Source organism: Moschus berezovskii, chromosome 25, assembly GCF_049115385.1.
Source record: "Moschus berezovskii isolate FMDL1 chromosome 25, NW_MosBer_1.0, whole genome shotgun sequence".
In the NCBI taxonomy this organism is placed as follows: Eukaryota; Metazoa; Chordata; class Mammalia; order Artiodactyla; family Moschidae; genus Moschus; species Moschus berezovskii.
This window is the reverse complement of record NC_142484.1, coordinates 21,523,893-21,668,071: the sequence shown is the minus strand read 5'-3', so window position 1 is coordinate 21,668,071 and position 144,179 is coordinate 21,523,893. Positions and strand designations below refer to the sequence as shown.

General features: G+C 38.0%; 7 protein-coding genes and 7 pseudogenes across 7 annotated transcripts; 8 read left to right on the top strand and 6 right to left on the bottom strand.

The window, feature by feature from the left end:
* The first annotated feature begins 4,510 nt into the window (after positions 1–4,510).
* On the top strand, positions 4,511–5,557 carry LOC129548353 (olfactory receptor 8G3-like; annotated as a pseudogene).
* A 21,663-nt stretch (positions 5,558–27,220) lies between these two features.
* On the top strand, positions 27,221–28,160 carry LOC129548511 (olfactory receptor 8G3-like; annotated as a pseudogene).
* Positions 28,161–39,549: 11,389 nt separating this feature from the next.
* On the top strand, positions 39,550–40,720 carry LOC129548510 (olfactory receptor 8G2-like; annotated as a pseudogene).
* A 6,216-nt stretch (positions 40,721–46,936) lies between these two features.
* LOC129548509 (olfactory receptor 8G3-like) lies at positions 46,937–47,908 on the top strand. The gene has a single exon (XM_055415026.2). The coding sequence runs from the start codon at positions 46,973–46,975 to the stop codon at positions 47,906–47,908; it is 936 nt and encodes a 311-aa protein (XP_055271001.2). The 5' UTR covers positions 46,937–46,972.
* Positions 47,909–58,434: 10,526 nt separating this feature from the next.
* Positions 58,435–59,403, top strand: LOC129548507 (olfactory receptor 8G1-like). The gene has a single exon (XM_055415025.2). The coding sequence runs from the start codon at positions 58,462–58,464 to the stop codon at positions 59,401–59,403; it is 942 nt and encodes a 313-aa protein (XP_055271000.2). The 5' UTR covers positions 58,435–58,461.
* Positions 59,404–63,984: 4,581 nt separating this feature from the next.
* Positions 63,985–65,433, top strand: LOC148773875 (olfactory receptor 8G3-like; annotated as a pseudogene).
* A 6,618-nt stretch (positions 65,434–72,051) lies between these two features.
* On the top strand, positions 72,052–73,008 carry LOC129548506 (olfactory receptor 8G1-like). The gene has a single exon (XM_055415023.2). The coding sequence runs from the start codon at positions 72,070–72,072 to the stop codon at positions 73,006–73,008; it is 939 nt and encodes a 312-aa protein (XP_055270998.2). The 5' UTR covers positions 72,052–72,069.
* A 5,674-nt stretch (positions 73,009–78,682) lies between these two features.
* LOC129548505 (olfactory receptor 8G1-like) lies at positions 78,683–79,618 on the top strand. The gene has a single exon (XM_055415022.2). The coding sequence runs from the start codon at positions 78,683–78,685 to the stop codon at positions 79,616–79,618; it is 936 nt and encodes a 311-aa protein (XP_055270997.2).
* An 11,631-nt stretch (positions 79,619–91,249) lies between these two features.
* On the bottom strand, positions 91,250–92,231 carry LOC129548504 (olfactory receptor 8B3-like; annotated as a pseudogene).
* Positions 92,232–98,951: 6,720 nt separating this feature from the next.
* On the bottom strand, positions 98,952–102,293 carry LOC129548502 (olfactory receptor 8B8-like; annotated as a pseudogene).
* Positions 102,294–106,031: 3,738 nt separating this feature from the next.
* LOC129548501 (olfactory receptor 8B3-like) lies at positions 106,032–107,011 on the bottom strand. The gene has a single exon (XM_055415020.2). The coding sequence runs from the start codon at positions 106,962–106,964 to the stop codon at positions 106,032–106,034; it is 933 nt and encodes a 310-aa protein (XP_055270995.2). The 5' UTR covers positions 106,965–107,011.
* A 7,229-nt stretch (positions 107,012–114,240) lies between these two features.
* On the bottom strand, positions 114,241–115,188 carry LOC129548500 (olfactory receptor 8B8-like). The gene has a single exon (XM_055415018.2). The coding sequence runs from the start codon at positions 115,171–115,173 to the stop codon at positions 114,241–114,243; it is 933 nt and encodes a 310-aa protein (XP_055270993.2). The 5' UTR covers positions 115,174–115,188.
* Positions 115,189–121,943: 6,755 nt separating this feature from the next.
* LOC129548352 (olfactory receptor 8B3-like) lies at positions 121,944–122,850 on the bottom strand (annotated as a pseudogene).
* An 18,885-nt stretch (positions 122,851–141,735) lies between these two features.
* On the bottom strand, positions 141,736–142,695 carry LOC129548499 (olfactory receptor 8B3-like). Its single transcript, XM_055415017.2, has one exon. It carries the CDS (start codon positions 142,663–142,665, stop codon positions 141,736–141,738), a length of 930 nt encoding a protein of 309 aa, XP_055270992.2. The 5' UTR covers positions 142,666–142,695.
* Between the last annotated feature and the right edge of the window lie 1,484 nt (positions 142,696–144,179).

The window sequence follows — 144,179 nt, the reverse complement described above, 5'->3', positions numbered from 1 at the left end:
CATATTCTTTACCATCTGAGCCACCAGGGAAGCCCTTCAGGTCCTATACCTCTGTTAATTAGATTGTGAGGTGACTTGTCCAAGTTTACCAGCAGTAAATGGTGGATCACAAGATGAACAGAAGCACTTGGATTTTAAGCATACTCACTTAATCACTACTTATACTTCTTCCTTCAAGCAAAGATCTCCAAATTGGTAAATAGTGTGTCAATTCAGATGCCACATTTGCACAAATCATTTGAATAAAAATATTAAATAAAGTTTTTATTTCCTAATAATTAAAACTAGTAGTATAAAAACTAAAATAATTTTATAGCACTGCTGCTGCTGCTGCTAAGTCGCTTCAGTCGTGACTGACTCTGTGCAACCCCAGAGATGGCAGACCATCAGGCTCCCCTGTCCCTGGGATTCTCAAGGCAAGAACACTAGAGTGGGTTGCCATTTCCTCCTCCAAGCATGAAAGTGAAAAGTGAAAGTGAAGTCACTCAGTCATGTCCAACTCTTAGTGACTCCAAGGACTGCAGCCCACCAGGCTCCTCCATCCATGGGATTTTCCAGGCAAGAGTACTGGATATGGGGTGCCATTGCGTGTATCTCTATATTGTTATTCAACTTATCTTTTATAATTATGGGGGAAATTATAAAATTATTAGTCATCATCCTTCCATTTTAGGCTTGTTAGGAACTTCTCACAGGGTTAATGGCAGTATCTAAAAGATGCTTTTAGTAAGCCCCAAGTTAAAATATCCAAGTACTTATGTTTTAGGAGTGTATCATCATATATAAATACAGTTAGTATTATATACGAAAACAAAAATTTCAAATCTTACATATAAATTTTGTTTCCCTCAATTTTTTGTTTTCCCCTTGTGAAATATCTCTTTGAAACATTATTTTAGTGCATGGTTTTATAATTTCACTGGGTTCTAACAAAATCTATCACATCCGTGTTTATGATAAATAACAAGAAAAACTAACCAGAGCTATGTGACACTGTTCAACACTTGAGAGCCAATGGGTATATAGAGAAATTCTAGTTGTTTAGTTTTCCAAGAGCCATAGTTGTGGGGTAAGATTCTACTGGGAGATAGTTACCATTGTTTGTTCCTCATCAGATACTTAGCATCAGTACCCAGAGTATAAAATCACCATCTATCAACTAACTTTTGCAGAGGGCCACCAACTTCACCAGAGATTGACCAGTGACACAAAATTATTACCACGGATGCTTTTAGGCTATGACCCTCAACACTAAAGAGTCCTGCAAGGTTGGTACTCAGAACTATCCAATGGCATCATCAGAATATTTTTACCTTCAGAGAAGTAGTGGAGAAAAACATAACTCAGAATTTTTAAGGAGGAAATGTTTTAAATTCAGTCATAACTTTTAAAATGTTTATCTTCTTTAGCTACCTCCTAGTGCACTAACAGATACAGGTAGCTGTTTTTCTATCTCTACCTGTCCTCACTCAAATTGTCAACTCCCAGAAAAAAAGTAATACTTTATCATCAAGCTTTCCCCTGTTGAAGAAATTCAAGGCAAACACTTTGTTTACTCACTTCAACTCTGGCAAATGTGAGAACTTCATTCACTTATGTGGAGTCTATGTTAACTTTTCACTAAACTTTCAATCATTTTATTAAAATATATTTATCAGAACTTTCTGTAAGGAAGGCACTGTTTTGAGTTAATCATCCAGTACTGAAGAAAAACTAGTAAATAAGTAAATTAATAGAGATTAAAGTACATGCTAAATGTAACATAAGAAATGTTTTCTTGGGCACAAAGAAAATGGTCTTATTAACTGGGGCTTGCACTTTTAAGGACCTTGATTATGGTGTCTTTACTATTAAATAGGTTTCACAGGATAAGGGGAATAGAGCGAGAAATAGTAAGCCTATTTACTATTAAGTAGATTTCACATGATAAAGGGGTAGAGTGAGAAAAGCTAAAGAAATTTGAGGAATTGAAAATGAGAGCCTACTATGCTTTTTTGTGCAACAAATTATGTGATAGCTGTTTTGATATTAAGAAGGAAACATTTCTTTAGCTGTCAGACAATATAAATCTTTGAATGACAAAGAAACTGATTTGAACTTATTTAGTCACTATGGAAAACATTGATAGTTTAGGAAGTTAATATTCAGTAAAAATCTTCAAATATGTATTATCATATATGTTCATGCAAAAGAGGCAAGAAAAAGATGTGCTAAGGAAAAGAAAATTTGAAAAATTGGCCATCATTAAGGAATGAAAATGTTGCTTAAATAAAATATATATCAGAAAGAAATTCAATATATCAAAGGTAAAATAGCGCTGACATTTTCTTATTAAGATCCACTTAATTTTCACATGAAACAGATATTAATATTTTTGTTTCTTCAGAGAACTGGACAGTAGATGTAATTAACTCAAGGTCATAGGGCAAGTATGGAATTGATGTCAAGTTTTTATCCATTATTTTCTTAATATCAGGAATTATAATAATTATAAGTTCATTAAACATTGAAACTGGAAGAAATGTAAAAGACTATTTAATCCAACCAGCCATTAATTGCTTATGTCATTAATAATATATCTGCTAAGTAACTAGTTATTCAGGCTGAATTTTGACTAAGATTTAGTTATGTCTGAGAGTTGGAATACTCATTTCAGTTTGAACACGAATATTTCTCCTGTAGTTTCAAGCAGTTAGTTTTACTTCAGTCTCTTAATGACATATAAAATGACACCAATATGTCTTAAATAAAGCAATATTTTGAACCATGAGTTAACTATTCTATGCTGTATGAATTTTTGCTTCTCTCCAAAACTATCTTCAGTTTTTTCAAACATTCTAAAATGACAGGTTTCTAGATCATTTTTCTGAAATTGTCTAGTTTCTCTGTGACATTAAGTATTTTAAATCCAACTACTGTTTGAGTTTTAAGTAAAAATATAAACTTCCATATTCTAGAATCTGCTCATCTTTGCAAATGTAAACTAATATATTGATCTCTTAAAAAAAATCACACAACTGACCAATATTATCCAAAACTGCACTTAAACTAAAATTTCTAATTCTATTTTGCATGCACTCTACTGACCTACATCTCTACCATCTTTGAATTCTATAGAGACCACACGCAAAATACATGATTTCAAACACACAAACACATACAAGGACCAGCATAGAATCCTCTGTTTGCCTTTAAAAACTTTTTTTTATATTTTTGGAATATGGATACTTTTCTCTCCTCTACCATTGGCCATAAAGTTCAAATTACATTGATCAATCTGTGTACACTGTCATCCTGGTCACAGTGATGGAATACCTGCCCTACTTTTAGGACATTATTTTCTGGTTCCTGAGATTATCTAGGGCTTCCCAGATAGTGCTAGAGGTAAAGAACCAGCTTGCTAATGCAGGTAGACATAAGAGATGTGGGTTTGATCCCTGCGTTGAGAAGATCCCCTGTAGGAAGGCATGACAACCCACTCCAGTATTCTTGCCTGGAGAATCCCATGGGCAGAGGAGCCTGGTGTGCTCTGGTCCATAGGGTTGCAAAGAACTGAAGCAACTTAGCACGCACACCCACATGCACAAGATTATCTACATTAAAACAAGGGAGGATGGTTTCTGGAGTTGGAAAGCTATTGAGATATAAGCATGATGTCTGCCAAGAAGTTATGTTTCTGCCCTCTGGGCTCATGGTCTAGGGAGAAGGAAACTGCCATATTAAACAGCAGCCCTCAGGTGGAATGATACTGGTAGTCATCCAGTGCTTCAGATATTTTGAAGTGGGGTTCTAGTAAGGAAAGTAGCTGAGATTAATGCAATTACTTTTCAAAGATTTATGACTCTTCTTTATTGATTATAGAAGACATGCACTGCTGTTTCTCATTGTGAGTGAAATGAATAGTATGCCATTTGACATGCATCTGTTAATAGAATATGGAAGGAAAGAAAAAGTACTCAGAAATGACAATGTGTGCTTAGTGCTTAGCCGCTCATGTCTAACTCGTTGCGACCCTATGGCCTGTAGCCGCCAGGCTCCTCAGTCCATGGGAGTTTCCAGACCAGAATACTGTAGTGGATTGCCATTCCCTTCTCCAAGGGATCATCCTGACCCAGACATCAAACCCATATCTCCTGCATTGTAGTCAGACTCATTTGAGCTACGATGGAAGCCCATTCCAATGATTTTAAAAATCCAGAAATTGGGGTTGCCTCTGAGAAAGTTATGAAGTGCTTGAATTATAAAGTCTGTAGAGTTTGTATTTCCTTCACTGACCCAACCAGGACCATTATTTTTTTGTCCCAGAGAAGCAAGAGAGACTCGAGAGATCCCTGCATTGTGAATCTCCTCTGTGGAGGGATCAAATAATGATCTCGCCAGAATTACTCTCCCCTATAACACACACACACACACACACACACACACACACATGTGCACACAAATGCATGCACACACGCAAACTAAAGTATATTGATTTTCTTTTATAAACTTAGAACTGACTGAAAAGATAATGGACCCTGGGAATCACTCCTCTGTGACTGAGTTCATCCTCGCTGGGCTCACAAAACAGCCACAACTCCAGCTGGTCCTTTTCTTCTTCTTCCTAGGAATATGTGGTCACAATGGTGGGGAACCTGGGCATGATCACACCGATTTGGCTCAGTTCTCACCTGCACACTCCAATGTATTACTTCCTTATCAACCTGTCCTTTATTGATTTCTGTCATTCCACTGTCATAATCCCCGTAATGCTGGTGAACATAGTGACAGAGAAGAATATTATCTCCAAAACTGAATGCACGACTTCAGTTCTGTTTCTTCATCATTTTTATCATTGCAGAGGGTTATATGTTAGCTGCAATGGTATATGACCACTATGTTGCCCTCTGTAACCCCTTGGTTTAAAGTGTCATCCTGTCTTACCACAACTGCTTCCGCTTCACAGTGGGAGTTTGTATTTTGGGCTTCATCAGGTCTATGATCCATAAAGGCTTTACCTTGAGACACTTTTTCTGCAAGAACAAGGTTGTTAACCATTATTTCTGTGCTTTCTTTCCATTCTTGGAGCTATACTGTTCTAGCACCTATAGCAACAAAGTATTGGTTCTAGTCTTAAGTGTATTTAGCATCGTGACACCTTTCTTAACCAGCCTGCTTCCTACATCTTCATTCTCTCTGCTGCTGCTGCTGCTGCTAAGTCGTTTCAGTCGTGTCCAACTCTGTGCGACCCCACAGACGGAAGCCCACCAGGCTCCCCTGTCCCTGGGATTCTCCAGGCAAGAACAGTGGAGTCATTGTCTCTAGCCTCCACTGAGGGCAGGTCCAAGCCTTAAGTACATGCACTTCTCATATTTCAGCTGTTGCTCTTTTCTCTGGATCTGCAACATTCACATACCTGCAGCCATCATCTGTGAGCTCCATGGATCAAGGAAAAGTGTCCTCTGTGTTTTATACCTGCATTGTACCCATGCTGAATCCTCTGATCTACAGTCTGCATAACAAGGATGTCAAACTTGCCCTGAAAAAATTCTGGAGATTGAAAAACGTGTATGAATAGAATGACTATCGTGATGACATAGAAGTCATTTGGGTCCCTGAGATATAATATGTATTGGGTTTACTGATTGGGGAAATTTAGTGACATATAAAAAATATATCCAAAATTCTGGGGGAGGGAACAAGATGGCAGAGGAATAGGATGGCGAGGCCACTTTCTCCCCCACAATTCACCAAGAGAACCTTTGAACGTGGAGTAAAGTCCACAAAACAACTTCTGAATGCTGGAAGAGGACACCAGGCACCCAAAAAAGCACCCCATTGTCTTCGAAAGGAGGTAGGAAAAAACATAAAAGATAAAAAGAGAAACAAAAGAGGTAGGGACAGAGCTCCTCCCCGGGAAGGGAGGCTTTAAAAAGAGAAAAGTTTCCAAACACCAGGAAACACTCTCACTGGTGAGTCTGTGGTGAGCCTTGGAACCTCAGAGGGTCACATAACTGGGAGGGAAAAGAAAGAAATAATTAAAACCCACAGATTACCCACCAAACAGTAACTGCCAAAGGAGAAGAAGCGCAGACGCCTGCATACGCCATTAGCAAGCGGGGGCTGGGCAGGGAGGAGCCGACTGAACTGCTTAGAGAGAGGACTGGGCTTGAATGCCGCGAGAACAATCTGAGAGAACTAACTGGGGATAGCAAAGCAGACTGGGATAGCTTCCCCACAAAAAGGTGGAAAGCTCTAACCTAAGACTCCGCCAGCCCCCCTCACAGAACAAAGGGCTGAGCAGAGCGAGCCGGCTGCGGTCGGCCCATACCCTATCCCCCGCCGAGACAGGCAGGGAGGTCAGCCAGAACCAGAGGGGGCAACCGTGACCCCAGAAAGGCATCCGATACAAACTGCAGGCAGGCTAGTTGCTAATCAAGACTTCTTGGGCTTGGGCCAGTCAATATCTGCCTGAGAAGGTGCGCCAGTTGTACACCCAGAAAACCGAGTGGCAGGGACTGGGGAGGTGATAAGTCGCAACGACCGCGCTCGCCAAACACCTGGTCCCCTGAGCTGCTCAGACGGGGGAAGACACAAAACGCAGACCCAACCAAGTCTGCGCCTTTGTGGAGTGCCCGAGAAACTGAACTTGAGCCGCTCAGACCTGGGAAGTGCATACAACACAGCGCTGGCCTCAGACAGTTCCCAGCACAGCAACCTAGAGCATGTGCAGTGTAGACTGGGACAGCACAGGAGCTGTGAGTGGGGGCAAACCTAGTGTGGCCGAGACGCTGCGAGCTCTCCCCACAGACGCCAGAGATATTTCTCTGCAGCGTTCCTCCCTTCCCAGAACAGGACTGAACAACTGAGCCTTAAAAAGTGTCCACCACAGCCCCCTAGTGTCAGGGCGGAAATTAGACACTGATGAGACCAGCAAACAGAAGCTAAAACAGAGAGAACCACCTTGGAAATGACAGATAGAGAAGTCTAGAGGCTACTACAAGAATAAAACTGAAAACAAGAGGCAAGAGGCTTAAGCCCGAATCCTGAGAATACTAGAGAACTCCTGACTCCAGGAAACACTAATCGATAGGAGCTCATCAAACACCTCCATACCTACACTAAAACCAAGCACCACCCAAGGGTCAACAAGTTCCAGAGCAAGACATACCATGCAAATTCTCCAGCAACACAGGAAAATAGTCCTGAGCTTCAATATACAGGCTGCCCAAAGTCACTCCAAACCCAATGACATATCACAACTCATTACTGGACACTTCATTACACTCCAGAGATAAGAAATCCAGCTCCACCCACCAGAACACCGACACAAGCTTCCCTAACCAAGGAACCTTGACAAGTCACCCGTCCAACCCCACACACGAGGAAACTACATAATAAGAGAACTCCACAAACTGCCAGAAGAGGGAAAGGCCACCCCGAACACAGCAATATAAGCAAGATGAAGAGGCAGAGAAATACCCAGCAAGTAAAGGAACAAGATAAATGCCCACCAACACAAACAAAAGAGGAAGATATAAGGAATCTACCTGATACAGAATTTCGAATTTTGGTGGTGAAAATGATTCAAAATCTTGAAAGCAAAATGGAGTTACAGATAAATAACCTGGAGAAAAGGATTGAGAAGATGGAAGAAAGGTTTAATAAGGACTTAGAGGAAGTAAAAAAGAGTCAGTATACAATGAATAATGCAATAGATGAGATCAGAAACACTCTGGAGGGAACAAACAGTAGAATAACAGAGGCAGAAGACAGGATAAGTGAGCTAGAAGATAGAATTGTAGAAATAAATGAAACAGAGAGGAAAAAAGAAAAACGAATTAAAAGAAATGAGGACAATATTAGAGGCCTCTGGGACAATGTTAAACGCTCCAATATTCGAATCATAGGAGTCCCAGAAGAAGAAGACAAAGAGAAATACCATGAGATAATACGTGAAGAGATAATAGTTGAAAACTTCCCTAAAATGGGGAAAGAAATAATCACCCAAGTCCAAGAAACCCAGAGAGTCCCCAACAGGATAAACCCAAGGTGAAATACTCCAAGACACATATTAATCAAATTAGCAAAGATCAAACACAAAGAACAAATATTAAAAGGGGAAAGCAGCAAATAACACACAAGGGGATTCCCATAAGGATAACAGCTGATCTTTCAACAGAAACTCTTCAGGCCAGGAGGGAATGGCAAGACATACTTAAAGTGATGAAAGAAAATAACCTACAGCCCAGATTACTGTACCCAGCAAGGATCTCATTCAAATATGAAGGAGAAATCAAAACTTTACAGACAAGCAAAAGCTGAGAGAATTCAGCATCATCAAACCAACTCTCCAACAAATGCTAAAGGATCTTCTCTAGACAGGACACACAGAAAGGGTGTATAAACTCGAACCCAAAGCAATAAAATGGCAATGGGATCATACTTATCAATAATTACCTTAAACATAAATGGGTTGAATGCCCCAACCAAAGACAAAGGCTGGCTGAATGGATACAAAAACAAGACCCCCATATATGTTGTCTACAAGAGACCCACCTCAAAACGAGGGACACATATAGACTGAAAGTGAAGGTGGAAAAAGATATTCCATGCAAATAGAGACCAAAAGAAAGCAGGAGCAGCAATACTAATATCAGATAAAATAGACTTTAAAACAAAGGCTGTGAAAAGAGACAAAGAAGGAAACTACATAATGATCAAAGGATCAATCCAAGAAGAAGATATAACAATTCTAAATATTTATGCACCCAACATAGGAGCACCGCAATATGTAAGACTAATGCAATTACTAACAAGTACGAAAGGGGAAATTAACAACAACGCAATAATAGTGGGAGACTTTAATACCCCACTCACACCTATGGATAGATTAACTAAACAGAAAATTAACAAGGAAACACAAACTTTAAATGATACAATAGACCAGTTAGATCTAATAGATACTTATAGGACATTTCACCCCAAAACAATGAATTTCACCTTTTTCTCAAGCGCACACAGAACCTTTTCCAAGATAGATCATATCCTGGGCCATAAATCTAGCCTTGGTAAATTCAAAAAAATTGAAATTATTCCAAGCATCTTTTCTGACCACAATGCAGTAAGATTAGATCTCAATTACAGGAGAAACACCATTAAAAATGCCAACATATGGAGGCTGAACAACACGCTGCTGAATAATGAACAAATCATAGAAGAAATCAAAAGAGAAATCGAAATATGCATAGAAATGAATGAAAATGAAAACACAACAACCCAAAACCTCTGGGACACTGTAAAAGCAGTGCTAAGGGGGAAGTTCATAGCAATACAGGCACACCTTAAGAAACAAGAAAAAAGTCAACTAAATAACCTAATTCAGAAACGTGTATGCAGGTCAGGAAGCAACAGTCAGAACTGTACATGGAACAACAGACTGGTTTCAAATAGGAAAAGGTGTACGTCAAGGTTGTATATTGTCACCTTGCTTATTTAACTTATATGTAGAGTACATCATGAGGAACGCTGGGCTGGAAGAAGCACAAGCTGGAGTCAAGATTGCTGGGAGAAATATCAATAACCTCAGATATGCAGATGACACTACCCTTATGGCAGAAAGTGAAGAGGAACTCAAAAGCCTCTTGATGAAAGTGAAAGAGGAGAGTGAAAAGGTTGGCTTGAAGCTCAACATTCAGAAAACAAAGATCATGGCATCTGGTCCCATCACTTCATGGGAAATAGATGGAAAAACAGTGGAAACAGTGTCAGACTTTATTTTGGGGGGCTCCAAAATCACTGCAGATGCTGATTGCAGCCATGAAATTAAAAGACGCTTGCTCCTTGGAAGGAAAGTTATGACCAACCTAGATAGTATATTAAAAAGCAGAGACATTACTTTGCCAACCAAGGTCCGTCTAGTCAAGGCAATGGTTTTTCCCGTGGTCATGTATGGATGTGAGAGTTGGACTGTGAAGAAGGCTGATCGCCGAAGAATCGATGTTTTTGAACTGTGGTGCTGGAGAAGACTCTTGAGAGTCCCTTGGACTGCAAGGAGATCCAACCAGTCCATTCTAAAGGAAATCAATCCTGGATGTTCATTGGAGGGACTGATGCTAAAGCTGAAACTGCAATACTTTGGCCACCTCATGCGATGAGTTGACTCACTGGAAAAGACTCTGATGCTGGGAAAGGTTGGGGGCGGGAGGAGAAGGGGACGACGGAGAATGAGATGGCTAGATGGCATCACCGACTCAGTGGACATGAGTTTGAGTGACCTCCGGGACTTGGTGATGGACAGGGAGGCCTGGCGTGCTGTGATTCATGAGGTCGCGGAGAGTCGGACACGACTGAGCAACTGAACTGAACTGAACTGAACTGAACATCTAAAGCAACTAGAAAAGGAAGAAATTAAGAACCCCAGGGTTAGTAGAAGGAAAGAAATCATAAAAATTAGGGCAGAGATAAATGCAAAAGAAACAAAAGAGACCATAGCAAAAATCAACAAAGCCAAAAGCTGGTTCTTTGAGAAGGTAAATAAAATTGACAAACCACTAGCCAGACTCATCAAGAAACAAAGGGAGAAGAACCAAATCAATAAAATTAGAAATGAAAATGGAGAGATCACAACCGACAACACAGAAATACAAAGGATTATTAGAGAATACTATCAGCAATTATATGGCAATAAAACGAATAACCTGGAAGAAATGGACAAATTCCTAGAAAAGTACACCTTGCCAAAACTGAACCAGGAAGAAATAGAAAATCTGAATAGACGCATCACAAGCACAGAACTAGAGGAAGTAATCAGAAATCTTCCAGCAAACAAAAGCCCAGACGGCTTCACAGCTGAATTCTACCAAAAATTTCGAGAAGAGCTAACACCTATTCTACTCAAACTCTTCCAGAAAATTGCTGAGGAAGGGAAACTTCCAAACTCATTCTATGAAGTCACCATCACCCTAATCCCAAAACCTGGTAAAGATCCCAGATAAAATAGACTTTAAAACAAAGGCTGTGAAAAGAGACAAAATAGGAAACTACATAATGATCAAAGGATCAATTCAAGAAGAAGATATAACAATTACAAATATTTATGCACCCAACATAGGAGCACTGCAATATGTAAGACAATTACTAACAAGTATGAAAGGGGAAATTAACAACAAAGCAATAATAGTGGGAGATTTTAATACCCCCACTTACACCTATGGATAGACCAACTAAACAGAAAATTAACAAGGAAACACAAACTTTAAATGATACAATAGACCAGTTAGACCTAATAGATACTTATAGGACATTTCACCCCAAAACAATGAATTTCGCCTTTTTCTCAAGTGCACACGGAACCTTCTCCAGGATAGATCACATCCTGGGCCATAAATCTAACCTTGGTAAATTCAAAAAAATTGAAATCATTCCAAGCATCTTTTCTGACCACAATGCAGTAAGATTAGATCTCAATTATGGGAGAAAAACTATTAAAAATGCCAACATATTGAGACTAAACATCACACTGTGGAATAACGAACAAATCATAGAAGAAATCAAAAGGGAAATCAAAATATGCATAGAAATGCATGAAAATGAAAACATGACAACCCAAAACCTCTGGGACACCGTAAAAGCAGTGCTAAGGGGAAGGTTCATAGCAATACAGACACACCTCAAGAAACAAGAAAAAAGTCACCTAAATAACCTAACACTACATCTAAAGAAACTAGAAAAGGAAGAAATGAAGAACCCCAGGGTTAGTAGAAGGAAAGAAATCATAAAAATTAGGGCAGAAGTAAATGCAAAAGAAACAAAAGAGGCCATAGCAAAAATCAACAAAGCCAAAAGCTGGTTCTTTGTGAAGGTAAATAAAATTGACAAACCACTAGCCAGACTCATCAAGAAACAAAGGGAGAAGAACCAAATCAATAAAATTAGAAATGAAAATGGAGAGATCACAACCGACAACACAGAAATACAAAGGATTATTAGAGAATACTGTCAGCAATTATATGGCAATAAAAGGGACAACTTGAAAGAAATGGACAAATTCTTAGAAAAGTACAACTTTCCAAAACTGAACCAGGAAGAAATAGAAAATCTGAACAGACCCATCACAAGCACGGAAATAGAGGCTGTAATAAAAAATCTTCCAACAAACAAAAGGCCAGATCCAGATGGCTTCACAGCTGAATTCTACCAAACATTTAGAGAAGAGCTAACACCTATTCTACTCAAACTCTTCCAGAAAATTGCTGAGGAAGGTAAACTTCCAAACTCATTCTGTGAGGCCACCATCACCCTAATCCCAAAACCTGGTAAAGATCCCACAAAAAAAGAAAACTACAGGCCAATATCACTGATGAACATAGATGCAAAAATCCTTAACAAAATTCTAGCAATCAGAATCCAACAACACATTAAGAAGATCATACATCATGACCAAGTGGGCTTTATCCCAGGAATGCAAGGATTCTTCAATATCCGCAAATCAATCAATGTAATACACCACATTAACAAACTAAAAAATAAAAATCATAAGATTATCTCAAAAGATGCAGAGAAAGCCTTAGACAAAACTCAACATCCATTTATGATAAAAACCCTCCATAAGGTGGGAATTATCCCACCTTATCCCCAGCAAACATTATCCTCAATGGTAAAAAATTGATAGCATTTCCCCTAAAGTCAGGAACAAGACAAGGGTGCCCACTCTCACCACTACTATTCAACATAGTTCTGGAAGTTTTGGCCACAACAATCAGAGCAGAAAAAGACATAAAAGGAATACAAACTGGAAAAGAAGAAGTAAAACTTTCACTGTTCGCTGATGACATGATCCTCTACACAGAAAACCCTAGAGACTCTACCAGAAAACTACTAGAGCTAATCAATGAATACAGTAAAGTTGCAGGATATAAAATCAACACACAGAAATCCCTTGCATTCCTATACACTAATAATGAGAAAATAGAGAAATTAAAGGAAACTATTCCATTCACTGTTGCAACGAAAAGAATAAAATACTTAGGAATATATCTACCTAAAGAAACAAAAGACCTGTACATAGAGAACTATAAAACACTGGTGAAAGAAATCAGAGAGGACACTAATAGATGGAGAAATATACCGTGTTCGTGGATTGGAAGAATAAATATTGTGAAAATGAGTATACTACCCAAAGTAAGTTATACATTCAATGCAATGCCTATCAAGCTACCAACAATATTTTTCACAGAGCTAGAACAAATAATCTCACAATTTGTATGGAAATACAAAAAACCTCGAAGAGCCAAAGCAATCTTGAGGAAGAAGAATGGAACTGGGGGAATCAACCTGCCAGACTTCAGGCTCTATTACAAAGCCACAGTCATCAAGACAGTATGGTACTGACATAAAGACAGAAATGTAGACCAATGGAACAAAATAGAAAGCCCAGAGATAAATCCACGCACTTATGGACACCTCATCTTTGACAAAGGAGGCAAGAATATAAAATGGAGAAAAGACAGTCTCTTTAACAAGTGGTGCTGGGAAAACTGGTCACCCACTTGTAAAAGAATGAAACTAGAACACTTCCTAACACCATACACAAAAATAAAATGGATTAAAGATCTAAATGTAAGACCAGAAACTATAAAACTCCTAGAGGAGAACATAGGCAAAACACTCTACGGCATAAATCACAGCAGGATCCTCCATGACCTACCTCCAGAATATTAGAAATAAAAGCAAAAATAAACAAATGGGACCTAATTAAAATTAAAAGCTTCTGCACAGCAAAGAAAAATATAAGCAAGGTGAAAAGACAGCCTTCAGAATGGGAGAAAATAATAGCAAATGAAACAACTAACAAAGAATTAATCTCCAAAATATACAAGTAGCTCCTGCAGCTCAATTCCAGAAAAATAAATGACCCAATCAAAAAATGGGCCAAAGAACTAAACAGACATTTCTCCAAAGAAGACATACAGATGGCTAACAAACACGTGAAAAAATGCTCAACATCACTCATTATCAGAGAAATGCAAATCAAAACCACAATGAGATACCATTTCACACCAGTCAGAATGGCTGCTATCCAAAAGTCTACAAGCAATAAATGCTGGAGAGGGTGTGGAGAAAAGGGAACCCTCTTACACTGTTCGTGGGAATGCAAACTAGTACAGCCACTATGGAGAACAGTGTGGAGATTCCTTCAGTTCAGTTCAGTTCAGTTCAGTTCATTCGCTCAGTCGTGTCCGACTCTCCGCAACCCCATGAATCACAGCACGCCAGGCCTCCCTGTCCATCACCAACTCCTGGAGCTCACTCAAACTCATGTCCACAGAGTCGGTGATGCCATCCAGCCATCTCATTCTCCATCATCCCCTTCTTCTCCCGCCCCCAACCTTTCCCAGCATCAGAGTCTTTTCCAGTGAGTCAACTCGTTGCATGAGGTGGCCAAAGTATTGCAGTTTCAGCTTCAGCATTAGTCCCTCCAATGAACACCCAGGATCGATCTCCCTTAGAATGGACTGGTTGGATCTCCTTGCAGTACAAGGGACTCTCAAGAGTCTTCTCCAACACCACAAAAAAACTGGAAATAGAACTGCCATAAGATCCAGCAATCGCACTCCTGGGCATACACACCGAGGAAACCAGAATTGAAAGAGACACGTGTACAACAATATTCATTGCAGCACTGTTTATAATAGCCAGGACATGGAAGCAACCTAGATGTCCATCTGCAGACGAATGGATAAGAAAGCTTTGGTACATATACACAATGGAGTATTACTCAGCCATTAAAAAGAATGCATTTGAATCAGTTCTAATGAGGTGGATGAAACTGGAGCCTATTATACAGAGTGAAGTAAGCCAGAAAGAAAAACACCAATACAGTATACTAACGCATATATATGGAATTTAGAAAGATGAAAATGATAACCCTTTATACGAGACAGCAAAAGAGACACAGATATATAGTCCTTGGGACTCTGTGGGACAGGGTGAGGGTGGAATGATTTGGGAGAATGGCATTGAAACATGTATATTATCATATGTGAAATGAATCGCCAGTTCAGGGTTGATGCATGTTACAGGATGCTTGGGGCTGGTGTGTGGGGATGACCCAGAGGGAGGATAAGGGGCGGAGGGAGGTGGGAGGGGGGTTCAGGAAGGGGAACTCATGTACACCGGGGCGGATTCATGACAATGTATGGCAAAACCAACCAATATAATATTGTAAAATAATTAGCCTCCAATAAAAATTTAAAAAATTAAAAAAAGAAAAAAAAGGTTATAGGTAAATTTCATATTATGTATATTTTACCCAATTTTTCTAAATAAAAATACACAAACATGAAAAAAAAATTTGCTTCAGGCCTCTTCTTCAACATATATAAGCTTATTATATATAAAATAAGAAACTGTGATCATGAATAATAATTGCAAAACACTTGAGGGTTAAAAGAGTCTTAGTTTTATTTGCAATGATAATGTAAAGAAGAAGAACAACATAAAGGAAGGAATGAAGATTTTGAAGATAATCCTAGTAATCTATGTTGTTAATATTTTATGAAATATTATGCACTATTTCTACCACTTGAAATGGATAACTTTATTTATATTCACAGCCTTATATCAGTGTAAACCCTAGTCAAATTTAGTTTGATCATTTTCCCATGCTCCTAAACATTGCAAATGTAGAACCTAGAGGGTTTGTTTCCAAGACCCATGATTTTTCTCATGATTCTTTGGCCCTATATAATTGTTAGAGTGGCACTGGTGGTAAAGAACCCATTTGCCAAGGCAAGAGGCAAGTGTTTGATGCCTGGGTTGGGAAGATTCCCAGAAGGAGGAAATGGCAACCCATTCCAGTATTCTTGCCTGAAAAAATCCCATGGACAGAGGAGCCTGTTTGGATAGAGTCCATGGGTTCGCAAAGAGTCAGATATGACTGAGTATGAATGCACTAAGGCCTCCCTAGGAATTTTCTTCTACACATCAAGCAACCTCAGTTCCCTGTAAGACTGTGTTGCTTTCCTCTAGATCTCCTCAATATTATTTTTACTTTTATTTCATCTAGTATCATAAAAATAATCAAAATATTTCTAACATGCATAATCAAAACAATAAAAAAAGAGAGACCCACTGTAGTCTCAGAGACAAATTACTATATTTGATAGAAAAAAATTGTTTATAAAAGCAGCCTCAACAACCTGGACTTTTCTCAGCAGTAATGCTGTAGCTACTTACAGAGCAACTGCTGATACACTAAGTTCTATCACTCTGATATGATTAATGCTCTTTTGCTCCATAATTTACAAATAATTTCCATTTCATGTTGGTTTTGTCTTTGAAACATCTCTTCTTCCCAACTTGAATTATTGCTTTTCTGCTTCTGGACATTTGTCTTATAACTATGAATTCACATATTTTAGACACTCAATTGCCTTTTGTCTTTTCCCGAATAAACCATCTTACTCACTAAGATCACGTTCTTTGGATAGCACGCTGTCTTATTCATCTGATATAAGAAGTTGTAATGTTTATATATAGTACCCATATATAGTACAAAGATATACAACTTTACTATCCTTTTATTACATTATCCATTTATTCACTGATGTCAGACATTCCTTTTCAAAGAGACTTCTCATTTACTGTTTGACTTAATTTTCATTAGTCCCAGAAAAGAGTGGAAAATGGCTACAGTTTCAAGTCTTGTCTTAGGCTTGATTCCCAGCTCAGCACTTTGCCCAAAAGACACAAGTGGGCTGACAGGATAAACATACAGAGTCCTGGTAGATAGACTCTTAAACTACTGGGGTTTGAGTGCCTAAATAAAATATAGGCTGAGTGATGAAAAAGTGGTCTTAGTAGAGAAGAAAAGCCTATGAGGATCCAGAAAAATCAGGTCATGTTTCAGGCAATATAATCAAGCCACAAGGATAGAAAAGTGGACAGAAGACAGTTCATGAATCATGTGTGGATCACTGTAAGACATCACTCTTATTTTAGTGAAGGGAGCTGCTAAATGCTTTTTAAGCAAGGAAGTGACCCAGTTTTCTGTGTTAGTAATACCACAGTTAAGTTGTATACAAGATGGATGCAAAGAGGATGAACCTGAATTCAAGATCACCAGTCAGCACCCACTTTGTTATTTTAGGCAACATACTGCATTTTAGTTAGAGTGAAAATTTTTCAGACCTGTCTGAGTGAAGTAAGTTGAAGATACAAGAAAGCTTGAAGATAAATGGAAGTGCCTAGCTTGAAATCCTAAATAAAGGATGGGTGACAGTGAAACTCTCAAGATGAAGCTCAATAACTCTAGGAAAGAAATGACAGCAGTACAATCGGGTCCCATCAGTCAGTGTACAGCTCAAATTTTGTGCTTCTCTGTCTCATATACATACATGTATTTTTTCTCTCCTGTTAGTACACATACACTGACAGAACTGAAACAATGGCTTCTGTGAATCTCTAAGAAGTCATTATTCTTATTTGAATACCATTATTTTTCTAAGAAGCCATTATCTTTATTTGAAAGCTGATGTTTTTATTTCAGTTTTATTGAAGCAATGGTTTCTATCAATCAGTCTCTGCTGCTGCTGCTGCTGCTGCTAAGTCGCTTCAGTCGTGTCCGACTCTGTGAGACCCCATAGACGGCAGTCCACCAGGCTCCCCCATCCCTGGGATTCTCCAGGCAAGAACACTGGATTGGGTTGTCATTTCCTTCTCCAATGCATGAAAGTGAAAAGTGAAAGTGAAGGCGCTCAGTCATGTCCGACTTCGCGACCCCATGGACTGCAGCCTACCAGGGTCCTCCCGCCCATGGGATTTTACAGGCAAGAGTATTGGAGTGGGGTGTCATCGCCTTCTCCCTATGAGTCTCTAGGAAGCCATAATTTTACAATTTATTATTGTATAATGATTTATAAAGGCCAGTTTATATTCTTCCCATTTCTGTCCTTAACCAAGTTCCAACACTTAAAATGTTATTTCCAAACAGTTTAAATAATTTAATATTTTTATAGACCCAAAATAATTTGTATAACATATACATCTCTATATTTTTCCTCACCATTTCCCATTTAATAGTAGAGGAAAATAAAGTCATCAGTTTCATGGTTAGTCTTTTTAAAAACTTTCATGGAGTGTCAATATCCAGCTGATGCAGCCCACACATTAAATATTCTGAATACTATTATTAATATGTGTCAAGTATTATAAATATCTAAATAGAGTTAGCAAAGATCAATGAGAATAAAAAGTTCTAAATCTGACACACAAAGGTTTTCCCTTCTATTTTCTATTTAGTGCTTGTGGGAAATTACTTTAGAAAATTCCTTTAGTGTAAATCTTTAAAATTTCCTCCAATATAATATTGTAAAATAATTAGCCTCCAATTAAAAAAATAAATAAATAAAAAATAATTTAAAAAAATAAAATTTCCTAAAGTTTTGAATTTTAAATTAGCTCGACAGGGAAGTCCCTGGGACTCAAACAAAATTTATTGCATCCTTGTTTACAATACATAATCTGACAAAAGCAACGCACCACACCTATTAAACACTAGTGAGCCAATGGGGAAAAGAGAAATTCTAATTGTTTCTAAAGAGTTGATACTTGTGGGATAAGATTCTAGTGGGATATCATTATCATTATTTGTTTATCAGACTCTTAGCATCAATACCAGAGAATATAAAATCATCATTCATAAGACCCAACCTTTACAGAAGGCTGCCGACATATTCCGAGATCAGGACCAGTGATTCACAATAGAGACTACTAGATCCTGACCCTCAACACCAAGGAGTTGTGTAAGGTTAGTACTCAAAACTATCCAACAGAATCATCAGAATAATTTTTTCCTTCAGAAAAATGGGGGAGAAAAATACAAGGTACTGACATTTTGGAGAGCAGCCAGGCTGTGTCTGAATCCCAACCTTTAACTATCAAAATTTAGAGTCCTTTAATTTGGCTCCCTCTCACAGCATTTAGAAATGCTCATCGTTATTTATCTAGCTCTACCTGTCATCACTCTAATATTCACACTCCCTCATGAACAGAGATTTCCTCTTTATCTACTTGTTCCTGCTGAAAAAATGATGGCAAAGACTTCCTTGTTTACTCACTTCAACTCAGGCAGGGTAAGCATTTCATTCACTTGTGTTTAGACTATAACTTGTCTCTAACTTTCTTTCAATAATTTTTATTAAAAACACATGCTTATTGGTACCTGTTGTAAGTCCGGAACTGTGCCAAACACTGTGCTGAGTTTACAGTTTAGTACAAAAGAAAAGCCAATTAAAAAATAAACTCATAATAAGTATATGCTATTACCTGTGTGCTTAGTGTAATCATAAGAAACACATTCGTGGGCACATAGAGGAAGATTTTTCTGACTGTTATACTATTAAATACCTTAACTAAGGGGTCTTAACTATGAAATAGATTTCAAAGGATGAGAGAAATGTTAAAGAAATATGATGAATCATAGGTGAAATCTATTTTTTTAAATAAAAATAGCAAAATGTGATACTTGTAGAGACATAAAAATAAAATATTTTTGTTGTTATTAGGTGATATACATCTTCAAATGACAAAGAAAGTCCTTTAAATTTATTTGGGGACCATGGAAAATATCCATAATGTAGGAAGTTAACATTTAGTTAAAATTTTCCAAGTCTCTGTTTTACTGTTCCTAATTGTGTACAAAAGAGCAGCAAGAAAGTGTGCTAAAGAAAGGAAAAATTAAATGATGCCATAATTAATGAATGAGAATTTTGACTAAGTAAAAGACAAAACATAGAAAAATGAGAATACTGTTTCAGTAAGATAAAACAGAAAAATGAAAGGAACTGACATTTTGGAGAGCAGGAGGGGTGTGTCTGAACCCTAACCCTTAGCTATTAAATATTAGTAGTTATCTCTGGCTCCTCCCCATGGCACTCAGAGATGCACATATTTATTTATCTGTCTCTGTCAGTCATCAGTCTAATATTTACACACAATGGATATACCAATGTTCATTGTAGCACTGTTTATACCTATTTATTGTCACTATTTATTTTCACCCTGCTCATTTAACTTATATGCAGAGTACATCATGAGAAATACTGGAGTGGATGAAGCGAAAGCTGGAATCAAGATTGCCAGGAGAAATATCAATAACCTCAGATATGCAGATGACACCATCCTTTTGGAAGAAAGTGAAGAACTAAAGAGCCTCTTGATGAAAGTGAAAGAGGAGAGTGAAAAAGTTGACTCAAAATTCAACATTCAGAAAACTGAGATCATGGCATCTGGTCCCATCACTTTATGGCAAATAGATGGGGAAACAGTGGAAACAGTGACAGACTTTACTTCCTTGGGCTCCAAAATAACTTGCAGATGATGACTCAGTCATGAAATTAAAAGACACTTGCTCCTTGGAAGAAAAGTTATGAACAACCTAGACAGCATATTAAAAAGCAGAGACATTACTTTGCTGACAAAGGTCTGTCTAGTCAAACCTATGGTTTTTCCAGTAGTCATGTATGGATGTGAGAGTTGAACTATAAAGAAAGCTGAGCACAGAAGAATTGATGCTTTTGAACTGTGGTGTTGGAGAAGACTCTTGAGAATCCTCTGGACTGAAAGGAGATCCAACCAGTCCATCCTAAAGGAAATCAATCCTGAATATTCATTGGAAGGACTGATGTTGAAACTGAAACTCCAATACTTTGGCCACCTGATGCGAGGAACTGACTCCTTGGAAAAGACCATGATACTGGGAAAGATTGAAGGCAGGAGGAGAAGGGGCAGCAGAGGAATAAGATGGCTGGAAGGCATCACCGACTCAATGGACAAGAGTTGAGTAAACTCTTGAGTTAGCAATGGACAGGGAGCAATGGTCATGCTGCAATCCAGGGGTCGATAATAGTTGGACTCGACTGAGCCACTGAGCTGAACTGAACTGATTTACAATAGCAAGGACATGGAAGCAACCTTGATGCCCACCAATGGATGAATGGATAAAGAAGCTGTGGGACATTTATATAATAGAATATTCAGTTCAGTTCAGTCACTCAGTCGTGTCCAACTCTCCGCAACCCCATGAATCACAGCATGCCAGGCCTCCCTGTCCATCACCAACTCCCGGAGTTCACTCAAACTCATGTCCACAGAGTCAGTGATGCCATCCAGCCATCTCATTCTCGGTCGTCCCCTTCTCCTCCCGCCCCCAACCTTTCCCAGCATCAGAGTCTTTTCCAGTGAGTCAACTCGTCGCATGAGGTGGCCAAAGTATTGCAGTTTCAGCTTTACCATCAGTCCTTCCAATGAACACCCAGGATTGATCTCCTTTAGAATGGACTGGTTGGATCTCCTTGCAGTCCAAGGGACTCTCAAGAGTCTTCTCCAGCACCACAGTTCAAAAGCATCAATTCTTCGGCGATCAGCTTTCTTCACAGTCCAACTCTCACATCCATACATGACCACGGGAAAAATCATAGCCTTGACTAGATGGACCTTGGTTGACAAAGTAATGTCTCTGCTTTTTAATATATTATCAAGGTTGGTCATAACTTTCCTTCCAAGGAGTAAGCATCTTTTAATTTCATGGCTGCAATCAGCATCTGCAGTGATTTATTACTAAGCCATAAAAAGAATACATTTGAGTCAGTTCATGAGGTGAATGAACTTGGAGCCTATTATACACAATGAAGTAAGTCAGAAAAAGAAAAACAAATGTTGTGTATTAATGCAGATATATGGAATCTAGAAATATGGCACTGATGAACCTATTTGCAGGGCAGCAGGGAGATGCAGATGTATAGAACAGACTTGTGGACACAGTGGGATAAGGGGAGGGTGGGACAAATTGATAGACTTACATGGAAACATACATATTGCCATATGGAAAATAGTTAGCTAGTGGGAATTTGCTGTTATGATACAGGGAGCTCAAATCTGGTGCTCTGTGACTACTTTAAGATGAGGGATAGGGTGGAAGATGGGAGGGAGGTTAAAGAGGAAGGGGACATATGTATATCTATGGATGATTAATGTTGATGTATGGAAGAAACCAACAAAATATTGTAAAGCAATTATCCTCCAATTAAACATAAATAAGTTTTTTAAATGCAGGGGAAAAAATTGCCATTGTTTGGTTCTTACCAAGAATCAGGAACTGTATTAAACAACAAGTTCACTTCAGTTCAATCGCTCAGTCATGTCTGTCCCTTTGCGATCCCGTGGACTGCAGCACACCAGGCCTCCCTGTCCATCACCAGCTCCTGGAGTTTACTCAAACACAAGTCCATTGAGTCAGTGATGTCACCCAGCTATCTCATCCTCTGTCATCCCCTTCTCCTGCCCTCAATCTTTCCCAGCATCAGGGTCTTTTCAAATGAATCAATTCTTCACATCAAGTAGCTAAAGTATTGGAGTTTCAGCTTCAGCCTCAGTCCTTCCAATGAATATTCTGGACTGATTTCTTCTAGGATGGACTGGTTGGATCTCTTTGCAGTCCAAGGGACTCTCAAGAGACTTCTCCAATATCACAGTTCTCAAACATCAATTATACAGTGCTCAGCTTTCTTTATAGTCCAACTGTCCCATCCATACATGACTACTGGAAAAACCATAGGTTTGACTAGACAGAACTTTGTCAGCAAAGTAATGTCTCTGCTTTTTAATATGTTGTCTAGGTTGGTCATAACTTTTCTTCCAGGATCAAGTGTCTTTCAATTTCATGGCTGCAGTCACCATCTCCAAGTGATTTTGGAGCCCAAGGAAGTAAAGTCTGTCACTGTTTCCACTGTTTCCCCATCTATTTGCCATAAAGTATTGGGGATGGCAACCCACTCCAGTGTTCTTGCCTGGAGAATCCCAGGGACAGGGGAGCCTGGTGTGCTGCCGTCTATGGGGTCACACAGAGTCGGACACGACTGAAGTGACTTAGCAGCAGCAGCATTGGGATCAGATGCCATGATCTTAGTTTTCAGAATGTTGAGTTTTAAGTCAGCATTTTCACTCTCCTCTTTCACTTTCATCAAGAGACTCTTTAATTCTTCTTCGCTTTCTGCCATAAGGGTGGTGTAATCTGCATATCTGAGGTTATTAATATTTCTCCTGGCAATCTTGATTCCATATATTGCTTCATCCACTCCAGTATTTCTCATGATATACTCTGCACATAAGTTAAATAATCAGGGTGACAATATACAGCCTTGATGCACTCCTTTACCATATTGGAACCAGTCTGGATTCTTGACCTGCATACAGATTTCTCAGGAGGCAGGTGAGGTGTTCTGGTATTCCCATCTCTTTAAGAATTTTCCACAGTTTGTTGTGATCCAAACAGTCAAAGGCTCTGGCATAGTCAATAAATCAGGCAAATTTGACCTTGGAGTACAGAATGAAGCAGGGCAAAGGTTTGTAGAGTTTTGCCAAGAGAATACACTGGTCATAGAAAACACCCTCTTCCAACAACAGAAGAGAAGACTCTACATATGGACATCACCAGATGGTCAATGCCAAAATCAGATTGATTATATTCTTTGCAGCCAAAGATAGAGAAGCTCTATACAGTCAGAAAAACAAGACCCAGAGCTGACTGTGGCTCAGAGTTTGAACTCCTTTTTTTTATTTTTTAAATTTATTTATTTTAATTGGAGGCTAATTACTTTACATTATTGTATTGGTTTTGCCATACAATACCATGAATCTGCCCCAGGTGTCCATGTGTTCCCCATCTTGAACCCCCCTCCCACCTCCCTCCCCATCCCATCCCTCTGGTTCATCCCAGTCCAGGTTCGACGCATGATACAGGATGCTCGGGGCTGGTGCACTGAGTTTGAACTCCTTATTGCCAAGTTCTGACTTAAATTAAAGAAAGTAGAGAAAACCACTAGACCATTCAGGTATGACCTATATTAAATCCCTTACGATTATACAGCGGAAGTGACAAATAGGTTCAAGGGATTAGATCTGATAGAGTGCCTGAAAAACTATGAACAGAGGTTTGTGACATTGTACAGGAGGCAGTGATCAAGACCATCCCCAAGAAAAAGAAATTTAAAAAGGCAAAATGATTCTCTGAGAAGGCTTTACAAATAGCTGAGAAAAGAAAAGAAGCGAAAGGCAAAGGAGAAAAGGAATGACATACCCATTTGAATGAAGAGTTCCAAAGTATAGCAAGGAAAGATAAGAAAGCCTTCCTCAGTGATCAATGCAAAGAAATAGAGAAAAACAATGGAATGGGAAAGACTGGAAATCTCTTTAAGAAAATTAAAGATACCAACGGAACATTTCATGCAAAGATGGGCACAATAAAGGACAAAAATGGTATGAACCTAACAGAAGCAGAAGATATTAAGAACAGGTGGCAAGAATACACAGAAGAACTCTACAAAAAAGATCTTCATGACCCAGATAGCCTCGATGGTGTGATCACTCACCTAAAGCCAGACATCCTGGAATATGAAGTCAAGTGGGCCTTAGGAAGCATCACTATGAAGAAAGCTAGGGAAAGTGATGGAATTCCAGCCGAGCTCTTTCAAATCCTAAAAGATGATGCTATGAAAGTGCTGCACTCAATATGCCAGCAAGTTTGGATAACTGAGCACTGGCCACTGGACTGGAAATGGTCAGCTTTCATTCCAATCCCAAAGAAAGGCAATGCCAATGAATGCTCAAACTACCACAATATTGCACTCATCTCATGCTAGCAAAGTAATGCTAAAAATTCTCCAAGCCAGGCTTCAACAGAACGTGAACCATGAAATTCCAGATGTTCAAGCTGCATTTAGAACAGGGAGAGGAACCAGCGATCAAATTGCCAACATCCGTTGGCTCATCAGAAAAAAAGAAACAAGTAAGCAACATTTAATTTAGTTTTCAAACAAAGCAGATATTTAAATTTTTGTTTTTCAGAGAGTTGAAGAGTAGAAAGGATTATCCCCAAGTCAGACAGCAAGTATGACGTTGAATTAAATTTTCAGTTCACTACTGTGTAATTTAGTATCATAACCAATAAGAATTATGAAATCATGAAATTTGGGAACTGGAATAAATGTTGAATGTAATTGAATTCAACCAAGTGCTTGTATCTTTCAACAATATTTCCCATGCAATTGACCATTCAGGACAACCACAAACATTTTGACTATAAGATCATGGTCTGTCTGATGATTGGAATGTTAAACCTTTGTCGTGAAACCAAATATTTCTCCCTACAGTTGCAAGCAGTTAGTTTTACTTTAATCTCTTAAGACATACAAAGACATTCCTCTAAAATAAGTCAATATATTTAAGATTGAGATGACTTTTATGTGCCATGTGCAGTTTTGCTCTGCTAAAAAATGTCTTCAGCTATTTCAGTCATTCTAAAATGCATATTTCTATATCATTTTTATGAAGCTGTCTAGTTTTTCCCTATCACATAAAGTATTGTACCTCAAATTGAGCACACTAATCCAACTATTGCTTGAGCATTAAGTAAGAATATGAGTTTCCATTTTCTGTGATCCTACTAATCTTGGCATCACCGACTCGATGGACATGAGTTTGAGTAAGCTCCAGGAGTTGGTGATGGACAGGGGATCCTGGCATGCTGCAGTCCATGGGGTCACAAAAAGTCAGACATGACTGTGTGACTGAACTGAACTAAAACTTCTTCATAAATTTAAACTAAAAACACATTGGTCTTAAAAATATATACACTATGATAATATACATGCTTCAATGCCATTCTCCCAAATCATCCCACCTTCACCCTCTCCCACAGAGTCCCAAAGGACTGTTCTATACACCTGTCTCTTTTGCTGTCTTGTATACAGGGTTAAGGTTACCATCTTTCTAAATTCCATATGTCCAGGTTCAACACATGATACAGGATCCTTGGGGCTGGTGCACGGGGATGACCTGGAGGGAGGATATGGGGAGGAGGGAGGTGGGAGGGGGGTTCAAGAAGGGGAACACATGTACACCCAGGGCGGATTCGTGTCAATGTATGGCAAAAACAACCAATATATTAATGTAAAGTAATTAGCCTCCAATAAAAAAAATAAAATAAAAATATTTAATTAAAAAATATTTATATACACTAACTAGTTAATGTAACTGTTGCTAGTTAATGTAACACATTGGTCTTTATAAAAAAACACTATTTAATGTAAATGTTGACTGATGTTTACTAAAATTTCTACTTGTATTTTGCATATGTTCTACTAATTCATATTCCCACTATCTTTGAATTCTATGGAGAACATATGCAAAACACATGATTTTTTTTTAAATCATAAATCCCACCCTTACTATTTGTCTTCAAAAGTCATTATTATATTTTGAAATATGAATAATTATGTGACTGCCAGTATTTCAACCATGAAGCTCAAATTGCCTAAACCATTCTTAGTGCACTGCTCCCTGAGTCAGAGTGGTGAAATATATGACTTAAATTTATGCCATTACATTATGTTCCCTTAGAGTATCCAAATTAGAAATAGGAGCAGGGTTCCTGGGACTTGGAAAAGCTGTTAAGATGTAAATACGATGCCTGCTGAGCAGCTGTGTTTCTAAACTCCTGGGTCCAGGCTGGAAGAAGGTGACCACTAAAGCAACAGATCTCAGATGGAATAAAGCTGATAGTTGCCCAGTCCTTTTGAAATTATAGGGCTTCCCTGGTAGCTCAGCTGATAATCTGTCTGCAATACAGGAGACACTGGTTCAGTCCCTGGGTCAGGAAGATCCCCTAGAGAAGGGATAGGCTACACACTTCAGTATTCTAGGGCTTCCCTGTGGTTCAGCTGGTAAAGAATCCACCAGCAATGCAGGAGACCTGGGTTTGATCCCTGGGTTGAGAAGATCCCCTGGAGAAAGGAGAGGCTACCGTTTTGAGTGAAATTAAAATACTGGTCATTTGAATGCATTATATTAATATAGACACATCGGGTATGAAAGGAAAAGAAAAACTCCTCAGAAATAATAGTAGTAACATTTCTTCTGACTGACTTTAAAAATCCAGAATTGGTGTCTTCTTTTAAAATATTATTTGATATCTTAATTATAATTTTCTTGAAGTCTCTACTTTCTCTTCTAGTACAACCAGAATCATTAATTTTCATGAGATCCCCACATTATGAATCTCCTCTGATGAGGGATAAAGTAATGATTTCTCCCTCATGCATACACATGTACATACATACACACACAGGAACACAAAATACACTCATCTTTTCTTTTTATACTTAGAACCACGGAGAGAGTAATGGACCCTGGAAATCACTCCTCAGTGACTGAATTCATCCTCGCTGGACTCACAGAACAGCCACGACTCCAGCTGCCCCTTTTCCTCCTCTTCCTAGGAATCTATGTGGTCACGGTGGTGGGGAACCTGGGCATGATCACACTGATTAGGCTCAGTTCTCACCTGCACACTCCCATGTACTATTTCCTCAGCAATTTGTCCTTTGTTGACTTCTGTCAGTCCACTGTCATTACCCCCAAAATGCTGGTCAACTTTGTGACAAAGCAGAACATCATTTCTTACTCTGAATGCATGACTCAACTTTACTTCTTCAGCACTTTTGCTATTGCAGAGTGTCACATGTTGGCTGCAATGGCGTATGACCGCTATGTTGCCATCTGCAACCCTTTGCTTTACAATGTTATCATGTCTTATCATATCTGCTTCTGCCTCACAGTAGGAGTTTATATTTTGGCCATCATTGGATCCACAATCCATACAGGATTTATGTTGAGACTCTTTTTCTGCAAGAACAAGGTGATTAACCATTATTTCTGTGATCTCTTCCCACTCTTGGAACTATCCTGTTCCAGCATCTTCATCAATGAATTATTGATTCTAGTTTTGAGTGCATTTAACATCCTGACTCCTGCCTTAACCATCCTTACATCCTACATTTTCATCCTCTCCAGCATCCTCCAAATCCACTCCCCTGAGGGCAGGTCCAAAGCCTTCAGCACCTGCAGCTCTCACATCTCAGCTGTTGCTGTTTTCTTTGGATCTGCAGCATTCACGTACCTGCAGCCATCGTCTGTGAACTCCATGGATCAAGGGAAAGTGTCCTCTGTGTTTTATACCTGCATTGTTCCCATGATAAATCCTCTAATTTACAGTCTGCGAAACAAGGATGTCAGATTTGTCCTGAAGAAAATTCTGGAAAGAGGAAAATATATATGATTAGAATCAATAGCATGATGTCATAGAAGTCATTTGGTTTGCTGAGATATGCAGTGTGTGAGATTTATTGTTCAAACTTTTGGAAATTTATTGATACTTCTCTGTATAATTCACCTCCAAAATTCTCCTCCTGGCAACTTCTTTGAACATACATTACAATGATTATATAAGGAGAAATACAATAATAAAAAATTTTAAATCTTGAATATTAAAGGAGCTTAGTTTTATTTTTAATAATAGTATATCTAGGAAAAAAAACAATGCTTATTATGATTATTGTGAAAATGACAGCAATGCATGTTATCAAGATTTACGAAATGTAAAGCACCATGTCCAGTAGTTAAAATGGATAGCTTTATTTGCTGTATTCCTTCAGCACAAATTCTAGTATTATTTTCCTTTGAAAAGAAATGGGAGACTATTTCATTTGTTTATATGCCACAGTCCCAAACATAATAAATGATAGAGCAAAATAAGTGTACTTTTGCACAAGAAGATTGTGAGTAGATTCAGTGCCTCCCTGAGAATTCCCTTCTATATATAAAGCTTCACCACTTTCCTATAAGACTGTGTTTCTCTCCTCTAGATATCTTCTATGCTATTTTCACTTTTATTCCTTTAATATAATGAAAATAATCAAAATGTTTCAAACTGTATGGGTCAAAGCAAAAAAAATGAAGAAAAATGGAGATTTATTGCAGAGATACACAGTAGAGAGTCATTAAAGAAATTCAAATTATAACTTAAACAAATTTATAAAATCAGCACAAACAACATTATCTTTTATTTATACCAATAATGCTATAGATATTTATGAAACAACTGTTCATGAAAGCCAAAAATCCTGCTGAGTCATATCACTTTCATGTTGTTAATGATCTTTTGTCCCATAATTTATACAGTTGCCATCTCATGTTCAGTTCAGTCACTCAGCCATGTCTGACTCTTTGTGACCCCATGGACTGCAGCATGCTAGGCTTCCCTGTCCATTGCCAACTCCCAGAGTTTACTCAAACTCATGTCCAAGGAGTCGGTGATGCCATTTGACCATCTCATCCTCTGTAGTCCCCTTCTCCTTCAATCTTCTGCCTTCAATCTTTCCCAGCATCAGGGTCTTTTCCAAGGAGTCAGCTTTTTGCATCAGGTGGCCAAAGTATTGGAGTTTCAGCTTCAGCATCAGTCCTTCCAATGAATATTCAGGACTGACTTCCTTTAGGATTGACTGGTTAGATCTTCTTGCAGTCCAAGGGATTCTCAAGAGTCTTCTCCAACACCACAGTTCAAAAGCATCAATTCTTCAGTGCCCAGCTTTCTTGCTTTCTTTTAATTGGAGGCTAATTACTTTACAATATTCTAATGGTTTTTGCCATACATTGACATGAATCAGCCATGGGTGTTCATGTGTTCCTTATCCTGAACCCCCCTCCCACCTCCCTCCCCCATCCTTATAATCCAACTCTCACATCCATGCATGACTACTGGAAAAACCAAAGCTTTGATTAGACAGACCTTTGTCAGCAGTAATGTCTCTGCTTTTTAATATGCTGTCTAGGTTGGTCATAGCACTGCTTCCAAGGAGCAAGCGTCTTTTAATTTCATGGTGACAGTCATCATCTGCAGTGATTTTGTAGCCCAAGAAAGTAAAGTCTGTCTGTTTCCATTGTTTCCCCATCTATTTGCCATGAAGTGATGGAACCAGATGCCATGGTCTTAGTTTCTTGAATGTTGAGTTTTAAGCCGGTTTTTTCACTCTTCTCTTTTACTTTCATCAAGAGGCTCTTTAGTTCCTCTTCACTTGGTGCCATAAGGGTGGTGTCATCTGAGTTTCTGAGATTATTGATATTTCTCCTGGTAATCTTGGTTCCTGCTTATGCTTTGTCCAACCCTGCATTTCACAGGTTGTACTCTGAATATAAGTTAAATAAGCAAGCTGACGATATACAGCCTTGATTTATGTTAATGCTCTTTTGTCCCATCATTCATAGAGCTGCCATTTCATGTTATGTTCTCTATAAAAACAGCTCTTTTCCCTCCTACAATTGCTTTTTGATTGTGTGTCTTTAACATCTTGTAGTTATAAATTCTCATGTTATTCTAAATACTCAGTTGTCTTCTGTCATTTCCTCATTCAAACCATCCTTTTCTTTATTGCCACATCAAGTTACAGTGTTTACTTATAGTATCCAAATATTGGACAAAATATATAATATAGCTTTGATGGTGTTTAGCCACTAAGTCAGAGAAGGCAATGGCAAGCCACTCCAGTACTCTTGCCTAGAAAATCCCATGGATAGAGGAGCCTGGTAGGCTGCAGTCCATGGGGTCGCTAAGGGTCGGACATGACTGAGCAACTTCACTTTCACTTTTCACTTTCACACATTGGAGAAGGAAATGGCAACCCACTCCAGTGTTCTTGCCTGGAGAATCCCAGGGACAGGGGAGCCTGGTGGGCTTCTGTCTATGGGGTCACACAGTCAGACACGACTGAAGTGACTTAGCAGCAGCAGCAGCAGCCACTAAGTTCTATCCAAATCTTTGCAACTCCATGGACTGTAACCTGCAAGTCTTCTCTGTCCATGGGATTTCCCAGGCAGGAATACTAGAGTGGGTTACTATTTCCATTTCCAGAGGATCTTCCCAATGTATTGGAAGATGCACGTCTTCTACATTGGCAGGTGGATTCTTTACTGCTGAACCAGCAGGGGAGCCCATAAATAAAACTTTGCATCCTTGTATTTTATTAAACATTCATTCAATATCAGGTAGTCATTTTCAAAGAACACTCATATTTATCATTTGACTTAATTTTCGTCAGTCCTATGGTCTCTGTTGCTCAGTTGTGTCTGACTCTTTGCAGTCCTTTGGACTCTAAGCCACTAGGCTCCTCTGCCAATGGAATTTTCCAGGCAAGAGTAGTGGGGTAGAGTGCCATTTCCTACTTCAGGATATCTTCCCAAACCTGCATCTCCTTCTCCTGCATTGTCAGGGAGATGCTTTACCCCTAGAGCCACCTGGGAAGCCAGTCATATAAAAGAGGGCAGATGGCTACAATCACTGTCATGGGCATGATCCCTACTCCAGTGCTTTCCCCAAAAAACACAAATGGATTAACGGAGGGCAAATACTAAGAGTCCTGGTGGAAAGATCCTTGAACTACTGGGGCTTAGACTCGTAAATAAAACATAGACCAAGTGACAGGAAATAGTCTTACTAGAGAAGAAAAGCCTTTGCAGATCTAGGAAAAACAGGTCACATTTCACATGATATGACCATTCTACCAGGATAGAAAAGTAGATAGCAGACCGTTAATGAATCACTTGTGGATCACTGTAAGATGTCACCATTTTATTTATTTATTTATTGTGAAGGGAGCTGCTAAATGTTTCTTTTTTGTTTATTTGTTTGCTTGTTTTAAATAAGGAAGTGACGCAGTTTTGAATGTTAATAATATCACACCTAGGTTGTCTAGAGAGCAATGGATGGAAATGATAGCTTATGGTGAACAATGTTCACCAACAATGGATTCATGATCTCCAAAGATGAAGATTTTGCTTCAGGACAGGGACCAGACTTGATTACTCAAGAACTTTTGTGCAGCAGAGTTTTATTAAAGTAAGAAAAGGGACAGAGAAAGCTTCTGATATAGACATCAGAGGGGAATGCCATGATGATCATGATGGTGGGATCACTCACCTAGAGCTAGATATCCTGGAATGTGAAGTCAAGTGGACCTTAGGAAGTACCACTACGAACAAAGCTAGTGGAGGTGATGGAATTCCAGTTGAACTATTTCAAATCCTGAAAGATGATGCTGTGAGTGTTGCACTCAATATGCCAGCAAATTTGGAAAAATCAGCAGTGGCCACAGGACTGGAAAAGGTCAGTTTTCATTCCAATCCCAAAGAAAGGCAATGACAAAGAATGTTCAAACTACCGCACAATTACACTCATCTCACACGCTAGTAAAGTCATGCTCAAAATTCTCCAAGCCAGGCTTCAGCAATATGTGAACCGTGAACTTCCAGATGTTCAAGCTGGTTTTAGAAAAGGCAGAGAAACCAGATATCAAATTGCCAACATCCGATGGATCATGGAAAAAGCAAGAGAGTTCCAGAAAAACATCTATTCCTGCTTTATTGACTATGCCAAAGCCTTTGACTGTGTGGCTCACAATAAACTGTGGAACATTCTGAAAGAGATGGGAATACCAGACCACCTAACCTGCCTCTTGAGAAATCTGTGGGCAGGTCAGGAAGCAACGGTTAGAACTGGACATGGAACAACAGACTGGTTCCAAATAGGAAAAGGAGTACGTCAAAGCTGTATATTGTCACCCTGCTTGTTTAACTTATATGCAGAGTACCTCATGAGGAACGCTGGGCTGGAAGAAGCACAAGCTGGAATCAAGATTGCTGGGAGAAATATCAATCACCTCAGATATGCAGATGACACCACCTTTATGGCAGAAAGTGAAGAAGTACCAAAGAGCCTCTTGATGAAAGTGAAAGAGGAGAGTGAAAAAGTTGGCTCGAAGTTCAACATTCAGAAAACTAAGATCATGGCATCTGGTCCCATCACTTCATGGGAAATAGATGGGGAATTTTTGGGGGCTCCAAAATCACTGTAGATGGTGATTCCAGACATGAAATTAAAAGATGCTTACTCCTTGGAATGAAAGTTATGACCAACCTAGACAGCATATTAAAAAGCAGAGACATTACTTTGTCAACAAAGGCCCGTCTAGTCAAGGCTATGATTTTTTCAGTAGTCACGTATGGATGTGAGAATCGGACTATAAAGAAAGTTGAGCGCCGAAGAATTGATGCTTTTGAACCGTGGTGTTGGAGAAGACTCTTGAAAGTCCCTTGGATTGCAAGGAGATCCAACCAGTCCATTCTAAAGGATATCGATCCTGGGTGTTCATTGGAAGGACTGATGCTAAAGCTGAAACTCCAATATTTTGGCCACCTGATGCAAAGAGCTGACTCATTTGAAAAGACCCTGATGTTGGGGAAAATGAAAGCAGGAGGAGAAGGGGATGTCAGAGAATGAGATGGTTAGATGGCATCACTGACTCAATGGACATGAGTTTAGGTAAACTCCAGGGGGTTGGTGATGGACAGGGAGGCTGTGTGTTGAGGTTCATGGGTTCGCAAAGAGTCAGACACCACGGAAAGACTGAACTGAACTGAACTAAACCCAGGACAAATCTCTACAGCACAGTGGTCATAATTTCTCAGGGATCTGTCCTGAGGATGTTTGTTTCACTGATGCTATAGAAACACACACTGAAGACTTAGAATTGGAGATGCTGATTTGTGATGAAGACCAGCTTCAGAAACGGCTCTGAGACCAGGGCTGTGCCTGCCCTCCCAGCACAAAAGACCGCAGAATGCTGGGTTCATATTACTCTCAACATAAATATTAATGCTATTTTCCTCTGAGAGCATGTTGCCAAAGAAACGAAAAATTGGTGTTCAGTTTTCCAGGAAGAAAAAAGGTAAGCATGTTAATTTCATACTTGTATTACAAGACTATTAAGTCTGGAAATAATCACCTTGGGAATTCAGGGAAATGTCTCATGATATCTTCATTCATTTATATTATTTTTCATAAAATATTTTTTTAACTTGCTATGATGTTTCAGATGTTACTATTTACTTGGATGCAGAGGACAGTTTAGTCTGATTTGGCCCATCCTCTGGCTTACAGGTGGCTCTAGTTGTAAAGAACCCACCTGCCAGTACAGGAGACAAAAAAGACATGGATTCCATCCTTGAGTTGGGAAGATTCCCTGGAGGAAAGCATGAAAACCCACTCCAGTAATCTTGCCTGGAGAATCCCATGGACAGAAAGCCTGGAGGGCTACTGTCCAAAGAGTCGCAAAGAGTTGGACACAACTGTGGAGACAGCATGCATGCCTTGGCTTACAGTGTAGCTCAAATATTAAAACTGTTGCTCAGAAATGACAGTTCTCTGAGCATGAAATAAGAGGTCCAATCACTTAAAAGGAACTGGAGGTTCCCATGATGACATCAATTATAAATGAAAGTGAAAAAGAAAAAAAAATTACCAGAAAACAGAGATAAATGAGGTTGGTAAGACTATTATTTCATGTGAAAAAAATTAGCAAATAAAATATAGATAGTTTGAGAGAATGCAACCCATCTCAGAAAATGAAAATTTTCTGAAGTAGAAATTAAAAGTTTCTAAACATAAACAGAACCAAATGTGAGCTGAGTCTGGAAAGAAGTAGAGTACATATTCACACATTATCTTAAATTCAGTAGAGGAAATCTTTTCTCCACTGTCTCTGATAGTGGATCATCATCTGAATTATGGTTGAGTGTATTCAGTCATTAAGAATAATTGCCTACATTTCTAAGAATTCAAATTGTAGTAATAGTTTCCTTTTATTTCACAAAGGGTATATTTTTAGATTTTTCTAACACTGTATGTAAATTATACTTTCTTCTCTTTAGATTCCCTTGATATATATGATGATACCTGCTAATTATCCCATTACTCTAAAATATTTTCCAAGTTCAATAGTTTTTGTTTGCCTTCCATTTTGTCAATGTCCCTCTTAAAAAAATACCCCTTCATAGTCGCTTAGTTACATCTGACTCTTTTGTGATCCCATGGACTGTAGCCCACCAGGCTCCTCTGTCAGTGGGATTTCCCAGGCAACATTGCTGTAGTGGGTTGCCATTTCCTTCTCCAGGGGATCTTCCCAATCCAGGGATTGAACCTGGGTCTCCTGCATTGCGAGAAGTTTCTTTACTGTCTGAACCACCAGTGAAAGTCACTTAGTCGTGTCTGACTCCTTGCAAACCCATAGACAATACAATCCGTGGAATCCTCTAGGCCAGAATACTGGAGTCGGTAGAATTTCCCTCCTCCAGGGGAACTTCCCAACCCAGGGATCGGAACCAGGGAACCCCTAAAATATTTTCCAGTTCAATAGTTTTTATCTGTCTTCCATTTAGTTAATGTTCCTCCTTAAAAAGAATATATATAACAAAACCCAGGAATACAGATGTAATTGAAGTGTAGCACAGTGCTTCTTAATCTCACAGCACTCTTAGAATATGGTCATATTTGTATGAGGCAACAGATCAAGTGGATAAGACTGTATGTGGACAGTGGTGACCACCTAGTAGTCTATGGATGTGACAGACTCAACCTGACTCCCTCAACAATTAAAATGAAGACCTCAGCACTGTTATAAGCTTTCATGGCATTTTAGTTCCATGGAAGGTAAAAAAGATAAAACTGTCAATGCATGATACAGGATGCTCGGGGCTGGTGTACTGGGATGAACTAGAGGGATGGAATGGGGAGGGAGGTGGGAGGGGAGGTTCAAGATGGAGAACACATGTACACCCGGGGCAGATTCACGTCAATGTATGGCAAAACCAATACAATAATGTAAACTAATTAGCCTCCAATTAAAATAAATAAATTTTAAAAAATTTAAAAAAAACTATCTGACAATTTTCAAAATGGTAAACGACTTGAAATTTCAGTTAAGGAGAACAAAGGAAAGAAAAAAATCTGAAAAACTGATAGTTATTCAACAACGTCACCCTAACCATAAAGGACACCATAGGTCTAGACTGTGTCACTGGGAACACGTCCAAACATTTAAGGTACTTTTTATACTTCAACAATAGAAAGAGAGCAAAAGTTTTCTAAATCACTTATGAGGCCAGGAGGTTTTAAAAACAATTTAACAAAAACATTACAAATGAGAAAAACTAGAGATCCACCTTTCTTATGATTACGGAAATTTAATATTAGCAATTTGAATTGCTAGTCACAATTCTAGTCATACACATGTACACATACATACAGATCACACAGAGAAAGTGAATTTATCTTAGACATACAGCCGATATTTTATGTTCTAAAATGAAATATTTTCTTATAAAAATCCATTCCTAAACCTTCAACTGAGTGTCTAGAATTTGCATTTAATTAGTTTATTAATTTCTAAGACATCTCTATCACTTTGATTTTTCTACCTACTCAGTCATATCACCTATGCATGAGAGATTTATTTCTTCCTTTCCAATCCTTCCTTTGGTCTTCTGATTGCCTTATTGAATTTGTCTGTATGTTCAGTAAAATAATGAATAGAAATGGAGACAGTAAGTATCCTTGTCACTCTCACAGTACCAGAGGACATGTCATGTTCCACTATTAAGATTGCTGTTTGCTATGCCTGTTCTTTAAACGTATTTAAGAACTTATTATCTATTCTGCATTTTCTACAAGGTTATTATTATTACCGGATATTTTAGAAGGAAATATTATTTTAGAAGCCAATCTATAAGATTACTGTCATTACTTTCTTCAACTGAAGACCAGTGAAAATATTTGAAATGGTATTATAGCTTGAATAATGAACCTGCATACAAATAATTTTGTAAAGTGTATACGAATAATTTTTAAAGGTGCTTCCCTGGTGACTCAGAGGTTAAAGCGTCTGCCTGCAATGCGGGAGACCTGGGTTCAATCCCTGGGTCGGGAAGATCCCCTGGAGAAGGAAATGGCAACCCACTCCAGTATTCTTGCCTAGAAAATCCCATGGACGGAGGAGCCTGGTGGACTACAGTCCACGGGGTCGCAGAGTCAGACACGATTGAGCAACTTCACTCACTCATGTGCCCTTAAGAAGAATACGTGTCATTTAACTGCTGCATGCAATGGAATTATGCATGCATTCAAATTTATGAATCTTGTTGAGATCCTCCTTAATCCTTGCTAATTTTTTTAGATTTTCTATTTTAAAAGTAATATTATTAATTTATTTTAAAATGTATTTTGGTATATTAATATTTTCTCATGTTCATATCAAGATATAACTTTATCAAGATTATTTAAAGAAATATGTACTCATTCTAAGAATAAATTTCACCTACAGGAATTTTGAGAGTTGCATACTCTCTGCACTGGTGATGGCCTTTGCCAGTTATTCTCCCATGCCCCGTGCTGTCAGTTACTGATCTCTTTGTATCTCTTTATAGATTATTCTACTTTTCTAGAGCTTTATATAAATGGAAATATGCATCTTCTCTTCTATGCATATTGGCTGTTTTTACTCAAGATAATATTTTCAAGATTAATGTGCATATATCTGTGATTTGCTGCATTTTGCTGGTGAGTGGTATTCCACTCTGTGTGTATACATATCACAATTCATTTATCTTTTTGTTGGTTGAATACTTGGGTTTTTTCGTGGTTTTAGTTGTTAGTAACAAATTTTGGAGAAGGCAACGGCAAGCCACTCCAGTACTCTTGCCTAGAAAATCCCATGGAGGAGCCTGGTAGGCTGCAGTCCATGGGGTCGCTGAGGGTTGGACACAACTGGGCGACTTCACTTTCACTTTTCACTTTCACACATTGGAGAAGGAAATGGCAACCCACTCCAGTGTTCTTGCCTGGAGAATCCCAGGGACCGGGGAGCCTGGTGGTCTTCCGTCTATGGGGTCACACAGAGTCGGACACGACTGAAGTGACTTAGCAGCAGCAGCAGCAACAAATACTTTAAGCCCATTTTTTTTACAAGTCATTGTGTAGGCATATGTCTATTTTTATCTTGGGTAAAACACCAAGGATTAGAGTTATTAAATTATAAGTGATATCTTGACTTTCTAAAAATTGTTAGTTTTCCAAATTCATTGGAAACATTTATACCTTTTTTAACTATCTGTATTTGAAACCTCTGGTTGCCTCACATAATCTCAAAACTTTGGGCTGTAAGTTTTCATTTCTATGTTTCCTTTCTTTTTTTTTTGTAGATGTGTAGTGCTTTTTATTAACATTTTAGTTTAGTTTTAATTTCTTTGATGAATAGTAATTTCAGTATCTTTTCATATTCTTATTAATTATTCTTTTATCTTCTGTGATTATATCTGTTCAAATAGTTTTCTTCTCTTTTAATTTGCTTGATTGTTTTCATATTCTTGTTTTCAATATTAATTTATATTTTTCAATAACAGTCTGTAGTCACTGGCTTGCTTTTAATGTTCTAATAATGCACTCTGAAGAACAATGTTTAATTGGGATGTAACAGATCAATATTATATAATATTGTATAGTTATCATGTGTTCTGTTAATTTGTAGGCTCAAAAATGAATAGAACACATACTAACTATACAATTGTAGTTTAGTGTTTAAACTATAATTTATACTTTAGTGTTTTTCCCAGAAGTTTAGCAGTTTAGTCTTTTACTTAGAATTAAAATTCATTTCAATTATATTTTTATTTAGCTGTGAGGTAGAACACTTTAGATTTTGTTTCTTCTTTTAAATTTTTATTCAAGTGTAATTTATTTTTAATTTGCTTTGATTCTTATGTAAAGATAAAAATAATCTATTACTTAATAGAACAGGGAACTGCATCTAGTATTCTATATCCTCTAATTTTATGGCTGTTTTTATACCCTCTTAGTTAAAGAAAGATAGAAAAGGTTTAAGCATTACAATTGCTTTTATTGAAGTTTGTAATGATTTTGAAGTGTAGAATTATCTTTTGATTTCAACTGATAACATCTGTAACAACAATAACAACACCACCTATTACTATTACCATTTTCAGAGTGTTAAACATTGCTAACTAAATAATGAGTTTATTTTACTTGTCCAGGTTTTTCAACTGTAAATGACAGGTCAGTATAAGAACACATACACTTGGACTTCAAGGCATATTCACTTAAGCACTATTATATATCTTCTCTCAAGCAAAGCAGAGGCATTTGAACTACAAGCAAGCTAACAGTGAGACAATTCAGGTATCACATCTGCAGAATAATGTTGTTTGTGTTATTATAATTCAAGAACAATATTACAAATCTGATGATTTTATGTATAAACCCAAATTTTTGATTCTCATAAAAATAATTTTCAAATCTAGTAATAATTTGTCTCTTTTTACCTCTGGCAGAAATCAGTTGTGGGTGAATAAAAGATTCTGCACTTATATGGAATTTCCTTCTCTAGGCTGATGCTCGTTCAGCTTCTGTCATTTTTAATAGGTCTAAGTTTTCAAGTCTGCAAACCACACTTCAGAAAAAAACATTTAAAGATAAGTGAATGTTCAAACTAAGGGGTAACCACTCAAATTTTTATACTGGTAATCAACCAGAAGGCTGAAATACTTTTAAATTAGATAATTTAATACCTTTAATATAAAGATGTAAAAACATTTAATTAAGAAAATACTGCTTATGTAAACTTATCCAGAGTTAAACTTATTCACAGAAACCAAGAGAATATTCAAATGATTAATTTTCTATATGATATACCATTAATAAATGGGACAAAACAAAGTCATGAGTCCAAAAACTGTCCCTTACTCTCTCCTTCAGAAACTACCCAGAGAGAAATGGCTGCAGGAAATCACTCCTCAGTGACTGAGTTCATCCTCGCTGGGCTCACAGAACAGTCACAACTCCAGCTGCCGCTTTTCCTTCTCTTCCTAGGAATCTATGTTGTCACGCTGGTGGGGAACCTGGGCATGATCACACTGATAGGGCTCAGTTCTCACCTGCACACCCCCATGTACTATTTCCTCACCAATTTATCCTATATTAACCTCTGTCATTCTACTGCTGTCACCCTCAAAATGCTCATGAACTTTGTGATAAAGCAGAACATCATCTCCTATCCTGAATGCATGACTCAGTTGTATTTCCTCATTGTTTTTATTATTGCAGAGTGTCACATGTTGGTGGCAATGGCCATATGACCGCTATGCTGCCATCTGTAACCCCTTGCTTTACGAAGTCATCATGTCTTATCACATCTGCTTCCTCCTCACAGTGGGAGTTTATATTTTGGCCATCATTGCAACCACAATCCATAGAGGATTTATGTTGAGACTCTTTTTCTGCAAGAACAATGTGGTTAACCATTATTTCTGTGATCTGTTCTCACTCTTGGAGCTATCCTGTTCCAGCATCTATGTCACTGAATTATTGGTTATATCCTTAAGTTCATTTAACCTCCTGACTCCTGCCTTAACTATTCTTGCCTTCTATGTTTTTATCCACTCCAGCATCCTCCAAATCTGCTTCAACAAGGGCAGGTCTAAAGCCCTCAGCATCTGCAGTTTCCACATCTAAGGTGTTGCTATTATCTGTGGATCTTCAGCATTCATGTACCTGCAGCCATCATCTGTGAGCTCCATGGACCAAAGGAAAGTGTCCTCTGTGTTTTATACCATCGTTGTGCCCATGCTGAATCCCCTGATCTATCAGTTCAGTTCAGTTGTTCAGTCGTGTCCGACTCTTTGCGATCTCATGGACAGCAGCACGCCAGGCCTCCCTGTCCATCACCAACTCCTGAAGTTTACTCAAACTCATGTCCATTGAGTAGGTGATGCCATCCAACCATCTCAACCTCTGTCATCCCCTTCTTCTCCCACCTTCATTCTTTCCCAGCATCAGGGTCTTTTCAAATGAGTCAGTTCTTCGCATCAGGTGACCTATAGTCTTCAAAATAAAGTTGTCAAATTTGGTTTGAGGAAAATTCTGGACAGTAGAAAACATTCATGAATAGAATCTGTATCATGATGTCATAGTAATCATTTGCAGTGAGTTAGATTTATTATTCAGATGTTTACAGGTTTAGTGAGTTCCTCATATAATATCTCCAACATTCTTTTCCTGGACACTTCTTCAAAAGTATATTTTGGACTCTGTGGGAGAGGGCGAGGGTGGGATGATTTGGGAGAATGGCATTGAAACATGTATATTATCATATGTGAAACGATTCGCCAGTCCAGGTTCGATGCATGATACAGGATGCTCTGGGCTGGTGCACTGGGATGACCCAGAGGGGTGGGATGGGGAGGGAGGTGTGAGGGGGGTTCACGATGGGAAACACATGCACACCTGGGGCAGATTCACATCAGTGTATGGCAAAACCAATACAATAATGTAATTAGCCTCCAATTAAAATTTTAAAAATGTATATTACAATGATCATGTATGGAGAAACGGATGAATAAAATAAAATGTTCTTAAGGATTAACAGAGCCTTTATTTTATTTTTAATGAACTACAATAAAACAAGAGCTATAGCAATGATGATGATGAAGAAACTTATAGTAACATATTTGATTAAGCTTTTATTTGTAGAGATGTGGATGGACCTAGAGTCTGTCATATACAGTGAAGTAAGGCAGAAAGGGAAAAACAAATATCATTTGCTGTAAAGGAAAAACTAACACAACATTATAAAGCAATTATACTCTAAAAATATAATAAATAATAAAATATTTTATGAAATGTAAACACTGTGCCCTATTTTCAAATGGGTGACTATTTATTGTATTCCCTCAAGGCAAGCTCTAGTATAATTGAAGCTTATTTCAGTTGAGTAAATGATTGAGTTTTTCCATTTTTAATGTGGAAAATTGATTGAGAAGCACTGTGTCGCCCAACTGTAAATTCTTTTAAAAATAATTGAACCTAATTCATTTAACCATATTTTGTAAGTGCTCCCTGATGTGAGTTTCCAATTTATCTTACATCATGCTACAATCTAAGACTTCTACAATCAAAGTTATTCCGTCTTTGGAAAAAAAGTAAAAGAATATAAAAAAGAAGGATTATGAAACATAATTGCCTAATAATAAACTATTTCATTAAATACACAATTAAACAAGTAAAATTATTATTCAGTTCAGTTCAGTTCAGTCGCTCAGTCGTGTCCGACTCTCCGCGACCCCATGAATCACAGCACGCCAGGCCTCCCTGTCCATCACCAACTCCCAGAGTACACTCAAACTCAGGTCCACAGAGTCGGTGATGCCATCCAGCCATCTCATTCTCTGTCGTCCCCTTCTCCTCCCGCCCCCAACCTTTCCCAGCATCAGAGTCTTTTCCAGTGAGTCAACTCGTCGCATGACGTGGCCAAAGTATTGCAGTTTCAGCTTTAGCATCAGTCCCTTCAATGAACACCCAGGATTGATCTCCTTTAGAATGGACTGGTTGGATCTCCTTGCAGTATAAGGGACTCTCAAGAGTCTTCTCCAGCACCACAGTTCAAAAGCATCGATTCTTCGGCGATCAGCTTTCTTCACAGTCCAACTCTCACATCCATACATGACCACGGGAAAAACCATTGCCTTGACTAGACGGACCTTGGTTGGCAAAGTAATGTCTCTGCTTTTTAATATACTATCAAGGTTGGTCATAACTTTCCTTCCAAGGAGCAAGCGTCTTTTAATTTCATGGCTACAATCAGCATCTACAGTGATTTTGGAGCCCCAAAAAATAAAGTCTGACACTGTTTCCACTGTTTTTCCATTTCCCATGAAGTGATGGGACCAGATGCGTGACCACTTTAAAAAATTACATCAATATTCTGAATTCTTGCCCCATAACTCTAAAATTCAGTTATATATAGATTTCATTTTTGGGGAACAGGATGAGGAACACATGTACACCCATGGCTGATTCATGTCAATGTATGGCAAAAACCACTACAATACTGTAAAGTAATTAGCCTCCAATTAAAATATATAATTTTTTTTATAAAAAAGGAAAAAAATTTTAAACAAATAAAAAATAAATTTTGAAAATAAATAAATAAATAAAATGAGTAAAAATTTAAAAAATTTAAAAAGATTTCATTTTTTAATCACTTATTTATATTATCTATTTTTATAAAAATTAAATATATTTGCTACATGAAAAATGACAATTCATTATTAAAAAATTTCTGCCTTTATTAACAGTAGGATAAATTTTTAGAATATATCCTGATCCTCTAAATCTACTATTCCTATCTACTATTTAGACCCTCTAAATCTACAGTCTAGATGGTGAATCCACAACATTGGTAGGAGCTTGTCATAAATGCAGAATCTCAAATCCAACTTAGACTGGCTGGATCAGGATCTGCATTTTAGCAAATCCTTAGCAGAACAAATCTTTGTTGCTAGTTGATAAGTTCAGGATTGATAAATACGATGTTTTGAAAGAAAATGTTTGAAAACTGGGGATACGTCACCTGCAATTGCCTCTTTCCTCAAGAGCCAGTCTCTCGAGAAATGAAAATCCTTGGAGAACATTTGAATCCATGTTATTTATTGCCAGGCATAGCTAACTCCAGGACATACCTTCATAGAAAGGTGATCACAATCGCTCAGTGGAGAACTAAGAAAAGTGCAGATGCTTGCTACCTTGAAGCTAAAAAACGCACACCGAAGACAGAATTGGAGATGCTGATCTGTGATGCATAATGGCTTCAAAAGTAACTCTTGAGACCAGGGCTGTCAGGCTCGCCCTCCTAGCACTAAAGACAGCAGAATGTTGGGTACCTATCACTCCCCACACTATCACTGGTGCTATTCTTCTCTGAGAGCACATTGTGAAACAGATCTAGTGTTGAAATTTCCAGGAAGAGAAAAAGGTGAGTGTGTTGATTTTATACTTGGTATTTGAGACTTTGATTATGAAAGTAATAACCATTGGCATTCAGGCAAACATTCCAGAACATCTTCATTCATAACATTATCATTTTATTCATAAACTATGTTTTTAAACTTGCTGTAATGTGCCAGATCTGGGATATTTTCTTGGATACAGAGGAGACTAAGTCAGATTTGTTCATCATTTGATTTATAGTGCAGCTAGAGTCTGAAAATGTGCTATTTAGAAATGGAAGTTTACTGAGCTTGTAGTAAGAGAGTCTAATCAATTGGAAGGAATTTGAGATTTTCATGATTATATTCTGCTTTCCTGGTGGCTCAGGTGGAAAAGAATCTGCTTGCAATGCGGGAGACCTGGGTTTGATATCTGGGTTGGGAAGATACCCTGGAGAAGAGATGGCAACCCACTCCAGTATTCTTGCCTGGAGAATCCCATGGACAGAGGAGCCTGGTGGACTACAGTCCATGGGGTTGCAAAGAGTCGGACACGACTGAGCAGCTAACACTACTACTACTTTGATGACTTTAATTGTAAATGAGATTAGTAAAGAAAAACTATTTAGCAGATAATAGAGATGAATGGGGTTGGTGTTTCATATGAGTAAGTAAAAATCTAGATAAGTTGAGAGAATTTGACTTATTCCAGAAAATGAACATTTTCTGAATTTGAATGTAAGTTTTGAAACTGGAAGGAATCAGATGTGAACTGAGTCTGATTGAGTGTATTCAGTGATTAAGAACAGACATTTCTAAGGACTCAAAGGTTTAGAATATTTTCCCTTGTATTCTTAGATCTTTCAAATGCCATCCATAAAATGTCTTTTGTCTCTTTAGAGTCCCTTGAGGTATATAATGACATCTGTTAATTACCCCAACACCCTCAAATATTTTTCAAGTTTTACACAGTCTTTATTTGCCTTTTATCTTGTCAATATCTCTCCTAAAAAAGAATATCCATAACTAAACTCTAAACTCATTTATAATTTAAGCGTAGCATAGTGCTTCCTAACCTAATCACACACATAGAAAATGGTAATATTTGTATGAAGTGACAGGTTAAGTGAATCAGGCTGCATGTGGCCAGTGGTGATCAGCTTAACACATGAGGAAGTATTGGTTCTACCTCCCTCATCTCACTTCCATCTGTGGCTTTGTAGTTCCATGGAACTAGTATTAGAAAATCATGTTACTGAAATTACTACTGATCATACTCTAGACATTGTGTTTCTACAAGCGCAATCTGAAACTAATTTATTTATTAACCAGTCACTTACTTTGTGAATTTTATTGAGTTAATAATTGACCCCTTATTCTTTTCAAGTGAATGGCACACAAAGCTATATCCAGTATTCAAAGGATTAGGGTTTTTTTTAATCTAAGTTTTAAACATAAATACTCTTTACTTTGCTAAATTTCAATTAGTTTGTTTTAACTGTTTTCAGTGTCTCTATTCATTTTTCCAGTTGCTGTCACCCTCGGGGTCTAAGTTGTACAAACTTGGAAGGTTTTTTTGACCAAAAGTGTGCACTAATCAGGGGGCACTGGCAATTTTCAAGCCCATGTTTCACTGAGAAAAGAAAAATTTCAGCAGAGAGATTGAGTACCAACTGCTCGTTTCTAATTGCATTCCTACCTATCCCCAGTAAAAGTCAAATAAGCTAAGGACAGTAAGTAGTAGCTTTGTCATTTTTAATGTTCAATGATTCCACCTTATATTCTGATAAATGACTCAAGCCCCACATAAACAGGGTTTATATCATTGCTATATATACCTAATTCTTACATCAGGTGTATAAGATGGACATTGGATCGGGACTAATAAATAAGAGAAGGCATTTTGAAACAAAAATTACAAAATATTCAGTTCCCTAGCTCTGAATCCATTAGGAGAGCTGTTCAAATTTGCATGCCCCTCTGAGTTTTCACTCCAATTTTATTTTCATATTATGCTTCTTTATAATGAATATTAGGCCTTCTTAATATCAATTTTTGAATTTCATGAGGTAAGTAACTGTGTTTTTGTAATTTTCATACTCTAAACTTCATTTTGAAGTGAAGTGTGGTTTCAGCAATTTCTGCTAAATTATTGAAGAAAGAAAGAAGGAAGTAGGTAGGGGAAGGATGAAAAGGAGAAAAGGGAAGAAAGGGGGGAAAGAAATAAGACGATAAAAGGAAAAGAAAGGAGAAAAATTTCCTCAAGTTCTCCACCTAAAACATGCTGCTACATGAACTTTGCGTCTTCTAACCCAGTAGTTCCCAAACATCGCTGATCATCAGAATTACATTGGCAGTTTTGTTGGCTTATTTGTTTTATATTATTTTGATTATCAGGTGTTAAGATCTTTAAAATCTTCCAAGATTCTAAGCACTTTTGAGGACATATTTTAAAGATTAAAAGCAAAAAGGAAAAGCTTTTTTTTAAATACAAGTATCAAATATTAGTCTCAAAAGGAGGCCATGGTAATGATTTAACTAAAGTAACAGCATATATAATAAAAGAGAAATTTGATAAAATGTTCATGGTTGGTAATTCTGGAAGTACCAAGATTTGTGAATTATTTAGAATTGTAGAGGCAATCTTTCAAAGAGACAGCAACAAAAATGATTTATCAGAGCTTTTCTATAGAGATTACTCTATCCCTGGAATAAAGAATGTTAAGGAAGATGATTGAGAACTTTCATTTTTAATTATATGTTTACATTTTTACACTCATTATTTTTAAAAATGTTGTAATCTCTCTAGGTGACTCTGATGATCAACCATATTGGCGAATCCTGAATTAACAGAACATCTTTGTTTTCAGATATGTTCTTTTACATCTGACTGTAAAGTGACCAGCCAGCAGAAGTCCATCTTACCCGCAAACATATCATGAGAGCCAGTGCCACTTGACTATGTGAGGTGATGATTAAGTTATTATATCATGTTCATATTCATAAACTAAAATCTTGGCCTTGATGTAAAATTTTTCTGACTTGAAAGAGGTTGGAATCCAGAAATTTGGAGGAAAGAAAAGTGCTCAAATAATAGAAATGTTAACTTTGACTGCCTTTAAAAGTCCAGAAATCAGTGTTTCTCTTAAACTTTATGAAATATCTCAATTATAAGATTCTTGAAGTTTATAATTTCTATTCTATTTCAACCAGAATCATAGTTTGTCCTAGAATGACAATAGATGCTAAAGAAATCCCCACATTATGTATGTCCTCTGATTACCATTAAAGAATGATCTCCATAGGATTACTCTCTGCTGCACACACAAGCACATATATATGTTCATAAATCTCTCTCTCTGTCTCTCACACACCCTAACACAAAAGTACACTCATTTTCTCATTTTTAAACCTAGAACCTGCTGAGAAGGAAATGGACCCTGGAAATCACTCCTCAGTGACTGAGTTCATCCTCGCTGGGCTCACAGAGGAACCAGAGCTCCAGATTCCCCTTCTGGTCTTCTTCCTAGGAATCTATTTCATCACGGTGGTGGGGAACCTGGGCATGATCACACTGATAGGGCTCAGTTCTCACCTGCACACCCCCATGTACTATTTCCTCACAAATTTGTCCTTTATTGATTTCTGTCATTCCACTATCGTTACCCCCAAAATGCTGGTGAACTTTGTGACAGAGAAGAATATCATCTCCTACCCTGAATGTATGACTCAGCTCTATTTCTTTATTGTTTTTATTATTGCAGAATGTTATATGCTGGCTGTAATGGCATATGACCGCTATGTTGCCATCTGTAACCCCTTGCTTTACAATGTCATCATGTCTTATTATAACTGCTTCCATCTCACAGTGACAGTTTATATTTTGTGCATCATTGAATCTGCAATCCATACAGGCTTTTTGTTGAGACTCTATTTCTGCAAGGCCAATGTGATTAACCATTATTTTTGTGATCTCTTTCCACTCTTGGAGCTATCCTGTTCTAGCATCTCCATGAATGAATTATTGGCTCTAATCTTTAGTGCTTTTAATGTCCTGATTCCTGTTTTAACCATCCTTGCTTCCTACACCTTCATCCTCTCTACCATCCTTCAAATCCACTCCACTGAAGGCAGGTCCAAAGCCTTCAGCACCTGCAGCTCCCATATCTCAGCAGTTGCTGTTTTCTATGGATCTGTAGCGTTTATGTACCTGCAGCCTTCATCTGTGAGCTCTATGGACCAAGGGAAAGTGTCCTCTGTGTTTTATACCTGCATTGTGCCCATGCTAAACCCTCTGATCTACAGTCTGCGGAATAAGGATGTCAAATTTGCTCTGAAGAAAATTCTGGACAGTGGAAAATGTAGATGAATAGACTCAATGTCATAGTGTCATATCACAAATATGCTTTTGGTTTGCTGAGATATGCAATGCTTTAGTTTTATTGTTCAAATTTTTGGAAATTCAGAATCGTTTTCTCATAAACTACCTTTCCCAAATTCTCTCTGGGCCACTTCCATTGAACCTGTTACAATGACTATGTACGGAAAAATAACAAGAATAAAGTCAGAGATTCTTAAGAATTAAGAAGCTCCAGTTTAATTTTAAAAAAATACAAACAACAACTATGATGATCATCATAAAATAATAGCATACATGATTGAGATAGTATAAAAGATCAAGCACAAAGCCCAGCACTTTAAAGTAGATAACTTCATTTAACATTTGCAGTTTTCTCTCAGGGCAAGCCCAAGTACTGTTTTATTTTGGAATCTGAATAAACTGACATTTAGTTTCAGTAAATGTCCAAGTTCCCAAGCATAATAAATGACACGAATCTAGAATGTCTGGCTCCAGGATCCGTGATTTTACTCAAGTAATCATGGGTGAGTCTAAGGCCCTCCCAGTAATTTTCTTCTACATATTAATCTACAGTTCCTTATAAGACTGTGTAGTTTTCTTCTCTCTCTCCAATCTTAGTATCACTTTTGTTTCATTTGATATAATGAAAATAATAAAAATATTTCAAACCTGTCCTAATCAAAGGAAAAAGAAATCAGTTGGAGAGTTACTGCAGAATCTTATGATAGAAACTCACTAAAGAGACTCAGATTTTCATGTTCAACACCAACAATTTTTATAAAAGCAGCCCAACCCATTTTTATCTTTATACGACTAATGCTGTATTATTTATGGAAAAACTACTCATCGTAGCCAAAAAAGCCATAATTTACAAATAATTGCCATTCCACATCAGTTTTATCTCGGAAACATTTCTTCTTTTCCCTTATATGATTCCTTATTTGCTTCTGGGCATTTTACCACATGGTTACTATAAATCTGGGTCTTCTCTGGTGCCTCAGTAGCAAAGAATCTGCCTGCCAATGCAGGACAAGTGAGTCTGATCCCTGAGTCAGGAAGATCCCTTGGAGAAAGAAATGGCAACCCACTCCAATATTCTAACCTGGGAAATTCCATGGACATTGGAGCCTGGTGGGCTATAGTCTATGGGTGTCAGAAAAGAGTCAGACATGACTCAGAGACTAAGCAACAACAACTCTAAATTCTCATGAAATTCTAAATACTCAACTGTCTTCTATCTCTTCTCAGTTCAAAATGTTTATTCATTAATAACAGGTCAATGTTTTTTGGAAAGTGTTTAACCTTATTCACCTGCAGTGTCTAATTATGGAATAAAACACATATAATATCAGTTACCACCCTTGTATCCCACTATCCATTAATTCACTGATGTCAGACATTCATTTTCCAAGTGCTCTCATATTATTTGACTTAATTGTAATCAGTATTTTAAAAGAAGATAAATGGCTACAATTAAAACTCCTATCCTTCCAGTTAAAATTAATTTTAAAAAATGATTTAAAAAAAAACCCTCCTATCTCAGTCATGATTCACACTCTGCTATACATATATTCTAGAATAGATATGTATATACATATATATATACATATATGTTTTTTCAGCTTGTGCAATCTTGATTCCATAAGCTGGAAGCACAAACTTAAGAATTGATGCTTTTGAACTGCTGTGTTGGAAAAGACTCTTGAGAGTCCCTTCGACTGCAAGGAAATCAAACCAGTCAATCCTAAAGGAAATCAACCCTGAATATTCATTGGGAGGACCAATGCTGAAACTGAAGCACCAGTACTTTGGCCACCTCATGCGAAGAGCTGACCTATTAGAAAAGACCCTAAAACCAGGAAAGATTGAAGCCAAGAGAAGGGGACTACAGAGGATGAGATGGTTGGGGATGGCATCACCGTTTCAATGCACATGAGTTTGAGCAAGCTCTGAGAGATGGGAAAGGACAGGGAAGCCTGGTGTGCTGCAGTCCATGGGGTCACAAAGAGTCGGACATGACTGAGCAATTGAAAAACAACAACAACATATATATTCATCTAAATCAAAACATATACCATATTAGAACTGAAAGAGTGTCATCTATGGGTATCTTAACACATTTCAGGATGTACAATCATAGGAAAAATATCCGTTTTACTTTTTGCTTACATCTTTTCTGTGTCTGACCTTTTGTTGTTGTTCAGTCACTCAATAGTGTCTGACTCTTTGTGACCTCAGGAACTGGAGCATGCCAGGCTTCCCTATCCTAAACCATCTCTCGGGACTTGCTCAAACTCAAGTCCACTGAGTCAGTGATGCCATCCAACCATCTTGCCTTCTGTTGTCCCCGCCTTTTTCTCCTAAGTTTAATCTTTCCCAGCATCCAGGTCTTTTCCAATGAGTCAGCTCTTTGCATCAGCTGGCCAAAGTATTGGAGCTTCAGCTTCAGCATCAATCCTTCTAATGAATATTCAGGATTGATTTCCTTTAGGATTAATTGGTTTGATCTCCTTGCAGTCCAAAGGACTCTCAAGAGTCTTCTCCAACAACACAGCTCAAAAGTATCAATTATTTGGCACTCAGCCTTTATGGTCCAGCTCTCACATCCATACATGACTACTGGAAAAACCAAAGTTTTGACTAGACAGAACTTTGTCAGCAAAGTAATGTCTCTTCTTTTTAATATGCTATCTAGGTTGCTCACAGCTTTTCTTCCAAGGAGTAAACATCTTTTAAATTTGTGGCTGCAGACATCATCTGGAGTGATTTTGGAGTCTACTGTTTCTGTTTCTTCCCATCCATTTGCCATGAAGTGATGGGACCAGATACCAAGATCTTAGATTTTTGAATGTTGAGTTTTAAGTCAGCTTTTCACTCTCCTCTTTCACCTTCATCAAGAAGACCTTTAGTTACTCTTCTCTTTCTGCCATAAGGGTGGTGTCATCTGCATATCTGACATTATTGATATTTCTCCCAGCAACATTGGCTCCACCTTGTGCTTCATCCAGCCAGGCATTTTGCATGATGTACTCTGCATACAAATTAAATAAGCAGAGTGATAATATACAGCCTTGACCTTTACCAAACTCCCAAAACTCTTTCTCACTTATTTTATTCAGCACCCTGAAGTAACTGTAAATCATTTTCTGCTCACCTATAAGGTGGCATTCCAGACACACATATTGCCCTTCAAAAATTCCAGAATCCTGAAGCCACAGCAAATCCAATGCTAAAGAAACCTTTTAACTGGGGGGCACCTTGCTTAAATCTGAAAGAACTCTAGGGAAGTTATTCAAAGCAAGAAATTTTCTACCCTTCATTTCCCCAAAAGGTCCATAGGTGAGCAGTGACAAGATCTGAGAGATTTTACTTAAAATGCATAATATCAAGCCATTTATGAGACTTACTATCACAAACCACTCTTGATCAAGATATTTAGGTTATTCCTGTGCATATTAAAGTTTTAAAAGTTTTCAAAAAATACTGATATCTTACTTTATACTCTTAAAATTTTGACTTTACTGACATAGGGTGTACCCTGGGTATTGAAATAATAATAAAATAAATTCCCTTGCTAACTTGAAATGAGTATCCAAAATTGAGAAATACTAATACATGCAAGCGTAAACTGGTAATAATAATTGAACTGATATATTTAACTATATTTTATAGTATTTCTCCTCACTTGTGTGCCCAATTTACTTTGATTCAGTTAAATCTTATATTATTTCCCATTTTCTGATTTTGGAACAAAAAATGAAAATATACAAGAAAATGCAAAAATGGAATATGAAAATAGAAGGAATAAGAAACAAAGGTGCCTAATAAAATGTTTCTTTATAAATAGCAACTAGAATTTTTAATAGTGAGGACCTCAAAAAACCAAATATAACATAAATATTTTGATTTCTTACCCCAAAAATTAAGTCCAATTATATATAGGTTTGACTTTTGAATCAATATTTATATTTCCTATTTACAATTAAATGAATTAAATGTATTTTTATACAAGCTTAATTAATTTACTTCATTATTTTAAAATCTATTGTCCTATTAACATTAAGATAACTTGTCAGGAGGTTTTCCAGGTGGTGCTCATGGTAAAGAACTAGCCTGCCAATACAGGAGACATATGAGATGCAGGTTCAATCCCTGGGTCAGGAAGATCTCCTGAAGGAGGGCATGGCAACTCACTCCAGTATTCTTGCCTGGAGAATCCCAGGGACAGAGAAGTCTGGCAGGCTACAGTCCATGGAATCTCAAAAGAGTCAGACACGACTGAAGCATCTTAGCATGCATGTATGCTACTTGTCAAGATGAGCCATGATCCTCTAAAACCTTTTATTCGCAGAGTGAACTGGGAACCAGTAGCATTGGCAAGGAGCTTGTAAGAGATGCAGGATCTCAAAATCTCAAATACTCCTCAGAACCACTGGATGAGTATCTGCGTTTTTAAAAGAGTCCCCAGGTGATCCTGTGAAGAAATCTTTATCATTAACTGATGAGTTCGGGATTGACAAACAATCCCTCTTGAAGGAACTGGAGACATGTCAACTGGGGACATGTCAACTACAATTGCTTCTTTTTCAAGAGCTTGTCTCCTGAGAAATGGAAATCCTTGGAGAGTACTTGACTCCCTGTTATTTATTGCCTGGCATAGCTAAATCCAGGACACACCTTCATAGCACAGTGATCACAACCACTCAGGGGACAGCTGAGAAAGGTGCAGATGTTTGCTACCATGAAGCTGAAAAAACACACACTGAAGACTTAGAATTGGAGATGCTGACCTGTGATGCAGATCAGCTTCAAAAGTGGCTCTGAGACCAGGTTTGTACCTGCCTACTCAGCACTAAAGACAGCAGAATGCTGTATACCTATCACTCCCAACACTCACACTAGTGCTATTCTTCCCTAAGAGCACATTTCCAATGAGATTTGGCATTGTGGTTTCCAGAAGGAAAAAGGTGTGTTGATTTTATATTTTCTTTTTGAGACTTTAATTATGAAAATAATAACCATTGGCATTTAGGCAAATATTCTACAATATAGTCATTCATATAATTATCAATTTATTCACAGCATATTTTTAACTTGCTATGATGTACCAGATGTAGGCTGTTTATTGACTGGAGGAGAACAAGTCTGATTTGTTCATCATCTGATTTATATAGCGCAACTGCAGTCTGAAAACATACTATTTAGAAATGGAAGATTCTTGAGCATATAGGAAGAAAATCTAATCAATTTCAAGGAATTGGAGGTTTTCATGATGACATTAATTGTAAATGAATTAGAAAAGAAAAAAACAATTTAGCAGATAATAGACATAATGGGGTTGGTAAGACTACTTTTTTTTCAGGTGAAATAATGAAAACATGAGTAAATAAAACTCTAGATAAGTTGAGAGAATTTGACTTATTCTAGAAAAAGAAAATTTTCTTAACTTGAATGTAAGTTTCTGAAACTGAAAGGAGCCAGATATAAACTGAGTCTGGAAAGTGGCAAGAGGTGGTGTAGATATTCCTACTTTGTCTTAAAAGCCATGAAGAAAATCCTTTCCCTAACATCCCTGAGTGGTTCATCATCTGATTTATCGTTGAGTGTATTCGATGATCAAGAATTGCCATTTCTAAGAACCCCAATTTTTAGATTATTTTCCCTTGTATCTAGTGAAGGGTATATACATTGGAAGGACTGATGCTGAAGCTGAAATTCCACCTGATACGAAGAGCTAACTCATTTGAAAAGACCCTGATACTGGGAAAGATTGAGGGTGGGAGGAGAAGGGGACAACAGAGGATGAGATGGTTGGATGGCATCACTAACTCAATGGACATGAGTTTGAGTGAACTCTGGGAGTTGGTGATGGACAGGGAGGCCTGGCATGCTGCGGTTCATGGAGTCGCAAAGAGTTAGACACGACTGAGCGATTGAACTGAACTGATATTCTTTAATCTTTCAAATGTCATACATAAAATGTCTTTCTTCCCTTTAGATCCCCTTGAAAAGTTGTTGCTTAGTTAATAAGTCCTGTCCAACTCTTTGTGACCCCATGGACTGCAGTATGCCAGGCTTCCCTGTCTTTCACTATCTCTTGGAGCTTACTCAAATTCATGTCCATTGAGTTGGTGCTTCTATCTAACCATCTCATCCTCTGCCACCCCCTTCTCCTTTTGCTTTCAACCTTTCCAAGCATTGGGGTCTTTTCCAATGAGTCAGCTCTTCTTAACAGGTGGTCAGACTACTGGAATTTTGGCTTCAGCATCAGTCTTTCCAATGAATATTCAGGGTTGATTTTCTTTAGGTTATATCTCCCTTGAGATATATCTGCTAAGATATATAGATAAATCTGTTAACTATCCCATTACCCTCACATATTTTCTAAGTTCTTCACAGTTTTTATTTGCCTTTCACCTTGTCAATGTCTCTCCTTAAAAAGAACTTCTATAACTCCAAACTCCAGATATAATTTAAGTGTAGCACAGGGCTTCCTAACCTAATTGCACACGTAGAAAATGGTAATATTGTGTGAAGTTAAGGATCAGGCTGCATATGGCCAGTGATGACCAACTTAACACATGAGGAAGTAGGTTCATCCCCACTTCCATATATGTTAAGAACCCAAGACTTTTGAACCCATATGACAATTTGTGGCTTTGTAGTTCCATGGAACTAGTGTTAGAAAGCTATATTATTGGGATTACTACTGATCATACTCTAGATATTGTGTTTCTACAAGTATAATCTGAAACTGATTTATTAACCAGCCACTTACTTTGTGGCTTTTATTGAGTTAATAATGAATTGACCCCTTATTCTTTTCAGGTGAATTGCACCCAAAGCTATAACCAGTATACAAAGAATTGGAATTTTTTTAATCTAAATTTTAAACATTACAACTCTTTGCTTTGCTAAATTTCAGTTTATTTGTTTTAAGTGTTTTCAGCGTATCTGTTCACGTTTCCAGTAATTGTCCCTCCTCAGGGTCTAGGTTGTGGGAACTTCAGCAGTTTTGTTAACCACAGAGTGTGCACTACCCTGGAGGGGATTGGCAATCTTCACACTCAAGTTTCACTGAGAAAAGAAAAATTTCACAGAGAGAGTTTGAGCCCCAACTGCTCTTTTCTACCTTTACTCCTTCCTATCCCCTTTAAAATTCAAATATTGAAAGGCCAGTAAAAAGTATTTTGTTATTTTTAATGTTTAGTGATCTCATTTCATATTTTGACAAAAGACTTAACCCTGCTTAAGTGGGCATGCTACTTAATTGGCATTGCTATACACATCCAATTCTTAATTTTTCTAGTATATCTATCTATCTATATATGATAAGGAAATCTATATCCTTAATTGATTCTTATATAAGTAGGGTATAATAACTTGTTTCAAAACAAATATAATATTCAGATTCTCAGAGGTAGATCCTATGGACATTGTGTCAGGACCAATAAATAACAGAAGACGTTTTGAAATAAAAATTCCAAAATATTCAGTTCCCTAGCTTTGAATTCCAGAGAAGGCAATGGCAAGCCACTCCAGTACTCTTGCCTGGAAAATCCCATGGACAGAGGAGCCTGGTGGGCTACAGTCCATGGGGTCGCTACTAGTCGGACAAGACTGGGCGACTTCACTTTCACTTTTCAATTTCACACATTGGACAAGGAAATGGCAACCCACTCCAGTGTTCTTGCCTGGAGAATCCCAGGGATGGAGGAGCCTGGTGGGCTGCCATCTATGGGGTCACACAGAGTCGGACACGACTGAAGTGACTTAGCAGCAGCAGCAGCTTTGAATCCATTAAGAGATCTATGCAAATTTTCATGCCCCTCTGAGTTTTCACTCCAATTTTTGCATATTATGCTACTTTATGATGAATATTAAGTCACCTTAATGTCATCTTTAATTTTATGATATTAGTAACTATGTCTTTGTAGTGTTCATACTCTAGAATAGACCTTCCTTTGTGGTAAAATGCTGTCTCATGAATTTTTGCTGAATTATTGAGAAGAGAAAGAAGGAAGAAGGATAAAAGGGAGGAAAGAGAAGAAAGGAGGAAAAGAAATGAGAAGACAAAAGAAAAAATTAGGAGAGAAAAAACAGAACGCTTCAAATTCTCCACCTTAAACATGACACTACACTGACTTGTGTCTTCTAATTCAGTAGTTCCCAAACCTGGCTAATCATCAGAATTACACTGGAAGTTTTATTGGCTTGCTTGTTTAAAATTACTTTATTAAAAGTTCAGATCTTTTAAAATCTTCAAAGATTCTGAATCCCTAATTCTGATGTTATATTAGGAAATGTGTAATAAAATTTCTCCAGATGAGAGAATTTGGAGAGCTGATGAATAAAAACTTTTGAGAACATTTTTAAAGATAAAGGAGAAAATAAGAAAATATTTTTAAATATAAGTATCAAATATTAGAGTAAAATGTAGGCAGTTGTACTTCTTATGCAATAAAATGTAATTTCAATAAAATGTTGAAGGTTGTTAACTCTGGAAGTACCAAGAGTTTGTGAATTATTTTGAGCTGTAAAGGTAATCTTTAGGACAAGAAATAAAATAAAAAATTGTTTATCAGTGATCTTCTGCAAATATTAACATCCCAGAGCAAAAGAGTATAAGGACAATGATTCAGGAAATTTTATTCTTAATTATAATCATGTTTACATTTTTATAGTCATTAGTTTTGCCGATACTTTAAGCTCTCTAGGTGACTCTGATGATCAAACCATATTGTGGAATCCTTGAAATAACAGACATTCTGTGTTCAGATATGTTCTTCTATATCTGACTGAAAAGTGAAGAGCCCACAGAACTCCATCTTACCCACAATAACATCATGAGAGCCAGTGACATTTGGCTGTGTGAAGTGAAGGTAAGTTGAGTCTCTGTCACGTTCACATTGAGAAACTAAAATATTGTCCTCACTGTAAAATTTCCCTGATTTGAGATAGGTTGGAATTTAGAAAGAGAGTCATTTTCTGATGGTGTATGTATATTTTAAATGAACCCAGATACAAGGCAGAAGGGATATAGGCATGAAGGCCAGACATTAACACGTAGATGTGTAGTTGTTTCTCATTATGCTTTAGTTTAGTTTTTTCTCTGGTGAATAAGGATTTCAGTATCTTTTTATTTTCTTTTTAATTATTCTTTTACCTTCATCAGTGATATATCTGTTCACATAGTTTTTTTTAACTTGTTTGACTGTCTTCATGTTATTGTCTTTTCAATTTTTTTTCATACTCTCAATAACAGTCCATAGTGCTTTTAATATTCTAATAATGTATTTTGAGGAATGGTTTTTAATTTGAATAAAAAGAATGTATCAATATTGTTTGGTTAGTATGTGTGTGTGTTCTTTCTAACAAATTCTTAGACTAGTCCAATGTGTTATATATTCTTCAGTGTTTTCTCATGAAGTATAACAGTTTAGTCTTTATGCCTAGATTTAAGATTCACTTCAATTTTATTTTTATTTGGCTGTGAGGTAGAACAATTTAGATTTTTTTCTTTTTAATTTGTATTCAAGTAGAAATTTTGCAACTTTATTCCGACCCATATGTGATGATAATCTGTTTACTGCTTAACAGAATAGGGGACTGCATTTCTGATTTTATATCCCCTAATTTTATGACTAGTTTTAATACCCTTTTAGTTAATGAAAGATGAAAAAGAAAAAGTGTAACCATTATAAGTGCTCTTTCTGTATTTTGAAGTGTGTAATTATCTTTTATTTTCCAAATAATAGCATGGTATAACAACAATAAAAACAGCTATTGTTATTATTACCATTTTCAGACTGCTAATCTTTTCTAATTCGACAATGAGATTATTTTACTATTCAAAGATTAGCAAGTAGCAAATGATGAGTCAGTAGATGAACGCAGATACTTGCACTTTAACTCACAAGCACGATTCATATATCTTTTCTTAAAGCATTTAGTCAACAAACATGCCAACAGTGGACTAACTCACAGTGAATGTTATTTGTGCTGTTTTATTTCAAAAATAACATTAAAAATTGAAGATTTTTACATAGAAATCTATGTTTTATAATTATCAGAAAAAATAATTCCAAAATCTGTTTTGATGTGTCTCTTTTCTCCTCTGACAAAAATTAAATTCTAGTTAATAAAAGGTTTTGCACTTGCATGAGATTTGCTCACTCCTGGATGATGCTCAACCAGCTTCTGTTATTTAATAGGCCCTCTAAGATTTCAAATTTGCAAACTTCAAATGGAAAATGAAAGTGCTTAAAATAAGTGAATGTTTGAACTAAGGAATAGCCATTCAAATAGGTAAAATGATCACTATTATGGCTGAAAAATGTGTAAGTGAAATAGCTTAATATATTTTCTGTCAAACTGTAAAAACATTTTATTAAGGAAATGTTATTTAGAAATTCATCCGGAGTTTAAACTATTCATATAAACCAAGGAAATATTCAAACAGTTAACCTTCTATGTGAGGTAACTTTAATAAACAAGCCATAAAAAAGACAGGTCTTCAAAGCTGTCTCTTTCTCTCTCTCTCTCCTTCAGAAACTTCCCAGATGGAAATGGCAAAAGGAAATCACTCCTCAGTGACTGAGTTTATCCTCGCTGGGCTCACAGAACAGCCACAACTACAGTTGCCTCTTTTCCTCCTCTTCCTAGAAATCTACGTGGTCACAGTGGTGGGGAACCTGGGCATGATCACACTGATTGGGCTCAGTTCTCACCTGCACACCCCCATGTACTATTTCCTCAGTAGCTTGTCCTTCATTGACCTCTGTCAGTCCACTGTCATTACCCCCAGAATGCTGGTGAACTTTGTGACAGAGAAGAACATCATCTCCTACCCTGAATGCATGACTCAGCTTTACTTCTTCCTCCTTTTTGCTATCTCTGAGTGTTACATGTTGGCTGCAATGGCATATGACCGCTATGTTGCCATCTGTAGACCCTTGCTCTATAATGTCACCATGTCCCATCAAGCCTGTTCCTCCCTCATTTGGGGAGTGTATATAATGGGACTGGTATGTGCATTCTCTCACACAGGCTGCATGCTTAGGGTTCATTTCTGCAAATTAGATGTGATCAACCATTATTTCTGTGATCTTCTGCCCCTCCTAAAGCTCTCCTGCTCTAGCACCTATATCAATGAATTATTGGTCCTATGTTTTGGTACACTTAACATCTTTGCCCCCATCCTGACCATCCTCAGCTCCTACATCTTCATCATCTCCAGCATCCTCCATATTCATTCCACGGAGGGCAGGTCCAAAGCCTTCCGCACATGCAGCTCGCACATCTCAGCTGTTGCTATTTTCTATGGCTCTGCAGCCTTCATGTACCTGCAGCCATCATCAGTCAGCTCCATGGACCAAGGGAAAGTGTCCTCTGTGTTTTATACCATTATTGTGCCCATGCTGAATCCCCTGATCTACAGCCTCAGGAATAAAGATGTCAGTGTTGCCCTGAAGAAAATGCTTGAGAGAAGAATATTTTTGTGACCAGACATAACATGAGCATGATATTTTAGATCTGGTCATTGCTTGTTACACTGTATGAATGTATGGTTCTCTTAAGTCAAAATCCTTACCAGAGCTTAAAACCTGAGCTAAGAACCCCTTCATGCTTTGCAACATTGATCAAATCTGTATGCCTCCTACAATGCCATTTATTGTTTTGGGTGTGTACTTGCCTGTTTATTGTCCAAAATGCACTGTACTGTAATGTTCATGAAGGTTATCCCCATGCATGTATTTCACTGCTGTATCTGCAGGACCTAAGATAGTTCCTGGCATTAGAAACCTTGATAATTTTCTTATTTCCTTTTAAAAAATATTTATGGGAAGCCATATAGATCTCATAATGTCATTATCCATTACTTTCTCTAATAGCTACATATGACCCTTAAAATTTTTAATCAATTAAATTTATGTTTGAAGAGTTCTTCAAAGATCTGCAATAAAACTGATGACATCCTAAATTATTTCTATACAAAAATTTAGAAGCATGAACTTGAGTAACTTCATTATCAAACTCCAATACAGGTAAGATAACTTGTGAACCCCTGATTTTTTAAGTCATTAAACAGTCAACAACCCAAAATCTTTGAACTAAAATGCTTGATTTTCAAGCATGCAGCATACACGTGTTAAAAAATAATATGTATATTTGTTATCTGATGGGTCAACATAGCAAATCTGGAGATAAAGTGGTATCTGGAACTCGATTACTCCCACCTAGATTGCCAGGGTTTCCCATACCCAGACTAAAATAGAACTTCATCTATATTGACACTGAGAAAATTCTTAGTATGTAGAATTTTACCACATGCAAATTATAGTTCAATAAATTTAATTTCAAGATAAAGAGAAAATATAATAACCTATATTGTTTGTCAGAGTTGTGGATCTTCCTAGACTGCCACCTTGACCCAGAACATGATTTCTTTATTACTTTATACATTAAGCAAAAACACCTAGTAAATTTTTTCGCATCAACTGGCAGATCTCTATATTATTCCTCAATATTTATTTTATTTATAGAGTAAGATAAAGTCATTAACTTATTATACCTATTAGGAACTTTTCATGGGGTTATGACAATAACCAGTTGAAACCTTCCTACAGCCTACATGTTAAAATATTTCAAGTACTACTGTTTTATAAATACATCATGGCCTCTAAATACAGTTAACATAGGTCAATGAGAAAAAAAATCGATCAAATATTGCACACAAAGATTTTTTTCTGATTTTTTATTTACTCCTTGTGTGAAATCATTTCAGAATGTTCCTTTAATGCAGGTCTTAAAAATTTTCCTAAAATTTTGAATTCTTATACAGCTTGACATGAAATTCACTGGAGTTCTAATAAGATCTATCCCAGCCTTGCTTCCAACCTATAATCTAACAAAAATAATAAATTAAAATGATATAACACTATTAAACACTAGGGAGTCAATGGGAGAAAAGGGAATTGCTAACTGTAACTTTTCCCAAGAGTTGATACTTGTGGGATATGATCCTAAAGGGAGATCATTAACACTATCTATTTCTCATCTGACTCTTAGCATCAATACTCAGATTATAAATCACCATTCACATCAACCAACATTTGCATGGGGCCATCAACTTCAACAGAAGTCAGGACCAGTGACTCAAAATTATTACAACAGAGTCTTCTAGATTTTGACCCTACAAAAACAAGAAGTCCTGCAAGGTTAGTACTCAGAACTATCCACCTGCATCACCAGAACCATTTTTCCCTTCAGAGAAATAGAGGAGAAAAATATACAGCACTGGTGTTTTGGGGAGCAAGAGGGATGTATCTGAATCCCAGTCCTAGACTTCAAAAAATTAGATCTGTTTTAGCTCCCTTCAGTTCAGTTCAGTTCTATTTAGTCGCTCAGTCGTGTCCAACTCTTTGTGACCCCATGATTGGCAGCAGGCCAGGCATCCCCGTCCATCACCAACTCCCAGAGTTTACCCAAACTCATGTCCATTGAGTTGGGGATGCCACCAAACCAACTCCCTTACAGTGCACTAATAGATGTGAGTAGCTGTTTTTCTGTCTCTATCTCTCCTCATTCTAATATTCATGCTCCCTGAGGAATAAAGTTTCCCTTATCATCTCTCTGTCCCCGCTGGAAAAACTTATGGCCAGTATTTCTTTGTTTACTCACCTCCACTCAGGCAGTGTAAAAGTTTCACTCACTCCCCATCCCATCCGTCTGGTTCAAAACCAATCTTTTGGACTCTGTGGGAGAGGGCGAGGGTGGGATGATTTGGGAGAATGGCATTGAAACATGTATATTACCATATGTGAAAACAATCACCAGTCCAGGTTCAATGCTTGATACAGGATGCTAGGGTCTTATGCACTGGGGTGAACCAGAGGGATGGGATGGGGAGGGAGGTGGGAGGGGGGTTCAAAATGGGGAACACATGTACACCTGGGGCAGATTCATGTCAATGTATGGCAAAACCAATACAATAATGTAATTAGCCTCCAATTAAAATAAATAAATTAAAAAAACCTGAAATTAATTAATTAATTTAAAAAAACAATACAATAATGTAAAGTAATTCAGTTCAGTTCAGTTCAGTCACTCAGTCGTGTCCGACTCTCTGTGACCCCATAAATCACAGCACACCAGGCCTCCCTGTCCATCACCAACCCCCGGACTTCACTCAAACTCATGTCCATCGAGTTGGTGATGCCATCCAGCCATCTCATTCTCAGTCGTCCCCTTCTTCTCCTGCCCCCAAACCTTCCCAGCATCAGAGTCTTTTCCAGTGAGTCAACTTGTCGCATGAGGTGGCCAAAGTATTGGAGTTTCAGCTCTAGCATCAGTACCTCCAATGAACACCCAGGATTGATCTCCAGATCAATGGACTGGTTGGATCTCCTTGCAGTCCAAGGGACTCTCAAGAGTCTTCTCCAGCACCACAGTTCAAAAGCATCAATTCTTCGGCGATCAGCTTTGTTCACAGTCCAACTCTCACATCCATACATGACGACGGGAAAAACCATAACCTTGACTAGATGGACCTTTGTTGGCAAAGTAATGTCTCTGCTTTTCAATATGCTATCTAGGTTGGTCATAACTTTCCTTCCAAGGAGTAAGCGTCTTTTAATTTCATGGCTGCAATCAGCATCTGCAGTGATTTTGGAGCCCAAAAAAATAAAGTCTGATGCTGTTTCCACTGTTTCCCCATCTATCCCATGAAGTGATGGGACCAGATGCCATGATCTTTGTTTTCTGAATGTTGAGCTTCAAGCCAAACTTTCACTCTCCTCTTTCACTTTCATCAAGAGGCTTCTTTCTGCCATAAGGGTGGTGTCATCTGCATATCTCAGGTTATTGATATTTCTCCCGGCAATCTTGACTCCAGCTTGTGCTTCTTCCAGCCCAGCATTCCTCATGATGTACTCTGCATATAAGTTAAATAAGCAGGGTGACAATATACAACCTTGACGTACTCCTTTTCCTATTTGGAACCAGTCTGTTGTTCCATGTAATTAGCCTCCACTTAAAATATATAAATTTAATAAAAAAGAAAAAAAAAGCTTCACTCACTTGTGTTGGAGTCTATGTTAACTTATCACTACATTCCTTTCAATAATTTTATTAAAAATCATATTTATTGATGCTTCTATATAAGGCATTGTGCCAAGCACTGTATTGAGTTTACAGTCTAGTACAGAAGAAAAGCTGATAAGAAACTCATAATAATTGATACAGAATTAAGCGTGTTCTAAATGTAAACATGATAAAGGTATTCCTCAGCACATAGAAAATGGTCTTATTAACTTACGTTTTCATTATTAAAGCCCTTAACTTAAGGACCCTAACTATTGAATAAATTTCTTTAGATACACTGGGATTGTGTAAGAGAAGATAAAGAAATATAATGAGTCAAAAAAAGAGATTCTACCAAATGCTGTTTTGTGTAATAGTTACATCATGTGATACCTGGTGGGACATAAAAATAAAAGATTTTGTTGCTGGGTGATATAAATCATTGAATGACAGAAATTTATTCAAACTTTATTTGGAGTCTTTGGAAAATATTGATATTTAGGAGTTAATATTTAGTAGAAACTTCAAATTTCAGTTTCATTGTGTGTATTTAGGTAGAAAAAAGGGACAAGAAAATGTCTTAAAGATAAAAATAAAAAACTCCAGCCATCATAACAGGAATGAAAATGCTGTTGAAACAAAAGATATAATGGAAAGAAACTCAATAGATTAAAAATAACATTTACAAAAATTCAGTTCTTACCAAGGGTATAAGACTGTGCTAAGCACCTCATAGGAATCATTTATCTGAATACACACAGAAGGTAGATTTTAGCATGTTTTTCAGAGAGTTTGAAAGTAGACATATTATCTCAAGACCACACAGCAAGAATGGGGTTGAACTGAGTGTTCAATCCTCTAACGTAGATCATAATAAGGATCCATTAGAATGAAGATAAAAAGAAAAGTACATTTAATCCAACTACCCATTAGGTGTGTCCTTAAAGAATATCTGCTATGTACATGGTTATTCAATCTGTACTCTGTCTTTTTAATTAGAATCTGCTGAGAAGAAAATGGACCCTGGAAATCACTCCTCAGTGACTGAGTTCATCCTTGTTGCTCACAGAACAGCAACAACTCCAGCTGCCCCTTTTCCTCCTCTTCTTCAGAATCTATGTGGTCATGGTAATGGGGAACCAGGGCATGATCATATTGATTGGGCTCAGTTCTCACCTGCACACCCCCATGTACTATTTCCTCGGTGATTTGTCCTTTATTGATCTCTATCAGTCCACTGTCATTACCCCCAAAATTCTGGTGAACTTTGTGACAGAGAAAAATGTCACCTCCTACCCTGAATGCTTGACTCATCTCTATTTCTTTCTATTATTGCAGAGCATTATATGTTTGCATATTAAAAGGCAGAGACATTACTTTGCAAACAAAGGTCTGTCTAGTCAAGGCTATGGTTTATCCAGTGGTCATGTATGGATGTGAGAGTTGGACTGTGAAGAAAGCTGATCGCTGAAGGATTGATGCTTTTGAACTGTGGTGCTAGAGAAGACTCTTGAGAGTCCCTTGGACTGCAAGGAGATCCAACCAGTCCATTCTAAAGGAGATCAATCCTGGGTGTTCATTGGAAGGACTGATGCTAAAGCTGAAACTCCAATACTTTGGCCACCTCATGCGACGAGTTGACTCACTGGAAAAGACTGATGCTGGGAAATGTTGGGGGCGGGAGGAGAAGGGGACGACAGAGAATGAGTTGGCTGGATGGCATCACCGACTCCATGAACATGGGTTTGGGTGGACTCCGGGAGTTGGTGATGGACAGGGAGGCCTGGCATGCTACGGTTCATGGGGTTGCAAAGAGTCAGGCATGACTGAGCGACTGAACTGAACTGATATGTTGGCTGAAATGGTATATGACTGCTATGCTGCCATCTGTAACCCCTTGCTTTATAATGCCATCATGTCTTATTATAGGTGCTTCCAGCTCACAGCAGCAGTTTATGTCTTGTGAATCATTCAATTGACCTTCCATACTTGTCTTATCTTGAGATTCTATTTCTGCAAGGCCAATGTGGCTAACCATTATTTTTGTGATGTTTTTCCACTCATGGAGCTATGCTGTTCTAGCAGCTATTTCAGCAAATTATTGGCTCTAGTCTGCAGTTTTTTTCAACGTCCCGATTTCTCCCTTAACTATTCTTATCTCCTACATCTTCATTCTCTACAAACCTTCCACATCCACTCCACGGAGGACAGGTCCAAAGCCTTCAGTACCTGCAGTTCCCACATCTCAGCTGTTTCTGTTCTCTATGGATCTGCCACATTCATGTACCTGCAGTCATCAGCTGTGAGCCCCATGAACCAAGGGGCTCATATAAAGATAAGGGTTTTAGACCTGCACTGTGCCCATGCTGAACCCTCTGATCTATACTCTGCAGAATAAGGATGTCAAATTGGCCTTGATGAAAATCCTAGACAGTGGAAAATGCAGATGAATAGACTCAATGTTGGTATAATATCAGAAATAAACCTTTGCTTTGCTGAGATATGTAATGTTTTAGTTTTCTTGTTCTAATTTTTGGAAATTCAAGATGATTTTCCCATACAATACATTTCCCAAATTCCCTTCAGGCTAATTCTTTTGAATTTGTGTTATATGACCATGTATGGAGAAATAACAAGAATAAAGTCAGAGACTCTTGAGAATTAAAGTTTCAGTGTAATATTAAAAAAATAAACAACAATAACTATGATGATCATCATAAAATAATGACATATTATTATTGAGATAGTATGAAATATCAAACACTGTGCCCAGCACTTTATATAAAGAATACATTTGAATCAGTTCTAATGAGGTGGATGAAACTGGAGCCTATTATACAGAGTGAAGTAAGCCAGAAAGAAAAACACCAATACAGTATACTAACGCATATGTATGGAATTTAGAAAGAGGGTAACCTTAACCCTGTATACAAGACAGCAAAAGAGACACAGGTGTATAGAACAGTCTTTGGGACTCTGTGGGAGAGGGTGAGGGTGGGGTGATTTGGGAGAATGGCATTGAAACATGTATATTATCATATGTGAAATGAATCACCAGTCCAGGTTCGACGCATGATACAGGATGCTTGGGGCTGGTGCACTGGGATGACCCAGAGGGGGAATATGGGGATGAGGGAGGTGGGAGAGGGGTTCGGGAGGAGGAACACATGTACATCCGGGGCAGATTCATGTCAATGTATGGCAAAACCAACCAATATAATATTGTAAAGTTATTAGCCTCCAAAAATATATATATATATTTGTGATATATTCTCTCAAGGCAAGCCCTAGTATTGTTTCCATTTGTGAGATGAATAAATTGAAGCTTGTTTACTTTGAGTAAATGTCCCCATAGTCCTAAACATAATAAAGACAGAGGCCAGAATGGCTCCAAGAAATGTGATTTTAATCAGAGTAATCTATTGGCCCCAGGTAATTGTGGGTAAGTGTAAGGCCTTCCCAGTAATTTCTTTCTCCCTTTTCTGTGAGATTTTATTGCTTTTTGTTAGATCTCTCCAATGTGAATTTCACTTTTGTTTCATTTGATTTAATAAAAACAATAAAAATATTTCAAACTTGTGTTGATCAAGCAAAAAGACCAAATGCAGAGGGACTGCAGAATCTTATGATAAGACTAAAAAGCCACAGTCATCAAGACAGTATGGTACTGGCATAAAGACAGAAATATAGATCAATGGAACAAAATAGAAAGACCAGAGATAAAACCACACACCTATGGACACCTTATCTTTCACAAAGGAGGCAAGAATATTCAATGGAGAAAAGACAATCTCTTTAAGAAGTGGTGCTGGGAAAACTTGTCAACCACTTGTAAAAGAATGAAACTAGAACACTCCCTAACACCATACACAAAAATAAATTCAAAATGGATTAAAGATCTAAATGTAAGACCAGAAACTATAAAACTCCTAGAGGAGAACATAGGCAAAACACTCTCTGACATAAATCACAGCAGGATCCTCCATGACTCGCCTATCAGAATATTGGAAATAAAAGCAAAAATAAACAAATGGGACCTAATTAAAATTAAAAGCTTCTGCACAGCAAAGGAAACTATAAGCAACGTGAAAAGACAGCCTTCAGAATGGGAGAAAATAATAGAAAATGAAGCGACTGACAAAGAATTAATCTCAAAAATATACAAGCAACGCCTGAAGCTCAATTCCAGAAAAATAAGCAACCCAATCAAAAAATGGGCCAAAGAACTAAACAGACATTTCTCCAAGGAAGACATACAGATGGCTAAAAAACACGTGAAAAGCTCAACACCACTCATCGTCAGAGAAATGCAATTCAAAGCCACAATGAGGTACCATTTCACGCCAGTCAGAATGGCTGCTATCCAAAAGTCTACAAGTAATAAATGCTGGAGAGGGTGTGGAGAAAAGGGAACCCTTTTACACTGTTGATGGGAATGCAAACTAGTACAGTCACTATGGAGAACAGTGTGGAGATTCCTTAAAAAAACTGGAAACAGAACTGCCATACGACCCACCAATCCCACTCCTGGGCATACAGACCGAGGAAACCAGAACTGAAAGAGACACATATACTCCAATGTTCATCGCAGCACTGTTTATAATAGCCAGGACAGGAAGCAACCTAGATGTCCATCTGCAGATGAATGGATAAGAAAGCTTTGGTATGTATACACAATGGAGTATTACTCAGCCATTAAAAAGAATACATTTGAATCAGTTCTAATGAGGTGGATGAAACTGGAGCCTATTATACAGAGTGAAGTAAGCCAGAAAGAAAAACACCAATGCAGTATACTAACACATATATATGGAATTTAGAAAGATGGTAACCTTAACCCTGTATATGAGACAGCAAAAGAGACACAGATGTATCGAATAGTCTTTTGGGCTCTGTGGAGGAGGGCAAGGGTGGGATGATTTGGGAGAATGGCACTGAAACGTGTTTATTATCATATGTGAAATGAATCACCAGTCCAGGTTTGATGCATGATACAGGATGCTCGGGACTGGTGCACTGGGATGACCCAGAGGGATAATATGGGTAGGGAGGTGGGAGGGGGAAACACATGTACACCTGGGGCGGATTCATGTCAATGTATGGCAAAACCAATACCAACAATTTTTGTATAGGGCACAAGTAGCCCTATACATTTTTATCTTTAAACCATTAGTGCTACACTGTTTATGTAACAGGTGCTTCCCTGGTGGCTCAGTGGTAAAGAATACAGCTGCCAGGAGATGTGGATTCAGTCCTTGGGTGGGGAAGATCCCCTGGAGAAGGAAATGGCAACCCACTCCTGTATTCTTGCCTGGGAAATACCATGGAAAGAGTAGGCCTCAATTCACAGGGTCGCAAAGCGTATATCCAACACAACCTTGCCAGTAAACTACAACAATAAATGCATGTTAACAACTACTCATAATAACCCCAAATTCTGTAAGTTGTATTACTTTCATGAGGTTCACGCCTTTTACCGTGTAAGTTATAAACAATCGCCATTTCTTGTTAGTTTTATCTTGGAAACATCTCTTCTCTCCCCTTATACTGCTCCTATTTAGCTTCTGGGCATTAACATCTGATAACTATAAATTCACATGAAACTCTGAATACCCAGTTGTCTTCTGCCTCTTCTCAGTTCAAACTGTCTTACTCATTACTGACAGATCGACCTTCTTTGCGTAGTGTGCTGCCTTACTCACCTATAGTGTCCAAATATATGACTAAGACTATATATATATATAAAACATAATTTTATTTACCACCCATGTATTTCATTATCCATTCATTCATCAATGTCAAGCATTCATCTTCAACTATTTCATATTATTTGACTTAATTTTCATATTATTTGTCTTCTTATTTTCATATTATTTGACCTAATATTCATCAATAATATGGAAGAAGGTAGAATGGCTACAATTACAGCTTCTATCTTACATGTGATTCCTAGTCTGTTATATATAATCCAGAATACATAAATATATATATATAAATCAGCTAAATCAGAACATATAACCTGTCAGAAATTAAAGAATGGCTTATATGGATCCCTTCATATTTTTAATTTCTAAATAAGTATAGGAATGATCTCTTTACTTCTTGTTTACATTCTTTCTATATATGACCTTTACCAAATTCCAACTCTCTTTTTCACTTGTTTTATTTGGCACACTGAAGCAACTTCAATCATAGTCTGTTCACTTATAAGGTGGCATTCCAGACACACAGTATTCTTATCCAAACATATCAGAACCCTGCAGCCATAGCAAAACCCAAAGCTAAAATATTTTTGGTGCATGGGTATGGTGGATTTTCCTTGAATCTGAAAGAACTCCAGTGGAAGGTATTCCAAACAAGAGATCCTCTAGCGCCTTGTTTCTCAGAGTGGTCGATAGATGAGAAATGGTGGCAAAATCTGAAAGATCTTATTTAAAATGTATAATCTTAAACCATACATGAGACTTACTATCAGAATCTGCTTTGATCAAGATCCTTAGGTTATTCCCGTGCACATTAAAAGTTGAGGAGCTTTTGAAAAATATTGATATCTGACCTCACACCCTAAAATTTTGACTTAATTGGCATAGGGTTCAACCTCAGTATTGAAATTAAAAGAAAAAAAACTTCCCTGATAATTTTTGTAATGAGTTTAAATGAGTACCTAAAATTGAGAAGCATTAACTTCCCTTGTGGCTCAGCTTGTAAAGAATCCACCTGCAAAGTGGTAGACCTGGGTTCGATCCCTGGGTTGGGAAGATCCCGGGGAGAAGGGAAAGGCTAACTACTCCAGTATTCTGGCCTGGAGAATTCCGTTGACTTATAGTCCATGGGGTCACAAAAAATCAGAAACAACTGACTGACTTTTACTTTCAATGTAACACAAGTATAAACTGGTAAAAATAAAACTGAATCTTCTTGTATTTAACTATAAATTTCTCCTGACTTGAGTGTGCAATTTACCTTGATTCAATCATTTCTAAGTATGTTTCCAATTTTCCTGTTTTAGAACCAAAAGTGAAAATGCAATATATAAAAAGAGAGGAAACATGAAACGTAAGTGCCTAATAAAATATATGAAGCTTAGCACTAGAATCATTAATAGTGAGCACCTAAAAAATAAAAAATTAAGTCAATATTCTGAATTCTTACCCCATAATTTTAAATCCAATAACATATAGATTTGACTTTGAATCAATATGTATATTTTTTATTTATAAGTAAAATGGGTTAAATACATTTTTGCAAGGATAAATTATTTACTTCATCGCATTAAAAATTGTTGCCATTTTAACATTAAGATAACTTGTCATAATGTTGCCCAATCTTCTAAAACCTTTTATTCACAGAGTGGACTAGGAACAACTAGAACTGGCCAGGAGCTTGTATGAGATGCAGAATCTCAAAATCTCAAATGCTCCTCAGAAGTATCTGATGCTGGAGGAGGATTTTATTTTGAAAAAATCTCCAGGTGATCCTGTGACGAAATCTTGGTCACTAATTGTTGCGTTCAGGATTGAAAGAGAATCCCTCTTGAAGGAAAAAGTTAGACAACTGGGGACACGTCAACTGCAACTGCTTCTTTCTCAAGAGCTTGTCTTCTGAGAAAAGGAAATCCTTGGAGGGTATTTGACTCTATGTTATTTATTGCCTGGCTTATATGAAATCCATGACACACCTTCATAACACAGTGATCACAATAACTCACAGGAGAACTGAGAAAGGTGCAGATGTTTGCTACCTTGAAGCTGAAGAAACACACACTGAAGACAGAGATGCTGACCTGTGATGCAGACCAGCTTCAAAAGGGGCTGTGCCAGCCCTCTCAACACTAAAGACAGCAGAAAGCTGGGTACCTATCATTCCTGACACCAATACAGAGCTATCTTCTGAGTCAAAGGAAGCATGTTGCAAACAAAATTTGGTGCTGTGATTTCCAGCAAGAAGAAAGGTGAGTGTATTCATCGCACATTTGTGGCTTGAGACAATTAAGTCTGGAAATACTAATGTGAAAATTCAGGCAAATATTCCTCATACATTCATGTATGGAATTACTTATAAAATCCCATTTATATCCTCCTATGTCCTAAACACTATGCAACTTACTTGTTATATAGAAGAGAATGAGTCTGATTCGGTGCATCAACTGACTTACAGTATATCTCAAGTCTAAAAATGCGCCGTTAAGAAATGACGATTTTCTGAATGTAAAGTGGGAAAGTTAAATCAATTACAAGTTGTTGGAGAATGTTTTCATGGTGATTTATAACTTAAGTAAGATTGAAAAGAAAAGTGAACATATTTACCACACAACAAAGAGAGATGGTAGGATTATTTCATGTGAAAAAAACAAAAAGACAGACAGCTGCTGCCTGCTTCTCCTTTAGCCTTCAGTCTTTTCCAGCATCAGGGTCTTTTCCAGCATCAGGGTCTTTTCCAGTGAGTCAGCTCTTTGCATCAGGTGGAAAAAGTATTGGAGCTTCAGCTTCAGCAACAATCCTGTCCAATCATCAGGGTTAATTTTTATGGCACAAATAGAAATGGTAATACTGACGTAGCATCATAGGGTAGATGGATGAGGCAGTTTGTGGCTGATGATGATGAATTAAAAGACTCTGAATGTCACACTTTAAATCCCATCTGTAGATACCATCTCTGTATGACGCTGTATATGTTTATATTTGCACATACATATATGTATATATGTGGATATGCATATGATTATGTGTGCACATACTATACTATGACTCATTCATCTATTCATCAGTTGATGGACATAAATTTGAATTATTTCCAATTTGCATTGTTATGCATAAAGCTGCCATACATGTTTTTATGATTATAAACATGGCTAACTGCTTTAGTAGAAAATATATTTATTATATTTGAAAATGAGGTTTTATAAATATTAAACTTAGATGTACTTTCCTTCCATAAATAGACCCAGAGTTAAGTGATTATATAGGTGGAAATGATGCCAAAACTGTGAATCATTTATGTGGAGCACTCTACTCCAAATGAAAAAGAACAAAATGAATTCCCTCCAATGACAGTGTTTTACTCTTTCCCCTCCAGAGACTACGCAGATGGAAATGGCAGCAGAAAATCTCTCCTCAGTGACTGAGTTCATCCTCGCTGGGCTCACAGAACAGCCACGACTCCAGCTGCCCCTTTGCCTCCTCTTCCTGGGAATCTATGTGGTCACGGTGGTGGGGAACCTGGGCATGATCACACTGATTGGGCTCAGTTCTTGCCTGCACACCCCCATGTACTATTTCCTAAGCAGTTTGTCCTTCATTGACCTCTGTCAGTCCACTGTCATTACCCCCAGAATGCTGGTAAACTTTGTGACAGAGAAGAATATCATCTCCTATCCTGAATGCATGACTCAGCTCTTTTTCTTTCTTGTTTTTATAATTGCAGAGTGTTACCTGTTGGCTGCAATGGCATATGACCGCTATGTTGCCATCTGTGGCCCCTTGCTCTATAATTCCATCATGTCACATCAGGCCTGTTTCTCCCTCATTTGGGGAGTATATATGATAGGACTGGTATGTGCATTCTCTCACACAGGCTGCATGCTTAGGGTTCATTTCTGCAAATTAGATGTGATCAACCATTATTTCTGTGATCTTCTGCCCCTCCTAAAGCTCTCCTGCTCTAGCACCTATGTCAACGAAGTACTGGTTCTATTCTTTGGTGCACTTAACATCTTTGCCCCCATCCTGACCATCCTCAGCTCCTACATCTTCATCATCTCCAGCATCCTCCACATTCGTTCCACGGAGGGCAGGTCCAAAGCCTTCAGCACATGCAGCTCGCACATCTCAGCTGTTGCTATTTTCTATGGCTCTGCAGCCTTCATGTACCTGCAGCCATCATCACTCAGCTCCATGGACCAAGGGAAAGTGTCCTCTGTGTTTTATACCATCATTGTGCCCATGCTGAATCCCCTGATCTACAGCCTCAGGAATAAAGATGTCAGTGTTGCCCTGAAGAAAATGCTTAGAAGAATATTTTTGTGACCAGACATAACATGAGCATGATATTTTAGATCTGCTCCTGCTGCTGTTGCTTCTGCTGCTGCTGCTTGCTTCAGTCGTGTCCGACTCTGTGCGACCACATAGACGGCAGCCCACCAGGCTCCCCCGTCCCTGGGATTCTCCAGGCAAGAACACTGGAGTGGATTGCCGTTTCCTTCTCCAATTCATCAAAGTGAAAAGTGAAAGTGAAGTCGCTCAGTCATGTCTAGTCATTGCTTATTACATTGAATGGATGTATGATTCTCTTACTTCAAAATCCTTACCAGAGCTTAAAATCTGAGTTAAGAACAAAGTTTCAAGCTTTGTTACATTGCTCAAACCAGTATCCCTCCTACCATGCCATTTATTGTTTTCGGTGTGTACTTGCATGCTTACTGTCTTAAATGTACTATCTACTGTAATGTTCATAAAGGTTACCCCCCCACTTGTATTTTAGTGCCATATCTGCGGGACCTAAAATAGTTCCTGACACTAGAAAGGCCTTGATAACTTTCTTATTTCCTTTTTTAAAGTGTTTATGGGAAGCCATATATATCTCATACTGTCTTTGTCCATTACTTTCTCTAATTAGCTACATATGACTTTTAAAAGTTAAAATCAATTAAATTTATATTTGATGAGTCTGTCAATAATCTGCAACAAAATTGATGACATAATAAATTATTTCTATACAAAAATTTAGAAGAATGAACCTAAGTAGCTTCTGTGTCAAACCCCAGCACCGGTAATATAACTTGTGAACAGCTGATTTCTTAAGTCATTAAATAAAGTTAAAAAGCCAAAATCCTTGAAACAAAACTCTTGGTTTTCAAGCATGCAGTCTATATGTGTTAAAAAATAATATGTATGGTTGGTATCTGATGGGTCAACATAACAAATCTGGAGATACATTGGTATCTGGAACTCAAATACTCCAGTCTAGATTACCATGGTTTCCTATACCCAGAGCAAAAGAACTTCACCTATATTGATACTGAGAAAATTAGTAGTATGTAGAATTTTACCACATGTAAATTATAGTTCAATAAATTTGGTTCAAGATAAAGAGAAAATATGATGACCTATATTGCTGCAGTCAGAGTTGTAGATCTTCCTAGATTGCCACCTTGAACTAGAACATGATTTTTACTTACTCTATATATTGAGAAAACAACATCTAGTAAACTTTTTCACATTAAGTGACATATCTCTATATTATTCCTCAATACTTATTTTTTTATAGAGTTAGATAAAGTCATTTACTTATTCTACTTGTTAGGAACTTTTCATGGGGTTATGACAATAACCAGTTGAAACCTTCCTGCAGCCTACATGTTAAACTATTACAAGTACTGCTGCTGCTGCTAAGTCACTTCAGTCGTGTCCGACTCTGTGTGACCCCATAGACGGAAGCCACCAGGCTCCCCCATCCCTGGGATTCTCCATTACAAGTATTACTGCTTTATAAACAGATCATGTCGTCTAAAAACAGTTAATATATGTCAAGGAGAAAAAAATTGTTCAAATATTGCACAGAAAGTTTTTTTTTAAATCTCTTGTGTGAAATCACTTTAGTGTGTTCCTTTAATGCAAGTCTAAAATTTTCCTAAAATTCTGAATTCCTATATAGCTTGACATGAAATTCACCAGAGTTCTAATTAGATCTGTCACAGCCTTGCTTCCAACCTATAATCTAATAAAAATGATAAATTACAACAATATGACACTATTAAACACTAGAGAGTCAATGGGAGAAAAGGGAATTGCTAATTGTAACTTTTCCCAAAGTTGATACTTGTGGGATATGATCCTAATGGGAGATCATTAGCATTATCTGTTCCTCATCTGATTCTTAGCATCAACACTCAGATTATAAATCACCATTCACATCAACCAATATTTGCATGGGGCCATCGACTTCAACAGAAGTCAGGACCAGTGACTCAAAATTTTTACAACAGAGTCTTCTAGGTTATGACCCTACAACAACAAGAAGTCCTGCAAGGTTAGTACTCAGAACTATCCACCTGCCTCACCAGAACCATTTTCCCCACAGAGAAATAGAGGAGAAGAATACACAGCACTGGTGTTTTGGGGACAAAGATGGATGTATCTGAATCCCAGTCCAGGAATTTAGAAAGTTGAATCTTCTGTTCTAGGTTCCCAGATGAAAAGATATGAGTAGCTATTTTTCTGTCTCTATCTCTCATCACTCTAATATCCACAATCCCTGAGGAGCAAAGTTTCCCTTATCATCTCTCTGTCCCCGCTGGATAAAAGTATGGCCAGTATTTCTTTGTTTACTCATTTCAACTCAGGTAGTGTGAGAGCTTTGTTCACTTGTGTTGGAGTCTATGTTAACTTACCACTATGTTCCATTCAATAATTTTATTAAAAAATCATATTTATTGATACTTGTATATAAGGTATTGTGCCAAATACTGTACTGAGTTTACAGTCTAGTACAGAAGAAAAGCCGATAAGTACCTCATAATAATGGATGCAGAATTAAGCACATACTAAACGTAAACATGATAAAGTTATCCTCAGCACACAGAAAACGGTCTTATTAGCTGGGGTTTCCATTATTAAAGCCTTTAACTTAAGGACCCTAACTATTGAATAGATTTCATCAGATACACTGGGAATGTGTGAGAGAAGATAAAGAAATACAATGAGTCATAAAAGAGATTCTATCAAACGCTGTTTTGTATAATAGTTAAAACATGTGACACCTGGTGGGACATAAAAATAAAAGTTTTTGTTTATTATAAAAGTTTTGTTTATTATAAAAGTTTTTGCTGGGTAATATATAATCATTGAATGACAGAAATTTATTCAAACTTCATTTGGAGACCTTGGAAAATATTAATATTTAGGAAGCTTATATTTAGTAAAAACTGCAAATTTCAGGATCGTTGAATGTATTTAGGTAGACAGGAGGAACAAGAAAATGTCTTAAGGAAAAATAAAGTTCCAGCCATCACCAGTTCAGTTCAGTTCAGTCACTCAGTTGTATCCAACTATTTGTGACCCAATGGACTGCAGCACGCAAGGCCTCCCTGTCCATCACCAACTCCCAGAGTTTACTCAAACTCAAGTCCATTGAATCGTTCATGCCATCCAACCATCTTATCCTCCGTCATCTCCTTCTCCTCCTGCCCTCAATTCTTCCCAGCATCAGGGTCTTTTCAAATGAGTCAGTTCTTCACATCAGGTGGCCAACTATTGGAGTTTCAGCTTCAACATCAGTCCTTCCAATGAATAATCAGGACTGATTTTCATTAGGATGGACTTGTTGGATTTCCTGCTGTCCAAGGGACTCTCAAGAGTCTTTTCCAACACCACAGTTCAAAAGCATCAATTCTTCAGCGTTCAGCTTTCTTTATAGTCCAACTCTCACATCCATACATGACTGCTGGTAAAACCAAAGCTTTGACTAGACCGACCTTTGTTGGCAAAGTAATGTCTCTGCATTTTAATATACTGTCTAGGTTGGTCATACCTTTTCTTCCAAGGAGCAAGTGCCTCTTAATTTTATGGCTGCAGTCACCATCTGCAGTGATTTTGGAGCCCAAGAAAATAGAATCTGTCACTCTTTCCACTGTTTCCCCATCTATTTGCTATGAAGTGATGGGACCAGATGCTATGAACTTAGTTTTCTCAACGTTGAGTTTGAAGCCAGATTTTTCACTCTCCTCTTTCACTTTCATCAAGAGACTCTTTAGTTCCTCTTCACTTTCTGTCATAAGGGTGGTGTCATCTGCATATCTGAGGTTATTGATATTTCTCCCAGCAATCTTGATTCCAGCTTATGCTTCATCCAGCCCAGTGATTCTCATGATGTACTCTGCATATAAGTTAAATAAGCATGGTGACAATATGGAACCTAGATGTACTCCATCCATCATAGCAGGAATGAAAACACCATTGAACCAAAAGATATAATGGAACAAACGCAATAGATCAAAATTAAAATAACATTGACAGTATTAAGGTCTTTCCAAAGGTATGGACCATGCTAACCATCTCATAGGAATCATTTATCTGAATTTACACCGAAGGTGGATTTTATTGTTCAGTTGGAGAGTAAACGTGTTATCTCAAGACCACACAGCAAGAATGGGGTTTAGCTGAGGATTCAGTCTCCTACTGTCTAACATATTCAGGATCCGTTAGAATGAAGATAATAGAAAAGGACCATTAGGTGTGTCCTTAAAGAATATCTGCTATGTACATTGTTACTCAGTCTGTGCTCAAATGTTTATGATTGTCAGCTCGGTGTGTGTCTGATGATAGGGATATTTGTCTTTACTGTAAAACCAAATATTTTTTTTCATAATTTGAAGCAGTTAATTTTACTCAATATCTTGAACATATAAAATAAGTTCAGTACCTCTCACTGCCATATAATGAATGTTGAGATAACTGCCCTGTGTCACAAGAATTTTTCCTTTGCTGGAAAAAAATATCCTCAGTTGTTTTAGCCATCTTAAGATACCGTATTTCTAGATCATATTAATTAAACTGTGCAGCTTTTCCTTTATCACACACAGTATTTTACTTCAAACTGAACACAATAGTCCAAACATTGCTTGAGTGTTAAGCATATTAATTTCTATTTTCTAGTACCTACTCATTTCCCTTGCAAATCTAGACCAAAGGTACACTGGTATTTTAAAAAAAACATATCACTATTGACTAGTATTGAATTGAGACTAAAATTACTTATTTTATTTTACATGTATTTTCCTCATCCACATCTCTACCATCTTTGAATTCTTTTGAGAGTATGTGCAAAATACATGATTATATTTTTTAAATGTTGGCATACCTAACGCTTAGTGATTCTGTATAGATCAATCTTAGTACACTGATGCCCTGGTCATAGTGGTGGAGTACATGGCTTGTATTTTGGCCATTATATTCTCACCCCTATGATTATCCTATTTAGAATAAGAAGAATGGTTCCTGGGCTGGGAAAACCTATTGAGATATAAACATGATGTCTGCCAAGCAGTTGCATTTCTGCCCTCTGGAGTCAAAGTCCAGGGAGAAGGAAGCTGAGACATTAAAGCATCAGATCTCAGGTAAAATGATACTGGTCATCAGATATTTTCAGTTGAGATGTTACTAAAGAAGACAACCCCAACTAATAAAACTACTTTTCAAAGACTTGTGAATCCTCTCTTCTTTAATTATAGAAAGCATACACTATATTACTTATAAATGAAAGGAAAGTTCTATGCCATCCGACATTGATGATATTAATATATAAACATAGAAACTTGGAGGAAAGATGAATACTCAGAAATAATACTAGAAACATTTATTTTGACTGACTTCAAAAATTCATAAATTGTTGTTTCTCTTAAACTTTATGAAATATCTTAATTATAAAGTTCTTGAAGTTTATAATTTCTACTCTAGTTCAAACAATGATTGTTTTTCCTACAGTAGCAGGATATACTGGAGAATTTCCTTCATTATGTATGTCCTCTGATGATGGATAAAGAATGATCTCTGAAGAATTAAACTCTGCCTCTCACACGCACAAATACACACACATACATATATGCATAAACCTCTCTCTCTCTCTATCATACACACACACACACACACACACACACGTACACTCATCTTCTGTTTTTTAAACTTAGAACCTGCCGAGAAGAAAATGGACCCTGGAAATCACTCCTCAGTGACTGAGTTTATCCTCGCTGGGCTCACAGAACAGCCACGACTCCAGCTGCCCCTTTTCCTCCTCTTCCTAGGAATCTATGTGGTCACGGTGGTGGGGAACCTGGGCATGATCATATTGATTGGGCTCAGTTCTCACCTGCACACCCCCATGTACTATTTCCTAAGCAGCTTGTCTTTCATTGACCTCTGTCAGTCCACTGTCATCACCCCCAGAATGCTGGTGAACTTTGTGACAGAGAAGAACATCATCTCCTACCCTGAATGCATGACTCAGCTTTACTTCTTCCTCCTTTTTGCTATCTCTGAGTGTTACATGTTGGCTGCAATGGCATATGACCGCTATGTTGCCATCTGTAGACCCTTGCTGTATAACATTATCATGTCACAACAGGCCTGTTTCTCCCTCATTTGGGGAGTGTATATGATGGGACTGGTATGTGCATTCTCTCACACAGGCTGCACACTTAGAGTTCATTTCTGCAAATTAGATGTGATCAACCATTATTTCTGTGATCTTCTGTCCCTCCTAAAGCTGTCCTGCTCCAGCACCTATGTAAACGAACTACTGGTTCTATGTTTTAGCGCACTTAACATCCTAGCCCCCAGCCTGATCATTGTCAGCTCCTATGTCTTCATTATTTCCAGTGTCCTCCACATTCCTTCCATGCAGGGCAGATCTAAAGCCTTCAGTACATGCAGCTCCCATATCTCAGCTGTTGCTATTTTCTATGGGTCTGCAGCATTCATGTATCTTCAGCCATCATCGGTCAGTTCCATGGATGAAGGGAAAGTGTCCTCTGTGTTTTACACTATCGTTGTACCCATGCTGAACCCCCTGATTTATAGTCTACGGAACAGGGATGTCAATGTTGCCCTGAAGAAAATGCTAGAGAGAAGAATATTCTTCTGATCAGAAATAATATGAGAATGAATTTTTAGCCTATGTAACTGGCTCTTTTATTCCGCAAGTTGAAATTTAATTTTAGCCCATCTGTCAATATATATTTATTAACATATATCCATACATTTAATGGCATCCTATTGACATTATTTCATATTCGTATGGCCTGTGATGCCATTTGTCTCTGAGTTTTTCGCCCATAAACATCACTGAGATAGATTAAAAGAAATAGGATGATCTGGATACACGGACCCACTAAAGCCATCAACACCATTCCTCCCTCTGTTCTTGCCTACAATTGTTAAAAACCTTCTGTCAATGAAATATCTTCTAGCAGTTATCACTAATGTTCTTTCTTCTGTAAAAAAAAAAAAAAAAAAACAGCAAAACTGCTATCAGTATAATGATTGTAATCTCTAACTTTTGCACATCTAATCTGGAAAAGTATCCTTCCCAAATCCTAACTTGTGAATATCTGGTTTCTCAAGTCATTAAGTTGTGTTGACAACCAACCTTGGGCTTGGAAAAAATTTCTAGATATGATCCCCAAAACATAGCTCATAAGGAATTGATAGTGGGGATTTCATCAAAATTAAAATATTTTGCTTTTCAAAGACAAGAAAATAAGGTGATAAAAAAATAAAAGATGGTTTTAGATAAGTGTATACACTTTAATTTTTACATCTGATATATATGTAGATAGATGGATAAAATGGATAAACAGTAATTTCCAGGTTTCATATTTTGCTTTCCTAAGTGGCACTTTTTTATGATAAATGCAAACTGCCTGACCTACTATAATTCTTTATCCAGCTTAGTGTATCATGCATTCTCTTTAAGTCTTTTTACAATATCTTTTCTTGCTAATGTCAGGTGATACTTAAAGAATCCTTGTTTCTGATGTGTGACTGGACTCTAGATATTTCCCCCACTGAACTGGCCTGAAATAATCTCACTCATAGAAATAAATCCTACCTCTCTAATTGGGAGTTGAATCTATTACATAATTCTGGCACTATACCAGAAGCTCTTCTGTCCATGGGATTTTCCAGGCAAGAGTGCTGGAGTGGGTTGCCATTTCCTTCTCCAGGAGATCTTCCCAACTGTAGCCTACCAGGCTGCAACTGTCCACATGAGTCAGGACTATATCCAGTGGCCCCATAAGAATAAAATAGATATCCCTTCAGGGCAGCTAATGTGACAAGACTTGCATCAGCTGAGACTTGCTCATAGTAGTGGGTTTTCTGCCTGTCCAGACAATAAAAGACCAGCTTGGTGGAAACCTCAGCATGCTCCATCCACAATGCCCAGTGAGGATGGCTCTCCTACTTCCTAGTGGGAATTTGTAATGCCTTACTTCATTCATTCAGTTTTCCTCTCCACTGCCTTGAAGAGAGGAGATAGCATTGAACAATATGTATGGATGGTTTTTTTGTGTGTGCATACATTTGGTAAAAGCCCGCCTGTTTTGAAGAAAAGATATCTGCTTCTAGTGGATAATCGGATGGACAAACACTTGTAAAAAGATAATCACAATACAATGTGATGCATGCTACAGGAGAAGTAAATACCAATGGGATGTAAACCAGTCTCAGAAAATCAGATACTGCTTCCTATGGGACCAGTAAGGAATAGAATAAGAAAAAGAAGGAGACAATGGGTCCAAGCAGGATAAGAAGTAGAGATGAAAGGCTATAATTGTACCAACAACAAAACAAATGTTCTCAGGTGTGGCGGATAACACTTCACTCTGTACTGTACACAGATACTTTTCAGGCACATGCTACAATTTCTATAATGAGCTTCAATTCCAAAGGAAGTTTTCAGTAAGTGGGAAATATCATGTCACTGATGCTAATATCCATAAATTTAGCTTTCCATAGAAAATAATGAGGAGTTTAGAATTGGAGGGACAATGAAAAGCTCCCAACCCCATTTTAACTTATATGAAGAGCACATCATACGAAATACTGGGCTGGATGAAGCACACACTGGAATCAAGATTGTAAGGAGAAATATCAATAACCTCAGATACACAGATGAAACCAACTAATGGCAGAAAGTGAAGAGGAACTAAAGAGCTTCTTGATGAAGGTGAAAGGAGAGTGAAAAAGCTGGCTTAAAACTAAACATTCAAAAATTAAGATCATGGCATCCAGTCCCATCACTTCATGGCAAATAGATTGGGAAACAATGGAAACAGTGAGAGACTTTATTTTGGAGGGCTCCAAAATTACTGCAGATGGTGACCAAAACCACGAAATTAAAAGACCCTTGCTCCTTGGAAGAAAACCTATGACCAACCTAGATAGCATATTAAAAAGCAAAGACATTACTTTGCCAATAAGCGTCTGTCTAGTCGAAGCTATGGTTTTTCTAGTAGTCATGTTTGGATGTGAGAGTTGGACTATGAAGAAAGCTGAGTGCCAAAGAATTGATGCTTTTGAACTGTGGTGTTGGAGAAGACTCTTGAGAGTCCCTTGGACTGCAAGGAGATCCAGCCAGTCCATCTTAAAGGAAACCAGTCCTGAATATCCACTGAAAGAACTGATGATGAAGCTGAAGAGTCAATACTTTGGCCACCTGATGGGAAGAAGTGACTCGTTAGAGAAGAACCTGATGCTGGGGAAGACTGAAGCCAGGAGAAGGGGATGACAGGATGAGATGTTTGGATGGTATCACTGACTCAATGGATATGAGTTTGAGTAAGCTCCAGGAAATGGTGAAGGACAGAGAGGCCTGGCGTGCTGCAGTCCATGGGGCCACAAAGAGTCCTCTAATTAAAAATAATAGAAAATTATATAATATGGAAAGAGAAGTAAACCCTCTTTACTCTTAACTTAAGCACAGTGTTATATAACATACTTCAAATCTAGGCAATAGTATTGTGCACTAACTTTTCTCTCTCCACAGACAGGTGGAAATTATTAATTGGGTTGGGAGAGAGAAGACTCTCTTCCCTGGACTGGTCTGGATAACTTTATATGTGTTCACCTTCCTCTGCTGGTTTCCTCTATGTGACACATTCTGTACCATGAAGATTGTTCCATATACTGGGCCTTTCTTCTCAGTCTTTATCTGTGGATTAGGTTAGTGTTCAGGAGAGCCTTAATCAATGTTTTGTAACCTTAATTTATCAAAAAATTTAACATAAATCCATAAATAAAAGTATATAAAATATATACACCACATATTTTTAATACAATGTACAACATATAACCAACATGCAGATCTATTAAAAGAACACTGCCAATAGCCCAGAGAAGTCTGCGGGTCCTCTTCTTCCTTTCTCCATCTGCTCTCTACTGCAATCTTTTTCTGGCTTTGTTTATATGTTCCTTGTCTACATAGGGCCTCACTGTCATCTGCATCCAGCCTACAGAAAGGCAAAGAAAATGCAGAGAGGACACACCTTGACCTTGGAATGGTGTTGATTATGTAGAGAGCACAGACACATGCCATATCTCACTGCAAGAGAGACAGAGAAATGTATGTTCTGGAAGAAGAGGTGAACAGCTAGCAGTTTTGGCCACATTGGGCTAATCATATCAGTGCCTACCAAATCTCATTGGTTTGAAGGTTAAATAAGATGTTGAAAGTAAGAATTTAGTGCTGAGCTGAACCTGGGGAAACACTTATGTCAATATTGAATACTATAGGCTACATTTATGTGTTTCCATTTTTTGCAAAGGCCTGTATCAAGTGAAGATTTGCTCACACATTCTAAATTGGGCAATAAAGATGTTAAACATTAAATATAAAAGACAGTTTCTGGATATTTTTTTATTTGAGTATGTTGCCCTTATTTGTGCTCAGGGCATTTTTATTCACTAAGATTGCTGCTCATGTTTCCTGATTTTTTGAAGTATAGTAAATTTTGTACAATAATTTTAAAAAACAACCCTGAGAGGCTTAGAATCAAAACACCCAAGACCTAGTCACAGCTGTACCACTGATTTACTGTGATTTGGAACAAGCCATGAACATCTCAGAGAATAGTTTCATAATCTAAGAGATGGACATTTTCCAGTCTTGTGGCCACTGCTGAGTTTTCCAAATTTGCTAACAGATTGAGTGCAACACTTTCACAACATCATCTTTTAGGACTTGAGATAGCTCAACTGGAATTCCATCACCTCCACTAACTTTGTTCATCGTGATACTTCCTAAGGCCCACTTGACTTTGCATTCCAGGATGTCTGTCTCTAGGTGAGTGATCACACCACTATGGTTATCTAGGTCATGAAGATCTTTTTTGTACAGTTCTTATGTGTATTCTTGCCAACTCTACTTAATATCTTCTGCTTCTGTTAGGTCCATACCATTTCTGTCCTTTATCGTGCCCATGTTTCCATGACATGTTCCCTTGGCATCTTTAGTTTTCTTAAAGATAGCTCGAGTCTTTCCCATTCTATTATTTCCTTCTATTTCTTTGCACTGATCACCAAGGAAGACTTTCTTATCTTTCCTTGCTATTCTTTGGAACTCTGTAGTCGGTGGGTATTTCTTTCCTCTTCTCCTTTGCCTTTTGTCTCTCTTCTTATTTCAGCTATTTGTAAGACCTCTTCAGACAGCCATTTTGCCTTTTTGCATTTCTTTTTCTTGGGGATAGTCTGGATCACTCCCTCCTGTACAATGTCATGAACCTCCATCCATAGTTCTCAGGCACTCTATCAGACCTAATCCCTTAAATCTATCAGTCACTACCACTGTATAATCATAAGGGATTTGATTCAGGTCATACCTGAATGGTCTAATGGTTTTCCCTCCTTTCTTCAATTTAAGTCTGAATTTGACAAGGAGTTCATCATCTGAGCCACAGTTAGCTCCTGGTCTAGTTTTTGCTGACTGTATAGAGTTTCTCCATGTTTGGCAACACAGTATATTATCATTCGGATTTCAGTATTGACCATCTGGTGATGTCAATGTGTAGAGTCTTCTCTTGTGTTGTTGGAAGAGGGTATTTCTATGACCAGTGTATTCTCTTGGGGAAACTCTTTTAGCATTTGACCTGCTTCATTTTGTACTCCAAGGCCAAATTTGCTGCTTACTCCAGGAATTTCCTGACGTCCTACTTTTGCATTCCAGTCCCCTATGATGAAAAGGACATCTCTTTTGGGTGTTAGTGCTAGAAGGTCTTGTAGGTCTTCATCAGCTCAGTTGAGTTCAGTTACTCAGGCATGTTCGACTCTTTGCAACCCCATGAATCACAGCACACCAGGCCTCCCTGTCCATCACCAACTCCTGGAGTTCACTCAAACTCATGTCCATAGAGTCGTTGATGCCATCCAGCCATCTCATTCTCTGTCGTCTCCGTCTCCTCCCATCCCCAGTCCCTCCTAGAACCATTCAAATTCAGCTTCTTCAGCATTACTGGTTAAGATATAGACTTGGATTCTTGTTATATTGAATAGTTTGCCTTGGAAACAAGCAGAAATCATTCTGTCTTTTTTGAGATTGCATCTAAGTACTGGATTTCAGACTTTTGTTGACTATGATGGCTACTCCATTTATTCTAAGGGATTCTTGCCCACAGTAGTAGCTATAATGGTCATCTGAGTTAAATTCACCCATTGCAGTCCATTTTAGATCACTTTTTCCTAAAACAACGATATTCACTCTTACCATCTACTGTTTGATCAGTTTCAATTTACCTTGATTCATGTAACTAACATTCCAGGTTCCTATCCAATACTGTTCTTTACAGTATCATACTTTACTTCCATCAGCAGTCACATCCACAACTGGGTGTGATTTTTGCTTTGACTCCATCTCTTCATTCTTTCTGGTGTTATTTCTCTACTGTTCTCCAGTAGCATATCAGGCACCTACTGACCTGGGGAGTTCCTCTTTCAGTGTCCTATGTTTTTGCCTTTCATATTGTTCATGGGGTTTTCCAGGCAAGAATACTGAAGTGGTTTTCATTCCAATCCCAAAGAAAGGCAATGCCAAAGAATGTTCAAACTACCACACAATTGCACTCATCTCACACACTAGCAAAGTAATGTTCAAAATTCGCCAAGCCAGGTTTCAACGGTACATGAGCCATGAACTTCCAGATGTTCAAGCTGGATTTAGAAAAGGCAGAGGAACCAGAGATCAATGTGTGAACATTCACTGGATCATCATAAAAGCAAGAGAGTTCCAGAAAAACATCTACTTCTGCTTTATGTGCTACCCCAAATACTTTGACTGTGTGGATCACAAAAAACAGTGGAAAATTCTTTAATTTATGGGAATACCAGACCACCTTACCTGCCTCTTGAGAAATCTGTATGCAATTCAAGAAGCAACAGTTAGAACTGGACATGGAAGAAGACTGGTTCCAAATCAGGAAAGGAGTACGTCAAGGGAGTACATTGTCACCCTGCTTTTTTAACTTACATGCAGAGTACATTATGCAAAATGCTGGACTGGATGAAGCAAAAACTGGAATCAAGATTCCAAGGAGAAATATCAGTAACCTCAGATATGCAGACGACACCATCCTTATGGCAGAAAGTGAAGAGGATCTAAACAGCCTCTTGATGAAAGTGAAAGAGAAGACTGAAATGGCTGGCTTAAAATTCAACACTCAGAAAATTAAGATACTGGCATCCAGTCCCATCACTTCATGGCGAATAGATGGGGAAACAATGGAAACAGTGAGACACTTTATTATTTTGGGCTCCAAAATCACTGCAGATGGTCACTGCAGCCATGAAATTAAAAGACGCTTGATCCTTTAAAGGACGCTTGATCCTTGGAAGGAAAGCTATGATCAACCTAGACAGTATTTTATAAAGCAGAGACATTACTTTGCCAACCAAGGTCCATCTAGTCAAAGTGATCATGTTTGGATGTGAGAGTTGTATGTACTATAGAGAAAGCTGAGCACTGAAAAATTGATGCTTTTGTACTGTGGTGTTGGAGAAGATTCTTGAGAGTCCCTTGGACTGCAAGGAAATCCAACCAGTTAATCTTATAGAAAATCAGTCCTGAATATTCATTGGAAGGACTGATGCTGAAGCTGAAACTCCAATATTTGGCCACCTGATGCGAAGAATTGACTCATTGGAAATGACCCTGATGCTAGGAAAGATTGAAGGCTGGAGGAGAAGGGTACAAGAGAGGTTGAGATGGTTGGATAGCATCATCAACTCTAAGAACGTGAGTTTGAGTAAGCTTCAGGAGTTGGTGGTGGACAGGGAAACCTGGCATGCTGCAGTCTATGTGGTCACAAAGAGTCAGACGTGACTGAGTAACTGAACTGAACTGAGGAGATGGAAGCCAAGTTCCCCTTTCCTATTTACCTCAAAGTTCTGCCAAGAGTTACACATATACTGACAGAGGTAATAATACAGAGAAAACTATAACACTATTCTAAGAGCAGTGGTAACACCTTATTCGTTCTCTGTATTATTATTATTAGAAGTGGATTAATTCATCTTGATGTCAGAGAGACTTTAAATATTCAAGGTGAAATGTCTATTTAGTTCTTTGGCCCATTTTTTGATTGGGTCATTTATTTTTCTGGAATTGAGCTACAGGAGCTGCTTGTATATTTTGGAGATTAATCCTTTATCAGTTGCTTCATTTGCTATTATTTTCTCCCATTCTGAAGGCTGTCTTTTCACCTTACTTATAGTTTCCTTTGCTGTGCAGAAGCTTTTGATTTTAATTAGGTCCCATTTGTTTATTTTTGCTTTTATTTCCAATATTCTGGGAGGTGGGTCTTGGAGGATCCTGCTGTGATTTATGTCAGAGAGTGTTTTGCCTACGTTCTCCTCTAGGAGTTTTATAGTATCTGGTCTTACATTTAGCTCTCTAATCCATTTTGGGAGAAGGTGAGGGTGGGATGATTTGGGAGAATGGCATTGAAACATGTATGTTGTCATATGTGAAATGAATCACCAGTTCAGGGTCGACGCATGTTACAGGATGCTCGGGGCTGGTGTGCGGGGATGACCCAGAGGGAGGATAAAGGGAGGAGGGAGTTGGGAGGGGGGTACAGGAAGGGGAACTCATGTACACCCAGGGCGGATTCATGTCAATGTATGGCAAAACCAACCAATATAATATTGTAAAATAATTAGCTTCCAATAAAAAATAAATAAATAAATAAAAATAACAAAAAAATTTTTAAAAAAACAAAAATAAATAAATAAATAAATATCCAAGGTGACTCCATCATCCTACCATTCACTGAGGGACCTGGAAATTCCAGCCTCAGAATGGAAAACTTCCCCACCCAGAGAGGAATTTTAACATACAAAGGTATATATTTTGTACAGTAAAGCCTTGCATGTAAACCATCTACTTCATCTGATGCTAAAATGAATATACAATGAAATGTCATTAAGATGGAGAAAACACCAAGTGTGCCAGACTAAGGGAAAAATAGCATGTAGATCTTCAACATGGGCATTTGCTGACATAATCACTTTTGAGGAATAATTGTAACCATGTAAATCTATTTTCGGATCTACCCACATGTAGAATGTAAGTCTGTTATTTAGTCACTACATCATGACCAACACTTTTGGAACCCCATTGATTGTAGTCACTATGTTCCTCTAATATGGGATTTCCAAAGCAAGAATACTGGAGTGCTTTGGCAGTCTACTGTCTTGCAAATGAAAATCTAAATGTATACCCGTCTCTTACATTTCTTTGTGTGCTAGACTCTTCACAGTTACAAAATGTGTGTGGTTTTTTATTCTGTTTTTCTTTTACATAATCATTGAATGGTTGAAGCAATAATTATTATTTCTTCCTGAAATCAGCAAGCATTTTTAGTTCAACCCTTGCTTGTTCTTAGGAGGTGAAACCAGGAACTACGTACCTGGAAGTGCTTGCAAAATGGCAAATGTGTTGCATGCCCTCCAGTAGTTTTTAGGCAATGATTTCACAAAACAAAAGATTTGAAGGCAATCTGTGTATGTCTGTCTCTGTGTGTGTTTGCTTGTAAGGAGGTTGTGTAAAAGAGTGGAGGGTGGAAGTAATAAAATTAGTAAATTCTCTTCCTGGTTTCTATAACTGCCTAGAGAGTCCATGCTTTCACACTGAATTGAGGGGAGGCAGGGGAGCGTTAGTGACTCAGTCATGTCCGACTCTATGACCCAATGGACTGTAGCCCACCAGGCTCATCTGTCCATGGAATTCTCCAGACAAGATTATGAGAATGGGTTGCATTTCCTTCTCCTGGGAATCTTCCCAATCCAAGGCTCAAACTCATTATAATCTGCTCCAGAGAAGCTCTCCTATTACATAGACACAGGAGAAACTCGGCTTGCCTGTTTAACTCTCAGCTGTACAATTTTGATAGAATTATCTTTTCTCTCATAATTTCTTTAGTGCATAACAAAAACAAGCAAACACTATAAAGGATAACTCTGTGTTATACATGTAAACACTACCTTGATTCCCCCTTGTTTTAGTGAGGTCCAAACAGACACTTTGTGGCTCAGATGGTAAAGAATCTGCCTGAAATGCAGGAGATGTAGGTTCAATCCTTGGAATGGGAAGATCTCCGGAGGAGGGCATGGTAACCTACTACAGTATTCTTGCTTGGAGAATCCCATGGACAGAGGAGCCTAGCAGGGTATAGTCCATGGAGTCGCAAAGAGCTGGACAGGATTAAGTGACTAACGTGAAGAAACACACAGAGTTGATAATTAAAATGAGAACTAGGTTATTTCTTCTAAAACTTTCCCAAACACAATGTTTACAATGGTATGCCAATTTTAAAATTTCATTTTCCTTAAATAATTTCTCCAAAGAAGACATAAAGATGGCTAACAAACACATGAAAAAATGCTCAACATCCCTCATAATCAGAGAAATGCAAATCAAAACCACAATGAGGTACCATTTCACACCAGTCAGAATGGCTGCTATCCAAAAGTCTACATGCAATAAATGCTGGAGAGGGTGTGGAGAAAAGGGAACCCTCTTACACTGTTGGTGGGAATGCAAACTAGTACAGCCACTATGGAGAACAGTGTGGAGATTCCTTAAAAAACTGGAAATAGAATTGCCATACAATCAAGCAATCACACTCCTGGGCATACACACCCAGGAAACCAGAATTGAAAGAGACACATATACTCCAATGTTCATCTCAGCACTGTTTATAATAGCCAGGACATGGAAGCAACCTAGATGTCCATCTGCAGATGAATGGATAAGAAAGCTTTGGTACATATACACAATGGAGTATTACTCAGCCATGAAAAAGAATACATTTGAATCGGTTCTAATGAGGTGGATGAAACTGGAGCCTATTATACAGAGTGAAGTAAGCCAGAAAGAAAAACACCAATACAGTATACTAACACATATATACGGAATTTAGAAAGATGGTAACAATAACCCTGTATACGAGACAGCAAAAGAGACACAGGTATATAGAACAGTCTTTTGGACGCTGTGGGAGAGGTGAGGGTGGAATGATCTGGGAGAATGGCATTGAAACATGTATATTATCATATGTGAAACGAATCACCAGTCCAGGTTCAATGCATGATACAGGATGCTCGGGGCTGGTGCACTGGGATGACCCAGAGGGATGGGATGGGGAGGGAAGAGGGAGGGGGGTTCAAGATGGGGAACACATGGACACCCGGGGCGGATTCATGTCAATGTATGGCAAAACCAACCAATATAATATTGTAAAGTAATTAGCCTCCAATAAAATAAATAAATAAAAAACAAATAAAAGAAAGAGAATTAAAAAGAAAAGAATGAAACCTAATTTTAAAGAAAGTTTATTGTTTCTAAAATGACATGTTCGATTTTTATTTTGAGGCTTCTCAAATGACAGATTTTTGACCAACTTTTAACACAATTTTGGCACCTCAAATAGTGATAAAATATATAATGGAATAGATGGGCCTCTGTAATGCCTACAAACATTCCCAAATTGTGTAATTATTATTTGCTTATTTAGATATACTTTAGAGGCAGAAGTATACTAAAATTAGTGGACTTAAAGTCAGAAAGCTAAATTTGGTCTAGACTTTTTCATTGAAAAGATATATAACTGCAAATAAGGCAATAACTACATTAAACTTTATTTTCCCAAACAGGCAATAAATATATATTGACAATCCATTATGTACAGGACTGGGTGTGCAAAAGTAAGAAAACCCTTTTCCAAATGAAGCATAATGTGAAGTGCTTACAGATGCAAAATGGGATATACTAAACAGTCATTATAGAAACTTCCATCTCAAGCATTAAAGGAGAAATAAAGTGAAGGCTAGAGAGACAGGAAAATCAAACATTGTCTGACTCATGCTTCCAGTGACAAGAGGCAGATAAGACATCTCCAAAGACATTGTCAGTCTAATGTTCCCTGCTTTCATCATCTGTAGAACAGTCTTCTATTTCCAGAGAGAAAAACATTCAACATGATAAAGAAAAAAAAGAGATAATACTTTTCTTTTTACTAGTATTAATAAGTGGGAAAAGAGGAAAGGGAATTGTGCAAACAGTGAGGAAAGAGAGAAGACCTACTCTACAAAAACTGAAAATAAATTAAAAGAAGATTCAAATTTTCTTCAACATGGTGAGAAAGAAAAAAGATTGTCAATAAAATTATTTTAAACACAGAAAATTTCTGCCCTGTGACTAATTGCACAAAGAGATAGTTTCTAATTAAATTTGTCTTCTATTCAGAGTTTTTCTCAGAGCAGTTTTCACATCTTTATTCCTCAAGCTGTAGATTAAAGGATTCATCATGGCAACCACATTGGTGTAAAAGAGAGAAGAGATCTTTCTCTCATTCATAGACCCAGCAGAAGATGGTTTGAGATACATAAATATACATGATCCAAAAAACAGAGAAACAGCAATGATGTGGGAACTGCAGGTATTGAAGGCTTTGGACCTGCCCTGTGTGGAGCGTATGCGGAGGATGTTGGTGAGGATGAGGCCATAGGAGACAATGATGGTGAGACTGGGTACAATGATGTTAATACCTGCCACAATGAAAAGTTCTAGCTCATTGACATAGGTACTTGTGCAGGAGAGCTGGAACAGAGGAAGGATGTCACAGAAATAATGGTTGATGGTGTTTGCATCACAGAATGTCAGTCTCAGCATGCATCCAGTGTGAGCCATGGCACAAGAAAAAGCCACCAAGTAAGAACACAGTATAAGGCTGGTACACACTTTAGGAGACATAACAACATTATACAAAAGTGGGTTGCAGATGGCCACATAGCGATCATAGGCCATTGAAGTCAGCACATAGATTTCAGAAATACAAGAAAAAACAGAAAAAGTAAAGCTGAGTCATGCACCCCAAGTAAGAAATAATATTCTTCTTTGATGTGAAATTAATCAGCATTTTGGGTGTAAACACAGAAGAATAACAGAGATCTATGAAGGACAAGTTAAACAGGAAAAAGTACATGGGGGTATGTAGGTGTGAATTTAGCCCAATTAGAATTATCAATCCCAAATTCCCCATCACAGTGACCATATACATTACTAGAAACAGGAAAAACAGGGGGAGTTGGAGATATGGTTGGTCTGTTAATCCCAACAGAATGAATTCGGTCACAAAAGAGTCATTTCCAGGAGCCATTCTTCTCTAAGGGAATCTGTGGACTCAGAAGAAAATAGTAACATTAGAAAACACCTCAGTTCTTGCCATAATATTTCATCCTACAATAGCGTGTATACACTGGCAATGCATGAGCTTAGACCCTACCTAGACCTATGGAGTTTACCTTTACCGCTATCATGATACAGAGTGAAATGGACTTTCACTTTATCAGAGCTTTTATAAGCTAATATAGCAAAGACATCACAAACTTAGCTTATAGTGGGAAGGCCACAGACAATGATGACACTGGAAAAACCAAGGGACAAGAACTGTTGATCAGGACAGGGTTGTGTTACATCCCTCTCAATGTTTCCTCATTCACCTCAACTCTTCCCTCACCAGGAAAATCGCAGGCAGTGTTCCTAGCAACCTGGTGCTAGTTTCTTTCTTTTATTTATTTATTTATTTTGAAGGCTAATTACTTTGCATTATTGTATTGGTTTTGCCATACACTGACATGAATCTGCCCCGGGTATACATGTGTTCCCCATCTTGAACCCCCTCCCACCTCCCTCTCCATCCCATCCCTCTGGTTCATCCCAGTGCACCAGCCCCGAGCATCCTGTATCATGCATCAAACCTGGTGCAGATCAGCCTTCACTGGCAGGAACCAAGAACACTGTTTCTAGTACAAAATGAAGGCACCAGAATCCTCAAGTGGTTAAGTTATTTCCCCTGCCAGAGAGTAAAATCTACAAAGGTAGAAGACTGAGAGTCCCACCTACTTAGAGGAGACTTCCTGATTAATATACACTTTGAGCCCCTGAATAACTCTGAATATTCTCTGACCAATCCCCTAAAGAGATTTTCCCACAAGCTTCACTTGAATCTCAGAACTACACAAAATGGGAAAGCATGGACATATTTAGGTTCCTGGATTTTCATCTCAAAACAAGGATTATATGTTGTAAATTGAATTCAGAAACTTACCCTCCTTAGTTGAGAAAACCTCAGAACTGGCTCTTTTACCAGTGGTCTCTATCCAGTTGATACTGGAAATGCATTTTCAGATTCTTGAGGCTAAATTCCTTTGATTCTAAGGGAGACAGTCTAGACATAAATCAATATATTCCTTGGAAATTTTTCTTAATATAATATCTGATAATTATTTTCAGTCCTTTCGAGCAGCAGAGAAAAATCAGCCTTTTTATTATTACACTTGCTACCTGATTAGACACAGAAGATTTAATGTGTGTTTAATGATGTGATGCATTTGGTTAAAAATAGGCTAGAAGCTTGTTCAGTCTTTTCCCTAGGGTGTAGATTATATGTATAAATGGGAATAAGGCAATTATATATCTTGGATCATGACCTGTCTTTTGTTTCTTGGGGGATCGCTGTTTTACTCCGTTTCATTTTAGGTATTGTACATCCCTCAGTGTAGATCTGAAGTAAATTCTCATCTCCTCATTACTTTTACCTCGAAGGAAAAACTACTTAATTATTTCATTCCCTCTTTATTCCCTTTTCCCCAGTGTACATACTCTGTAAGTCTCCTATTTCCAGGTTTCCTCATTTCTTTATCTGAAATTTCTCAAGTGTTGCAGTAACTCATTTCAGTTCTTCTCTCTCTAGAGTATCTCGGAAATAATTTGCAATGTCATATACTCCTTCTATGGGGCTTCCCCAGTAGTTCAGTGGTAAAGAAGCTGCCTGCCAATGCAAGAGACACAGGTTTGATCCCTGGGTCAGGAAGATCTCCTGGAGAAAGAAATGGCAACCTCTTCCAGTATTCTTACCTGGAAATCCCATGGACAGAGGAGCCTGATGTTTTATAGTTCATGGTGTCACAAAGAGTTGGACACGACTTAGCAACTCAACAATATATTCCTTCTATAGTTTATACTTTTAAAAACTTACTTGAAATTTGTACCTGATTCTCCCGCTGGGTCTATAACATTTCAGTAACTGAGATTATCAAATTCTCATCACAGAAAAGAATAGGGGCTATGGAGTTAAAGAGAGTGTTGTTAATCTTAAATTCCTACTTACAAACTATAATTCTTTGGGCAAGTGACTTCTTTCTGTTCCATCCTGTAAAATAGTGTTGGTAGAGCCATTTTCTGTTTCATTGGACTACTACTGTGTTGATTTAATGGAGAAAGCCTAAGTGAACTGGTTAAGAAAGTACCTGGAATATGGTAAATAGTCAATAAATGTCAGCTGTCATTATCCATGCTCATAAATTTCACTAGGTTCTCCACCATAACAATCATCAGAACTTTTTGCCACTTGGATACCTGTGTTCCTCTAGAAACTGTAAATTCTACAAGGAAAAATATTTCTTTTACTTTGTTTACTATATGGTTCCAAGATCTAAGACAATGCAGATACATAGAAGAAACTCAATAAATATTTCTGAAAATCATGTTATTTTCCTCTAAGATCCATCAGAACATATTCAACATTTCTCTTACACCAAATCACAACATATACAACCAGAATGACCTCCACCCATTTTTACAGGAAAAATATCTTGCCTCTGAGATTCATTAGATCACAAATTCTCCATCTACAGTATAATAGATGATAGAGGAAGAAAAAGAGCATTGAGTCTAAAGATCTTCTTTTCCTAAAGGGGAAAAGAAAGCCTTCTTACAAATATCATCTGTCCTAAAAGTAACAATATTCTTCTGAATCAAAAACTAACAAAGAGTGAAAAATCAATAAAAATCTGATAACTCTCCCTGTGAATTAAGGAAGAATGTTATTTATCTCTGAATAGTCCTTGTCAGAAAATAGGGATTTTATCATTTGGAAATGTTTTGGAAACATTTTTAAATGTTTTCAAGATAATCTAAGTAGCCAGCTCCCATTGGTGGGAAATTTTGACTTGGATTAAGATTTGAATCAATTTTAAAAATTGCTTTAGAAAAATTTCCCAAATGAGGGCTCTTAAGAAAAATTTTAAAAATCAGATTAAGATCCTTGAAATATATGGCTAACATTTTTAATTGCAGAAAAATTTATAATATTATGGGAGAACAAATTGGCAATTATTTTGCAAGCTACTTTCACATCTTCTTATTTCACTCAAAGAAGACTGAGTTCTTCACAGGAATGTTAATAGGTCCTCTGGAAAGCAGTTCTTTTTTTATTTAAACTTTTTATTCTCTATTGAGTAGAGCTCATTCCCAATATTGTGATAGTTTCAGTTGACAATGAAAAGACTCAGCCATATACATTCATTTTTCCCTTCTCCCTCAAACTCTTCTCCCATCTAAGCTGTCACATAATATTAAGTAGAGTTCCCTGTGGTATACCAGAGGTCCTTGTTGATTCAGTTCAGTTCAGTTCAGTTCAGTCACTCAGTCGTGTCCGACTCTCCGCGACCCCATGAATCACAGCACGCCAGGCCTCCCTGTCCATCACCAACTCCCGGAGCTCACTCAAACTCATGTACACAGAGTCGGTGATGCCATCCAGCCATCTCATTCTCTGTCGTCCCCTTCTCCTCCCGCCCCCAACCTTTCCTAGCATCAGAGTCTTTTCCAGTGAGTCAACTCTTCGCATGAGGTGGCCAAAGTATTGGAGTTTCAGCTTTAGCATCAGTCCTTCCAATGAACACCCAGGATTGATCTTCTTTAGAATGGACTGGTTGGATCTCCTTGCAGTATAAGGGACTCTCAAGAGTCTTCTCCAACACCACAGTTCAAAAGCATCAATTCTTCGGCACTCAGCTTTCTTCACAGTCCAACTCTCACATCCATACATGACCACTGGAAAAACCAGAGCCTTGACAGACGGACCTTGGTTGGCAAAGTAATGTCTCTGCTTTTTAATATGCTATCTAGGTTGGTCATAACTTTCCTTCCAAGGAGTAAGCGTCTTTTAATTGCATAGCTGCAATCACCATCTGCAGTGAATTTGGAGCCCCAAAAAATAAAGTCTGACACTGTTTCCACTATTTGGAGTAGATCATATTAAAAAAAACAAAAAAACAGTCTTTGGGACTCTGTGAGAGAGGGTGAGGGTGGGATGATTTGGGAGAATGGCATTGAAACATGTTTATTATCATATGTGAAACGAATCACCAGCCCAGGCTCAATGCATGATTCAGGATGCTTGGGGCTGGTGCACAGGGATGACCCAGAGGGATGATAAGGGGAGGAGGGAGGTGGGAGTGGGGTTCAAGAAGGGGAACACATGTACACCCAGGGTGGATTCATGTCAATGTATGGCAAAACCAACCAATATAATATTGTAAAGTAATTACCCTCCAATAAAAATAAAATAAAATATAAAAGAAGGAATTATATACATGGTTCATGATCCGTCTTTAGTTCCTTAGGGACTCACTCTTTTAACCATTTTTGCTTTACTCTAGGGACTGAACATCCCTCAGGTGGATCAAAGTAAATTCCTGTCTCCTCATTATCTTCACATCTGAAGGGAAAGCTACTGCATCGCTTCATTCCCTGTTTTGTCCACTTCTTAAGTGAATGTGTTTTCCCCAAGGGTCCTACTTTCAAGTTTCCTTATTTCTTTATCTAAATGTTTTCAAATGTTGAAATAACTCATTTCAGTTGTTCTTTCTGTGGGATATCTCTGAAATAATTCAGAATACTCTATGTTCCTTCTATGGGGGCTTCCTTCGTAGCTCAGTTGGTAGAGTCTGCATGAAATGCAGGCAACCCTGGAGAAGGGAATGGCAACTCACTCCAGTATTCCTGAACAGAGAATCCCATAGACAGAGGAGCCTGGTGGGCCACAGCCTGTGGGATCGCAAGAGTCGGACAGGACTAAACATACATCACAGATGTCCCTTCTGCATTTTATACCTTTACAGGTTACACCTTTAACACACACCTGACATTTCTTCCTGACTCTCCTGTTGGGTCACTTTCTGTAAAATTTCAGTAACTGAAGTTGTCAGTTTCTTCTCATAAGTAAACAGTAGGGGCTATGCAGTTAGACTGCTGTGAATCTTGCTTTCCTTCTTCCACCATTACAAACTATAATACCTGCATTATTTAGTTGCTCAGTCATTTTTTTCTACAGTATTCTGATAGAATGAAACCTAATATGAAAGAACATTTACTTTTTCTAAAAAGGAAACAAATTTAACTTCTATTTTGAGGCCTCTCAAGTGGAAGGCTTGTGACCAGCTTTAACACATTTTTGGCACCTCAAATAATGGTAAAGTTCAGAACAGACTGGATGACCTCCTGCAGTGCCTGTGACAGTCCCTAAATAGTGTACTTATTATTTACATCTTTAGATGCATCTATCAATAAGGAAGACAAGTTTATAAAAAGGGATAATATGTAAATGAGAAAAATATCTAACTAGGTCAACTATTTTGTATACCTAGAACTCCGGGAGTTGGTGATGGACAGGGAGGCCTGGCGTGCTGTGATTCATGGGGTCGTGGAGAGTCGGACACGACTGAGCGACTGAACTGGACTGAACTGATTGGCCTTGGCATGTGAAAATCATAAATGTTTATACTGAGATCAGGGAATGTGGTATGAGTGGTCATTTAAAACCATAAGTCAAGCATTTAACAAGGAGAAAAAAGCCATAAGTCAATGCTGAACATTTAAAAATGCAAACAAGCAAACATAGCAGTGTTGCTAAATTCACAATATCTAACTCTTGTGAGAAGATTAGAAAACAAGTAAAATCAAAAATATTATTAATGTTACCTTTAGAAATGTTGAAATTGTCATGATTAAGACTTAAAATTTTTAAACTATTTTCCTTATTTTCTAAAAAAAAAAGAAGAGAAAAAATCCAATAACCTGTCCAGAAAAGACATTACTACAACTTGAGTCATCCACCAAATGTTTCTTTCAAATTATCATAGTTCTAACTGCAGATCAATTTATGGTTATATACCTTAAAATTCATATGGAAGTAGTATATGGAAGCCAACCAAAGCAGGAGCGATTTGTTTGTGTCAAGGTTACATCAAAGGGATGGAAGTTTGTGGGTTTAGCTTTTTTAATATCAAAAATTTCAGTTTTTATCTGATCCAGATAAATCCCACAATCTCTATAACATTTCTAAGGCTATTCAGAAAAAGGAGGAGACTCATAAATACAGGTTTAGTTTTCTATCATTTTTTCTAGAGTCCTTCTAATTTGAGCTTTAATTACTGCTCACCATTTTATGTCATGAAAAAGTGTCTTATTTCTACCTTTTTTCCCCCAGTTCCTGCCATAGCTTATTCACCTTTGTTCACCTAAATTCTACTACTATATGGTCACTGTACATTATAAGTTCAGAAAAATTTTACAGACTGGATATATTTACTTCACCAGATGGAATAGAATAAACTTCCAGATTAAAATACAGGTCCTAAGCCTCAGGAACACACTCCACAGGGGAACTTTTACTTATTGGCTATATGTTTGTTGAGCCAACCTCACGAGAAGTTTCTGGGTTCCTTTCTCTCCCATGCCCTGTTCTCTGAATGACAAACATTGCCAAGCATTCCAAAGTTCTTTTTTAAAAATTTTTGAAAGTAGGGACATTTTTACTTGACCAATCATCTTCCCAAAAGGCATTCTCTTTCCAATAAATAACTACAACAAAAACCACCCTGACAAACTCTTTTTCTAAAAAACAATAAAATAAAAGAGCAATTCCCACCCTGAAAGAAATTCATGCACCACCCTGAAACAAAGCACAGTCAGTTTACAAGTTTCTGTTTTTCCTGGGCCATGTTTACTTAAATGAAATTAATGAAATAAAATAGAAGCAAAGGATACTAAAGAGATTAGACTTCAAATCTATTGCTAATCAAAACTGAATCCCACTTACAGCTTTTCTCAGAGCTGTTTTCACATCTTTATTTCTAAAGCTGTACATTAAGAGGTTCATCATAGCAACCACATTGGTGTAAAAGACAGAAGAGATTCTTCTTTCATTTATAGACCCAGCAGAAGACGGTTTGAGATACATAAATGAAAGTGATCCAAAAAACAGAGAAACAGCAATGATGCGGGAAATGCGGGTGCTTAGGGCTTTGGACCTGCCTTCAGTAGAGCTGATACGAAAGATGTTGGAGAAAATGAGACCATAAGAGACAAAGATGGTAATACGATGCACAATTAAATTGATGCCTGCCACAAGAAAACTACCAGCTCATTGATGTGGGTACTTGTGCAGGAAAGTTGGAGCAGAGGGTGGATGTCACAGAAATAATGGTTGATGGTGTTTGCATCACAGAAGTTTGGTCACAGCATGCATCCAGTGTGAACCATGGCACCAGAAAATGCCATCAAGTAGGAACCAAGCAAAAGGGTGGAACAAACTTTAGGGGACATAAAAACATTATACAAACATTATACAAAATGGGTTACAGATGGCCACATAGTGGTCATTGGCCATTGATGTCAGCACATAGATTTCAGAAATAACAAAAAACAGAAAAAATGGAGCTGAATAATGCATACCATGTAAGAAATAATATTCTTCTTTGATGTGAAGTTAATCAGCATTATGGGTGTAAATTCAGAAGAATAACAGAGATCTATAAAGAACAAGCAAGAGAGTTTCAGAAAAACATCAATTTCTGCTTCATTGACTATGCCAAAGCCTTTGACTGTGTTGATCACAATAAACTGTGGAACATTCTGAGAGATGGGAATCCCAGACCACCTGACCTGCCTCTTGAGAAACCTGTATGCAGGTCAGGAAGCAACAGTCAGAACTGTACATGGAACAACAGACTGGTTCCAAATAGGAAAAGGTGTACGTCAAGGTTGTATATTGTCACCTTGCTTATTTAATTTATATGCAGAGTACATCATGAGGAACGCTGGTCTGGAAGAAGCACAAGCTGGAATCAAGATTGCTGGGAGAAATATCAATAACCTCAGATATGCAGATGACACTACCCTTATGGCAGAAAGTGAAGAGGAACTCAAAGGCCTCTTGATGAAAGTGAAAGAGAGAGTGAAAAGGTTGGCTTGAAGCTCAACATTCAGAAAACTAAGATCATGGTATCTGGTCCCATCACTTCATGGGAAATAGATGGAAAAACAGCGGAAACAGTGTCAGACTTTATTTTTGGGGGCTCCAAAATCACTGCAGATGCTGATTGCAGCCAGGACATTAAAAGATGCTTGCTCCTTGGAAGGAAAGCTATGACCAACCTTGATAGTATATTAAAAAGCAGAGACATTACTTTGCCAACCAAGATCCGTCTAGTCAAGGCAATGGTTTTTCCCGTGGTCATGTATGGATGTGAGAGTTGGACTGTAAAGAAAGCTGATTGCCGGGAGCCAGCGAGGGAAATCCTACCCATGGCAAAGGTCAACTGGGGAAGAGGCCTGACGGGCAAAGGCTAATCAGGACTCAAGGAGCCCCCTGGACTTACCTGAGCATCTACCCCAAAGAAAACCGGAATCTGACTGCTCTACTATCTTACGCCTCTTACCAAGTCCTCTAATACTTACGGGGGCTTCCCCCCAACCACCTTTCTCTGAAAACATTAATTCAGAGCTGTAGTTAAAAAGTTCTCCTCGGCTTAATAGGAGTGTTCCAATCCAAGCCCCTCTGATAGCTTTCTAACTTGCATGACAAGTTTGTCCGGGCTCTTACAACTACGAATGTGACTGTTTATAGCCTCCCAGCCATGCAAGGACAGAAAGCCTAATATTCTAAAATACAGGAATCTGTTGAAGAAGTTAAAATCATTAGAGTAGTACTAAAAAAGATTTCATTGTTGAATCAATGCTTGCTGCAAAGTTTCCTCTATCTATTGTATCCTTGGAAATATATTAATCACATATAGAGAATATAAGTAGTAGCCTTTGATTTAACCACATCAGATCTTAAGTTAATAAGTTCCTTTCTTGCAGCTCACTACACCGGTGCCTTATAGGAATGTAACTTTGTTATGCACCTAACTTTAGGAAAGTCACCTTAAAAGAAAAGTCTTTTACTTGCTAACTAACCTATTGTCAGGAGAAGAGGGCCATAAAACTGTTAGCAGGCCCCCTGGCCAGAAGATAATGTAAACCACCTAAAAACTTTTATCAGGAGACACACAAAAATAAGCCCTGATCCTGATAAGGGTCAAGACTGCTGACCCCACGCGATTTTGGCATGACTCTATACCTCCCTTTCTCTGTTTCTTATGCGCATAACTTAGGGTATAAAAGCAACACTGGAAAATAAAGTTTTGGGCCTTGCTCACTGAAGCTTGGTCTCCCCGTGTCGTTCTTTCTCTTTTTCCATCCTTTTCTCGATTCTCCTTTTTCTGGTTGAGATCCTTGGAGCGCTGGGCCCTCTGAGTTTACTTATCTGCCTGGGCTTCTAAGACCCACTCGAGGGGGTGCCCTGGTGGGGTGCCTCCAGCGATTCGAGAGGGCGCCTGCGGCCTATGTAAACAGAGCAAACCCCATGCTGGGGTTTTATTGGTTTCCAGCGTAAACCAAGGAATCATCAGCCCCTGTCTCTCTCTCTCTCTTTCTCTCTCTGACGCCGATGCCGTTCATCCCGAGGATACCCTGGGCCATATCGAGGCTGGACCCCGATAGCTGATCACCGAAGAATTGATGCTTTTGAACTGTGGCATTGGAGAAGACTCTTGAGAGTCCCTTGGACTGCAAGGAGATCCAACCAGTCCATTCTAAAGGAGATCAATCCTGGGTGTTCATTGGAAGGACTGATGCTAAAGCTGAAACTGCAATACTTTGGCCACCTCATGCGACGAGTTGACTCACTGGAAAAGACTCTGATGCTGGGAAAGGTTGGGGGCGGGAGGAGAAGGGGACAACAGAGAATGAGATGGCTGGATGGCATCACCGACTCTGTGGACATGAGTTTGAGTGAACTCCGGGTGTTGGTGATGGACAGGGAGGCCTGGCGTGCTGTGATTCATGGGGTCGCGGAGAGTCGGACACGACTGAGCGACTGAACTGAACTGATAAAGAACAAGTTAAAGAGGAAAAAGTACGTTGGGGTATGTCGATGTAACTTCAGCCTAATTAAGATTATCAGGCCCAGGTTCCCCATCACAGTGACCATATACATACCTAGGAACAGGAAGGAAAAGGGAAGCTGGAGATCTGATTGGTCTGTTAATCCCATCAAAATGAACTGAGTCATGAAAGACCCATTTCCAGGAGACATTCTTCTCTAATGGAATCTGTGGATACAGGAGAAAGAGTTCCATTAGAGAACAACTCACCTCATCCACTGTCCCATTCTCCAGAACAGAATACACACGGCGAACACCTGACACTATTCTGACCCGGTCCCATACAGTCTGCCTTTTCCATTATCAGGATACAGAGTGATGTGGACTCACCTAATTAGAGTTTCTATAAGCCAAATATAGCAAAGGACATCACAATCATACTAGAGAGGAAAGGCAAGAGATGCCATATGCAAATATACCCTCTGGAAAAACCCAAGGAAAAGAAGGATGCACAAGGATGCAACTCTTCTACTCTCTTCTCAACATTCCCTCATTCCCCTGAACCCTTCCCTCACCAGTACAATTGGGGGCAGTGAGCCTAGCAACCTGGCACTGGCTTCTCATGCAGATTAGACCTTATGTGGCAGAAACCAACAGCACTGTTTCTAAATCAAGATGAGGGGACCTGAGAATTAAGTTACAATTTGTCACAGAGTAAGAATCATAAAGATAGAAGAGTGAGAGGTCTACCTACTTACAGGAAACTTCCTGACTGATGTGTCCTTTGAGCCCCTCTAATATTCTCTGATTCCTCTAAAAAAGACACTTCCAGTAGTTTTGAGTCTCAGCTGCTCAAAATAAGAAAGAATAGACATATAATAGGTCCCTGGACTTTGATCACAAAGCAAAGAATAAGTATTGTAAATTAAATTCAGGAACTCACCCAACTTTGATCTTAAAACTTCACTCCTGGCTCTCTTACCTTGGCTTTTTTTTTTTTTTTAATTGGAGGCTAATTACTTTACAATATTGTGGTAGTTTTTGCCATACATTCACATGAAGCAGCCTTGGGTGTACACATGTTCCCCATCCTGAACCTCCCTCCCACACTCTTTCCCATCCCATCCCTCAGGTTCATCCCAGTGCAGCAGCCTAAGCACCCTGTTTCATGCATTGAACCTGGACTGGCGATCTGTTTCACATATAATAATATATGTTTCAAAGCTATTCTCTCAAATCATCCCACCCTCACCTTCTCCCACAGAGTCCCAAAGTCTGCTCTTTATATCTGTGTCTCTTTTGCTGTCTCACATATAGGGTTATCATTACCATCTTTCTAAATTCCATATATATGTGTTAATATACTGTTTTTCTTTCTGACTTACTTCACTCTTTATAATAGGCTTCAGTTTCATCCACCTCACTAGAACTGACTCAAATGCATTCTTTTTAATAACTGAGTAATATTCCATTCTGTATATGTACCACAGCTTTCTTATCCATTTGTCTGCTGATGGACATCTAGGTTGCTTCCATGTCCTGGCTATTATAAACAGTGCTGTGATGAACATTGTGGTACACATGGCTCTTTCAATTCTGGTTTCCTCGGTGTGTATTCCCAGCACTGGGATTGCTGGGTCGTATGGCAGTTCTATTTCCAGCTTTTTAAGGAATCTCCACACTATTCTCCATAGTAGCTGTACTAGCTTGCATTCCCACCAACAGTGTATGAGGGTTCCCTTAATTTAGAAAGATGGTAATGATAACCCTGTATGTGAGACAGCAAAAGAGACACAGATGTATAGAACAGTCTTTTGGACTCTGTGGGAGAGGGCGAGGGTAGGATGATTTGGGAGGATGGTACTGAAACATGTGTATTATCATACGTGAAATGAATCGCCAGTCCAGGTTCGATGCATGATATAGGGTGCTCGGGGCTGGTGCACGGGGATGACCCAGAGGGATGATATGGGGAGGGAGGTGGGAGGGGGGGTTCAAGATGGAGAACACATGTACACCCGGGGCAGATTCATGTCAATGTATGGCAAAACCAATACAATACTGTAAAGTAATTAGCCTCAAATTAAAATCTTAAATAAATAGATAAATAAAAATATTTCTATGGCTGTCTAGAAACAGGAGACTCATGAATAGAGGTTTCTGTTTTCTGTCATATTTTTCTAGATTCCATCTTTCTAATTTGAGCTTTAATTACTACTCACCATTTTATCTTATGAAAAATATCCTATTTCTTTCTGGTTTTACACAATTATGGCCACAGTTTATTCACCTTTATTCCTGTAAATACTACTGCTGTATGGTCACTATGCATTATCAGTTTAGAAAAACTTTATGGACTGGATATATTTACTTCACCAGATGGAACAGAATAAACATCCAGATTAAAATGCAGATGCTAAGTCTCATGATTACTCTCCACAGGGTCTTCTTATTTATTGGCAATGTGTCAGTTGAGGTCCAGCCTCATGAGAGGTTTCTGGGCTCCTTTCTCTCTCATGCCCTGTTCTCTGAATTACAAACATTGCAAGCATTCCAAAAACTAATTTTTAAATTTTGTGAATGAAGAAACACTTTAAATCATGATCTTCTCCCCAGGATACTACCCCAAAGGCATCTTTCCCATAAACAACTATAACAAAACCCGATGAACTGTTTTCCTCAAAAATTAAAATAAAATAACAAAAGAGCAGTATGCACTCTGAAAGAAATTCATGTAACACCCTGAAACAAAGCATACTCAGATTAAAAACTAGAATAGTTTTTCCTGTGCCAAGTTTACATAAACAAAATTAAAGAGATACAGTAGAAGCCAAGTACATTGAGACAAGTAGTCTTGAAATCAGAAACTTAAACTTCTTCTAGACTATTTCATTAAAAACACATATGACAGTAAATAAATCATTAACCACTCCATGTACCAACCATACAATGAATACATTTTGACAATCCATTACATGCAGATAACAAAATTCTTTGTCAAAGGAGCCATTCACAGTGCTTACAGATACAAAGTGGGTTATACTTAACAGTCACTATGAAGTCTTTCCACTTTAGAAATTAAAAGTGATATAATCTTTCTCAATGAAGCCTGGAAAGATGGAAAAAGGAAACACTCTGATTCATACTTCTAATGGCAATTGGCAGATAAGACATCCCCAGTGACATTATGTCACCCTCAGTTTCAGTCACTCAGTCCTGTCCAACTCTTTGCGACCCTATGGACTGCAGCACACCAAGTCTCCCTGTCCATCGTGAACTCCTGGAGTTTACTCAAACTCACGTCCATTGAGTCGGGGATGCCATCCAACCATCTCATCCTCTGTCATCCCCTTCTCTTCCCACCTTCAATCTTTCCCAGCATCAGAGTCTTTTCCAATGAGTCAATTCTTCACATCAGGTGGCCAAATTACTGGAGTTTTAGATTCAGCATCAGTCCTTCCACTGAATATTCAGGACTGATTTCCTTTAGGATAGACTGGTTGGATCTCCTTGCCATCCAAGGGACTCTCAAGTGTCTTCTCCAACACCACAGTTCAAAAGCATCAGTAATATCACCCTAATGTTCCTTAATTTGATGATTTGTTGACCAGTCTTCTGTTTTCACAGGGAAAGGTAAGTTCACACTAATGCAGAAAATATATTATAATAAATAATATGATAAATAAACAAAATGATTAGAATGAATGATAAATAAGATAGTATATGTTCTTCTTAATAGTATTAATAAATGGGAACATGTGAGGAAAGGAAATTATGCAAATGGTAAATAAGGAGAGAAGTCTACTCTGTGATAAGTACAAATAAATTCAAATGTCAAAAACTTCTTTCACGTGATACAAAATAGGGTAAAAGTGATAATAAGATCATCAAAATTAAAAAGATAATATCTCTACCCTGTGATTATCTGCAAAAAGAGATGTTGTTTCTAATCAAAAATGTATTCCTCTTACAGTTTTTCTCAGAGCAGTTCTCACATCTTTGTTTCTCAAACTGTAGATTAAGGGGTTCATCATAGCAACCACATTGGTATAAAAGAGAGAAGAGACTTTTTGCTCATCCAGAGACCCAGCAGATGATGGTTTAAGATACATAAATGCACATGATCCAAAGAAGAGAGAAACAGCAATGATGTGGGAACTGCAGGTGCTGAGGGCTTTGGACCTGCCCTGTGTGGAGCTGATGTGGAGGATGCTGGAGAAAATGAGACCATAAGAGATAAAGATGGTGAGACTGGGCACAGTGATGTTGATGCCCACCACAGTGAAAACAACCAACTCATTGACATAGGTACTTGTGCAAGAGAGCTGAAGCAGAGGGTGAATATCACAGAAATAATGGTTGATGGTGTTTGCATCACAGAAGGTCAGTCTCAGCATGCATCCAGTGTGAGCCATAGCACCAGAAAATGCCATCAAGTAGGAACCAAGCATAAGGGTGGAACACACTTTAGGGGACATAACAACATTATACAAAAGCGGGTTACAGATGGCCACATAGCGGTCATAGGCCATTGATGTCAGCACATAGATTTCAGAAATGACAAAAAAACAGAAAAAGTACAGCTGAGTCATGCACCCCATGTAAGAAATAATATTCTTCTTTGCTGTGAAATTAATCAGCATTTTGGGTGTAAACACAGAAGAATAACAGAGATCTATGAAGGACAAATTAAACAGGAAAAAGTACATGGGGGTGTGTAGATGTGAATTTAGCCAAATTAAGATTATCAAGCCCAGGTTCCCCATCACAGTGACTATGTACATTCCTAGGAACAGGAAGAACAAGGGGAGCTGGAGATCTGGTCGGTCTGTTAAACCCATCAAAATGAACTGAGTCACAAAAGACCCATTTCCAGGAGACATTCTTCTCTAAAGAAATCTGTGGATACAGGAGAAAGAGTTCCATTAGAGAACAACTCACCTCATCCACTGTCCCATTCTCCAAAACAGAATACACATGGCGAACACCTGACACTATCCTGACCCGGTCCCATACAGTCTGCCTTTTCCATTATCAGGATACAGAGTGATGTGGACTCGCCTAATTAGAGTTTCTATAAGCCAAATATAGCAAAGGACATCACAATCATAGTAGAGAGGAAAGGCAAGAGATGCCATATGCAAACATACCCTCTGGAAAAACCCAGAGAAAAGAAGGATGGACAAGGATGCAACTCTTTTACTCTCTTCTCAACATCCCCTCATTCCCCTGAACTCTTCCCTCACCAGTACAACTGGAGGCAGTGACCCTAGCAACCTGGCACTGGCTTCTCATGCAGATTAGACCTTATATGGCAGGAACCAAGAGCACTGTTTCTAAATTAAGATGAGGGGACCCGACTCTAGGAGAATTGTTACCAACCTTGTCACAGAGTAAAAATCATAAAGGAAGAAGAGTGAGAGATCAACCTTCTTAGAGGAAATTTCCTGACTGATACGTCCTTTGAGCCCCTCTAATATTCTCTGATTCCTCTCCAACAGATATTTCCAGAAGTTTACTTGAGTCTCAGCTACACAAGATAAGAAAGAATGGACATATAATAGGTCCCTGAACTTTGAACACCAAACAAGGAATAAGTATTGTAAATTAAATTCAGAAACTCACCCAACTTTGATCTTAAAACTGCAGGACTGTCTCCCTTACCCTACGTCTTTACCCTCTCGGTTCTGAAAATGTCAATTCATGTTCTCCAGGCTTGATCCCATTGATTTCAGGGGAGAGAAGCTAGACGTTAATTCACCTATTCCCTGGAAGTCTTTCTGAGCTTCTATAATTTCTGATATTTTCAGTGTTTTCAAGCGACAGAAGAAAAATAATCCTTTTATTATTATACTTGCTACTTGATTAGACAGAGAAGATTTAATGTGAGTGCAATGATTAACGCACTTGGTGAAAAGCAGGTTAGGAGCTTGCTTGGTCTCCTCCCCAAGGTGTAGATTACATGTACAATATGGAATAAGGAAATTATGGATCCTGGTTCATGATCTGTCTTTAGTTCCTTGGGGGCTCACTCTTTTACTCATTTTTGCTTTACTCTTGGGACCGCACATCCCTCAGGTAGATCCAAAGTGAATTCCCATCCCCTCATTATCTACACCTCTGAGGGGAAAGCTGTTACATTGTCTCATTCCCTCTTTATTAACATTTACTGAATGGACATATTTCCACAAAAGACCTACTTCCAGGTTTCTCTATTTCTTTATCCGAACACATCAAATGTTGCAGCAACTAATTTCAGTTGTTCTCTTTCTGAAATGTCTGTGAAATAATTTGCAATATAGTATATCCCTTCTATAGTTTATACTTTTAACATATTCCTGAAATTTCTACCAGACTCTCCTGCTGCCTGCTTTTCTGTAACATTTCAGTAACTGAAGTTATAAATTCTTATCATCATAGAAAAAGAGTTTGGGTTATAGAGTTAGAGAGAGTGCTATGAATCCTACCTTCCTTCTTCCACTTTTACACACTATAACCCTTTGGATAAGTTACTGACTCTCTTATGTAAAATAAGGAATGTAAAAATAACATCTCTTTCATTGAGCTGTTGTGTTAATCAAATGAAAAAAAGAACTAAGTAAAATGGTTTGGCCAGTATTGGCATATGAGTGTCAATAAACATCAGCTTTTATTACTCATGTTCTCATAAATTTCAGTAGATTCCCTTTCATAATACTCATCAGACTTTTCCCCTCTAATTCATGCTTTTCTATAAATTGTATATTCTATAAGGACAAACATCTATTCTATCTTGTTAACTATTTGGATCCTGAAACTAAGAACAATGCCAGAACAATGCCAATAACACAGAAAGAATTAAATGAACACTCTGAAACTAACTTTTATCTAACAGCTTTCAGAATACATTCAAAACTTCTCTTATGCTAAACCACAGCATCTACAACCACAATGACCTGTACCCACTTTTCCCCAGCCACCACACAACTTCTGGCTTTATGATTAAACTGAACTAGTAATGTTGAACTATAGTGGCTCCTAACTATTATTTTCACATTTTCCCACATATTCACTCTTATTTGGTCATGAATAATGCTACTAGTCAGAAAACAAAGATCATGGCATCTGGTCCCATCACTTCATGGGAAATAGAAAAACAGTGGAAACAGTGTCAGATTTTATTTTGGGGGGCTCCAAAATCACTGCAGATGCTGATTGCAGCCATAAAAAGCAGAGACATTACTTTGCCAACAAAGGTTCATCTAGTCAAGGCTATGGTTTTTCCTGTGGTCATGTATGGATGTGAGAGTTGGACTCTGAAGAAAGCTGATCGCCAAAGAATTGATGCTTTTGAATTGTGGTGCTGGAGAAGACTCTTGAGAGTCCCTTGGACTGCAAGGAGATCCAACCAGTTCATTCTAAAGGAGATCAATCTTGGGTGTTCATTGGAAGGACTGATGCTAAAGCTGAAACTGCAATACTTTGGCCACCTCATGCGACGAGTTGACTCACTGGAAAAGAATCTGATGCTGGGAAAGGATGGGGGCAGGAGGAGAAGGGGACAACAGAGAATGGGATGGCTGGATGGCATCACCGACTCTGTGGACATGAGTTTGAGTGAACTCCAGGAGTTGGTGATGGACAGGGAGGCCTGGCGTGCTGTGATTCATGGGGTCACGGAGAGTCGGACACGACTGAGTGACTGAACTGAACTGAACTGAATGCTACTAGAATAAAGTCTGAAAACACAGCTCTGTCCCACCATAGTTCAAGAACTTTCAGTCGTTCTCCATTACCCACTTGAAAATTGAAGCTATGTAGTAAAAACATAATTCTCAAAACTATGATTTAGGTTTGTTTAAAATTCAAGAAGAAATTGAGTCAGAGTTAACTTGATGAGAAGCCTGAAAGTACCATTCTGAGTGATCGAAGTATCTTGCACACTTTAAATATGGTACAAGACTTTAACTTTCTCAAAAACATAAAAAGGAAAGTAGGAGAATGTTTATTTAACAAAGACCATTCAATTGTCTTGGGAGATACAAGCCATTTTAGAAATATATATGTATTTGTGTGAAAAACAAACCTACATGAGTCTATCTTTAAACACACTACTTATATTGAGAGGAAGGAGGGAAAAGAATATCATTCTATGATAATAGAGTGTTCTCTCTCTTATTGATAGAAAAGCATCAAATGCTCAAAAATATGCCTTCAAAATGCTCCAGAAAAGAGGGCATCCACAAACAAAATGATGACTTGTGCAGCTACCACAATTATAGAATTTGTTTGTTTTAGTGGGGCAAAACTTAAAAGGGAGATGGAAGAAACTGCTAGGCACTGAATTTCTGATTAATGAAAATTAAAATCATGTCATGTGAAATTTTAAACGTAAGCTTCTTTGAAACATCTTCGTAGTTCTCTATGTCTTGTTTAGAATCTTCCCAATATATTGTATGATATTTGAAATCACTAGCTAGCTAAATTAGGAAAGAAAATAGAGACTCATGATGCAACATTTTGGAAAAGAATCCAATTTCACACCAATTTAGAAAAAGTTCTGTCCTGGTTGATGGGCACAGGAGAAACCCAGGGCTTACAAGGTTGACTCTAAGACTGAACACCTTCAGCAGAGCTATAACTTTCCTCAAAACCTGTCAGTGCCAATCACATAACTCAAGAAAGGAAGAACTACAAAGAGATCCAACCAGTCAGTCCTAAAGGAACTCAGTCTTGAATATTCATTGGGAGGACTGATTTGAAGCTGAAGCTCCAATACTTTGGCCACTTGATGCAAAGAATGGAGTCATCAGAAAGGGTGCTAATGCTGGGAAAGATTGAAGGCAGGAGCAGAAGGGGACAACAAAGGATGTGATCGCTGGATGGCATCACCGAATCGATACACATGAGTTTGAACATGCTCCAGGAGTTGGTGATGGACAGGGAAGCCTGGAGTGCCGCAGCCCATGGGGTCGCAAAGAGTCAGACACAACTGAGCAACTGAACTGAACATTTAAAATATTCTGGCTTGATTCCCCCTTCACTCAAAAGAAGTCCAAACACAGAGGTGCACAATTCCATTGCTTACTAAAACATGATTAATTTGTTGAACAATCAGCAAAGCTGCCTCCTTTACAACGTTACTACAGGTAATTATTACAAAGTGTATTTTAAGTTACTTATAATTTTTTCAAATTAACCAAAGATATAAATCACTCATTTTAAAGACTAGTTCTTTTATGTAAATGAACAGATTTCATTCTAATTTTTAGGGTCATGAAATAAAAGATTAGTGCCAGGCTTAATTCACTCCTAGTGATACTCAGATTGTTATAAAATACATAATAGAGTACATGCAGCTGTATTCTATAGGTTTCCAAATGGCCCAGTTAATTTCACTTGTTTAAATGTATTTGTTTTCATTTGGAAAAAAAAGTTTATAGAGGGAAACATGAGTTTAAACAAAAAAAAACAAAACTCTAACCAAGATCAACAATATTATGTAAATAGAACTTGTTAAGGGAAAATCAAACATGTTCATATTGCAATTGGGAGATGAAACATGAGTGGTCATTTAAAACATCAGCCAAGGATTAAGTTATGCTAAACATCTCAAACAAAAACAAGTCAAAAATCAGCTTTGCCAAATTTCAAAATACATAAATACTGACTGGAGATTAAGAAGTGTCAACAAATTAATATTATTCAAAATATCTTAGAAAATGATTACAGTGTCACTGATACAGCACATTGAGGATTTTTTTTTTGAGGATTTTTAAAGTAGCACATTTTTACTTTTAAAAAATAATCCAACATTCATGTTTAACTTGCTTTATTCTCCAAATATTTCTTCCACATTGTCATTATTCTCCCAGCTGCAATTTGATGTTTCTGTACCTAAAACTCCACACGAATGTAGCACACAGAATCCAGCAAAACCAGAAATAATCTCTTTGTTTAAAGGTCATCTAGTCCTGTCAGTTTAACATTTTAAATCATAAATAACTTAAGCTTTCATCTTATATAGAGAAATTCTGTGATCTCGATAGTATCTAGGGTCCTGCACAATGAGTGAGTCCACAGGTAAAGGTTTTCATTATCCAACACTTTTCTGTGTAAATTACTTCTTCCTTTCTTTATGCAATTACTCCTCACAATTTGCCTCCTGTAACTGACACCTCCTCTCTATCCACTTCCCCAAATGAGACCACAGCTCTTTTATTTTCATTCTCCAAAATACTAATAATGTGTGTTCATTATGCAAATAGTTTCATCAAAGATTTATGAATAGTGAAATATATTTACAGTACTCTGCAAACATGAAATGGTTTCAGAATGAAACTGAAAGTCACTCAGTTCAATTCAGTTCAGTTCAGTCGCTCAGTCATGTCCGAATCTTTGCGACCCCATGAACCTCAGCATGCCAGGCCTCCCTGTCCATCACCAACTTCCAGCATCCACGCAAACCCATGTCCATTGAGTCAGTGATGCCATCCAACCATCTCATCCTCTGTTATCCCCTTCTCCTCCTGCCCTCAATCTTTCCCAGCATCAGGGTCTTTTCAAATGAGTCAGCTCTTCGCATCAGGTGGCCAAAGTATTGGAGTTTCAGCTTCAACATCAGTCCTTCCAATGAACACCCAGGACTGATCTCCTTTAGGATGGACTGGTTGGATCTCCTTGCAGTCCAAGAGTCTCAAGAGTCTTCTCCAACACCACAGTTCAAAAACATTAATTCTTCAGCGCTCAGCTTTCTTTATAGTCCAACTCTCACATCCATACATGACCACTGGAAAAACCATAGCCTTGACTAGACAGACCTTTGTTGGCAAAGTAATGTCTCTGCTTTTTAATATGCTATCTAGGTTGGTCATAATTTTCCTTCCATATCCAATTCTTTGCAATCCCAAGGACAATACAGTGTATGGAATTTTCCAGGCCAGAACAGTGGAGTGGGTTCCCTTCTCCAGGGGATATTCCCAACCCAGGGATCAAACCCAGATCTCCCACACTACAGGTGGATTCTTTACCAGTTGAGCCACAGAGGAAGCCTGGGTACCTAAATCTCATGACCACGTCCCACACTGGGATATCTTATTTATTAGCCGTATGCCTCCTTGAGTCCTGACATAATTACATGTTTCTGAGAATCCTTACTGCTCGTGCCCTGCTCGCTGAAGTACAAACACTTGCAAGCATTCCACATTCAGGTTTTTAATTTTGCAGAAATAGTAATTTCCCTTTTTGAGCAAATCATTTCTATAATATATGAGCGCAGAAGGCTTTCTCTTTCTGAAAACAACAGCAAAAGACAATCAAACTGTTTTGCTTAAAAGAAAAGAAAGGAATACCCAACTTGAGAGAAATTTGTATGTCATTCTCAGACAGAGGAGAGTCAACTTTAAATCAGGAATATTTTCTCATATTTCAGCTCATTGAAATAGAATAACATAATCAACAGTGTGTAGAGTATATTGAAGAATAATATACTTGAAGTCAAAATGATAAGAATTTAGTCTACAATTTTTCTTTCTAAAGCTCTGTGACTTTAATTAAATCATTATCCACTCTTGGCTTCACTTTCCCACCCATTCAAAACATGAATTTGGATGACTGGTTATCTGTCAGTTTTACTTACAAAGGTGAAAAATTAAACTCTTTGCCAAAGGAAGCTTAACACTAAAGGTTTACACATGGGAAAGGGATTATCCTTGATACTGTTAGAACCATCCATCTCTGGTATTTCAAGAAGGTATATTATTGCCAAGTGAAATATGGAAAGATGAGAGTAGAAACAGAGTATCTTATTTATCCTTCTTATTGTAAGTTGATAGATTAAAAGTAAGCCTAGTGATATGTTTTCAGCCTAGGGTTATGTAATTCATTATTTGGAGGCCATTCATCTTATCCCAGTGGAAAAATAATTTCAAACTGATAATGAAAAAGATAATATATTCACTATCTAATGTTATTACTATGCAAGAAAAAGAGATGATGTGTATTTTGAAAACAGTAAGAAAAATATATAAAAATGGAAATAAATTATTCAAACAGGATTTAAATTTCTTTAAGATACTAGGTTAAAAAAAGATAATAAAAAATATGGTAAGAAAGTTGTCATTAAAATTAAAAAATCAACATCTCACGGTACAAGTTACTTGTGCACACAGACAGTTCTAATTAAAACTGTCTCCTGCTCAGAGTTTTTCTCAGAGCAAGTTTAACATCTTTGTTCCTCAAGCTGTAGATTAATGGGTTCATCACAGGAACCATATTGGTGTAAAAGACAGAAGAGATTTTCCCCTTATCCATAGACACAGCAGAAGGTGGATTGAGATACATAAATGCCCCTGATCCAAAGAAGAGAGAAACAGCAATGATGTGGGAACTGCAGGTGCTGAGGGCTTTGGACCTGCCCTCTGTGGAGCTGATGTGGAGGATGTTGGTAAGGATGAGACCATAAGAGACAAAGATGGTGAGGCTGGGCACAGTGATATTGATGCCCACTACAATGAATATTTCCAGCTCACTGACGTAGGTACTTGTGCAGGAGAGCTGAAGCAGAGGGAGGATGTCACAGAAATAATGGTTGATGGTGTTTGCATCACAGAAGGTCAGTCTCAGCATGCATCCAGTGTGAGCCATGGCACCAGAAAATGCCATCAAGTAGGAACCAAGCATAAGGAAGGAACACACTTTAGGGGACATGGCAGCATTATACAAAAGTGGCTTACAGATGGCTACATAGCGATCATAAGACATTGAAGTCAGCACATAGCATTCAGAAATGACAAAAAAACAGAAGAAGTAGAGCTGGGTCATGCACCCCATGTAAGAAATAATATTCTTCTTTGGTAAGAAGTTAATCAGCATTTTGGGTGTAAATACAGAAGAATAACAGAGGTCTATGAAGGACAAGTTAAAGAGGAAAAAGTACATGGGGGTGTGCAGATGTGAATTCAGTGCAATTAGGGTTACCAATCCCAAATTTCCCAGCACAGTGACCATATACATTCCTAGGAACAGGAAGAATAGAGGGAGTTGGAGATCTGGCTGGTTTGTTAATCCCAACAGAATGAATTCAGTCACAAAAGAGCCATTTCCAGGAGCCATTCTTCTCTAAGGTGATCTGTGAGCACAGAAGAAAAAGGTTACATAGACAATGACTCAATTTTCACACAATATCTCCTCTCACAAGTGTGGTGTTTGGGCTGGGAATATCTGAGAAAAACCCAGCCTGGACTTATGGAATTGTCTTACCTACTATCTCATGGAACTGTGTTACCATTATCATGAAACTGAGTGACAGGGAATTTTGCTTTTTTGGGTCTTTATAAACTAAGTAGGAAAGAGTATCAAAACAGCCTACAGAAGGAAGGAAACCACTGCCCTGTGCAGACTTGACTACTTGGGGAAAAAAACAAACAGTGGATAAAGGAGAGGTTTGGACCAGGATTGACTCATTCTTCCCCCATCTCAACATTTCTCCTTTCACTTAGAGTCGCCCCTCACCAGTAAGACTATAGGCAGAGACTCCAGCGATTAGGTGCTGGCCTCTAAAGCAGATTAGACCTGGTGGGGTGAGAACAAAGAAAATTGCTTCTTAACTAAAACTAAATGGCCAGAGTCTATGAGAGGTTAACTCTTCGTGCCACTGCTGCTGCTGCTAAGTCACTTCAGTCGTGTCCGACTCTGTGTGACCCCATAGATGGAAGCCCACCAGGCTCCCCCGTCCCTGGGATTCTCCAGGCAAGAACACTGGAGTGGGTTGCCATTTCCTTCTCCAATGTGTGAAAGTGAAAAGTGAAAGTGAAGTCGCTCAGTCGGGTCCGACCATTAGCGACCCCATGGACTGCAGCCTACCAGGCTGCTCCATCCATGGGATTTTCTAGGCAAGAGTACTGGAGTGGCTTGCCATTGCCTTCGTGCCACACCACAGAGTAAAACCTGTAACTATAGATGACTGAGATTTCTGTCCATGGAGAGGGAACTTACTGACTGATCTAATACATCCTTTTAGGCCTCTAGTGTCTCTGAGCATTCACTGATCCATGCCTTGAACAGACATTTTTCTAGGTTTTATGTGAGTCTCAAGGTGCTAAATTAGAAATAAATTGTGATATCTTAGATCCTTGGACTTCCATTTCAAACAAGAAGAACATGAATAAATGGAATTCAGAAACTCACCTTCCTTTCTCCAGAAAACCCCAGGACTTTCTTATCATTGGTTTCACCCTCTGGTCTTAGTAGGGCAATTTCAGGTTCTGAAGCTTTGGTTCCTTTGATTCTAAGAGAATGCAGCCCACATGTATTTTCTGATTTGACTTCAAAATTTTTTAGAAATATAGATCATAATTTCTGTTTATAACTTTCAGTCCACTCAAGCAGCAGAGAAAAATAAACATTTCTTTTTATTATTATTTTTGCCGCTTGGTAAGTCACAGATTTAATGTGAGTGTAATGCTATAATGCACTCAGTTATGAATGTGGCAGAAGCTTGTTCAGTCTCTTCCCCAGGGAAACAGTCTATGTATAATGGGACCTGGGGGGATTGCATTTGCAGTCTGTACCTTAATCTGTCCTTAGTCCCTTAGAGATTCAATAGTTTACTCAAGTTTTCCCTTCACTTAAGGATTGTCCATTCACCAAAGAAGAGCCAAATCTCCCATTTTCTGTTCATTTAGATTACAGAAATGAAGAGGAAGCCCTAGTCTCTTTTTTCCTACAAAAACAACTGATGCAAAAACAGTTTATGTACCGAATATGTAAGATTCAGAAACTTGTTAAGAGAGTCTTTCACCCAGTTCACACATGAAGCCAGACATATTGAAGCTGGGTGTAAGGGCAAGGCATTTCTGGACAATATGATTCAGAAATGAGTCCTAGCAAATCAGTGCTGGTGCTGTGCTTACTCTCTCAGTCTTGTCCAACTCTTTGTGACCCCATGGACTGTAACTTGCCAAGCTCCTACGTCCATGGGGATTCTCCAGACAAGAATACTGGAGTGGGTTGTTATGCCCTCCTCCAGGGGATTTTCCCAACCTAGGGATCGAACCCATGTGTCCCTCATTGCAGATGGATTCTTTATCATTTGAGAAACCAGGGAAGCCCAAGAATACTGGAGTGGGTAGCTTATCCCTTCTCCAGGGGATCTTCCTGACCTGAATGGAACCAGGGTCCCCTGCATTGCAGGTGGATTCTTCACCACCTGGGCTACCAGGGAATCCCAATTAACTGTCCTATTAATGACTCACTTATAGGAAAAATGTTCCCTCTGAGATTTTCTAATCCATCAATTTTCTACAAAGTCTAGAAAATAACTCTTATTAAAGGAGTAAAGGAACACTGGGTCTTCAGGTGAAAGCTTTCTTATAATTTAAATGGTTCTGAAATAACAATTCTCTTCTATATCAGAACTTGAACAGTGCAAAAATCTCAGGTTTGTGAGTACCTTCACCATTTTTGGTTCCTGGAGAATTCCATGGACTGTATAGTCCCTGGGGTTGCAAAGAGTTGGAAATGACTGAGAAACTTTCACTTTCACTAAATGTATACAGTCAATTTTTTCTCAATAAAACTGCAAAAGTACAAAAAAGTCACTAAATAAGATATTTTATTTTTAAATGACAGAAAATGTATGGCCATTGGATTTCCCTGGTGGTCCAGTAGGAAAGAATCCACCTGCCAATGCAGGAGACATGGGTACAATTCCTGATACAGGAAGATTCCACATGTCCTGGTACAACTAAGTCCATTCCCCACAACTACTGAGCCCTTGGGCCACAACAACTGAAGCCTATGCTCTAGAGTCCAAGTGCAGCAGCTACTGAGTTCGCGAGCCACAACTTGAGAGCAATCCCCACTCGCTGCAACTAGAGATAGCCCAGCACATGTTTGGAACAACTTAAGTATCGGAATCTATCTCTTCAACTGTAAATTTAATGAAATCTAAACAGAGATCAAATGCTCTTAATTTTAAAAATTTAGTGTCACATTGATCTGGGGTGTTCTGAGAACACTTTGAAGGCTTAGTACAATAAAAGGTACTTAGTACAATAAAAGGTCTTAGTTTTTATATTGGTTGCATGATGAAGTGATAATATTTTGGCTGTACTGACTTACAGGAAGCATTATTATAATTAACATCACATCCTTCTCTTTTATCTTTTTAATTCGGCTAGCAGAAAATTTGAAATCACATGTAAAAGGACTTGAAGTATATTTAAATTGGGTATTGCTACAACCACTCTTTTTTTTTTTTTTAATTTCCTTCCCAGTTAGCTCACTACAGAGAATTGAATAGAGGTTCTTGTGCTATACAGGAGGTTCTCATTAGTTATCTATATTATACATAGTAGTGTTTATATGTCAGTCCCAATGTCCTAATTCATTCCATCTCCTCTTCTTTTTGTTGTTTCCCTGTCTTGTCTGACACTTTGCGACCCCATGGACTACAGCACGCCAGGCTTCCCTATCCTTCACTATCTCCCAGAGTTTGCTCAAGCTCATGTCCATTGAGTCAATGATGCCATCCAACCATCTCATTCTCTGACAACCCCTTGTCATCATGCCCTCAATCTTTCCCAGCATCAGGGTCTTTTCCAATGAGCTCATTCTTTGCATCAGGTGGCCAAAGTATCGGAGCTTCAGCTTCAGCATCAGTCCTTCCAATGAGTATTCAGGGTTAATTTCCTTTAGGATTCAGTGGTTTCATCTCCTTTTTGTCCAAAGGACTCTCTGCAACCCCATGAACTATAGCCCACCAGGCTCCTCTGTTCATGGGGATTCTCCAGGCAAGAATACTGGAGTGGGTAGCCACTCCCTTCTTCAGGGGATCTTCCTGACCCAGGGATCAAACCCAGGTCTTTCATGTTACAGGATGACTCCTTACCTGTCTGAGCCACCAAGGAAGCCTCTTCCCTTCTTAGTACCCATAAGTTTGTTCTCTACATCTGTGACTTTATTTCTGCTTTACCATTTTAACTAATGGTAGTTAATCTCAACCACTTTTCAGGATGTAATTTAGGAAATTTCTGGTCTGTGATTCAGAGGACCATTTTTGTTAAAACTAGAAAACCAGAGCTTTCAGCTCTTTTTAGTACATAAGTATAGTCACATTCCGTACTTTACCTCATGGACTCTCAGTTGTGAAAATTTCAACAATTTCCCTTGTTACTTTTCAGCTCCATTCACGTACATTAAAAAAGCAAAACCAGCTAAGAATAACTATGCTGTGCAAGCAAACTACCCTGACTTGATTTCCCTCTTTTGAAAGAAGTCCAAATAGATAGACACTGTACTTATTTCTAACTAAAATGTGTTCAAATTGCTCAACTCTCTGCTAAGTTATCTCTTTAGAAATGCCACCACTCTTTACTATAATAAATACTATTTAAACTATTTTTTTAATTTTCTCCAATTAGTCAAAGACAAATTACTTTCAAGAAAACTCCATTTTTTCTGTAAATGAAGCACATTTCATTTGCATTTTGATGTTCATGAAAGATTAGTAACTGGGTTTCAGCCACTCTTGCGACCACCTCAAATTATGACAGAACATATAACTTAGTGGACACACCTCTGTGATGTCCACAGATTTCTAAATACCACTGCATTATTTATACCTGTTTATATATACTTTTCTTTCAGCAAAGAAAACAAGTTTTTCAAAATGAAGAGTAAGTAAAAGAAAGGGAAAAAAGCAGAAAGATGCATCCAAGATCAACTATTTCACATAATTAGAACTTGTAAAGTTAAAATAAATTGTGTTAATATTGGAATCAGAGGAGGGGATGAGTGGTCTTTTTAAACTAAGACAGGATTTAACAATCACAACATCCAAAAAACTAACAGACAAACAAACCAGTTATGCTGAATTTTAAAATAGCTGAATAGTGAGTGGAGACTAGCAATGTGGCAAATGGTGAATATCATCAAAGGTATCTTAGAAAATATTTAAATTCTCACTTGATATATCGATGTGAGGATTTTTAGAGTTGCCTTTTTTAACCTTTTTCCCCAAAATGGCAATAATTCAGTATCCTTTCCAGAAGTCATGGTCACAACTTGGTTCATTCATCCAATATTTTTTTTTTATTTCTTTAATTTCTCATTGCTACACCAAATGCAGTTTAAGGTTTTCATACCTAAATACCCAAATGGAAATAGCATATGACAGCCAACAAGAAGGTGCTATTTAGTCATTTCCAAGTCCTCCAGTCTTGTGCGTTTAGTTTATTTTTTCTTTTAATTCAAGTTAATTATGCTTTTATCATCCAAAGAAATTATGTGACCTCCACAATATATCTAGGGCCTTCCAGAATGGAGAAAGCAATAGGTAAGGGCTCCCATTATCTACCATTCTTTGTTCTAAATTCCTTTTTCTTAAATTGAGTTCCAGTTATCCCTATATTTTATCTCCTAGGGCTTTCCAGGTGGCTCAGAGGTAAAGAATCTGCCTGTCAATGCAAGAGACAAAGGTTCGATCCCCAGGTTGGAAGATCCCCTGGAGAAGGAAGTGGCTACCCACTCCAGTATTCTTGCCTGGAAAATCCCATGGACAGAGGTGCCTGGCAGACTAGAGTCCATCAGGCCACAGAGTTGGACGTGACTTAAGCTACTGAACAAAAATTTCATCTCGTGAAGAGCTGTCCTCTCTCTACCTGCTTCCCCAAACATGGTTATAACTTTTCCATTTTCATTTCCAAACACCACCAATGTATGGACATTGTGCATTATAATTTTATCAAGGCTTTATGGACACTGGAATGTATTTACGATACTCAATGGGATATAAATTCAGATTGAAACTGTATCATGACCACTCCCAAAGGGAACCTCTTATTTACTGCCCATGTGTCTCTCTGAGTCCTGACATATTGCATGATTTAGGCTCCTTTTTCTCACATGTACTGTTCCTGAATTACAGATAGTTGCAACTTTCTAAATTCAAGTCTTTAAACTTTTTTTTCATAAAAAGCAACTTCCTTGTTTGAACCAATATGCTCCCCAATATATTAACCCCAAAGTTTTCCTAGGTCCCAACAAAAACAATCAAGCTATTTTTCAACAAAATAATTTTAAAAAATGATAGCCACACTGAGGGAAATTCATTTATCATCTTGGGACAAGGCAGAGTCACCTTTGAAATTAGCAGTGTTTTCTCATATTCCATCATAACTGAAATAAAAGTAATAAAAGAAAGTAACAGCAAAATAGATTCCAAAGTAGCAAACTTGAAATCAGGTTTTCTTTGTAAAGTTAGGTGACAAGTAAATCTAACCACTCTAACATTAACTTTTGCATGCATACAATAAATATAGTTTGATGAACTGTTATGTCTATGCTTGACTATACAAACGTTAAAAAAAAAAACTCTTTGCCAAAAGAAGCTTGAAGCATAACATTTATATGTGTAAAATGGATTATCCTTGATAGTCATCATAGAACCTTTAAACTCTGACATTCTTGAAAAGAGCATGAAAATAGTAGAAATATTTAATTCATGCTTTTAATAGCAAGTGGCAGATAAAAACACCCTCAATTACACAATGTCACTCTATTGTTATAGAATGCCATTATTTGAAGACCACGCATAATGTTCCAAAGAAAAAAAAGAGTTTAAAGTGACAATGATATAAAAAGATATAGATAATGTTATGATTTAATTAATTATATTACTAAACAGGAAAAAAAAGGGTAGAGAAGATATTTTGGTAATTGTGAGTAAAAAAGACCTACTCCAAAAAGACTAGAAGTTATTTATGAAAAAAGACTCAAATTTCTTTTATCAAGATAAAGAAAACAATAGGATTAAAAGGCTGTCATAAATAATATATAATTGCAGCACAGAATGGTACTCTTTGATCAAAACTATCTCGTACTCAGGGTTTTTTCAGAGCAAGTATAATGTCTTTGTTCCTCAAGCTGTAAATTAAGGGGTACAACAAGGGAACGGTGTTGGTATAAAAGACAGAAGAGATTTTTCCCTCATCCTTGGACCCAGCAGAAGATGGTTTGAGATACACAAATGCACCTGATCCAAAGAATAGGGAAACAGCAATTATGTGGGAACTTCAGGTGCTGAGGGCTTTGGATCATCCTTCCATGGACTTGGATGGAGGATACTGGAGAAGATGAGACCATAAGAAATAAAGATGGTGAGACTGGGCACAATGATATTGATGCCCACTGCAATGAAAAGTGCCAGCTCATTGACATGGGTACTTGTGCAGAAGGGCTGGAGAAAAGGGAGCATGTCACAGAAAAAATGGCTGTTGATGTTTGCATCACAGAAAGTCAGTGTCAACATAGAGTGTGAGCCATGGCACCAGAAAATGCCATCAAGTAAGAACCAAAGACAAGGCTGGAACACACTTTAGGGGACATGGCAGCATTATACAAAAGTGGGTTACAGACGGCCACATAGCAATCATAAGCCATTGATGTCAGCACATAGATTTTAGAAAGAGCTAAAAAACGCAAAAAGTTAAGTTGGGTCATGAACCCCATGTAAGAGATAATGTTATTCTTTGCTATGAAGGTAACCAGCATTTTTGGTGTAAACACAGAAGAATAACTGAGATCTATGAAACACAAGTTAAAGAGGAAAAAGCACATGGGGGTGTGCAGATGTGAATTCATCCCAATTAAAGTTGCTATGCCCAAGTTTCCCAACACAGTGACTGTTTTATGTTACTAGGAACATAAAGAACAAGGGGAGTTGGAGATCTGGTTGGTCTGTTAATCCCAATAGAAGGAATTCAGTCTTGAACCATTTCCAGAGGCCATTCTTCTCTAAGAGAATCTGTGAACAGAGGAGAAAGAATTACACGGAGAAAAATTCAACTTTCCCACAACATCTGTTCTCAAAAGAATGTTACATGCACTGGCAAGATCTGAGTCCTGACCAATATGAACCATTGCCTATTTTATCATCATCATGAAACTGAGTGGCATGGGCATTCCCTTGTTAGTCTTTATAAGCTATATGAGCAAAAAGTATCAAAACTTAGCCTGCAGCATGAAACACTTTGTTTCCCTATGCAAACATGACTGCTGTAAAAACCACAGCAGGACATAGTCACCCTTTTTTCTTTCATCAATTCTTCTTTCACATGACCCTTCTCTTCACAGTAAAATTGGAAGCAGCAACCCCACCAACCTGGTACTTGTCTCCGACACAGATTAGACTTGGTTGAGGGAGAATCAAGAGGATTTTCTAAACTAAAACTAAGGGACCAGAATCTAGGAGGGATTAAGTTACTGCTCCATGTCACAAAGTAAAAACCATAAATATAGACGAGTGAGATGTCTTTGATGGAACTGATTGAGATAATGCATTCTCTGAGCGAAATAATGTCTTTAAACTTTGCCAGCACCCTTCCTTTAATGTATTCTTCTACCAGTTTCACTGAAACTCAGGGCTACAAAAATGAAAAAGAAAGTCATCTATCTTAGCTCCCTCAACACTCATCACAAAAGGAAGGCATTAATATAAGTGGAATTCAGAAAGTCACCTTCCTTAGGCCATCAAACCTTGCTATGTCCTTATCTGAGTTCTTACCCCCATGTCTTGGAAGAGCAACTTCGGGCTCTGAGGCTTTGTTTCCTTTGTTTCTAAGAGGATGCAGTCTACACTTAATTTCTGATATGCGCAATAAATCTTTCAGAGCTACAGCTCATTATTTTTGAGCAAAATCTAGTTTTTATTATTATCATCTTTGCCACTTGGTAAGCCACAGCTACTGCTAAGTCGCTCGTCGTGTTCGACTCTGCTCGACCCCATAGACGGCAGCCCACCAGGCTCTGCCATCCCAGGGACTCTCCAGGCAAGAACACTGGAGTGGGTTGCCATTTCCTTTTCCAATGAATGAAAGTGAAAAGTGAAAATGAAGTCACTCAGTCGTGTCCGACTCTTCGCGACCCCATGGACTGCACCCTACCAGGCTCCTCGTCCGTGGGATTTTCCAGGCAAGAGTACTTGAGTGGGGTGCCATCGCGTTCTCCACAGAAGATTTAATGTGAGTGTAATGATGTCATACACTCAGTTATCCCAGGGCGGAAGCTTGCTCAGACACTTCCTCAGGAAAACATTTTAGGTGTAATAACGACCTGAGGGGATGTTTTTACAAATATGACCATTATGTGTTTTTCGTCACTTAGGGATTCACTTGACTTCCCTGGCAGTCCAGTGGTTAAGGCTCTGAGCTTCCAATGCACGGGACCGAGTTCAATCCCTGGTCAGGGAACTAAGATCCCACTTGCCATGTGGTGCAGACAAAATACATTTTGGGCATCCCTGGTGGCTGAGCTGGTAAAGAATTTGCCTGCAGTGCAGGAGACCTGGGTTGGGAAGATTCCCTGGAGAAGGGAACAGCTACCCATTCCAGTATTCTGCCCTGGAGAATTCCATGGACTGTATAGTTCATGGGGTTGAAAAGAGTCAGGCACAACTGAGTGACTTTCACTTTCATAGAGATTATATATATCCCCCAAGGAAAAGCCAAAAATAAATTCCTGTTACCTATTCAACAAGATGATAGAAAAGGAAGCCCTAGAACTGTCTACCCCCATGAACACATTGATTCAGAAATATTTCAAGTACAGATTTCCTTTGTAAGAAATCCAGAGAGTCATTAAAAAGGTCCCACTCCTAGTAATGTGTGAAACCAGTTATACAGAAACTGTTAGGGAAATTCAGGACATCCTCTTTTCATAGTACTTATTCTTCCAAAGAACCTTCAAGCTGGGACCAACTCCCCAGTTCTAGCTTCTCCCTGGGGAAGGAAAGGTATGCAGTATGTGGCCAATGCCCCAACTTTTCTTCAGGCTGTCCAGGAGACTGGCTTCAAGACTGCCTGTGTCAGAAAGCATAGGGGACCCAGGATAAAGAATTAGTAAACCCACTCCAGTGTTCTTGCTTGGAGAATCCCAGGGATGGGGGAGCCTGGTGGGCTTCCATCTATGGGGTCACACAGAGTCGGACACGACTGAAGTGACTTAGCAGCAGCAGCAGCAGCTACTCTGGGTGAGAGAGAACCACCCAGGGCTGGAAGTCACTATAGCTCCTCCTCACCAGATTAGCATAGGACAAAATAATGAAAACCCATCTCTTACAGCTTTTCCCTGGAGAGGAAGGGAGTGCACCATACATCCCAGGACACAGCATATCTGGGGGCTGCATTTTAGAGCACTGAGGAGACCAACCATACTTGGAATACCTGGAAGCCCACTAAGAACAAAGAGAGAAGACTGAACTAACACGAAGGTTGAGTGGTCCACACTGGTCAGGCTTATTAGTGATTTCTCCAGCACAAGGCCAGCCTATGAATTATTAGGACAGATGGGTGTTTTGTGTAACATGAAGACACCAAAGCAGAAAGTCGATGAAGATGAAAACTAGTTGAAATATTTTCCAAAAGAGATTAAGATAAAGTACTCCAAACTGACTTTAATGGAATGCGTATGTAAATTACCTGACATAGAATTCAAATAAGTATCACGCTTACTGTAATCAGAGAATAATACATAAACAAAGTGAGAATTTCACAAAGATACAGACAACTTAAAAATACTAAGCAGAAATCATGGAGCTGAAGAATAGAATAGAGAGAATAGAGAATGTCACTCAGTCATGTCCGAATCTTTGTGACCCCATTGACTATAATCTGCCAGGCTCCCCTGTGTGTGGAATTCTCCAGGCAAGAATGTTGAAATAGGTTGCTCCTTTTCCAGGGTATCTTCCCAACCTAGGGATTGAACCTGCACCTCTTTCACTTCAGGAGGATTCTTTACCATCTGAACCACCAGGGAAGCCTAAAGAATACATAAGGATGTATTTATTTACACACACAAAGATATTTAGTAGGGTTTCCCTGGTGGCTCTGTGGTAAAGAATCCACCTGCAAAGGAGATGTGGGTTCAATCCTGGATCAGAAAGATACACTGGAGAAGAAACTGGCAACCCACTCCAGCATTCTTTCCTGGGAAATCCCATGGACAGAGAAGTCTTCTGGGCTAGAGTCCATGGGGTCACAGAAGAGTCAGACGTAAGCTAGTGAATAAACAACATTTAGTAGGGAAAAACAATATCATTTTTACCTATATAGTAGGGTCCCCTTAGTAGTAAAAGAAATACCAGACTCTCTGAAATTTGTCAAATTGCACAGGATAAGAAGTGGTCACAATTCAAAACCCAGAACAATGACCTGTGCTACCACAAATATGGGATATTTTTTGCAAGGCAACTCTAAAGGGAGAAATATTGAAAAGATTAAAAGACATTGTATGATTCCATTTTGGCTGCTACAATAAAATCTGGGGCTTCCCTGGTGGCTCAGATGTGAAAGTATCTGCCTACAATGTAGGAAACCCAGGTTCGATCCCTGGGTTGAGAAGATTCCCTGGAGAAGGGAATGGCAACCCACTCCAGTATTCTTGCCTGGAGAATTCCATGGGAATTCAGGACAGAGAAGCCTGGCGGGTTCCAGCCCATAGGGTGGCAAAGAGTCAGACGTGACTGAGAACTAACACAAACACACACACACACACACACTAAAATCTACAGATTGGGGGCCTTATAAAAAACCAAAGTTTATTTTTCAAAGTTCTGGATCCAAGGAAGTCCAACGTCAAGGCATTGGAAGATTCAGTGTCTGGTGAGGTCCCTCTTCCTGGTTCACAGCCTGCCATTTCTTGCTATATCCTCTCAGGACCAAAGAGAAAGGAGACCTCTCTGCTGTCTCTTTTACAAAAGCACTGAACCCATGCATGAGAGCTCTATCCTTATGATGTAATCAACTACCACAGTGCTCACCTCCTAAGGCCATCACATTGAGGATTAGGTTTCAACATATGAATTTCAGGAGGACACAAACATTCAGTAATCTTTACTCAAAGATTACACATATTGACATTTTAATTTTAGGTTTCACTTTGAATTTTTTCCTTCATTCTTTGTATCTACAACCTAAGATCTATGTTTAGGATCATTCCAGTATATCGCATTGGATTTTGAAAATGCTGCTGCACAATTAGGTAGAATGGGGAAATTCACGATGTAGCATTTTGGAAAAGAATCCAAATAAATAGAAAATTACTAACTATCTGAATTGCGATTAGATATCCTGCTAGGAAACTCCAGAAATGTTTGTGATATTAAAAACAGACACCAGACTCTCTTCACAATAATCATTTTAACAATCAAAACTCCCCATTTCAAAGCAAGTAGCCGTGATTGAGGGATATTCTTTTAGTCAAATGTTGTCATATTTTGAATTTTTAAACAGACCAAGAGAATAAAAATCCTGAGTGCAAAGGCAATGGATAATCGCATTTCTGGACAACAGAACTTAGAGATGTGCCCTAGAAAATCCCACAGTGTTACAGTACATGTATCATTAGAAGAGAAGTGCAGTTATCTGGGGTTTACCCTACTATGCATATCAACAGTCCTATCAATGACTTATAGGAAAAAGGTTTTCTCTTAGATTTACTAGTTCATATAGATAAATTGTCTACATAGTCTAAAACATAACTCTTGGCAAAGGAAAGAAAGAACACCAGGTTTTAGGGAACAGATTTCTTAAAACTTCAAGTATCTTAAGCTTTTCTTCTGTATCAGAACTACAACCTTGTGTGAAAAAAAATTAATGTGTTAATTGTCCCTGTGTATTAAGGAATAGAGTTATGAGGTATGAAACAGTCCCTATCAGTGAAGAGAATTAGTCTCAATTGGAAATTGTTTCAGCAATAATCTAAGTAAATAGCTCCCTCTTATGGGGACTTCTGTCTTAATATTGGAACTAACTTAGCAGGAAAAAAAAATTGCTGTATAAGAAATATACCAAGAGTATAGAAGAGATTTTCCTAGAAACACACAACCTACCAAAAATGAATCAAATAAAGATCTGCAGCAAGCAAAAGGGTAAAATTAGGCCATTATCTTACACCAAGACAGCAAAGCAAAAGAGACACAGGTGTATAGAACAGTCTTTTGGACTCTGTGGGAGAGGTGAGGGTGGGATGATTTGGGGGAATGGCATTGAAACATGTATATTATCAAATATGAAACGAATCACCAGTCCAGGTTGGACGCATGATACAGGATGCTAGGGGCTGGTGCACAGGGATGACCCGGAGGGAGGATAAGGAGAGGAGGGAGGTGAAGGGGAACACGTGTACACCCGGGGCGGATTCATGCCAATGTATGGCAGAACCAACCAATATAATATTGTAAAGTAATTAGCCTCCAATAAAAAATAAATAAATAAAACACAAAAATTAATTCAAAATGAATTCAAGAATTAAGTGAAAGACCTGAAACCGTAAAATGTCTAGAAGAAAACACAGGTGTGAACCTCCTTAACATTAATCCTAGAAATGTTTTTTAATTAAATTTTAATGGAAGCATAGTTGATTTACATTGTTATATTAGTCTTACATTAGTTATATTAACAGCATAGTTGTTCATTCATTAAAATTTTTATATTTCACTTATAAGTGAAAAATGTAGAATTTATCTTTCTCTATATGACTTATTTCACTAAGCATAATAACTTCTCAAGTCCACCAGTCTTCCAAATAGCAAAATCTTTTTTGACTGATTAGTACCTAGTGCAAATATATATATTCCAAATCTGCTTCATCCCATTCATTTGCTAATGGACACTTAGGTTGCTTCCACATCTTGGCAGTTATAAATAATGCTACTATGAACAGTAGGGTTGGAATTAGTGTTTTCATTTTCTTCAGATATATACCCCGAGTAGGAATTGCTGGATCATACAGTGATTCCATTTTTACTTTTCTGAGGAACCTCCATAATGTTTCACATAATGATTGTACCAGTTTACATTCCAACCAGACTCCATGTGGATCTCTTACAGCCTTGGTTGTGAACAGCTGTTCTGCTAGTCCCCAGGCCGACTTCAGCAAGAGTTGCTCTATATGTGGTTGTAGTCTGATATATTCTTCAGGGAAGGTGAACCCACTGTCTTCCTACTCTGCTATCTTGATCTCCCTTTTCATATTTGTAGTTTTGATTGTTATAGGCAATCTCTGTGCTGAGGGTCAGTCTCGGGCAAAACAAGTTCTCTCTGGTCTGAGCCTACACCTCTCACTGTACATGCATGAAGACTGTCCAATTTTTTGTGTGTATGCTTCTTAAAAGTCCTTTAATGTTGGGCTCCCAAGACACCAAAAACAAACAAACAGAAAAATGAAGATGGGAGGGATACAAGGTACTGGTCTTTAAATTCCCTGAAACTCACTTCAGCTGGGCTGGGGAGGGGGTGGAGAGGGGCAAAGCCATGGTGGGGAGATGCACCAATTATGGCTGCTCTCTTCTCTGCACCTCTGATTCAGAAGCAACCATCAATAATCAGAGAACAGACATTGGATATTTGGAGGAAAATGTCCTATTTGTCACCTGGCTCCCATAAGCATTTTTGCAAAGTTCAATTGGAACTTATGCAGGTGGGTTAGCCATAGAGTTGTGTGGGAGCATGGGTAGCTGCACTACAGTGAAAATGACTGAAATCAACCACAATTAACTGTCCAAATGTCCTGAAAGTTGTGAGGCTTCAACAGACTATACAGCTCCAAAATAGTTATATAAGATAGATTCTGGCAGTGCAATTGTTTTTAAGTGGGGAAATATTTGCGGTGCTTCCTATTTGCCCTCTTCCCAGGATCCTCCTCCTTCCCCTTTTACAGCTACCCTCCAACTCATCAACCCAGTTACACATGTTTAAACCTAGCATACCCTCTCATATTTTCTTACTCGTTCAATATACTCAAACACATTTAGAGGGGCTATGTCCTTGATTTAAAAGAAATATTAGTTAAAAGAGTATCTGACCTCTTGTTTTTTAAGAGCATTTCTGACAATTTAAAACAACTTCATCGAAACCTCTTCAGTGTTTTATGCTGTAAACGTAATTTATCCAACCATCTCACATAGACAGAGATTTTATATACTTCCAGCTTTTATCATCAAAAGCAATGACAAAATCAACACAAGTATACATACATCATTTTAGGCCAGTACTTTTACTTCAATAACATTCCAGAAGGTTGTCTTTCTGTGTGTTATATAAATCAAGTATTTCTCTGAAGTGAGTCAGTCAGTCAGTTCAGTCGCTAAGCCTTGTCTGACCCTTTGGAACCCCATGGATGGCAGCACACCAGGTTTCCCTGTCCATCGCCAGCTCCCAGAGTTGCTCAAACTCATGTCCAAACAGTCAGTGATGCCATCCAACCATCTCATCCTCTGTCATCCCCTTCTCCTCCTGCCTTCAATCTTTCCCAGCATCAGGGTCTTTTCAAATGAGTTAGTCCTTCGTATCAGGTGGCCAAAGTATTGGAGTTTCAGCTTCAGTATCAGGTCCTTCCAATGAATATTCAGGACTGATTTCCTTAGGATTCACTTGTTGGATCTCCTTGCAGTCCAAGAGACTCTCAGGTGTCTTCTCTAACACCACAGTTCAAAAGTATCAGTTCTTCAGCACTCAGCTTTCTTTATGGTCCAACTCCCACATCCATATATGACTACTGGAAAAATCATAGCTTTGATTAGACGGACATTTGTTGGCAAAGTAACGTCTCTGCATTTTAATATGCTGTCTAGGTTGGTCATAACTTTTCTTTCAAAGAACAAGCATCTTTTAATTTCATGGCTGCAGACACCAGCTGCAGTGATTTTGGAGCCCAAAAACAAAGTTTCTCACTGTTTCCAGTATCTCCCCAATATTTGCCATGAACTGATGGGACCAGATGTCATGATCTCAACTTTCTGAATGTTGAGGTGTTTTTTTGTTTTTAATTTATTTTCAATTGAAGGATAATTGCTTTACAGAATTTTGTTGTTTTCTGTCAAACCTCAACGTGAATCAGCCATAGGTATACATATATCCCCTCCCTTCTGAAACTCCCTCCCATCTCCCTCCTCATCTCAACCCTCTAGGTTGATTCAGAGCCCCTGTTTTAGTTTCCTGAGCTGAATTACCATTGGCTATCTATTTTACATATGGTAATGTAAGTTTCCATGTTACTATTTCCATGCATCTCACCTTCTCCTCCCCTCTTCCCATGTCCACAAGTCTATTCTCTATGTCTGTTTTTCCATTGCTGCCCTGTAAATAAATTCTTCAGTACTGTTTTTCTAGATTCTGTATATATGTGTTAGAATACAATATTCATCTTTCTCTCTCTGACCTTCTTCACTCTGTATAATAGGCTCTAGGTTCATCCACCTCATTAGAACTGACTCAAATGTGTTCCTTTTTATGGCTGAGTAATAGTCCTTTGTGCATATGTACCATACTTCTTTACCCATTCATCTGTTGATGAACATCTAGGTTGCTTCCATGTTCTAGCTATTGTAAATAGTGCTGTAATGAACAATGGGATACATGTGTTTTTTTCAATTTTGGTTTCTTCAGGGTATATGCCTAGGAGCTGGGTCATAAGGTGGTTTTATTCCTAGTTTTTAAAAGAATCTCCATACCATCTTCCATAGTAGCTGTATCAATTTACATTCCCACCAACAGTCCAAGTGCATTCCCTTTTCTCCACACCCTCTCCAGCATTTGTTTGTAGACTTTTTGATGATGGCCATTCTGACTAGTGTCAGGTGATATCTCATTGTGGTTTTGATTTGCATTTCTCTAATAATGAGAGATGTTGAGAATCTTTTCATGTGTTTGTTAGCCATCTGCATGTCTTCTTTGGAGAAATGTCTGTTCAGGTCTTTCCCCTATTTTTTGATTGGGTTGTTTGTTTTTCTGGTGTTGATTTGTATGAGCTGCTTGTATATTTTTGAAGTTAATCCTTTGTCAGTTGTTTCATTTGCTATTATTTTCTCCCATTCTGAGGGTTGTCTTTTCACCTTGTGTATAGTTTCCTTTGTGCAAAAGCTTTTAAGTTTAATCAGGTCCCACTTGTTTACTTTTGTTTTTATTTGGGTTACTCTAGGAGGTGGGTCATAGAGGATCTTCGTTTGATTTATATATGAATTGTTCTTGCCTATGTTTTCCTCTAAGAGTTTTATAGCTTTGGTCTTACATTTCTGTCTGTAATCCATTTTATCTTTGTGTATGGTGTTGTGAATTTTTCTAATTTCATTCTTTTACATGTAGCTGTCCACTTTTCCGAGCGCCATTTATTGAAGAGGTTGTCTTTGCCCCATTTTATATTCTTGCCTCCTTTGTCAAAAATAAGGTACCCATAGGTGCATGGGTTTATTTCTGGGCTTTCTATCCTGTTTCATTGATCTCTATTTCTGTTTTTGTGCCAGTACCATCCTGCCGTGATGACTGTAGCTTTGTAATATAATCTGAAGTCAGGAAGGTTGATCCATCCATTCGTCTTTCTCAAGATTCCTTTGGCTATTCAGGGGTTTTGTGCTTCCATATGAATTGTGAAAATGTATGTTCTAGTCTGTGAAAATGCCATTGTTAATTTGATAGGGATTGCATTGAATCTGTGGATTGCCTTTGGTAGTATAGTCATTTTCACAATATTGATTCTTCCTACCCAGGAATATGGAATATCTCTCCAACCGTTTATGTTGTCTTTGATTTCTTTCATCAGTGTCTTATAATTTTCTGTGTATAGTTCTTTTGTCCTCTTAGGTAAGTTTCTTCCTGGATAGTTTATTCTTTTTGCTGCAATGGTGAACGGGATTGATTTCTTAATTTCTCTTTCTGATTTTTCATTGTTAGTATATAGAAATGCAGGTGATTTCTGTGTATTGATTTTATACCCTGCAAGTTTGTTAAATTCACTGATTAGCTCTAGTAATTTTCTGATACTATCTTTATGGGTTTCTATGTACAGTATCATGTCATCTGCAAACACTGAGAGCTTTATGTCTTCTTTTCCAATCTGGATTCCTTTTATTTCTTTTTCTTCTCTGATTGCTGTAGCTAGGACTTCCAGAAATGTGTTGAATAATAGTGGTGAAAGTGGGCACCCTTGTCTTGTTTCTGATCTTAGGGGGAATGCTTTCAGTTTTTCACCATTGAGAATAATGTTTGCTGTAGGTTTATCATATATGGCCTTTACTATGTTGAGGTAGGTTCCTTCTATGATTGTTTTTGAAGTTTTAATCATAAATGGGTGCTGAATATTGTCAAAGGCTTTTTCTGCATCTATTGAGATTATCATATGGTTTTTATCTTTCAGTTTTTTAATATGGTGTATCACATTGATTGATTTGTGTATATTGAAGAATGCTTACATGCCTGGAAAAAAGCACACTTGATCATGGCGTATGAACTTTGTGATGTACTGCTGAATTTTGTTTGCTAAAATTTTGTTGAGGATTTTTCCATCAATGTTCAAAAGTTAAATTGGCCTGTAGTTTTCTTCTTTTGTGTTGTCTTTGTCTGGTTTAGGTATCAGGATAATGGTGTACTTGTATAATGAGTTTGGAAGTGTCTTTCTCTGCAATTTTTTGTTTGTTTGTTTGTTTTTTATTGGAGGCAAATTACTTTACATTAATATATTGGTTGGTTTTGCCATACATTGACACGAATCTACCCTGGGTGTACATGTGTTCCCCTTCTTGAACCCCACTCCCACCTCCCTCTTCCCCATATCCTCCCTCCAGGTCATCCCCGTGCACCAGCCCCAAGCATCCTGTGTCATGCATCGAACCTGGACTGGTGATTCATTTCACATATGATAATATACATGCTACAATGCCATTCTCCCAAATCATCCCACCTTCACCCTCTCCCACAGAGTCCCAAAGACTGTTCTATTTGAAAGAGTTTTAGAAGGATAGGCATTAGATCTTCTCTAAATATTTGATACAATTCTCCTGTGAAGCCCTCTGGTCCTGCGCTTTTGTTTTTCGGAACATTTTGATCACAGCTTCAATTTCATTGCTTGTAATTGGTTTGCTCATAATTTATATTTCTTCCTGATTCAGTCTTGAAGGATTGAACTTTTCTAAGAATCTGTCCATTTCTTCCAGGTTACACATTTTATTGCCATATAGATGTTCATAGTAGTCTCTTATAATTCTTAGTATTTCTTCATTGTCTCTTGTAACCTCTCCTTTTTCATTTCTAATTTTGTTGATTTGATTCTTCTCTCTTTTTTTCTTGATGAGTCTGGCTAAACGTTTGTTAATTTTGTTTATCTTCTCAAAGAACCAGCTTTTAGTTTTATTAACCTTTACTATTGTTTCTTTCATTTATTTTTCAATTATTGCTGCTCTGATCTTTATGATTACTTTCCATCTACTAATTTTGGGGGTTCTTTGTTCTTCTTTTTCCAGGTGTAAATTTAGGTTGTCTATTTGATGTTTTTCTTGTTTTTTGAGGTATGATTGCATTGCTATAAACTTCCTTCTTAGATCTGTTTTTGCTGCATCCCATAGGTTTTGAGTTGTCATGTTTCATTGTCATTTGTTTCTAGAAACTTTTTTATTTCCCTTTTTATTTCTTCAGTAACCTGTTGGTTATTTATAAACGTGTTGTTTGTGTTTCTTACAGAATTTTTATTGTAATTGATATCTAGGCTCATAGCATTATGGTTAGAGAAGATGCTTGACACAATTTCAATTTTCTTAAATTTACTGAGGCATGATTTGTGACCCAAGATGTGATTTATCCTGGAGAATGTTCCATGTGCACTTGAGAAAAGGTGTATTCTTCTGCATTTGGATGGATGTCCTGAAGATATCAATGAGATCCATCTGATCTCCTGTACCATTTAAACTTGTGTTTCCTTATTAATGTTCTGTTTTGATGATCTGTCCATTGGTGTGAGTGGGGTGTTAAAATCTCCTACTATTATTGTGTTACTGCCAATTACTCCTTTTATGTCTGTTAGTGTTTGCCTTATGTATTGTGGTGCTCCTATGTTGGGTGCATAGATATTTACAATTGCTATGTCTTCCTCTTGGATTGAGCCCTTGATCATTAAGAAGTGTCCTTCCTTATCTTGTAATATTCTTTATTTTAAGGTCTATTTTGTCTGACATGAGTGTTGTTACCCCAGCTTTCTTTTTCTTCCCATTTGCATGAAATAATTTTTTCTGTCCTCTCACTTTTAGTCTACATGTGGCTTTTGGTCTGAGGTGGGTTTCTTGTAGACAACATATATATGGGTCTTATTTTTATATCCATTCAGCCTGTCTGTGTCTTTTGGTTGGAGAATTTAATCCATTTGCATTTAAAGTAATTACTGATATGTATTGACTCACTGGAAAAGACTCTGATGCTGGGAAAGGTTGGGGGCGGGAGGAGAAGGGGACGACAGAGAATGAGATGGCTGGATGGCATCACCGACTCTGTGGACATGAGTTTGAGTGAACTCTGGGAGTTGGTGATGGACAGGGAGGCCTGGCGTGCTGTGATTCATGGGGTCGCAGAGAGTCAGACATGACTGAGCGACTGAACTGAACTGAACTGATTGCCATTTCCTTAACTGTTTGGGGTTGATTTTGTAGATTTTTTTCTTCTCTTGTATTTCTTGACTATATAAGTTCCTTTAGCATTTGTGGTGAAGCTGGTTTGGTGGTACTGAATTCTCTTAACTTTTGCTTGTCTGAAAGTTTTTTATTTCTCCATCAATTTTGAATGAGATCCTTTCCAAGTGCAGTAATCTTGGTTGTAGATTTTTCACTTTCAATACTTTAAATATATCTTGCCATTCCTTTCTGGCCTGCAGAGTTTCTGCTGAAAGATCGGCTGTTAAACCTATGGGATTTACCCTGTATGTTAATTGTTTATTTTCTCTTGCTGTTTTTAATACTCTTTCTTTCTGTTTAGTCTTTTTAGTTTGTGTATGTGTCTGGGCATGTTTCTCCTTAGGTTTATCCTCTGTAGGACCCTTTGTGCCTCTTGGACTTGATTGACTATTTTCTTTTCCATGTTGGTGAAATTTTCAACTACAGTCTCTTCAAAAATTTTCTCATACCCTTTCTTTTTCTCTTCTTCCGGGACACCTATAATTTAAATATTGGCGTATTTGATATTGTTGCAGAGATCTCTGAGACTATCCTCAGTTCTCTTCATTCATTTTACTTTATTCTGCTCTTCAGAAATTATTTCCACCATTTTATCTTCCAGCTCACTGATTCATTCTTCTGCTTCAGATATTCTGCTATTGATTCCTCTAGAGTATTTTTATTTTCAGTAATTGTCTTGTTTGTCTCTGTATGTTTATTCTTTAATTCTTCTAGGTCTTTGTTAATTGATTCTTGCATTTTTCTCCATTCTGTTTTCAAAGTTTTGATCATCTTTACTATCATTATTCTTAATTATTTTTCAAGTAGTTTGCCAATTCCTCTTCGTCAATTTGGACTTCTGTGTTTCTAGTTTGTACCTTCATTTGTGTTGTATTTCTCTGCCTTTTATTTACTTTTTGTAACTTATTGTGTTTGAGGTCTCCTTTTCCCAGGGTTCAAGGTTGAATTCTTTCTTTCTTAGAATTCACTTCTGTGTAAGATATTATTCTATTGTGTTGCATTGCATTATCAAAATCTGTCATTTGTCAGTCTCTTACATGGTCATCTTAATGTCTGTCAAATACAGCATATTTGATGTATGTTATTGCAACACATTCCCAGGGACTCAGTGGGTAAAAAAAAAAAAAAAAAGTTGCTGTTGTTGGGTTTTTATCTAAGCAAATTAATGTCTGAAGCAATCACTATACCTTCTGGTTAGATTCAGCAAGTACTTCTCACTAAGTCCGGGAGCTGGAGCAGGAACCATCTACCTGAACGCACTTGAAAAGATTAAAAGTGGGCTCCACACCATGCAATAATAGACAGTGATCTCATCAAATACAAGACTTGAAGACACTGTGTGTGTGTGTGTATGTAATCCCTGTAAAGGAAAATAGAGGATGAAATTCAATATAGTGCAGTTTCAGGAATAAACCAATAAACAACTCAAAATTCCTTTTACTTCTCGTTTCCATCAACCCTTAACCACAGTGACCCTTATCACGCTCATTCCAAACCTGATCTTGAGTAATTAATATCAGCTCTCTCAGAGAACATTTACATTGAACAAATTTGAGATGTAACCAGGGAATTTTCTTTCTGCTCTTTAACTTAGAGGACCATTTTCTGTTAAACTTACAAACATGAAGTTTTCACACTGACTCAGACACAGCTCTGTCCTTTTACAGCATCACAGGAGAATCCCACGGCTTACTCGGTTGATTCTCAGCTGTGGTAACTTCAGTAGAACAATTCTTAGAGGGTAACAGGCCATTCTCCAAATGGAGGAAATAGGGTGCAAGTGTCAGACATTTTTTCTCTCTCTCTCTCTTAAGCGGCAGCTGCTGCTGCTGCTAAGTTGTTTCAGTCGTTTCCGACTCTGTGTGACCCAATAGACAGAAGCCCACCTTGCTCCTCCCTCCCTGGGATTCTCCAGGCAAGAATACTGGAGTGGGTTGCCATTTCCTTCTCCACTCTTAAGCAGCAGGAGGAAACAAACTATAAATGTTAGATTATTTTTTCCCTTTCTCTATACAAATTTAAACAGAGGTTTCTTTTAAAATTCGGTGTTGCCATGATGACACCTGGTTCCACCTGAACTTTTCTTAAACCTTGACTTAACCAATGCGTTTTTCTATGGAAATGTTTGTTTTAATCTATGTTAATGAACTATGTATTTACCCTAGACTCTGTCTTCAAGTCAGTTCACCTAAGACTCAAAACCTACTTGACAAACCAATATGTTTTGCTCATTCAAATGTTCTCTTAAGCTATGTTAATGACACTGTATTTGCTTGGAAACCTGCCTTTCTTCAAGAGTCATGTCAATCATTTTATGGCCCAGGACAATTCACCTTCTGCCAATGTTATCTCAAAAATGCGTGTTGTGGATGAGGGGCCTGGTGCTAGTCTCTGAGTTTTGAGACATTTCCTTTCTCCAATTAGTAGACTGCTGATATATATATGGAGAAGGCAATGGCACCCCACTCCAGTACTCTTGCCTGGAAAATCCCATGGATGGAGGAGCCTAGCAGGCTGCAGTCCATGGGGTCGCGAAGAGTCAGACACGACTGAGCAACTTCACTTTCAACTTTCACTTTCATGCATTGGAGAAGGAAATGGCAACCCACTCCAGTGTTCTTGCCTGGAGAATCCCAGGGATGGGGGAGCCTGGTGGGCTGCCGTCTATGGGGCCGCACAGAGTCGGACACGACTGAAGCACCTTAGCAGCAGCAGCAACAGCAGTAGCTATATAACATCTGGCTAAAGACTAGCAGGGGGGCACCTTTTCTGCCCCCTTGCAAGGTCTATGTCAGAAGCTTTCTCTATATCTTTTATACTTTAATAAAACTTTATTAAACAAATGCTCTCAGTCATCTAGCCTCATCACTGGCCCTGGATTGAATTCTTCTCCTCTGGAGGCCAAGAATCCCAGCATCTTTCATGGCTCAGCAGCAACCTTTCAATTCCTTCCCTCAAAAGATGTCAGTGTCATTCATATAACTCAAAAAAGCAAAAATGATTAAGAAAAACTATGCTGTGCATGTAAAATACTCTGATTAGATTTCCCACCTTTTGAAGGAAATCCAAATGATAGACAGGCTTATTGTTAAGTAAAAAGTGCTTAAATTAATCAGCTATCAGAAAACTTTTCTCTCTTAAATTTAGATTGCCACCCTTAACTATTACAAACTGTATTTTAAATATATTTATTAATTTTTTCAAATAAGTAAAATATAAAATTAACTGTGAAGACAGTTTATCTTCTCTGAAAATGAACACATTTTATCTGAATTTTTAGGCTCATGAAATTAAACATTAGTGACCACACTAATCCACCGTTTGTTTTTGTTGTTGCTTAGTTGCTAAGTTGTGCCAACTGTTTTGCAACCACACAGACTGTAGCCCACCAGCCTCCTCTGTCCATGACATTCTTCAGGCAAGAATACTGAAGTGGGTTGCCATTTCTTCCTTCAGGGTATCTTCCCGACCCAGGGATTGAACTCGAGTCTCCTGCATTGTCAGATGGTTTCCTTATACTGAGCCACCAGGGAAGTCATACCTTTGGAAAACCTCAAATATTTATAAAATACCTAACAGAGTGAGTGGATGGAGATATGAAACGTTTCCAAATTGCTCGACACACAAACTTGCTCAGACACACATTTGTTATTATAGGGGAAACAAGTTAGAAACAGAAAGTATAAAAACAAAAGGAAACTCCAACCAAGATCAACTATTTTAAATAAATATGATCTTTTCAGTGAAAAAGAAGCATGTTGATATTAGAGGTCAGGCGATGGGAGATGAGTGGTCATTGTAACATGAGACAGGGATTTAGCCATGGCGAACAAAAAAAAAAAAAAAATCAACAAATCAGCTATGCCAAATTTCACAACACCCAAATATTGAGTGGAGATTAGGAAAATGATATATAATAATATTGTTAAAGTATCTTGGAAATTATTTTCATTATATCTTCACATATCATATTGAGGAGTTTTAAGGCAGTATTTTTCCTTTAAAAAAAATTCCAACATGTTTTTCAGTAAAGTCAGTGCCAAAATTTAGTGTATTCGCCAAAAGTTTTTTCAAGTTATCATTATACTACCAGCAGGACTTTGAGGCTTAGCACCATAAAATGCATGTGGAAGTAGCATTTAGAAGTCTACAGAAACAGGAGTGATTTAGTTGTTCTCAGGCTCTCCAGTTCTGTTGATTTAACTGTTTCAAAAAGTCCAATAACTTGAGCTTTCATCCTATCCAGAGAAACCCTGTGAGCTCCATAATATATCTAGGCCCTTCCAGGAAGGAGAGGGGACTCATAGGTATGGACTTTCTTTATCCATCATTTTTCTTCTCTAAATTCCTATTTCCTAACTGAGTTTCAAATGCTCTTAAAAATTTTATTACTTGTACCTGCTGCCTTCTTCTTTCCTGGTTCCAAATACAACCACAACTTTTTCACATTCATTTCCCAAAGCACTATTAATTTACAGTCATGTACATCATAGCTGTATCAAAGATCTATAGACAGTGAAATACATTTACAGTCCTGTACAGAAAGCATACAGATTCACACTATTTGTCTCCTAATGTGCATGAATACTTCCCACACAAGACCTCTTATTTGTTGAACATGTGTCTTGTTGAGGTCTGTCATAATGACATGATTCTGGACTCTTTTCTCACCCATGTCATATTCTCCTAATAAAAATATCTCAAATTCAGTTTTCTTAATTAAAAAAAAAATAGCTCCCTATTTGATTCAATCATCTTACTAATACACTAGCCCAAAAGGCCTTCTTTACCCACCCAAATAAACCCATGAAACTCTTTGCCTAAACAAGCCAACAATAAAAAAGCAACAAACAGCATGAGAACACAGTGAAGTCAGCCAGAAAGAAAAACACCAATATAGTATACTAACACATATATATGGAATTTAGAAAGATGATAACGATAACCGTGTATATGAGACAGCAAAAGAGACACAGATATAAAAAACAGTCTTTTGGACTCTGTGGGAGAGGGCGAGGGTGGGATGATTTGGGAGAATGGCATTGAAACATGTATGTCATCATATGTGAAACGAATCGCCAGTCCAAGTTCGATGCATGATACAGGATGCTCGGGGCTGGTGTACTGGGATGAACCAGAGGGGTGGGATGGGGAGGGAGATGGGAGGGGGGTTCAAGATGGGGAACATATGTACACCTGGGACAGATTCAAGTCAATGTATGGCAAGACCAATACAATAATGTAAAGTAATTAGCCTCCAATTAAAATAAATGCATTTTTTAAAAATAAATTAATTTAAAAAATAAAACTAAAAAAGTAACAAACAGCATGAGAGAAATTCATGTATTTCCCTGGAATAAACAAAAGTTAAGCTTCAAATTTAAAATGTCTTCTCATTAATGATCATACTGAAAGAAATAGAATAGAATGAAGTGGATGTAAGCAGACTACAAAAGTAGCAGACTTGAAATTAGAAGGCTAACAATTTAGTCTAGATTTTTTTTCTTTATGAAGCTGTGACATTGAATCATTAACCATTCTGTGCTTCATTTCACCATCTATCAAATAAATACATTCATATGATCTGTCACTTGCTGGTTTCATTGAACAAAAGTAAAAAGAAAACACTTGCCCAAGGAAGCTTGGTGTAAAATATTGAGAGATGCAAAATAAATTTATAGTCAACATCTTAATGAACGCTTCAATCCCTGACAGATAATATCCTAGTCAGATAATAGAAAAATGGGAGTAAAAACACTAAAAATTTCTGATACATGCTTCCAAAGCATGTGGAAGATATGCACTATCCAATAAAACGATGCTACTCTAGTGGTATCTAGCTGATTTTCATCATTGTTGTCTCATTATATCAAAGGTATTTCAAATTTGATCACTTGGAGACCATTTTTCTTCAGTAAAAATTAAAACTTTGAAATGAAGCTAGAAAATAACAGTTACATTTACAATGTAATATTATTAGTTAAAGGGAAAACTGGAGGAGATATTTCACAAATCATTTAGGGAAAAAAGAAGTCCAGACAGAAAAATTGGAAATACATTATTGCTAGAAGGCTTAAATTTTCTTAAGCATGCTATTTAAAAAAATAAGGCCATAACTAAAAATATTTAATTGAACACACAGAATCCCCTTGTCCAGTACTATATGCACAGACAGATAATGTCTCTGATCAAAACTCTGCCACACATAGGGTTTTTCTCAAAGCAAGTTTAACATCTTTGTTCCTCAAGCTGTAAATTAAGGGATTCATCATGGGAATCACATTCGTGTAAAAGACAGAGGATATTTTCCCATCATCCGCAGACACAGAAGATGGTTTGAGATACACAAATGCACTTGATCCAAAGAACAGAGAAACAGCAATGATGTGGGAACTGCAGGTGCTGAAGGCTTTGGACCTCCCCTCTGTGGACTTGATGTGGAGGATGTTGGAGAGGATGAGGCCGTAAGAGATAAAGATGGTGAGACTGGGCACAGTGACATTGATGCCTGACACGATGATAACTTCCAGCTCAATGATGTGGGTACCTGTGCAAGAGAGCTGGAGGAGAGGGTAGATGTCACACAAATAATGGTTGATGGTGTTTGCATCACAGAAGGTCAATCTCAGCATGCATCCAATGAGGGTTGTTGCCTCAAAAAATGCCATCAGGTAGGAACCAAACATAAGGCTGGAACACACTTTAGGGGACATGGCAATGTTATACAATAGTGGGTTACAGATGGCCACATAGCGATCATAGGCCATTGATGTCAGCACATAACTTTCAGAAATACCAAAAAAACACAAAAAGTAAAGCTGGGTCATGCACCCCATGTAGGAGATAATCTTCTTCTCTGATATGATGTTGATCAGCATTTTAGGTGTAAAAACAGAAGAATAACAGAGATCTATGAAGGACAAATTAAAGAGGAAAAAGTACATAGCTGTGTGCAGGTGTGAACTCAACCCAATTAGGATGATCAAGCTCAAATTTCCCATCACAGTGACCATATACATTACTAAAAACAGGAAAAACAGGGGGAGTTGAAGAACTGATTGGTCTGTTAATCCCACTAAAATGAACTGAGTCATGAAAGAGTCATTCCCTGGAGCCATTCTTCTCTAAGGGGATCTGTGAAAACAGGGGAGAAGGCTTACATAGAGGAAAAAATATTTCTCACATCTCCTCACATAAGTGACACATGCACTGGGAATGACAGTGGGTAGCCCAAACTGAACCCATAGAATTTACTTACCATTACCATGGAAATGAGTGACAAGAATTTCCTTTATAAGTGCTTTATAAACTAAGTAGCTAAAAGGATCAAAATTTAACCTTTTACCCAAAAGGATAATGGAAAAGAAGTTTGAACCAGGACAGAATTTTCATTCTCTCATCTCACCATTATTTCATTCACTTGGACCCTCTTCTTACTTCTCTTTTGCCAGCAACCCCCAAAGCCTGGCTTGTGTTTCTAGAGCAGATAAGAATTTACAGGGTAGGAACCAAGAATATTGGTTCTAATTAAAAAAAAAGAAACACAAGAGCAACCAAAGTCTAGGAAAGGTTAAGTTACTCCATATATCACAGAGTAAAAACTATAAAAGTAGAAGAAAGAATGTTCCATCCATGGAGAGGGAACTTACTAAGAAACTGTATCACCTGTATCCTTTAATATTTCTGAATATTCCCCGCTCTCCCTTCAAACATTTTTCTCTGCAAGATGCAGTTGAATCTCAGGACTGCACAAACAGGCAATGAGCTGTCATATCTGAGTCTCAATCATGTCATATCTCAGTCTGCATCTTGGACAAGGAAAACATGAATATAAATGTAATTCAGAAACTCACTCTCTTAAGCCAGAATATCCCAGGCCTTTCTTCTTAGTGATTTAACCTCCATGGTCCTGGAAGGGCAATTTCAGATTCTCAGGCTTTGGTTTTATTTTTTTCTGAGAAAATGTCACCTGTAAACAATTTCTGATATACCTTAGAAATCTTTCAGAATTATAGATCATAATTTTGATTATGATTTTTGTCCTATCCAGCAGCAGAAAACAATAAATGGACTCTAAAATCATTTTTGGTGTATACTAAGTCACAGAGGATTTTAGTGAGCATGTAATGATACAACGCATTCACTTATAGACATGGAAGCAGCTTGTTCAGTCTCTTCCCTAGGGAACAGTTTCTATGTGTAATAGGGAACAGTTTCTATGTATAATAGGGAACTAAGGGGTTTGTCTTTACAATCTATCTTTAGTCCCTTATAGCTTCAATATTTTACACAATTTTATCCTTCACTATCAGGATAGGAACAGCCAAAATTAACAACAATTTCCCATCAACAAGATTGCAGTACAGCAAGCCCTAGAATCCCTTTCCCTGCATGAACACACTGACTCAAAAACAATTTACGTACAGATTCTCTCTGTAAGAAATCCAAAACTTAGTTAAAAGGATTCTAAACACAGTTCAATCATACCAGTTATGTTGAAGCTGTTAAGAAAATTCAAGATACATCTTCCATATACCTATGGAGGTCCAAAACCAAGTGACTGGGACAAAATCACCATTTCCCAGGTTCTCCCTGGGAAGAGAAAGAGATGCACAATACATCCAAAGCTCCA

Bases quoted from the DNA above. Each gene is read 5' to 3' on its own strand.
- LOC129548509 (XM_055415026.2), top strand. From the start codon at position 46,973: ATGGACCCTGGAAATCACTCCTCAGTGACTGAGTTCATCCTCGCTGGG.
- LOC129548507 (XM_055415025.2), top strand. From the start codon at position 58,462: ATGGAAATGGCAAAAGGAAATCACTCCTCAGTGACTGAGTTTATCCTC.
- LOC129548506 (XM_055415023.2), top strand. From the start codon at position 72,070: ATGGAAATGGCAGCAGAAAATCTCTCCTCAGTGACTGAGTTCATCCTC.
- LOC129548505 (XM_055415022.2), top strand. From the start codon at position 78,683: ATGGACCCTGGAAATCACTCCTCAGTGACTGAGTTTATCCTCGCTGGG.
- LOC129548501 (XM_055415020.2), bottom strand. From the start codon at position 106,964: ATGTCTCCTGGAAATGGGTCTTTTGTGACTCAGTTCATTTTGATGGGT.
- LOC129548500 (XM_055415018.2), bottom strand. From the start codon at position 115,173: ATGGCTCCTGGAAATGGCTCTTTTGTGACTGAATTCATTCTGTTGGGA.
- LOC129548499 (XM_055415017.2), bottom strand. From the start codon at position 142,665: ATGGCTCCAGGGAATGACTCTTTCATGACTCAGTTCATTTTAGTGGGA.